Source organism: Cibotium barometz, chromosome 15 (genome assembly GCF_041138505.1).
Source record: "Cibotium barometz isolate CiBa-2024 chromosome 15, ASM4113850v1, whole genome shotgun sequence".
In the NCBI taxonomy this organism is placed as follows: Eukaryota; Viridiplantae; Streptophyta; class Polypodiopsida; order Cyatheales; family Cibotiaceae; genus Cibotium; species Cibotium barometz.
Window position 1 is genome coordinate 31096028 of NC_141060.1, and position 144179 is coordinate 31240206.

Genomic DNA, 144179 nt, shown 5'->3' on the forward strand with positions numbered 1-144179 from the left:
AAGATGTGAATGAAGAGATGAAAATGAGATATGAGGATATGTGAAAGGATGTGATGTAATGTGAATGGATGTGGATGTGGATGTGGATGTGAATGAAGAGATGAGAATGAGATGTGAGGATATGTGAAAGGATGTGATGTGATGGAAATGAATGTGGATGTGGATGTGGATGTGATAAGATGTGATGTGATATAAATGGGTGTGGATGTGGATGTGATAGGATGTGATGTGCTGTAAATGAATGTGGATATGAATGTGATAAGATGTGGTGTGATGCAAATGAATGTGGATGTGGATGTGGATGAGATGAGATGTGATGTGAGATGTGGATGTGGATGAGATGAGATGTGATGTGATGCAAATGAATGTGGATGTGGATGTGGATGTGGATGTGGATGTGGATGTGGATGTGGATGAGATGTGATGTGATGTAAAGGGATGTGGATGTGAATGTGATGAGATGTGGATGAAATGTGATGTGATGTGAATATATGGGGATGTGAATGTAAATGTATGGATGGATGTGGATAGACGTTCATGTGAATGACTGGATGGATGTGGATGAATGAGATGGAATGTGTATGGATGTGATGAGATATAGATGGATGTGGATGTGATGTAATGTGGATGGAATGAATGAGATATGATGTGGATAGAAGTGGATGTGATGTAAATAGATGTGAATGGATGAGATGTGATGTGAATAGATGTGATGTGATGTGATGTGAATAGATGTGATGTGAGATGGATGTGATGTGGTGTGATGTGAATCGAGATAGATGTGAATGAATATGATGTGATGTGAATCGGGATAGATATGAATGGATGAGATGTGATGATGTGCATGGATGTGATCTGATGTGATGTGGATCGAGGTAGTTGTGAATGGATGAGATGTAATGTGATGTGGATATGGGTAGATGAGAATGGATGAGATGTGATGAGGATAGATGTGGATAAATGTGATGGGATGTAATATAATGTGATTGGATGAGAATGGATGAAGGATGATGGGAATACATATGATTGAATGTGGATTAAGGGAGGTGAGGACTTCTCCCAAGGAAATCACTTCAAGACCAAAAAGCTCTATTGTAAAAGTTATATTCCATAAGGGAAACTACTCTTCATAGACCCAAAGCCAAAGTCATGCTTCCCTCCACACTAAACCCCATAAGGGAGGAACATGTAGCTTCCATGGGCATGAAAACCATTAGGTGAGAAGCTACACATTTGGAAAGAACCAGATTTTGGAATTTTTTGCTTGGAAAATTTGGCTCGGGGTTCGGGAATCCTCCATTCTAACTACCATCGGAACAACATCTATAGTTCTTCTCATTTCATGGGCTATTTAGCTTGGGCCCTTATTTCAACTAGTTCTAGTATTGGCTTAGGAGCCATTGCAGCCATGTGCCTTGGTTTGACTTTGGGAGGGACCTGAGTATGGGATGGTCTTGGATAACCATAGACTTGTGCCCCAAAAGATGCTTCTCTTAGGACATATGAAGCCACAATGTGACATTGGGTATCCATATACTCCATGAGTTACACTTGAGGTTCTATATTCATGGCTCTCTCAACTCTTGCAACTCCCCGTCGTCCTAAATGGATTGGTATCGATTGAATGTGAATTAATGTAGAAGAATATGGAATAACGAGAATGATGTGGAACAATGTGGAAAGATGAAAGTTCATTAGAAACTGTATTTATAAATGACTGTTTTATGTCAAGAATGTTGGGAAGCATTTTGACCATCTTGTGAATGAGGCCGTGGAGACTAAAAGATAAAGTTGCAACAGCTGACGGAGAGTCAACGGAGGATGTCTCACATATAGCAAGGTCGGTCGAGGTCTTGACCAGCCTCGATTTGATTTAAATGGTGAGCTTTCGGTACGGTGGATGAGGGACCAAGGAAGCGGCCGATGAGGGACCAAGGAAGCGGCCTATGAGTGAAGCGCTAGGTGACCTGTGAAGGATCCTAGAGGGTGCTGACCATACGGTGCTCGGGCTCTGGGGTCGCCAAAGATACCCACGCGTGCGTCAAGAAAGAAAATGGAACAAGGTGTTTGAGTTGTTTTCTAAACTCGAGCATGGATCTGGTTGATTGACCTTACTGGTCCCCTCAACTGATGAGTCCATGGCTCTTTTATATGGATCTATTGGTTGATCTTGCTGATCTTGAACGGAGAGTCAACGATCTGGATTTTTATAAGTGAATATATTTCCAGGTACTATGAGCTAGGAACTATTAAAAAGGCCCCTGAGAGTGGATAGGTGGTGAGCATTTTGGTTGCCAATGATGCCAAAGGTACACCGATGAAAGAATGATTGGAAATTAAAATTCAACTAGATATTTTGGAGGATTATAATCAGTGATACTATGGTTTCATTAAAAGATCGTTTTGAAGATAGCTGAATCTGTGAAACAGGCAATTTCATATTGGGTGTGTAAGTGGTGTGACTATCTTGAAGTTTGCATGAAGCACCGGGGCTAGAGGGCTTGGGAACTCTTTTCCCTGGTACCCGGGACAAAACATAACCAAATTCCTAAATGGATCCTATCACTATAGTGGTTGGGCAATTGGCTAACCCATGGGATTGGATGGGGTTTGGACTAGATTGATGGATCCCTAAAATGAGACTCAATTATGTTATGGTACGATAGATCAAGTAAATCCAAGATAGTCCTGGTCTATGGAAAAAAATCAATGGCTGTGCCTCTCTCGATGAGGAAAAAAGCATTGGTCACTATGATCCAAGTAACTATGTTAGAATATAAATATCTTGGAGGAATCACTATGCTTTCTGGGTGAGGGAAGTTTTTTCGGGTCAGTAAACCGAGGGATTAGTCTCTCGTCCGGATATCCATGGGCGAGGCCCCAAGTGAGAGGCTCTGCCCTATGCAAGAAGTGCTACTTCCGCTGCTAGCACCCCCTAATTCATTGCACAGAGGAGGCATGGATCTTTCAGCTGGTATCAGAGCGAATTGGCTAAAGTGGATCAACCGAGAAGCAACAAGAAATGTTAGAAATTTATGAAGTACCAGCAGTAAAAGATTGTAATTGTGTGATGAAATTCATACGAATTGATGTTCAGAATGAAGATTCATAAATTGGAAATTGGGTCTTCAGATGGAAGTACCGCAATCGTATGGAATCCCTAACTTGCTTGAGGCCTAGATATGATGGTATTTACCTTATAACTCCAAGACCATGACTACCCGTATATACCATAGGTATAACTGCAGCTCTTTACTGACAATATATACGAGTAAATCTAAGACCTTGAAATTATAAGCAAAAATGCTATCCTCCAGATGATGAATTCGAATGGTGGTTGATATGATTTTAGAATTCTGGTTGAGAGTTGATGAGTTGATTTGGATTCTAATTGAAAGATAATGATTCCCAAATTCTAGTTGAAAGAAGATAAGTTTAACAAAGCCACAATGAGGATGAATGGGACGAATCCCAGTGATGATGTTAGTAACTGGAATGATGATCGTGACTTCAGCAAATCACTATAAGATTAGTGGATTGTGCTGATAGATTGCTACTGTTGACCTTGAGGGATGACAAATTAAGAACCTATATAACTGAAATTCCCGTGGAGGAATGTTCAAATGGAATTTTCAGTTGGATGGACCATTACTGTGTTAAGAATATGAATGAATTATTCTCTGGTAATGAGTTTTGTATGTTCTTTTGTTAGAAGGGATCTTTATCCCATGATTCTGTGGGGGGCTGACCAATCTAAAGAACCCCAGAATCAGTTGGATCTAAAAGCTAGATTTGAATTACAAATAAAGGGACTTAACAAGAATTTTTGTATTAATAGGATCATGGATTAAGGTCGTCGTGGTAGGAATGATAACCGCCAACTTGATGAGGAAGAGCTCAACTTGGATGTTCGTAAAACTCTTCATAGATCGCAACCTCAACCTTTCAAGGGTGAAGGGAAAAACTTGGGCAAGGCTGTGGAGAAATGGATTGAAGCAATGGAAGAATACTTTGATGTCACTGGGTACAAGGAGAAAAGTAAAATGTCTCTTGCAAGGCTGAAGATAGTAGAAACAGCTAGAGTTGCATGGAGAAACCACTGCGAGACAAACCATCTAAATCGGAACACCCAGAATTGGAATGATCTCAAAATTTACCTAAGGAAGAGATTCTGTCCTCCTGACTTTCTGGAAACCAAGATGAACGAATTCTTAGAGTTAACCCAGTGGAGCAGAACTATTGAAGGGGCTAGGTTCATTCGGGGACTCAACGTACCTTTGAATATCCTAGTGAAGAATGCCAAGCCAATTTCCATGGACAAAGTAGTACGGATGGAAAAGGATTTCGCCAGGGCCTTTGATGTCAAGGTCCCGCCAAAGCACCATCATCTTTCAAAAGATTTCTAGATCCAGAAGGTGATTCCAACCTTCCACCGCCTAAGAGATAAAAAAGTCAAGCTCAGGAGATGGAAAGTTCTAGAATGGAAGAAAGGTCCTTTTCCCGGAACTCAATTCCTTCGAATTCAACTTCAAAAGTTCCACCCTTGAACAAGGAAGTGAAATGCTATAACTATCAAAGATTTGGACATCGCAATATGGATTACTCAACTCCTTTTGGATCAAGGTTTTTGGGGCGGGGAAATCAGGGACCAAGATTCCAGACTCCAGCTCCTTCCTTCCAGAGTAATCAGGTTCCTTTCCATCAAAATCAGGGAAATCCCAGAGGTAGACCCTCTAACCAACCCTCAGTTTCAATCCAAAGTAATGCAATACCTTCGCCTCAGAATAGGGGAAATCAAACAAAGATGTTCCCGAATCGGCCATCCACATCCAAGGCAGTAACGCTGAAGTGATTGAAGAAGAAGAAGATGAAAGAGATTATACTCCACCTGTTTGCGAGATGAGGACATCTCATGTTTTTTAAGTGAGGTAGGATGTAAGATTCCTCCCTCCAGCTTTTGAGGTGTGAAGGTGTAAGAACCTCCCCTTCTGTTCTTGTAATTATTCCCCTCTCTGAAACAAAAGAAAGATCTTGTTTTACCCTGTTTTTGGCCTAGAGAGGTAATCCAAAAATGAGATATCTTTGGATATAAAAATCCTCCTAGTGTCTGAAATGGTTTCCCCTGAAATAGAAGTTCAAAAAAAATTCTCCAAAGTGCATTAGGAATCAATTAAAAATGATTTAAAGACCTTAGTCGAAGGGTCAAGATTTTTTAAACATTTTAGATTATGGTCCAATTAAGGTTCCTATGGACCAATAAGATTAATCCAAGTGTTTGGATGAGATCAATCCAAAGAAAAAAAGAAAATACCCAAAAATGAGTAAATGCTCACATAAGATGAATAGTCAAGTGAGTACAAGGTTTATTAGTTAAAAAGTATGAGATATTACTAAAAAATGAGATATTTTGGAATAATGACACATTTTTGACACCTTGGTAAGGAGGGGGAAAACTTTAAGGTAGGCACCTATTTCACACATGTGAATGAGTTTTTAAATAATTAAAAAATGTGATATTTTTATCTCTCCTCTCTCCTGGATCAAACTGGATCAAAATGGGAGCTAAATTCCCATGATAATGGAGATCCATGTAATTAAATGGAAAAGGAGAAAATTTGATATATTAAAATAATAAATATTTTAAGAAGAATTTTAGATAAATTTATTTTATGCATGAGAAAATTTAAATGATAAAAGAGGAATTCCCATGACATTTGGAATTCAATCATTTAAATAGTAAAAGTGGAATTCTTGGCATATTTAAATTAATGGATATTTTTATTTAAATTTGAAGAAGAATTTTAGATAAATTTAATTTATGCATGAGAAAAATTTAAATAATAAAAAAGGAATTCCCATGACATTTGAAATTCCCATGACATTTGAAATTCAATCATTTAAATGGTAAGAGTGGAATTCTTGGTAAAATTGTAAGAATGGATATTTTATTAAAGAAAAGATAAATTTATTTTATGATAAAAGAGGAATTCCCATGATAATTGAGATCCAAGAAATTAAATGGGAAAAAGAGAAATTTTTAGCATAATTCAAATTATGAGTAGTTATCAAAAGTGGAATTTTGAGCATTATTGAAAAATATGGGTAGAATTGATTTTTGTAAATCCCACGAATCTTTTACTCAAAAGAAGAATATTGAATATATTTCACTTGAGAAATTTGAGAAAGAATATGAAAATATCCGTCGAGAAAAAGTACCTTTAACTAGGCCAAGCAATTGGTAGAAATTTAGAAAAGTCCCATCGGTATCAAAAATAGAAAATGTTACTAATTGTGAATAGATGTGAATAAGATGTGAATGAAGAGATGAGAATGAGATGTGAGGATATGTGAAAGGATTTGATGTAATGTAAATGGATGTGGATGTGGATGTGGATGTGAATGAAGAGATGAGAATGAGATGTGAGGATATGTGAAAGGATGTGATGTGATGGAAATGAATGTGGATGTGGATGTGATAAGATGTGATGTGATATAAATGGGTGTGGATGTGGATGTGATAGGATGTGATGTGATGTAAATGAATGTGGATCTGGATGTGATGTGGATGTGATAGGATGTGATGTGATGTAAATGAATGTGGATATGGATGTGGATATGGATGTGATGTAAATAGATGTGAATGGATGAGATGTGATGTGAATGGATGTGAGATGGATGTGATGTGAATCGAGATAGATGTGAATGAATGTGATGTGATGTGAATCGGGATAGATGTGAATGGATGAGATGTGATGTGAATCGAGATAGATATGAATGAATGTGATGTGATGTGAATCGGGATAGATGTGAATGGATGAGATGTGATGTGAATGGATGTGATCTGATGTGATGTGGATCAGGGTAGTTGTGAATGGATGAGATGTAATGTGATGTGGATATCGGTAGATGAGCATGGATGAGATGTGATGAGGATAGATGTGGATAGATGTGATGAGGATAGATGTGGATAGATGTGATGGGATGTAATATAATGTGATTGGATGAGAATGGATGAAGGACGATGGGAATACATATGATTGAATGTGGATTAAGCAATGTGAATTGATGTAGAAGAATATGGAATAATGAGAAATGATGTGGAACAATGTGGAAAGATGAGAGTTCATTAGAAACTGTATTTATAACCTGTTTTTAAATGACTATTTTATGTCAAGAATGTTGGGGAAGCATTTTGACCATCTTGTGAATGAGGTCATGGAGACCAAAGAGTTAAAGTTGCAACAGTTGACGGAGAGTCAACGGAGGACGTCTCGCACAGCAAGGTCGGCCGAGGTCTTGTGACCAACCTCGGTTCGATTTAAATGGTGAGCTTCCCGAAAGGTGGATGAGGGACCAAGGAAGCGGCCTATGAGTGAAGCGCTAGGTGACCTGTGTGAAGGTGGATGAGGGACCAAGGAAGCGGCCTATGATGAGTGAAGCGCTAGGTGACCTGTGTGAAGGATCCTAAAGGGTGTTGACCATACGATGCTCAGGCTCTTGGGTCGTCAAAGATACCCACGCGTGCATCAAGGAAGAAAATGGAACAAGGTGTTTGAGTTGTTTTCTAAACTTGGGCATGGATCTGGTTGATTGACCTTGCTGGTACGGATGAGTCCATGGCTCTTTTATATGGATCTGTTGGTTGATCTTGCTGATCTTCAACGGAGAGTCGATCTGGATTTTTATAAGTGAATATATTTCTAGGTACTATGAGCTAGGAACTATTGAAAAGGCCCCTGAGTGGACATGTAGTGAGCATTCTGGTTGCCAATGATGCCATAGGTACACCGATGAAAGAATGATTGGAAATTAAAATTCAACCAGATATTTTGGAGGATTATGATCAGTGATACTATGGTTTCATTAAAAGATTGTTTTAAAGACAGCTGAATCTGTGAAACAGGCAATTTCATATTGGGTGTGTAAGTGGTGTGACTATCTTGAAGTTTGCATGAAGCGCCGGCTAGGGGGCTGGGAACTCTTTTCCCTGGTACCCAGGACAAAACATAACCAAATTCCTAAATGGATCCTATCACTATAGTGGTTGGGCGGTTGGCTAACCCATGGGGCTGGATGGGGTTAGGGCTGGTGGATTGATGGATCCCTAAAATGAGACTCAATTATGTTATGGTACAATAGATCAAGTAAATCCCGGATAGTCTTGTTTTATGGGAAAAAACAACGGCTGTGCCTCTCGACGATGAGGAAAAAAGCGTTGGTCTCTATGATCCAAGTGCAAGTCTCTTCCATGATCCGACCATGTGACTTACTGGCTCGGTCAGATCAATTTGGTTGGTAAAGGCTCTTGACTACGTTAGAATATAAATATCCTGGAGGAATCGCCTGCGCTTTTTGGGCGAGGGAAGTTTTTTCAGGTCGGTTTTGGAATAAATCGAGAGATTAGTCTCTTGTTCAGATATCCATGGACGAGGCCCCGAGTGAGAGGCTTTGCCCTACGCAAGAAGTGCTACTTTCGCTGCTAGCACCCCTGCGCGGAGGGGGCAGGGATCTTTCAGCTGGTATCAGAGCGAATTGGCTAAAGTGGATCCACCGAGAAGCAAGAAATGTTAGAAATTTATGAAGTACCAGTAAAAGATTGTAATTGTGTGATGAATTTCATACAAATTGATATTCAGAAGGAAGATTCATAAATTGGAAATTGGGTCTTTAGATGGAAGTATCGCAATTGTATGGAATCCCTGACTTGCTTGAGGCCTAGATATGATGATATTTACCTTATAACTCCAAGGACCATGACTACCCATATATATCGTGGGTATAACTGCAGGTCTTTACTGACAATATATACGAGTAAATCTAAGACCTTGAAATTATAAGCAAAAATGCTATCGAGATGATGAATTCGAATGCTGGTTGATATGATTTTAGAATTCTAGTTGAGAATTGATGAGTTGATTTGGATTGTGATTAAAAGATAATGATTCTTGAATTCTAGTTGAAAGAAGATAAGTTTAACAAAGCCACAATGAGGATGAATGGGACGAATCCCAGTGATAATGATAGTAACTCGAATGATGATTGTGACTTCAGCAAATCACTATAAGATTCGTGGATTGTGCTGACAGATTGCTACTGTTGACCTTGACCCAATGACTCTTAGTTAAGAGTTACATAAATTTCCATTTACGTTTAATTCAAATGGTTTTTATGTAATTTCTCTCTCTCACTCAAGAAATGGTCATACTCATGACCCATTCGCAATCCAAATGATGCTTTTCATAAAGTTTTTTCTTAATCCAAGATTAATCTATACTAGAGGTCAAATTAATGGCTTTTTTCTATGCTTTTAGTTTATGTATTTCATCAATATTGATGATTCAATCCATTACGGATTAATGATCCAATTAGGTATCATTCTAATTATTTCCTTAATGATAAGCTTTAACCCTTAGAAAAATTGAGATTTATCAGTCATAGAGCAGCGGAGCTATGGCAAAATTTTTATAAAAATTACACATAAAATAATTTCATTCAAAGCATGAAAAGAGGACTTCCTACCATATTCTAGGAATTATCATCCTAGATTAATTGAAAGATATTCATTGTAAGCCTAGAGAAATTGATTTTTATATTATGCATAATTGATTTTCATGCATAGAGGTATGCATCAAAGATTATTATTTTAACATAAAAGTGTTACTTTTATCATAATTAGATTTCATGCATAGAGGTATGCATAAAAGATGATTATTTTAATATAAAAGTGTTACTTTTATCATATTTGAATTTCATGCATAGCGGTATGCATAAAAGATGATTATTTTATTATAAAAGTGTTACTTTTATCATATTTGAATTTCATGCATAGAGGTATGCATAAAAGATGATTATTTTATTATAAAAGTGTTACTTTTATCATATTTGAATTTCATGCATAGAGGTATGCATAAAAGATGATTATTTTATTATAAAAGTGTGACTTTTATCATAATTGAATTTCATGCATAGAGGTATGCATAAGAGATGAATATTTTATTATAAAAGAGTTACTTTTAGCATAATTGAATTTCATGCATAGAGGTATGCATAAGAGATGAATATTTTATTATAAAAGAGTTTTTTTAGCATAATTGAATTTCATGCATAGAGGTATGCATAAAAGATGAATATTTTATTATAAAAGAGTTACTTTTAGCATAATTGAATTTCATGAATAGAGGTATGCATAAGAGATGAATATTTTATTATAAAAGAGTTACTTTTAGCATATTTGAATTTCATGCATAGAGGTATGCGCATAAGAGATGAATATTTTATTATAAAAGAGTTACTTTTAGCATAATTAAATTTCATGCATAGAGGTATGCATAAGAGATGAATATTTTATTATAAAAGAGTTACTTTTAGCATATTTGAATTTCATGCATAGAGGTATGCATAAGAGATGAATATTTTATTATAAAAGTGTTACTTTTAGCATAATTGAATTTCATGCATAGAGGTATGCAGAAAAGATATGGGAAGTGATAAGATGTGATAAGATGCATATGAGACGAGTTAGGATGTGATAAGATGAGTTAAGAAGTGATAGAATGTGTATGGGATGGGGTAAGAAATGTATGTGATAGGATAAGATGTATATGGGTTGTGATAGGGTGAGATTATGGATGTGAATGTGGAGGTGGATGTATGCATGTAGATGTGAATGTGAATGTGGATGTATGCATGTAGATGTAGATGTATGAATGTGGATGTGGATGTATGCATGTAGATGTGAAAGTAGGCATATAGATGTGGGTGTATAGATGTGAATGTGCAAGTAGATGTGGATGTGAAAATAGATGCATGGATGTAGATGTGGATGTATGGATGTGAATGTGGATGTGGATGTGGATGTGGATATATGTATGGGGATGTGAATATATGATATGTGATGTGAAGGAATCTGAAGTGATGAGATGGAAAATGATGTGATGGGATGAGTACACATATAAATGGAATGTGGAATAAGTAATGTGGATTGATGAGAGATAATGTGGAAAAATGAGAGTTTATGAAACTATATTTGTAAACTGTTTGTAAATACTGTTTGTAAATGGCTGTTTTATGTCAAGAATGCTGGGGAAGCATTTTGATCGTCTTGTGATTAAGGTCGTGGAGACCTAACTGTCGCGTAGCAAAGACGGCCGAGGTCTTGACCAGCCTTGGTTCGATTAAAATGGTGAGCTTCTGGTACGGTGGATGAGGGACCAAGGAAGCGGCCTATGAGTGAAGCGTTAGGTCACTTGCAAAGGATCCTAGAGGGTGCTGACCATACGGTGCTCGGGCTAGGATACCCACGCGTGCGTCGAGGAAGATATTGGAACAAGGAGTAAGAGTTGTTTTGTGAACCGGGCATGGATCTGGTTGATTGACCTTGCTGGTCTTCAATGGATGATTCCATGGCTCTTTATATGGATCTGTTGGTTGATCTTGCTGATCTTCAACGAGAGTCCATCTGGATTTTTATAAGTGATTATATTGCCGAGTATTATGGGCTAGGAACTATTGAAAAGGCCCCTGAGTGGACAGGTGGTGAGCGTTCTAGTCGCCAATGATGCCATAGATACTCTGATGAAAGAATGATGGGAAATTAAGAATCAACCGGATAATTGGAAGATTGTGATTAGTGATACTATGGTTTCATTAAAGGATTGTTTTAAAACTGATTGAATCTGTGAAAAAGGCAATTTCATATTGGGTGTGTAAGTGGTGTGACTAGTTTTATTTTTGCATGAATATCCGGCTAGGGGGCCTGGGAACTCTTTTCCTTGGTACCCGGGACAAAACCTAACCAAATTCCTAATTGGATCGCATCACTACAGTGGTTGGGCGGTTGGCTAACCCATGGGGCTGGATGGGGTTAGGCTGGACTGATGGATCCGTAAATCGAGACCCAAATTCTGCTACTACGATAGATAAAGTAAATCCCGGATAGTAATTGTTCTATGGATAGGAAGCTGTGCCTCTTAATGGGAAAAAAAGCGTTGATCCCAATGATCCAAGTGCAAGTTTCTTCCTTGATCTGACCAAGTATCTTTATAGATGCAGTCGGATCAGCTTGATCAGAAATGGTTTGACTACGTTAGAGTAAAAATTATCAGGGTGGAATTGCCCGTGCTTTCCAGATAAGGGAAGTTTTTTTCGAGTTTGATTTTGGATAAATCGACGAATTAGTCTCTTGTCTGGATATCCGTGGTGGACGAGGCCCTAAATGTGGGACCCCTGTCCCACGTGAGAAGTGCTACTTCCACTGCTAGTACCCGAATCTGTTGCTCGGTGGGAACGGGGATCTCACAGTTGGTATCAGAGCAATTAAAGATCATCTGAGAAGACAAATATGTTAAAAATTTTTCAAGAAACACAAAAAGGTTGTAATTGTGTGATATAATTCATACAATTTGATATTCAAACTGAAATTTATAAAATTTTGGTAATTGGGTCTTTAGATGGAAGTACTGCAATTATATAGAATCCCTGACTTGCTTGAGGCCTAGACATGATGGTATTTACCTTATAATTCTAAGGACCGTGACTACCCGTATATACCGAGGGTATAACTACAGCTCTTTACTGACAGTATATACGAGTAAATCTAAGACTTGAAATTATAAGTGTTAATGCTATCCAGATGATGATTTTGAATGTGGTTGATATGATTTTTAATTCTGTTTGAGAATTGATGAATTGATTTGGATTCTGATTGAAAAATGATGATTTCTGAAATTTAGTTGAAATATAATAACCTGAGCGAAACCACAATGAGGATGAATGGGACGAATCCCTATGATGATATTCATAACTAGAATGATGATAATGATTTCAGCAAATCACTATGAGATTAGTGGATTGTGCTGTCAAATTGTTACTGTTAACACTTGACCGGTAGATCAAGTTAAGGGATGACAAATTGAGAACTTGCTTGACTGAAATTGCCGTGGAGGAATGTTCAGAAGGAAATTTTTCGATCTAATGGACCATTATCATGTTAAAGATATGAAGGATATGATCTGAATGAATTGCTATTTAATGATGAGTTCTATATAAGGGATATTTATCCCAGTATTCTGTTGGGTTGACCAAAATATAAGGAACCCCATAATAAAATTGGATCTTAAGAAAAAGAATTGTCCTCTACCTTGCGAGATGAGGACATCTCGCACTTTTTTAAGTGGGGTAGAATGTAAGATTCCTCCCCAGCCTTCGAGGTATACAGGAGTAAGAATCTCCCTTTCTGATCTTATAATTATTCCCTCTCTAAATAAAAGAAAGATTCTGTTTAAAAAAAGGAAGACCCTTTCCCCAGAAATACTTCTCAAAAGTCCCACCTATTTTAAGGATTATGAACGATGAGTTTAGAAGTGAGAACCGGTGTTTTGGATGCCAAGGTTTTGGTAATCAATTAAAAGATTGCCCAGGATGGACAGAAGCAGTATGCAGATAAAAAAAGAGCAGTCAAAGAATTCAAAGAAGCAAATATGGTCTTCATTCGAGTACGGCCCAAAAGAAGTTCTTTATCTCTTAGGAAGTATAAAAAGTTATTCCCCAAATATTGTGGGCCATATCGGATTTCAATGAAAGTAGGTGACTTAGCCTACGAGCTTTTTCTACCTCATCATCTCAAAGTTCATAATGTATTTCATGTGAACCTTCTATAGAAATTGTGCCAAACCCAAATCATGGAAAGACGGTAAAACTTCAGTGGCAAGATACCGTTGGCTTCTAGGTTACGCTAGCTCCTTCCTTTATATAAGTCGTAACTTTTACTTATCACTCACAGTAATCTTACTTCCATCGTTCTCCTTTCTTTCTTAATCTCCTTCATGGCTTGGCAACAGGAATTAGTTTTATCCATGATGATTTCTCACCTTCAAGACGCAAGCGAGTCCGTGAAGAAGGATTTTATAGAACAGTATGAGCGCTCACTTTTCCCTCACTTGGAAACTTCTGTAGCGCAGACCAAATGGCGGACCTATCAAGACATAACTAGGGTAGCACCCTGGGGTCAGCAGCACTTTCGTAACAATGTTCGCTTGGCCATGGTTATTGAAGCTTTGGGTTTGGGTCCCCGATACTACTGCGTCATGAGATCAAGGCATCTTGGTTTTTTTGAGCGGGTCTTCTTACTAGCGTGTTTTCTTCCTCATCAGAAGATATGCCTTTACCCCGTTTTTGGCTTGCCTCTCAGAGGTCCTTTTGTTAGATCACCTCATACCACTGAGATAGGTGCGGCAATAACCAACAGAATTATTCCCATAGATGAGTTACCTTATACGTGCACAGCTTGTGAGTGCTGCTTTTGTGATCATATGATGGACGGGCTTATGGAAGTGTAAAGAGTTCTTCTATCTTTACTGTATATGTTTTAAGAATGAATAAAGTTTAAATCTTGTTCTTGTCTTGGATCTTACTCTCTTTAAGATTTTTTTTTGTGGTTAATCTTAATTAATTTTTCTCTAAGTCTCATATTCGTGCATCTTGCGAAATTATCCCAAGTTTGCGAGATGAGGACATCTCGCGTTTTTCAAGTGGGAGTGAATGTAAGATTCCTCCCCAGCCTCTCAAAATGTACAGCATATGTCCCTGTAATCAATCCCCTTTTCTGAAATATAAGAGATCTTGTCTCTACCTGTTTTGGCATAGAGAGAGAAAATATTCTAGAGAGAGAATATTCAGATTTTGAATATTTTTGGATAGAAAAATATCTCATATAATTAAGATGAATTCCCCTGAAACAAAAATTCAAAAAGAATTTTTCAATGTACAATTGAAATTAATTGGAAATGGGTATAAAGGACAGCCTAAGGGTCTAGATTTTCAGAAATTTTTGGATTGTGGTCCAATTAAGGTTCCTATGGGCCAATAGCATCAATCCATGTGTAAGGAGGAGAAAAATCCAATTTGTAAAAGAAGATACCCAAAAATGAGTAAATGCTCCCATAAGATGAAGAGTTGACTATGTACAAGGTTTATTAGTAAGAAACTATGAGTAATATCAAAAATATGAGATATTTTGGGCATCCAAAAATGAGTAAATGCTCACATAAGATGAAGAGTTAAAAATGTACAAGGTTTATTAGTAAAAAACTATGAGCAATATTAAAAATATGAGATATTTTGGGTATCCAAAAATGAGTAAATGCTCACATAAGATGAAGAGTTGAAAATGTACAAGGTTTATTAGTAAAATCCTATGAGCAATATTAAAAATATGAGATATTTTGGGTATAATGATTCCATTTTGACACATATGTAAGGAAGGGGAGTCCATTAAAGGAGGTGCATATTTCACATGCTTGAATGAGTTTTAAACTCATAAAAATTGTGATATTTTTATCTCTCCTCTCTCTTGAATCAAACCAAATCAAAATGGAACCAAACCGAATAAAAAAGGAACCAAACTAGATCTAAATCTAGTCCAAATTCAACCAAATTGAATTTGGAAAATTCTAGAATTCAGTTAGCTTTGCTTAGAGCTTCCCTCTCCTATAAATAGAACATGAGTCCTTTGAAAAAAATAGAAGAATTTTACTATACTAGAGTTATGTTGAAATAATGCTAGTTTCTACTATTCTCTAAAATTCTCTCCAAATTGAAGAAATTGGAGCTTCCCTCTTTCTTCAATCCCCATTGGTGGCTCCATCAACATACTTAACCAATTGATTGGTTGGGGACCTCTACCGTGAACAAAGAATCAGTAATTTGTAAGGTAAATGGTGAATTTTGATCTTTTCTATAATTTCTCAAGGTTTCTCTCTTCTCAACCCCTCTCAAGCTTGAGAAGCTTAATTAGAATGGTTTTTGAATGCTATTGAAGTTAATTGATGAATGGTAGTGAAGAGTTACATAATTTGATGAATGCTATTAATGATAGTTAAGAGTTACATAAATTTTCATTTATGTTTAATTCAAATGGTTTTTATGTAATTTCTCTCTCTCACTCAAGAAATGGTCATACTCATGACCCATTCTCAATCCAAATGAAGCTTTTCATAAAGTTTTTTCTTAATCCAAGATTAATCTATACTAGAGGTCAAATTAATGACTTTTTTCTATGCTTTTAGTTTATGTATTTCATGAATATTGATAATTCAATCCATTATGGATTAATGATCCACTTAGGGATCATTCTAATTATTTCCTTAATGATAAACTTTATCCCTTAGCAAATTTGAGATTTATCAGTCATAGCAGCGGAGCTATGGCAAAATTTTTAGAAAAATTATGCATAAAATAATTTCATTCAAAGCATGAAAAGAGGACTTCCTACCATATTCTAGGAATTATCATCCTAGATTAATTGAAAGATATTCATTGTAAGCCTAGAGAAATTGATTATTATATTATGCATAATTGATTTTCATGCATAGAGGTATGCATAAAAGATTATTATTTTAACATAAAAGTGTTACTTTTATCATAATTAGATTTCATGCATAGAGGTATGCATAAAAGATTATTACTTTAATATAAAAGTGTTACTTTTATCATATTTGAATTTCATGCATAGCAGTATGCATAAAAGATATTTATTTTATTATAAAAGTGTTACTTTTATCATATTTGAATTTCATGCATGGAGGTATGCATAAAAGATGATTATTTTATTATAAAAGTGTTACTTTTATCATATTTGAATTTCATGCATAGAGGTATGCATAAAAGATGATTATTTTATTATAAAAGTGTGACTTTTATCATAATTCAATTTCATGCATAGAGGTATGCATAAGAGATGAATATTTTATTATAAAACAGTTACTTTTAGCATAATTGAATTTCATGCATAGAGGTATGCATAAGAGATGAATATTTTATTATAAAAGAGTTACTTTTAGCATAATTGAATTTCGTGCATATAGGTATGCATAAAAGTTACTTTTAGCATATTTGAATTTCATGCATAGAGGTATGCATAAGAGATGAATATTTTATTATAAAAGAGTTACTTTTAGCATAATTGAATTTCATGCTTAGAGGTATGCATAAAAGATGAATAATTTATTATAAAAGAGTTACTTTTAGCATATTTGAATTTCATGCATAGAGGTATGCATAAGAGATGAATATTTTATTATAAAAGTGTTACTTTTAGCATAATTGAATTTCATGCATAGAGGTATGCATAAAAGATATGGGAAGTGATAAGATGTGATAAGATGTATATAAGACGAGTTAGGATGTAATAAGATGAGTTAAGAAGTGATAGGATGTGTATGGGATGAGGTAAGAAATGTATGTGATGGGATAAGATGTATATGGGTTGTGATAGGGTGAGATTATGGATGTGAATGTGGAGGTGGATGTATGCATGTAGATGTGAATGTGAATGTGGATGTATGCATGTAGATGTAGATGTATGAATGTGGATGTGGATGTATGCATGTAGATGTGAAAGTAGGCATATAGATGTGGGTGTATAGATGTGAATGTGCAAGTAGATGTGGATGTGAAAATAGATGCATGGATGTAGATGTGGATGCATGGATGTGAATGTGGATGTGGATGTGGATATATGTATGGATGTGAATATATGATATGTGATGTGAAGGAATCTGAAGTGATGAGATGGAAAATGATGTGATGGGATGAGTACACATATAAATGGAATGTGGAATAAGTAATGTGGATTGATGAGAGATAATGTGGAAAAATGAGAGTTTATATAGAAACTGTATTTGTAAACTGTTTGTAAATGGCTGTTTTATGTCAAGAATGTTGGGGAAGCATTTTGATCGTCTTGTGATTAAGGTCTTGGAGACCTAACTGATAAAGTTGCAACTGCTGACGAAGAGTCAATGGAGGACGTCTCACATAGCAAAGTCGGCCGAGGTCTTGACCAGCCTCGGTTCGATTAAAATGGTGAGCTTCTCGTAGGGTGGATGAGGGACCAAGGAAGCGGCCTATGAGTGAAGCGCTAGGTCACCTGCGAAGGATCCTAGAGGGTGCTGACCATACGGTGCTCGGGCTAGGATACCCACACGTGCGTCGAGGAAGATATTGGAACAAGGAGTAAGAGTTGTTTTGTGAAACCGGGCATGGATCTGGTTGATTGACCTTGCTGGTCTTCAATGGATGATTCCATGGCTCTTTATATGGATCTGTTGGTTGATCTTGCTGATCTTCAACGAGAGTCCATCTGGATTTTTTTAAGTGATTATATTGCCGAGTATTATGGGCTAGGAACTATTGAAAAGGCCCCTGAGTGGACAGGTGGTGAGCGTTCTAGTTGCCAATGATGCCATAGATACTCTGATGAAAGAATGATGGGAAATTAAGAATCAACCGGATAATTGGAAGATTGTGATCAGTGATACTATGGTTTCATTAAAGGATTGTTTTAAAACTGATTGAATCTGTGAAAAAGGCAATTTCATATTGGGTGTGTAAGTGGTGTGACTAGTTTTATTTTTGCATGAATATCCGGCTAGGGGGCCTGGGAACTCTTTTCCTTGGTACCCGGGATAAAACCTAACCAAATTCCTAATTAGATCCCATCACTACAGTTGTTGGGTGGTTGGCTAACCCATGGGATTGGATGGGGTTAGGCTAGACTGATGGATCCGTAAATCGAGACTCAAATTCTGTTACTACAATAGATAAAGTAAATCCCGGATAGTAATTATTCTATGGATAGGAATCAACGGCTGTGCCTCTTGATGGGGAACAAAGCGTTGATCCCAATGATCCAAGTGCAAGTTTCTTCCTTGATCTGACCAAGTATCTTTATAGATGTAGTCGGATCAGCTTGATCAGAAATGGTTTGACTACGTTAGAGTAAAAATTATCAGGGTGGAATTGCCCGTGCTTTCCAGATAAGGGAATTTTTTTCGGGTTCAGTTTTGGATAAATCGACGGATTAGTCTCTTGTCCGGATATCTGTGGACGAGGCCCCGAATGTGGGACCCCTGTCCCGCGCGAGAAGTGCTACTTCCGCTGCTAGTACCCGAATTTGTTGCTCGGTGGGAACGGGAATCTCACATGATTAAAGAAGAAGAAGATGAAAGAGATTATACTCCACCTGCGAGATGAGGACATCTCACGTTTTTTATGTGGGGTAGGATGTAAGATTCCTCCCTCCAGCTTTTGAGGTGTAAAGGTGTAAGAACTTTGGATATAAAAATCCTCCTAGTGTCTGAAATGGTTTCCCCTGAAACAGAAGTTCAAAATAAACTCTTCAAATGGCATTAGGAATCAATTAAAAATGATTTAAAAGACCTTAGTCTAAGGGTCAAGATTTTTTAAAAATTTTAGAATATGGTCCAATTAAGGTTCCTATGGACCAATAAGATTAATCCAAGTGTTTGGATGAGATCAATCCAAAAAATAAAAGAAAATTTCCAAAAATGAGTAAATGCTCACATAAGATGAAGAGTTGACTGAGTACAAGGTTTATTAGATATTACTAAAAAAATGAGATATTTTAGAATAATGATACATTTTTGACACCTTGGTAAGGAGGGGGAAGACTTTAAGGTAGGCGCCTATTTCACACATGTGGATGAGTTTTTAAATTAAAAAAAATTGTGATATTTTTATCTCTCCTCTCCTAGATCAAACTGGATCAAAATGGGAGCTAAACTGGTCCATATCTTGTCCAAATTCAACCACAAACTGAAGCTGAAAATTTCTAGAACTTAGTTGGACTCAGTTAGTGGTCTCCCTCACTTATAAATAGACCCTCATTCTTTTATATTCTCATCTGTGAACTATACCATGCCAATATTACATCAAAATAAGCATATTTTCTATTATCCCTTAAAAATCCTCTACTTTTGGAGAGATTGGAGCTTCTCTCTCTCTTCAACTATCCTTGGAGCTTTCCTCTCAACACACTAACCAATTGATTGGTTGGGGGCTTCCTTCTCATTACCGCTAAAACCATTGGTACCTCCAAAGGAGTGCGACAATAAGGCGGCAAGGGCTACCTTGAAAAGTCAAGGGCTACCTTGAGAAGTCACACGCCCACCAAGATAATAACTCCTTATCCCACTTATCATGAATCATCAAAGAGGTCCAAAATTGGGTTAAGCATGAGGACCTATTGCTAAATGAGACATTCACATGTAAAGAGAGTGTTTGAATAAGGGTTTAAAGATAAGAGAATGGCAACGCCACAAAATTCTCAATTGAGGAGGCTTCATTCATTGATTTGAAAGGAAGAGGAGATCTCCTTTTATAGGTGGAGAATAACCCTCTCTTCCATTGTTACAAATTATAACATACAAATCTTCAACCCTTCAGTGACATAAGGGTAGATGTCACCATCAATTGTCGTCTTAGGCTAAGTCTTGTATTGATTATTAAATTGAAGACTTTTTGACTTTGAAAGTGTAATGAGATAATAGCCAAGTCTAAGTGGCATGTAGGTGGAGATCCCACTTACACATGGCAGAATTCTCCTCTTCCATGTAGGCATTCTAAAAGAATCTTTCCCAATTATGCACCTACACACACTCCTCCACATGCCTTCCACACTCCCCAACTTGTAGCCTTATGGTGAATACGATATTAATAATACAATAAAAATCCATGTGAGCATGAAGGCCCACTTTTATTTTCCACATCACTAGCCTATCTACCATACCAAAGTATTTATCAAGCATACTTGTGGCATTTACAATGTGTGTACCCTAAATCAAGTAAAACCATTATATTTGAAGATAGAATGCTGTTATCAGGGTAGCCGCCAAGCCCCCCTATCACCACGTCGTTATTCCATTATGGGCGCCACAGTCTTCTTAGACAAGCTTCCACCTTATTACCATTGAGAAACCATCAAAATATGTACAAAATTGAAAATGAAAGATATCAATTTTTCATGTCACCTCTTTCCCCCCCCAGCAGATCCTCCTGCTTGTCTTGGGGGTCTGCTGGCCATGGTGCTCAAGGGTAAAATATCTTTAGCCGGTACTCATTGGCACATCCGAGAACCTCCTGGCCACTTGAATCCTCTAGAAGATAGGTGTTATTTTTGAACTTTTGCTTTATCCTGAAGGGGTCTTCCCAGCATCGAAGAAGCTTCTTATCTAGCCGTTTCTCCACACAGCCATCATACCTCATGACTAAGCTTCCTTGCTTGAGTTCTGGCTTTGTGAGAGTGTCATGACTCGCCTTGCACCATTGTTTTGCAGCCTACAAATTTTGAAGTGCCTGAAGTCACCTCTCATCCAAGGTCTCCAGTTGTACTAGGCGCTGGGCATGTGTTTCTTGTTCATTATTCAAGCGTGCAAAAGATGTGTGAAGGCTTGTGATTTCCAATTCTATTGGAAATGGCAAAATAGTCTCCATTCTATAAACTAACTGAAAAGGTATGAAACCAAGAGAGAGTTTGTGAGTTGTCCTATAGAGGCCCATAGGACCTCTGGCAAATGCACATCCCACTTTCTCTTCATAGTATCCACTAGCTTAGACAAATATCCACAAAGCAGTCCATTAGTTTTTTCTACTAAACCATTACATTGGGGATAATAGGGAGTTGACATAGCATGCTTTATTTTTAATTTCTGCACCAAAGCTTCAATCAAGTCGTTCCTGAAAGACCTCCCCCCATTCGTAAGGATTTCTAATGGACACCCAAATCGGGCACATATGTATTCCCTGAGAAAGGATGCCATAGCCACTGCTTTATTATTGACCATGGCCTTTGCTTCTGCCCACCTTGTTGCATAATCTGTGGCCACCAATATGTAATACTTCCCATGTGAGGAACGAGGAAGTGGGCCTACAAAATCTAATCCTCACCTTTCAAATGGACCATATGATGGGATAGGGTTTAAGGGTCCGGGAACCAATTGCTTATGTCCATATGCCTGGCATACTTCATAGCTTCTGCACCACTCATAGTAGACATCTTTGCTGAGTCGAGGCCAATAATAACATGTGTTAAGGATCCTCCAAGTTGTGCTGGCTGAGACAAAGTGACCTGATCATTCATGACATAATTCCATAATCCTTTTAGATTCTTCCAGGCTCACTACCCTCCTAAGAATCTTATCCTTGCCTTGCTTGTAAATAACACCCCCTATAATTGTGTAAGGATGAGCTTTCCTTGTAAGCCTTTGCTTCTGTTGAGGATTCAATCCAGGAGGGAAGTATCCTGTATCTAAATAGTGTTGAACATGGAGCTCAGGCCAACCTATATCCATTAATGCAAGAATAGCTACTTTGAAAGAAGCCAAAGTTTTAGTAGCCAATTTATCAGCATTTTGATTATCCTTCGTGTTAACATGCATGAATTTACAAAACTCAAAAGCTTTTTTTAACTCCATTGCCCTTTTATACAATTCTTGGAGATTAGGACTCCTTGCCTTATATTCTCCTTTCATTTGTTAGATGACCAATTGCGAATCATCCCCTTTAACCTCTACCTCTTTAATTCCATCTTTTATGCAATCTTCTAATCCCCAAATTAATGCATTGTACTCAGCCACATTATTTGATATTGCCTTTGGAAATTCCCTACCCTTGGCCCATACCTCTTTTCCTTTTGGATCAAATAAAACTATCCCCCCAGCCCCACATTGCCTAGAAGGGCTAAAGGCTCCATCAAAATGCATAGTGAAAGCAGTTGTTGGTGGTGTCTCCAAATCTTCATATACTTCTTCCTTTGTTCCTATTCCTTCTTCCTCTTCCTTCCTTGTAAGCAAATCTGCAAGAGAGGCCCTAGTGGTGTTTTCTGTAATAAAAGTGAAAGAGAACTCTTGAAGCTCACAAATCCACTTAGCAAGCTTCCCTCCTGTAGAGCAGGATTGGGTTTGCGGACCAAGAATTGTAAAGAAGGTTGAGATGTGAGGAAGAAAAAAGGGCGAGGTAACAAGTATGACCTGAACTTCTTTACTGCAAAACAAGAGACAAACCACCTTTCTCCATTTCACCATACCTCTCCTCGGCATCAGGTGAGTTGTCGGCTTGCATAATACACTGGTTGCATACGCCCTTGCTCTCCCTTTTGCAAGAGTATAGCACCCACTAAATGTGATGAGACACTTGGGTTCACATAAAAGTCCTCCCCCCACCTAGGAGGCTACACAATTGGACTTTAACTCATGCATTCCTTGAGCAAACAAAAAGATTGAATTTGATCGGGCCTCCATTGGAAAGAAACATTCTTCTTTGTCAACAACAGATTTATAGGCTACATCTTCTCAGAGAACATGTCAACAAAGTGTTGGTAATACTTTGTTTTACCCAAAATCCTCCTTACCTTCCTTTACATTGGTAGGTGGTGGGAGGGCCACAATTGCCTGCACCTTCTTAGGATCCATCTCTATGCCTTATTTTGAGATAACATGTTCCAAGAGAACCACCTTCCTTCATGCCAGCAGTATTTTCCAGGATTAAGACACCCTCTTTTGCATCATCAATACTTTGCAAGGCCAACCTCAACTTTTCCAAGTGATCCATGTGGCTTGAATAAATGCAAAAATCATCCAAAAAGACCCTTATAAACTTTTCCAAGTAAGGTGCAAATACCTGACTCATGAAGCGTTGAAAAGTTGCTGGTGCATTGGTCAAGCCAAATGGCATCACCCTATAGGCATACACTCCCCAAGGGGTGATAAATGAGTTTTTCCTTTGATCTTCTTCACAAATCCGGATTTGAAAGTATCCAGAGTATCCATCACACACTGAATATAACTCATGACCTACAACTTGATCCAAAATCTCATCCTAAAAGGGTAGAGGATAATAATCCCTCTTTGTGCATGCATTCAGAGGGTGAAAGTCCACACACACACACACATGCCATTTTCTACCCTTTTTGGGAGTGACTACAATTGGGGAAATCCACTCTCAATTCTCTACTGGAAAAATAAATCTAGCTTCAAGCAAATTAGTTACCTCATTCTTAAGCACCTCTGCTTGCACTAATCCAAAATGCCTTAGCCGTTGTACCACTGGCTTACTTTGGGGCTTGAGATCAATCTTGTGCTCTACTAGGGTAACTTGGCGTACTTGGAGTAGCTGTTTGCAAAAAAGGTTAGGAAATCTATCCAACATTTTTAAGTAATTCTCCCTTTCAGTACCTGCTTCTATGGACTCATCTCAAGAAGAATTTCATTCTGTTGGGGTGAAGACTAGTGAGGTCCACATCTCCTTTCTTGAACATGGTTGAAGAAGCTTCCCCTTCCAAGGCTTCATTGTCTTCAGCATCCCCTCGATCCCTTCCCAGTGTGAGAGACCAAATGCAACTCCCTCCACCTCCCCTTCTGAGATGGAATCCTCAAAGCTACCACTTGTCTCCTCTTTATCGTATGACTCTGACTCTGAACTTTCGAAAGTTGAAGGTTCACCTCTTACCACTTTCTTGCGGATGACTCTTGATGTTGTAGTGGACCTTCTTATTCTCACCTTGTAGAATAAGATCACCTATCTCCCACTTTTGAATTGCCTTCACTTAGCGAAGCCATGGCCTACTCAATATCAATGGGTAAGCCCTAGCATCAGGCTTTGTAGGAATGACCTGGAAAGTTGTAGGCACAGAAACACCACATACATCCACTCCCAAATTCCTGACAATTCCTAAGGTTTTCACCCTAGTATTATCAGCAAGTTTGATGGGATAGGGAGAGTTAGTAGAAGACAACTTTAAATCGGCATCTTTCATTGTTTTTTCACTCATGACATTGATTGATGCACCTCCATCAATGTATGCATTAGAAATTGTTTGCCCCTCAATGATGACATCAGTCACAAGCACATCATCTCCTACATCAATATCCACCTTTTGAGCCATAGGAGTCCCATTATCCCTCTTCTTCTTTTTCTTAGAATCCCTTGTGCTAGCCAGCTTACCCCATTCCTTTCTTAACTTTAGAGAGAGTGCCAAAAGCTGCCCAAATGTGATTTGTGCTATTTTCTCCCTAATATCTAAGGTCATAACTAAGAGATCCTTGTCCAAGAGGAAAGTCAGATTGTCCAATTTTTCTCCTAGATGACTTGTTCTTCTTCTTATTTTTCTCCTCTTCTTCACATTTATCTTCTTGTTCTTCTTCTTCTTGGCTCCTAGTTTTACGACCTCCTTTTTGCCATTAATGGCGAAAATGTTTTCTCTTCTTCTTCTGATTTATCTTCTTGTTCTTCTTCTTCTTGGCTCCTAGTTTTACGACCCCCTTTTTGCCATTAATGGTATCAATGTTTTCTCTTCTTCTTCTGATCATGTTTCCTCTAAAAGTGCTAAACTTTTATCCTCTCTTTTCCTCAATTTTGGACACTAAGTACGATAGTGCCCCTACTCTTGACATTCATAGCATGTGACACTACTTCTATCCCTAGGTTTATCCTCAACTCGTGGAACCCTAGGTGGCCTTGCATCGACTAAGTGTAACTTCAAATCAGCAAATTCTGCCATAAGTTGTGCAATGTTATGATCCAAGGATGTAGCTTGTACCTGAGATGTTGAGGCTATCTTTACTCGTGGTGGGGTTGGCACACTGGGAGAAGATTGGAATATGGACTCAATATGAAGAGTGGCCTCCTTAAAATTAGTGGGATCTTTGCTAAAAGAACTTTTCCATGCAAGCGGAGATCCAAAGCCATGATAAACTTGCTCATCTTAAGGTGCTTCATTGTTGCTAAAGAACTCTTTGAATCTCCCATAGAAGGTGAAAAAGAAGAAGCAACAACATGTAAACTGACTCTCCTTCCTTTTGGAAAATCTGATCCAATTGCAATAGTAAAGCATTTGGTGAATCCACTTTCCCAAATCTCTTTTTCATTGCTTTGGTCAACCTTTCCCAATCATTCTTGGACTCCTCTGGGCAAAGCCTCATATGCCAAGTTAAGGCCACACCCTCCAAGAAATCTGGAAGTATTTCTGCCCTCTCCTTTTCATACCTCTCCTTTTCATAGACCAACCCATCAAGTAGCATGCTCGGTTAAACTCTCGGCGATAACTCCTTGTGTCTTCTCTTTCCGATCCTTGGAACACCGGAATGTTGAACATCTTGCACCAAAAGATGAGTAGCAACAAGAGAAATTTACTTATTTCAAAATAACTTTTCTTTAATCATGCAAGACCTTGAGGTTAAAATAGAATAATTCTAAGTAAAACCTGCCCGTGAACTCCACCCAAAAGATGTGACACAAAGTTGGGGTTTGACTTCAGTCACTTCTTAGAATCAAAACACACTTGTATGAAACCTCAGAGCCTCCTAACCTCCCTTTCTCTCCCTAGGTTAAGATAAAGATAGACACATCAAAGGTGAGATCATATTTCATGGAAGGAAATATGAAAGGCTCAGGAGAAGCAAGAATTTCTACCAGTCTTGCAGCTCCAAAAAAGAGGGCAATTCTTTGTTGGAAGAAAATCTTCCGACTAAAGATTATGTGAACGGAAACATACAGGGAATGTTGGTAAGGTTCATTCATTCAAATTAGGTGATTTGGACGGAACATCTTAAAGTAAAAGAATATAGCAATCACTTACAAGAGGATAAGATACATGGGATTTGCTTTTTGATAAGAAATTAAGAGGAATTAATCCTTATTAAGAAGAAATAATGGTCAAAAGTCTATAAAAATAGAGATACACAGAGAAATGCAGTTTTAAATCCATATAGACTATACAAAAGAGGATTACATAGGTACGTAGAGCTTGAAGAAAGCTTCGTGCCTATATATAAACCTTTGAAAACGGGCAATTGAGCGAAAAGTTATGAGCATTTTACTACAAGACTATAAAACTGCCAAAATTCGCCTAAAAGTTAGCAACTTTGGGAGAAATTCTGATCATCAATGAAGTAAAGAATTAAGAAATTAGTTACATGAGTGGAAAGAACATATAAAGAGCTTCCTAGCCATATAATCAATTTTAGAAACCAATACCCGAGTGATGAGTAATTACGGGTTGAAATTTGGATATTAGACCACAAAAACTGCACTTCCCTCTCTTTGCATGAAACCTCAATTTTCACATAGCCTCTTGCCTTTCATCTCCTTCATGATTCAAGCTAGAGGGTAAGGGTTAACATTGCTCAGTGGATAATTGTAAAGATTAACCTATAGTCCCCAAAGTCTTTCCACATGGTCATTACTACTAAAACCATTGGTACCTCCAAAGGAGGGCGGCAATAAGGCAAGGGCTACCTTGAGAAGGCACAAGCCCACCAAGATAATAACTCCTTATCCCACTTATCATGAATCATCGAAGAGGTCCAAAATTGGGTTAAGCATGATGAGGAGCTAATGCTGAATGAGACATTCACACGTAAAGAGAGTGTTTGAATAAATAAGGGTTTGAAGATAAGAGAATGGTATTGACACAAAATGCTCAATTGAGGAGGCTTCATTCATTGATTTGAAAGGGAGAGGAGGGCTCCTTTTATAGGTGGAGAATCACCCCCTCTTTCATTGTTACAAATTACAACATAAAAATCTTCAACCCTTTAGTGGCATAAGGGTAGATGTCACCATCAATTGTCCTCTTAGGTTGTCTTCTATTAATTATTAAATTGAAGACTTTTTGACTTTGAAAGTGTGATGAGATGATAGCCAAGTATAAGTGGCCATGTAGGTGGAGATCCCACTTACACATGGCGGAATTCTCCTCTTCCATATGTAGAAATTCTAGAAGAATCTTTCCCAATTATGCACCTACACACACTCCTCCACATGCCTTCCACACTCCCCAACTTGTAGCCTTATGGTGGTGAATACTATATTAATAATACAATTAAAATCCATGTGAGCATGAAGGCCCACTTTTATTTTCCACACTAGCCTATCTACCATACCAAAGTATTTATCAAGCATACTTGTGGCATTTACAATGTGTGCACCCTAAATCAAGTAAAACCATTATATTTGAAGATAGAATGCTATTCTCAAGGTAGCCGCCAAGTCACCGCATCACCACGCCGTTATTCCATTGGAGGCCCCACAATCTTCTTAGACAAGCTTCCACCTTATTACCATTGAGAAACCATCAAAATATGTACAAAATTGAAAATGAAAGATATCAATTTTTCATGTCATAGTAGGTCAAGTCAATGTCGCTTTGGGAAGACTCTCTCCCTGATGAAGTGGTAATGTACCTCAATGTGTTTCGTTTGCACATGAAAAATTGGGTTCCTGGCCAACTATATACTACTAAAGTCGTCACAATATATGCCAACCTTTTTCTCCACATGCAACCCCAAATCAGCAAAGTGGCTTGTGTAACCAAGCTACCTCACACACTGCCACCGCAGCTCCTCTGTAATGTGCCTCTGTACTTGACAAGGCAACTGTGGAGATCTTCTTGCTGCTCCATGTCATACCAGCACTCCCCACAATGAAAACATAAACCCACTGGTAGATCTCCTGTCTGAGATGCTACCTGCCTAATCTACATCTGTGTGTACACCCATATAGCTCAAATGGTACACCTGCTGCATAAAACAATGCATAATCAATAGTGGCCCTCAAATACCAAAGTGTGCGTCGCACACTATCAAGATATGCTTTACATGCAACTTGCATAAACTAGCTCTCTAAGCCAATAGTGTAGCTTAAATCTGGCTTGCTAATCATGACATCTAATCAAACTCCCCACAATCTTCCTGTCCATAGTGGGATCCTCCAACACATAAACTGCATCCACACTAAGCTTGCCATTTTGATCTAATGGCACCAAGATTGACTTACAATCAGCCATCCCATACTTAAACAAAATGTCCAATACATATTGTCTCTGTGGGCAGCCAAATACCATCAGGTGTGCAAATGACCTCAATTCCCAAAAAGTAGCGTAGATCTCCCAAATCCTTCATCTCTCAAACTTCCTTTTAAGAGTACTTTTCACATGCTCAATCTCATCCAAGTTGTCACACCCAACAATAAGATCATCTACATAGATGGTGATGATCACAATACCCTTATCACTCTTGCGCACAATTAAAGAGTGATCTGCATTTGCCATATGAAAACCAATAGTGACAAGATACTCAGCAATCTTGTCATGCCATGCTCATGGAGCTTGTTTTAGCCCATAAAAAGCCTTACAAAGCTTACATACATACTCTAGGTGACATGTATCCTCAAAAACTAGGTGGCTCATCCACATACACTTCTTCTTGCTAGTCACCATGCAAGAATGCCTTTTTTACATTCATCTGATAACACCATATTCGTGAGTTTGGGAATCTCCCAAGTCCCATTTTTGTAATACTAAAAAGGTGGGACCCGATTAACATGTCTATAAGTTTCTCAAAACCCTATCATTGGAAAGCGCTTGAAAAGAGGGATCTATTAAGCTTTAAAGCGCACAATTTGGAGTAATGGTGTTCAAGTTATGGCAAATCCAAAGTTTTGACCACGTGTCCCGAACTTATGGGAAATTCCCATATTCCCCAATATGGTGTTTGATGTAAAAACTAGCCTTTAGCTGTGCCACCACAATCACAACTCTCACACTTGCCATCTTTGCAACCGGAAAAAATGTCTTCTCATAATCAATCTCATGTGTCTATGCATATCCTTTGGCTACCAATCTAGACTTGTACCTTCTTATGCTACCATCACTATTATGTTTCACCTTATACACCCACTTACAACTAGTAGCTTTCTTGCCTTCAGGCAATGGCACCAAATCCCAAGTCTCGTTTCCATACAATGCATCCTTCTCCTCATCCATAGCTTTCTCCCAACACACATTTCCAATAGCCTCATCAAAACATGTGGGTTCTATAACCTACACAACTTTTGCCATATAAGCATAGTGTTAGATGTTGAAATAACTAGTATACATACAAAACATACTTCATACCTACGTCAACACCTCTGTTGAGACTCGTGGGGGGTGATATAACCAGGCCACTGTGTACCTCTCCTTTGTGTGAAAAATTGACCAAATATAAGTAGTATACCAATTTTTTTAAAAATGATAGCTCAAAAGAGACAAATTATAGAAATTATACATACTCATCTAGCTGTGTGGTGCCACATCATGCTCCTGATCCTGATCCTTTGGTACCACGTCCAACTCTTAATCCTAATCCTCCAAGGCCAACTCTAGCTCCTAACCCTGGCGCTCCTCCTCCTGACCCTCCTCTTGAACCTCGATGTGAATAGAAGTGTTGAGAATATGAGATATATAGATGTGATGAGATAAGATGTCAATCAGATAGATGATATATGGAAAGACTTTGGGGACCATAGGTAAATCTTTATGATTGTCCACTGAGCAATGTTAACCCTTACCCTCTAGCTTGAATCATGAAGGAGATGAAAGGCAAGAGGCTATGTGAAAATTGATGTTTCATGCAAAGAGAGGGAAGACTTAGTACAATTTTTGTGGTCTAATACCCAAATTTCAACTGGTAATTACTCATCACTTGAGTATTGGTTTCTAAAATTGATTATATGGCTAGGAATCTCTTTATATGCTCTTTCCACTCATGTAACTAATTTCTTAATCCTTTACTTCATTGATGATCAGAATTTTGGCAGTTTTATAGTCTTGTAGTAAAATGCTCATAACTTTTCACTCAATTGCCCATTTTCAAAAGTTTTTATATAGACGCAAAGCTCTCTTCAAGCTCTATGTACTTATGTAATCCTATTTTGTACAATCTATATGGATTTAAAACTACAATTCTCTATGTATCTCTGTTTTTATAGACTTTTGGCCATTATTTCTTCTTAATAATGATTAATTCCTCTTAATCTCTTATCAAAAAGCAAATCCCATGTATCTTATCCTCTTGTAAGTGATTGCTATATTCTTTTACTTTAAGATGTTCCGTCCTAATCGCCCAATTCAAAACAGATGAACCTTACCAACATTCCCCGTATGTTTCCGTTCACATAATCCTGAGTCGGAAGATTTTCTTCCAACAAAGAATTGCCCTCTTGTTTGGAGCTGCAAGACTGGCAAAAATTCTTGCTTCTCCTGAGCCTTTCATCTTTCCTTCCCATGAATTATGATCTCACCTTTGATGTGTTTTTAACCTAGGGAGAGAAAGGGAGGTGAGGAGGTTGTGAGGTTTCATACAAGTGTGTTTTGATTCTAAGAAGTGATCGAAGTCAAAACCCCAACTTTGTGTCACACTACATCAACACACGCGATCAGGTTGCTGAAAGGCCTTGGGAGTTGAGAAGCTCTGCAAATTTTGAGATATGCTTGGAGTTCATGAGATGGAGTTGAGCTTGAGGTGGAGTGTTAAGATGTCAAGCTCAACATGAGGTGACACTCACGAGGGGCCTGCATGACCGTTTGACATTTACATCACTGGCGGGTTTGGTAGCTGGCATCTACATATCTTCATCAGAGATTCTACAACTGGACTACACCGACTAGTTCACAGTTACCCACTCCTCTTAGCGTGTTCACATTATGGATCACTTGTATATACTCTGTTATGTGTGTTAGTTACTTTATCTTCTTTGTAGATCTCTTAGCGTGTTCACATTATGGATCACTTGTATATACTCTGTTATGTGTGTTAGTTACTTTATCTTCTTTGTAGATCTCTTTTGTTGTGTGAAGAAGAATTTTTAGCCTCTCACCTTGTGTGTTCTCTTCTAGGTTTTGTGTGAGTGTGTGTGCTTGCAAGAGCTCAAGCTCTCTTCTCCCCTACATCTTTTCAATGCTTATAATGAAAGGTTTTCTCATTTTCCTTTACCAAGCTTTAAATGAAGGGTATATGCATGAATAGGTGGTACACTCCAGATTTTAGGGTTGGGAGCTGGGAGGTAGCTCAATTGGTAGCCATAGGAATGTTGGGAATTTTAAAAGACTTCAATAAGTTTTTTAATTTATTCAATTCAGGGTGCAAAGGAGTGGGGGCACTACCTTTGCATGTCTCGCAACCATCATGAGGAGTGCCCGTAGAGCAGCAGGGGCCCTCGTCTGGGGGGAAGCTTGCCAGTATGGAAATTTGAGGAGTGCCCGTCGGTTGCAGCAGTAGGGGCCCTCGTCTGGGGGGGAAGCTTGCCAGCGTGGAAATGCTAGAAGTTTGAGAGCAACAAGAAAGCAGCTCGAGAGGGAGGTCAGACACCAGGACACACAAGGGAAATGCTGCAGGCAGAACTTCCTCTCCCACTTCTTCTCCTGCTCCCTTAGGCTTTGAATCTTCTCGAGAGCCATCCCCGGCTAGGAAATCTCGCAGGGTGCTAGCTTCCTCCTCTCCTTCCTCAGCTGCAGCAAAGGCCAAAGGAGCTATAAGAAAGGGGAATTATCCTCTTTCACCCAAATCACCTACTACACCAAGCAAGAAGTTCAACATGCAGCTGGGCGGCTCAGATGCCACTCCAAGCACAGAGGTGAGCATTTTTACACATGTTGTTGTTCAGGTGCCTGGCTTGTGTGAATTTTTCTAGAGGTGTGTTGCACATGCATGCTAGGGTATTACCATGCTGTTCCAAGGCGTAATGGAGTGAGTGTGCTCACAATGGCATCCATGAAACAATGTCCCTATTGAATACCTTACAAAACAAATTTTTTGCTTCAATGATGACTCCTCACACTTGTCGTGTATTGTAATAAGTGTGTTACATACCAAAACATCCCTAGAAAAATTCAAGTTGTGGGCAATAGTGCTTTATTGAGTTTTAGTGACACTACATTGCATATTGCATGTGCTGACAACACACTGGAGAACACATTTTCTACACCTTTGATACTCCCACACTTTCTATACATGCGCACAAGCATTGTTAACATAAGCATACTTGCAGCCTCATGCATATATATGGAAGGTGCATGTCCAAAGCAAGCAGATCATACATGAAAATATGTTAGTATAAATGTGTTAGACTGATTCTAGTTGTGCTATGGAATGTTGTAGGGCAAATCATGATGGTACCCTCCATATGTCCAGTTTGAAAGAAAGTTAGTTTTCTGTATGACCAAAGCCCAAGCACATGAAGTCTACGGTCTTTCAAATTCTGGAGTGGATGCGCGAACATTGGGTGAGGCTAATTTTACAGATGCAAATTGGCTATCATGTTTTGATGAGGTGCCAAGAAGGGGCAGTAAAGTAAAATGCAAGACTTTGAAGCTAGAGTTGTGGCCCAGGTTCTACACCCTTTTTACTTCGGTATATTAGGAACCTCCCGGCAACTATGGGATGGAGGTGACCAAGGCATTTGCAAGAGGTTTTCTGCATGAGTGTACAAAAGGGCCAATCGATTGGGCTTTATTTTCTGAGAGCATGATAGCGGCTATGGATGCAAAGAAGCTACAAGCAAAGAAGCACCGATATGGTCTATTTTCCATGCTTCCTCTTGCACCGTATACCTCCAGGTTTGTGTGTGTGCTGTGCATTTTTCTCCAACACCACAAATGTTACATTGACATATACACTCTTTTCCATGCACACCTGGACTAGCTTGGCGTAAATGGTTGATAGCATCTCGTAAGAATGACATCTGGACATGTGTGATGCAACAACAAGTGTACCAATCTCGAAGCTTGTGTACAAAATAAGGCTTCAGCTTTTCAAATGCTCTTTGGTGAATCTGTACCTCTGGATGACTCTGTTTGAAAGCAAGAAAGAATTCTACTTGCAATAAATCAGCTTCTTATGAACAACATATATAGCTTATAGAAGTCAAAGAATTAGAACTAACTTGGTAATTTAGAAATTTTTCATGCTAGAAATAAACAATAGCTTTTAGGTTAAAGGTTTGGAACAATAGTTGCCGTGTTAAGAGTGGTAGCTATTTGGTTAGAGTGGTAGCTATTTGGTTAGAGTGGACGCCACCAGGTAGATAAGGTAGCAACCATGTTAAGAGTGGAAGCTACTAGGTGAACAATGGTGGCTTTTAGGGATAGAAAGGTAACTACCAACTTTGGAATAGTAGCTGCCATGTTAATAGTGGTAGCTACCTATTAAGAGTGAAAGCCACCAGGTAGGTGGTAGCAATCATGTTAAGAGTGGAAGCTACCAAGTTGACAATAGTGGCTTTTAAAGACAGAAAGGTAACTACCAGGCTTGGAATAGTAGCTGCCATGTTAACAATGGTAGCTACCTGTATAGAGTGAGAGCCACCAGCTAGGTAAGGTAGCAACCATGTTAAGAGTGGAAGCTACCAGGTTGACAATGGTGGCTTTTAAAGGCAGAAAGGTAACTACTAGGTTTGGAACAGTAGCTGCCATGTTAACAATGGTAGCTACCTGTATAGAGTGAAATCCAGTAGGTAGGTAAGATAGCAACCATCTTAAGAGTGGAAGCTACCAGGTTAACAATGGTGGCTTTTAGGGATAGAAAGGTAACTACCAACTTTGGAACAGTAGCTACAATGTTAACAGTGGTGGCTACCACCACTCTTAGCATAGTACCTATCATCAAGATACCACCTGAATCACTCCCGGCCTCATTCCTATGAGCTCCAAGCTTGGTAACTGAGCTCCAAGCCTGGGAGCCACCACTCTTAGCATAGTACCTACCATGAAGATACCACTCTTATCAGCTCCCAGGCTTGGAGCTCATTGGTATGACAGAAATCCTAACCTGATGCTTCTAGCTGCTAGCCTAATAACATATCAGCTTGAGCAAAACCTTTGCTACCAATCTGTGAGCCTACCACCACCTTGGTGGCCTCCTTTGCTAGCCACCTTTACGAGGATGAAACCGTAATTGAAAGTGGTAGCTATTTATCTACAAGGGTTACCATGGTAGACTAGTATTACACACTATGAAGCTGGTGCCTCTAACTTCAGCCCTGCACTACCGACCAATGTACAACCAAGAGGTAATTAGGGACATTTAAAAAGTATGGCATAACAAGGAAGACAAACCTGAGGTTGTTCAAGCAGATGCACCGGATGCTTCTCATACAGCTTTCATCCACACGCTTTCGACATACATCCTTTTTGTTTGACAACACACGTGTATTGTTTGTCCAATATGCAATGACTAAATCTTTCACTTCCTCTGTGATTATACTTCTATGTTGTCATTGTCGCTCACACAAATGCAATGGCAGTTGTGAGTCATGTTGCTTCATTTGAGATCTAGCTGCATAAAAATTCCTTCAATGAACTCCAAGTAGCCTTGATGCAGCTACTATATTTGGTTTTCTACTTGTGGAATTCATGACCATCATGATACTTGCCCGTTTAACAAACAATTCCCTAGAGCTTTTTGGTCTTTTGATAGCCTTGAGGGTATTGTGTAATCCATGGAGCAAGAACTTATGATCCTGTGTGGATTTCTCAGCTTTGTGAGAATTAAGAGATGCACAATTAAATTGTACATCTCTTAAAGCTCGATGGTTGAGTATACTTGTGCGAGGATCTCACCCTTTGCTTTATTGTCAAGACCCTGTGTGTATTTCATGAAACACTTAATCACTTTTGAAGTAATCATCTTCTGTTTTGTGATGCTGAGCCTGACTTGTTTCACTGGTGACTTTAACTTCTCACGATAAGCACGCTTCCGGCCTGTTTCGTACTCCCTCATTAATTTTGATTTGCATGGTGCACACTTGAAGGAGCCAGCACATGTACATAAGCTGCTTTGAACATCTTCTGCTTGTGCAATTGAAACTACTTCCATGTTGAAAAAACTCCTTTTGATCAGTTCAACAAGTCGAATGTGCTCACTTTGTGGATAGCATGAGGCTCTTAAGAGAGTCAGATAGACCCACACCTGTCCATCAAAACTTCAAAGACACTGTAAGATGAGATGAAGGTAGCTATCCACAAGCCTCGTACACAGCTACTGCAATTCTTCTAATTTCTGAGAAGGGCTACTTGTAACATTATCTATTTTTTCGATCTGGCAGGCTGCGGGACGATGACTGGTAGCTTGGGCTGCCCTGGCTTGGCTGGTGCCTTGGCCGAGCCTTGGCTTGTTGGGCCCTCAGATGCTAATATAATGTTAAGAAATCCAGGAAACCTGCAATGCAAAAACACACACAGACGTGAAGTCACCATGGAGGCTTGTTCAAAGCAAAGAGAGAGAGAGAGAGAGAGAGAGAGAGAGAGATTCCTCTATAGAGGGGAAGGCTTACCACCAGCAATCACAAGACACACACGCACACACACACACATATGAAGTCGCCATCGAAGGTTGTTCACAGCAAAGAGAGAGAAAGAGAGAGAGAGAGAGAGAGAGAGAGAGAGAGAGAGAGAGAGAGAGAGAGAGAGAGAGAGAGATTGAGCTATAGAGGGTACCTGCCTGAGCCTTCCCCCTTGCCGGGGTTTCATGGTAGATCTCAGGTGCCTTCGGTCGTTTTTCCTGGGCTATGAAGACCGATGATTCTTAAGTGTTTTGCTTGGAAAAGGCACAGAGAATCGATATTTGGGAGCTTTCTTTTCCAACTCAAGAAGCAGCTTGAGGCATCTTTACGTCTCGCCACATCATCTTTTCTGTGTTTTCGAAATCTCTGATAGTGGCCTTACCATCAATCACAAGACACACACATAGACATGAAGTCGCCATGGAAGCTTGTTCACAACAGAGAGAGAGAGAGAGAAAGAGAGAGAGAGAGAGAGAGAGAGAGAGAGAGAGAGAGAGAGAGAGAGAGAGAGAGGATGTGGGGAGTGTTACTATCAGTGTACTAGCTATGTCTCAGACATAGGTATTAAGTACACCTATTTATGCATACACCCTGAAGGCTTTTGATTATTTTTTTCTTATCATGCATTTTTCTTTGTAGTGATCACTAGAGTCTTATTTGGATTAACCTTCTTGGAAGACAAGCCATATTTATGAATTCTCTAAGGGGAAGTCATGGGCAAAGAAAACTATGAGTCATATTATTAATTTTGCCATTGCTTTATTGAAAATTTTTCATGCATTAGGAAAATTTTGGACTCAAATTGGGTCCTTTACACATTCTCTCTCTACAAAAATGGTCTCATGGTTATTTTTTTCACAAATCAATTTAGAAGTGAGCGGACTTTGGACATTTGGAATCTACTCTTCAAGAACTTTCCAATGATATATAGCATGATGGGAAATTTTGCATATTGAAGAAGTCCCCAAATTTGGTTACGTACCACATCATTACCAAATTTGGGGACTTCTTCAATATGCAAAATTTTCCATCATGCTATATATAATTGGAAAGGTCTCGAAGAGTAAATTCCAAACGTCCAAACTCAGCTCACTTCTCATTTGATTTGCGAAAAAGTCATGAGCCCATTTTTTGTAGAGAGAGAATGTGTACAAATCCTTAAAGGGCCCAATTTGATTGCAGATTTTTCCTAATTTCTTGTCAAATAATGTCTTTTCTTACAAATTTCAGCTTATGCAAAGTTATCATTGCATATTTGGAAAAGAAATATGAAGATCTCCAAATTATTTAAGTTAGGAGGTGAGATTATTTCCAAGTATTCTCCTTTCCTTTGTTTCATTACAATTCTGTTATTTAAGAAATGTTTTTTTGATATTTATCTATTTAGCTAGACTTCACATCTTGTGGATGGAGAGCTATTGCCAATACCTAGAGATTTATTGAAATGAAATACAGAATGCTTTAATTTCTATTTCTAATTTAAATTTTTTGCACTTTCTAGATGCATGACTATCCTAAGTCATGGGGGTTTGGTGGGTCAGGGAGAAATGTATTTCTTGCATTCTTCAGAAAGAGATTACCCCCTATGACCCAGATTCCCCACTTCCAAAACAAAAGGAGAAGACCCATAAAGCAAAGAAGCTAAAGAAGAAAGGTAGCAACAAGGGGATGCCCATGTATTCTCCCCTAAAGCATGGTCATTCCCATATCCATAAATTACCCAAGAAGCCCTCCTCCAAGCACACTCCAAAGGACAAAGGTGTACCTCTAAAATTCCCTGCTTCAAAAAAGACTTTCTCTAGAGCAGAAAGAAGAATATATCAGAGGGGCTAAGTATGCACGTGAATTTTGGAGCCACTGAAGATGATGGACAGATGGAGGGGTTGATCAAACATCCAAAGTTGTAGATACATAGGTTGAAGAGCCTACAAATGTTCCAATTGTAGAGCCTTCATTTGAAGTAGCCCAAAATTCCATAGCTACATCCCAACAAACTAAGGAGGCCCAATGATTTTTGTCTATTTTTGAAGAGCCCATTACACATGCTCCCTATGGAGCCTTTTTGAGTTTATCCCAAAGTAAAATATTTCCAATTTATGGAGCTTATTTGAATTTATTCCAATGTAACATCTTGTTATGAGAATAGAAAACAAATTTTTGTAAATGAAAAACAGATTTTTGTGATGTTTCCTTGTCACTCTACTATTTTCTATCAGATAACATAGTTAAGATACCACTTGAATTTTAAGACACACAAATACATGTTTAAAGTTGAGAAAAAAACCTGTCTATATTCATCAATTCTCTTCATTTCTGATAATGGCTCAAAGGCTACAATATTTGGGGGCATACATTTGATACAAGAGGTTGATTTTTCAACCCTCTTTCCAATGGCATCATCATTGATTTTGAACCTACATCCAGAGTTTGTACGATGACTCTCTAATATCTTTTAAGGTCTAGCTAACATTAACAACAAGATGTAAAGATGCTGAACTTTTGTAAACCATCCCTATTTTTTCACCTTGAATGTAGTGATGCGGCCTTTCCAATGGTTTCTAATGTCCTCTCATTCAGTTCTCTTCACTTTGGGAGAGCGCTTACAAAATGGAGACATTGTAATCCAATCATTGACATTCAAAGTCAATGGCTTCCAAACCCCATCTTCTTTTATGTTATGCAATATACAAGAAGTAATAGTGTGAGTAGGGCATTGAGAAGAAGCCATTAAATATTGAAGAGCAGAAGAAAAATAGCATAAATAGTGTTTGAGAGAAATGGTAGGTATTGTAATGTGAGGAATTCAAATTGCCAAAAAGGAATAGTTAATACACCTTGCTTTTTTGGACCTCCCAACAAAAGGAGATTTATTCCACCCTTGAAACTTACTACTTCACCTCATTTTCAGATTATTTTGACTAAATTAGAAATTCTTCTACCATCCAAACAGGGGGAGCCTCCTCATCAACAAGCTATAAGTACTCAAAGACTCTAGTACATGCACTCATGATGTAACCATCCCTCTACCATAGATCCTTCGGGGCTTGCCCTCTGATGCACAAAACCCTTCAAGACTCCCATGAAACTTTCAACCCAAAACATCCATCATGTGGTTACAAATCTAGCACGATCCACCTCCTCAAAGATGTGGATAAGCACATTCACTTGGATGTCAAAAAAGGCTTGAGTTGCAAAGAAGAGTCCTAGACACATTTTTGAAGGAGGAGTACCTTGCCAGCGACCCTTAACGATATATGATATCTCGAATTCCCCTGGTTAAGCATCCATCAATTATAAGTGGCAAGATATGTTGCAAATAGTCCACCTTTGATGTTAGTATCCATACAAATTAACAAATGTCAAGAATAAGATAGAGCCATGGCCTGCCTCTAGGAAGTTATGCCAGTCATGTGTTTTTAATCCAGAAAGACTATTATTGTCCATAGTAAACATATTTTGTAATGATACACCATGGCTTATAGGTGTACGTATCGATCTCATCCTATCATTGATCGTGCTCATCTCGTCCTTTGTCAATACCCATAGTGTGTGAAGATAAGTCATCTTTTCTATTTTAGGACTTACTATATGCCATAAAGATGGTTTATAGTTTTGTTCCTTCTTTAAATCCTCCTTGTAGCCTCTGAATCTTTAATATCCACAAGATGTTTCCAAAGCAAGTGTCCAACATTTTTGAAAATATGCATGGGGTCAAGAATATGTGTGATTTTAAATTCTTTCCAATATTCCAAACTATACCATATTGAAATCTCAGGTGTCATCTATGTTTTCTCTCTATCTTTATAACAATGCCCATCTTCCTTGTCACTTGTGAGCTCTGCATTTGGATCTATAATAGGCCCAATTGTCCATTTTTTATACCAGTCCATAGGAGTCATTTGTATAGGGCACACTCCACTCTCAATCCTTCTATTGAAATGTATTGCTTGTTCTTTCGATTGTAATATTCGACAAAAATCTTCTATGTCGGAGATATATATTCTTGTTGAGATTCTTGCTATATTTTTATCTTAGCCAATCTTTGCATGGTAGACATGACTTGTAACCCTTTGTTGATAGACCTATGAGCAATCGAAATCTTAGTGCAACTATTATTTCACGTCACTTCAAATCCAAACAAAGTAACTCTAATCATGTACCTGAAGAATAATCGTAGGCAGGATAGTCATGAGAATAGTCCATGTTAGAATGCCACGAACCTTAAAGCCTCATTATCTTGTAGTATTGGACATGTTAAGAACTTTTATCCCTTTCCATAGTAATTGTAGATCTTCGTTGGAAAGGTCCTAGGTACACACTTATTTCTTTGACTTGTCGTTTTCCTACATATTGAAGTGTTGTATTGAGTCAAAGTTTTCAAGAAGTATAAACATATCGGGTGGATACAAATTTAGATTATGTTGCTTGTACATGTACCAAGAATTAGTAAACACAATATTAGATGCTCCTTATTTATGGACATGAATGGTGGTAGGTTATAATAGCACCACTGGCCAAGTTGACCACTTGCTTGATCTATGCAAAAATGGAGTGATTCCATCAACAACAACACTAAGTTTTAAGTGACAGGGTTCTTGACTAAATTATGACCATGTTCTATCAATGTGCTTGGAAGCTTCATAGTTAGATGGAATGTGTAGGATGTCTGTGCTCACATTTTTTTCCAGCCAATCCATAAGATTTGATAACTCCAAGCTCCAAAATAGGTACTCTATTCATGGGGATAATGGAAAATGTCTTAGTCTAACCTTATGAAAGAATAAGTGTTGCTCCCTCCTTAAAATGTAAAGCACTGTATTTGGGATAGAGAACTGATTTTTGATGCTCTCCTTTGATACAAAATACAATCAGTGAGATGCGTGCATGGATTGCTTTGTAGTCAAGTCCAATGATGAGTTGGGTGCTGGCTTAGTGAATTAAGCTCTAAACATAAAGCTTATGCATGCTTAAATATTATGCATAAAGCCTGAATTATAGATCTTATGCACTCTTTAATCTTATGCATAAAGCTTATGCATATAGACTTATGCGTATAGCTCTATACATGCATTAAGCTCTATGCATAAGCTTTATGTATGGAGCTTAATGCTTGCATTAAGCTTAATGCATGCATTAAGCTCTATGCATAGAGCTATATGCATAAGACTATATGTATAAGCTATAAGCTCTATGCATAGAGCTATATGCATAAGACTATATGTATAAGCTATAAGCTCTATGCATAAGACATAAGGTCTATCCGTAACGTAACACATTTATAGAGCTTAATGCAAGCATTAAGCTCAATGCATAAGCTTTATGCATAGAGCTCTATGTATGCATTCAGCTAGATATAAATGTGTTACATTATGCATAGAGCTTATAGCTTATGGCTTATGCATAGAGCTCATAACTTATACATATAGTCTTATGCATATAGTTCTATGCATAAGCATTATGCATAGAGCTTAATGCATGATTCTTGCATTAAGCTTTAAGCATTTACTATTTTTTTCTTATAAATGTGTTACTAATAACTTTTTTTATGTTATGTTTTGTAAGTCTTGCATTTTTGTCCCCTCCTTTGGCTTGACATTATTAAGGTAAGCTCTCTTATTCGTGTAATCATTAATGCAAGCTCATGTTTATTGCACCCTTGGTGGGTGCCAGGTTTAGGATTATCATAGTGCATAAGGCTTATAGCTTATGCATAAGCCTTATGCATAGATCTTATGCAAGCTTTATGTGTAAGACTTATGCATAGAGTTTATTGAGGGTCCCAAATTCTAGCCTGCGTATGCGTTCGTCCCATCCGGTCTATCTAGATAAGATAGTCAATCTTGATAGCAATTTTTAAGGCAAATCCTAACAACTGATCTCTTTCGGAGAGTAATATCTTTCAATCTATTTAGAATTAGAGAAAAGTCAAAACTACAAAGTTTTAAGACATCTAATGCTCTATAGAACATATCTTAGTGATAGTTCTCTAAAAATGAGTTCTAAGGTCTTTTTGAGAGCATTCAAAATGGCCAAAGTTGTGTTTTCAGCATAAAACTTTAAAAAATAGCCAAGTGCCCCACTTTGCACTCGAATAAATAAAAAACAAAAGGGATTTGGCTTTCTGGAGTCTCATACACTCTTGTAGAGTTTCTTGTCTTCTAAAACTTTCATGTTTACCTCAACATCTAATTCTAAATACACGGAAAGATAAACTCTTCGCAAAATAGCCCCTAATGAAGGTTATACCTAGAATCTAGTCATAAACTAGTCAAATATTCTATCTTCTAATTCTTTATTTCCAAAGGTGTTTTTTCTATAAGTCGTATAGACCAAGTCAATCATGTGTAGGTAAGAAAGTTAAGAATTACTTATCATTAAGCATGCCCTATATTGACTCAGATTCTCTTATGTACACAATTAGCGATTTATTTATTTAATATCAAAATAATTCAAAGAAAAATAATAAAAAGAGAGTTTGTGTACTTCCTCGATATATTTGAAGATGTCTTTATTGATTGGGGAATCCATGTCTACTATCCATAAGTTGTGGAATAGTTGTTTATAGATTTGGCAAGCCTCTTAGATCTACTGTCAAGGTCGCAACCTACAACAGGTATAACTTCACACAGAGTTATGAGAAACTAGTCATGTGGGTACTTTAAAATACCGAAACGTGTGCAGTCTATAACCCCTCGCTGTGGCGAAATCATCAAAATTAGCTGTATCTGAAAGTAGACTCCAAAAATAGGTCATGTTCTTAAATGCTTCCTTTGATCATACTAACTAATTGAAAACTTCATCTTTAATTTTTACTTAATTTAAACACTTACAATTTTTGCTTGCTCTGAAAAACTACTATAAACCTGTTGGAATTCATTATTGAAATCTGTAACATCCAAAACTTAGTATTATCTTTAATCATAACTTGGTTAATCTTGGAGGTATGTTACATTCTCTCCTTGTTAAGAAATCGTCGTCCTCGATGATAAAAATATCTTATCCTTAATCATTAGACCTTGAGAAATAGTTTTTCTTGCTAAACTATTATACTTAATATAGTACTTGAGAAGTCGTATGCTTTTGACTTTCAAGAAAATTATAAATATCCATATGTCTTCATCTTGAGATTTCTTCAAATAGCCTTCGAAAGAACAACTTGACGACTTTCTTGTTTAAGATCTTAACTTGATATAATAAGCTCTTAACTCGATTCTTCTTTTCTTACCTATATCTTGGATAAAATCAACATACTCGGTAATCACTGCATCTATTAGACTCTCAATCCTATAGCATTCTTTTCTCTCAGTATTGTGCTCTCTTTTTTTTTATATCTCCGATAGAGCTTATCTTAGATAAACTATTATATATGTTAATCTAGTCATGTTTAAGCTAGAGTTTAGGAGGTCTCCTAAACTCATCTTAATTCCATAAAATTTAACTTCAAGTAAAAAACTAGATAGATCTTGAGGCATTACACAAAGCAACATGATCTTGTAAATCCGTCACACTATCCATGTCATAAATAAGCCTTCTTGGAATCACCACTTAATAAACAATAATAAATCTCATGAAAAATATTATCATCACGTTGTATTAAACTTCAAGGTAATCAAACAATTTGCAAACTCTTATTTTCACTTAGCTTGCAGCTTTAAACTTTATTCTTTCTTCAATGAAGGAGCTTACAAAGTGAAACACTTTTAAACTTTATAAACAAATGTGGTTACATAATCTTTCTATTGATGGACTTGTAACCTCCACAATAGATATTGATTTTCCAACCTACACTTATTAACTTCACAATGATAACTTACTATTTAATAAGGAAATAGTATACTACATGAAATCCTTTTCTTGCTCTGCTGCAAAGTAGACATCATTCTAAATTCTACATCACATCTTTGACATTGTAATAAATAATCTTTACCATCATCTCCAATCATGCAAATGACATCATCTGCAAAGTAGACATCATTCTAAATTCTACATCACATCTTTGACATTGTAATAAATAATCTTTACCATCATCTCCAATCATGCAAATGACACATTATCTTGGCCTTTCTAGACACTAACCAATCTATCCCTAATATGGCATCATACCTTTCCAAAGGCTGTACATGGAAATCCACTTTGACTTGAGGTCATCTATATGAAAGATATATTCTTGACATACTCTTAGATGTCTGTTGCTTTCCCGAAGCAAGCTCAACCATAAGCTTCTTTTGATAAAATTCAATTATACCTATGTGTTTTACCACATGGGGTGATTGAAAACTATGCATGCTTTTTGAGGTAATCAACACTTAAAACACATCATTCACAATCTTGATAGAAATATTAATAATTGAATCTTGGTTTTCAACCTTACCTGTATAAACAACAGCATTGATATGTGCATATTCTTCAATCTCCTTAGCCACAGTTGCAGCAACTTTTCCTCTTGCTCCACGAGTGTTGTCATTACTTGAAAATCTATGTACATTCTCTTGCACATTTTGCCTTGCTTTATGATCTCTTGTAGTTAAAGGCTCGTGCACCTCTCGTGATGCTGGTTTGTTTTTGCACTCATTAGTTCTATGACCCTTTTGTAAACAATGAAAACATAGGTCTTCACGCCGTGCCTTTTTTACCATCTTTGGAGACAAATATGTGAAAAACTAGTCTTACCCATCTGCAATCTTATATTCTACATAAAATTTTCCATTCACGTTGACCCTTTCTATCATCAAAATTTAGACGATCTTGCATCTCTTTATCTTCTCAACTAGCCTCTTCTTCTTCATTCAAATCCATGGAAGTTCGACCGTGCATGGCTCTCATTCTTTCCTCCAATTCTTGATTCTTGTCAACAAGTCTTGTAACTTCTTTTCAAGCCACACCCACACACAATAATCCTTGTAAAAGCTCATATTCTTGCCTGGAGTTGACTATTAAAGTTTTTTTATGTGCAGCCATCTTCTAACTGTACAACTAAATTGTAAAATATTTTACAAAGACAAGAAAGTCCTCGTTGTATCACAAAAATAAAAAATAATATGAGTCACCCAAGACTTACATTATCTGCCAATTGAGTGTGGAATGTCCAACCTATGCTTTGATACCAACTGTGACGCTCCCAAATTCTAGCCATATCTTAATTGTACAACTTAATCTAAGAAAACATTAAAACCCACTTAATCATGCTATTTCTACATAGTAATAGGCCAGTAGAATTCTCTCTTTTCTCTCCAAGTTCCCAACCTCTTATATTCACCCCGTTCTCTCTCTATCCTCTTAAAACTCTAGTGCTCCTATGGCGCCGAAATGAAGAACCACGCGCTGCCCAAGGAGGGAATGAAGCGAATTGCATCCCTGCAACAATCGACTTCGCCCCTCTTGAAGCGAATAGGCACGAAAACGATAACCAGGTTGGTCATTTAACAAGTTTAAGTAAAATTCTCTCTTATGAAGCTTAATGCAAAGATTCGAAATAATAAGAAAGGAACCAAGGTTAAACCCCTAGTATAGATGGCCTAAAGTACCTTATGGTTACTCTTAAGTGAAGTTATAAGAAAATAATCTTGCTTTTGAATCATTGTCTTTCCGAAACGATGGTTTTTGTTAATGTGTGAGTTCATTGAATAAAGACTATGTCTTTTTTTTATTGGATATACTACTGGTTTATTTCTAACATGCAGGTGCAGCTTCTCCCCCCCTTAGCTAACTCCGTGCTTGCCTGTGTAGCCGGGCGGAGGAGATAGCGAGGCCGGGAGTCGGCCCAGGGCAATCCCCTCCTATGCCACTGCTGGGAATCGGATTTCACCACCAGGGTGATGTATATATGCTGCCTAGTTCTGTGGGTCCACGCCAGTGCGGTGACTTAACCCCCACCTCATGAGGAGACGTCCCCTCCGAAGGGCGAGAGGGTTTGGTACAAGCGGCAGTACCTGAGGGGGTGACAGGACGGCTTGGCCCTCATCGGCTGGCTGACGATGAGGGGAGACGGTCCGTGAGGTTTACCCAGCTGGTTGAGGATGGAAGATCGAACTCTAGATCATCGGTGTGGTTGTGGTTGTGGTTGTGGTTGTGGTTGTGGTTGTGGTTGTGATTGGATTGTGGTTATGGTTATGGTTATGGTTTGGACATGGAAATTTGGATTGGAATATCGATTTAAGGAATCAAGTGTAATTAATTAACAAAGAAATTTGTTTTTAAGTGTTTCACAGTGTGGTAAGACTTAATTAGAAAACAATTGAACGGGTGAGTGTGTGGAAAGTGGGAGAATGGATGCCCTGACGGTACCATTCTAAGGATGGGTGGACCCGATTAGTGTGGTAGCTTTCTACTAGTCGTAACTTACGATACTTAGGGAATAATAGAGTCCCGAACAAGACTTGTTTTAGGGGACCGAGCCAGCGGTCGTGCCTCATGAAATACCGAGAGAAAAAGGCGTTGGCTTCCTTGAACCAAGTGTGGGTCGTGTTCCATCTCCACGCACATTTTGTGCTGGGGATTAGAATTTCCTTTAGGATGACTACGCTTCCCTTGCGAGATAGAGTTAGGTCCCTCCGTTTGCTCGTAACCTCGTATTTCTAGTGGAATCGAGGTGTCGTCAATCGAAAAATAACACGAGGCTTAACCGCCTATCAAAAGGATTCCCCCGCCCTACGGGTAGGGGTCCTTACACGTGGTATCAGAGCAGGTTTAGACTTGGGAGATTTCATATTGTATTCTCTTGTTGCTCTAGGAATTCTTGTTAAACTAATCTAGTTACGACTGGATGCAGGAGGACGAGATGGATCCCTATTCTCGCTTCCTGGTATTCCAATGCATGTTCATGACTACTTGTCGCTCTTCCGAATTTGAGTTCTGTGACACTATGATGCACATTGTAGACAAGCTAACCCTTCCTCATTACACTCGCATCGAAAGGGGATGGAACAGAGCTGAGCATTGGCATCGTCGATCTACCTATTTCATCATTCGAGCTGAGCACGTCGGCAATCTCACCAACGACTTGAGGCGGATCCGATATGCCGAGATGTTGCGGATGGTTCGCCTGTTCTGGTTTATTGGCACTCCTCGTAACACCTATGTCACTATCGATGGGAATCGCATGTTGCAGAATTGATGGGTTTATGATAGTGTGACTCAAGTTGTATCCCCTGATAGAGTAGCCGTTACCCGTCTTTCTAGACGTGGTTTACCTCCCCTACCAGAGACTTATCGAGTTCTTGAAACCATGGGAGAACCCCCTACTTTTTCAATGCTACCACCGCAGATCTTTATTAGGTTCCCTAGAGGACTACCATGTAAATAAATAAGATTGGATTTAGTCCAATCCTTGTAAATGTCTTGGTTCACTTGTAAATATTAAAGCTTGGAATAAAAGGTTTTGATTTTCACACTCATTGTCTTATGTGTGTTAAACCGCCTAAGTGACATGATTCTAAATTTAGCTTCTTATTGATAACCAGGATCGTCAACTTCTTCCTCCCAATGCATTATATACAGATACACAGGAGAAGAAGCTTCTCCTCAAACAAATGCAACCTCCCTCATTTAATGGGGCAGGTTCAAAGATTGAAAGGGATGCAGAAGTTTGGATAGAAGCCATGGACGATTACTTTCCGGCTGCTGGTACAGGAGTTAGGAATCAATCCATGCTTGCCAGATTCCGTCTTATCGGGGACGCCAAACTTTGGTGGAAGCAATGGTGCCGAGATAAGGACGTCACTGAAGATACCCAAACCTGGAGTGACATTAAGCAAGCTATGAAGGACCGTTATCTTCCCCCATTCCATGAATCTATTAAGATAAATGAGTTCTTGAGCCTCAAGCAGCTTAGCTTAACCTTGGAGGAATACTACTCAAAATTTGTCACACTTGGCAAATATGCTCCACCTATGTCCACCTATGTCGATCACTCAACAAGTGGCCTGATTTTGCCAAGGGCTGAATGAACCTTTGGATTCTCACCTTGAAGCAATGAGACTAACTACCTTGCAAGATGCTCTTAACCGAGCCAAACCTCTGGCTAAAGAAGTAAAGAGTGGTCAAGCAAAGAGGAGAGTCTATACCTTGAAGCAATGAGGCTAACTACCTTGCAAGATGCTCTTAACCGAGCCAAACCTCTGGCTAAAGAAGTAAAGAGGAGAGTCTGTCCTGAGTCTAACCCAAGGGGGCACCTTCAGAGGAATTACCAAATGCCACAACACTATTGGTCAGTACCCCAATAATTTTATCCCCCACAGTTATGCTAATTCCACTTCAGAATCCTATGGGGACCAAAGGTGCTTTTATTGCAATGAAGTTGGCCACTTCCGGAATGAATGCCCCAAACTTGCAAGACCCTCTCTTAATCCTAGTGTCATTGCTGCTCCACAAGGCGGCCGGGTAGTTCAAGGTCGTGGGATTCCTACCGCCAGGCTGGACGAGGTAGTGGTTGACGTGGTAGAGGTCGTGGAGTGACTGCCCGTGTCTGCTCTATGATTGGTGAACCGACTTTAGAGATGGAAGAAGAAGAGCAAGCCACCATTCATGCAGCTGTAGAACATCAAGGACCTAATCAGTAGTTTTCTGTTATCCAAGCTCCGGCTACTTATCAAGGTAGATCTTTCCAGCTCTTGATTGATTGTGGTAGTACGCATTCATTTCTTTCTCCAAAATGCTTGCGTAAGTTACAGTTAGATCAAAAACCAGCCCAAGCAATGATTGTTGAGTTAGCTAGTGGAAAAGAAGAAGTATCCCGACATTGTGTGGGAGATCTTGAATTTGAATTGGGTGGTGAATCAACCCATGGGTATTTCAGAAGCTTACCATTAGGGATTTATGTTGGAATCCTTGGTATGGATTGGTTAATTGCAAACAATGCTGACATTCACTGTGCTGAAGGAAGCATCACCTTTAAGAATAGTCAAGGACAGGTAGTATCAGCCCAGGGAAAAACAGGTAAACCCAAATTTCATTTGGTCAAAGCTAATCGCCTTCTTAAGGGAGTGCGCAAGGGCCAACAGATCTTCCTTGTCAAACTCAACAAGGTAGAAGAAAGCAACCCAGATTTAGAACCCTCTTGGCTCCAGGAGTTTTCAGATATCTTTCCAGAGGAACTTACAAAACTACCCCCATCTCGAGAAGTAGATCATGGGATTGAGTTAATCCCTGGGGCTGAATCAATTTCAAGGAGACCTTACAAAATGTCTCTTCCTGAAGCCATAGAGCTCAAGGAAAAACTTAGGCAGCTCATTGAGCAAGGATTCATTCGCCCTAGTAATTCCCCATGGGGAGTGCCTGTTCTTTTCCAGAGAAAGAAGGATGGCACGCTTCGTCTTTGTATTGACTACTGAGGCCTAAACAAGGTCACTGTCAAAAACAAATACCCCATTCCTCGCATCGATGAACTTCTTGACAGACTTTATGGATCCAAAGTTTTCTCCAAGATGGATTTAAGGTCTATCAAATTAGGATCAAGGAATCAGATATCTCCAAAACCGCTTTCAATACCCGCTATGGCCACTATGAATTTACAGTCATGCCATTCGGATTAACCAATTCTCCCACCACCTTCAACCGCCTGATGCAGGATATCTTCCGACCCTACTTGGATGAATTTGTCCTTGTCTTCTTTGATGACATCTTGGTCTATTCTCAGTCAAAAGAGGAACATGAGGAGCATGTACACAAAGTATTGCAAATACTGCGCGAACATAAGCTCTATGCCAAGAAAAGCAAATGTACCTTCTTCACTTCCCAAATTGAATATCTAGGGTTCATTGTCTCCTCAGAGGGCATCTCAGTAGACCCTGCCAAAGTCAAGGATATATTGGAATGGCCACCCCCTAGGACAGTCAAAGAAATCCGTGGGTTTCTAGGCATCACAGGATGGTATAGGATCTTCATCAAGGATTATGCCAAGATAGCCGCACCCTTAACTGATCTCCTCAAGAAGGAATGTAAGATAGTATGGTTACCAATCCACTAAATCAGTTTTAGCCAACTTAAGACTATCCTCACCTCAACACCAGTTCTGAAGCTCCCTGACTTCACCAAAGAGTTTGAGGTTGTCAGTGATGCTAGTGGCCTTGCACTTGGTGGTGTCTTAATTCAAGAATGAAGGCCTGTGGCTTACACTTCTCGTAAGCTTAAACCCTATGAAGTCAATTATGCCACCCATGATTTAGAACTCCTTGCAGTTGTTCATTGTTTCAAGTTATGGAGACACTATCTCCTAGGCTGTAAGTTTTTGCTTGTAACTGACCACCAGAGTTTAAAGTGGATCTTCACCCAGCCCAATCAACATGAGGCAAAGGAGGTGGATTGAGATTCTGCAAGAGTTTGATTTTGATATCAAATTTTGTCTTGGAAAGGATAATGTTGTAGCAGATGCCCTCAGTCGCAAATCCTTCCTAAGTGCAATCTCTATGCGAAATAACCCCATCCTAGAGAAGGTAAAGCAGGTTTCACCTCATGACCCTGATTACCAAAAGCTAGTAAGCCTAGTTCACAAGGAGGCACCCACAAAAAAGAAAAATGTATTGATCAAGGGATACACCCTCGATGATGAATGCCTCTACTTCATGCATAGGTTATGTATTCCCAAAGATCTTGCACTGAAGAAGATGATCTTGTATGAAGCTCATGATAGCCCCATAGAGCAGGACACCCAGGTTATGCAAAAACCTTGAATGCCTTAAGGAGAAGCTACTTTTAGCCTGGAATGAAGAGAGATATCCTTCAATACATCAGACAATGCCTTTCATGTCAAAGGATTAAAGCTGAAAGAATCAAAATGCCCGGGAAACTCCAACCTCTGGGATGAAGTGGGAATGTATCAGTATGGATTTTGTCACAAGTCTTCCCACAACACAGGGAGGATATGATTCTATTTTAGTAGTTGTGGATATGCTTACCAAAGTGACCCATATTATCCCAGTAAAGAACACATTTAAATCTTTTGATATTTCCCGCCTTTTCATCAAGGAAATCTTTAGGCTTCATGGATTGCCAAAAAGAATAGTCAGTGAGACCGGGACTCTGACTTCACTTCAAAGTTCTGGACATCATTATTCTAGGCTATTGGAACACAACTTTGTTTCAGTACAGCTTACCACCCAGAAACAAATGGTCAAACTGAGAGAGTTAATCAGGTTATAGAAGACATCCTGAGAGCCTATTGTGGGCGTGAACCAAAGAAGTGGATTCAGTATCTCCCTCTAGTGGAATTCTCTTACAATACATCCTATCACCAAAGCATAGGGATGTCACCATTCAAAGCTCTTTATGGTCACGAATGTTTGTCTCCCTTAAATTTCTCTGACCCCACACTAAAGATTGAAGCCTCTAGGATGATGCTTGAAGAAATGGAAGAACAAACCAAAGCTATTCGTAAGATATTAAAGCCGCCCAGGATCGACAGAAGCATTATGCTGATACCAAAAGATCTGAAAGAATTTTCCAGCAAGGAGACAAAGTTTTTCTTCGAGTGCGACCAAAGAGAAGCTCTTTATCTCTTGGAAAATTTAGGAAGCTGAGTCCAAGGTATTGTGGGCCTTATGAAGTCATCAAATGTTTGGGAAAACATGCCTACAAACTTCGCCTCCCGACCCACCTCAAAATTGTAAGATTCCTCCCCAGCCTTCGAGGCATACAGGAGTAAGAATCTCCCTTTTTGATCTTAAAATATTTCCCTCTCAAAAATAAAAGAAAGATTCTGTTTAAAAAAAGGAAGACCCTTTCCCTAGAATACTTCTCAGGAGTCACGCTGTTTTAAGGATTCAGAACAATGAGTTCAGAAGTGAAAATCGGTGTTTTGGATACCAAGGTTTTGGTCTTCATTCGAGTACGGCACAAAAGAAGTTCTTTATCTATTGGGGAGTTTAAGAAGTTATCCCCCAGATATTGTGAGCCTTAATTGACTTCAAAGAAAGTAAGTGACTTAGCTTACGAGCTTCTTTTATCTCCTCATCTCAAAGTTCTTAATGCCTTCTATAGAAAATTGTGCCAAACCCAAATCATGGAAAGACGGTAAAACTTCAGTGGCAAGCTACCGTTGGCTTCTAAGTTACGCTAGCTCCTTCCTTTATATAAGTCGTAACTTTTACTTGTCGCTCACAGTAATCTTACTCCCATCGATCTCCTTTCTTCCTAATCTCCTTCATGGCTTGGCAACAAGAATTAGTTTTATCCATAATGATTCCTCACCTTCAAGACGCAAGTGAGTCTGTGAAGAAGGATTTTATAGAACAGTATGAACGCTCACTTTTCCCTCACTTGGGAACTTCTGTAGCGCAGACCAAATGGCGGACCTATCAAGACATAACTAGGGTAACACCCTGGGGTCAGCAGCACTTTCGTAACAATGTCCGCTTGGCCATGGTTATTGAAGCTTTGGGTTTGGGTCCCCGATACTACTGCGTCATGAGATCAAGACATCCTGGGTTTTCTGAGCGGATCTTCTTACTGGCGTGTTTTCTTCCTCATGAGAAGATATGCCTTTACCCCATTTTTGGCTTGCCTCTCAGAGGTCCTTTTGTTAGAACACCTCATACCACTGAGATAGGCGCAGCAATAACCCACAGAATCATTCCCATAGATGAGTTACCTTATACTTGTGCAGCTTGTGAGGACTGCTTTTGTGACCATATGATGGACGGGCTTATGGAAGTGTAAAGAGTTCCTCTATCTTTACTGTATAAGTTCCGAGAATGAATAAAGTTTAAATCTTGTTCGTATTTTGAATCTTGCTCTCTTTAAGACTTATCTTGGTGGTTAATCTTGATTAAAATTTTTCTCTAAGTCTCATATTCGTGAATCTTGCGAAATTATCACAAGTTGCGAGATGAGGACATCTCGCGTTTTTTAAGTGGGGTAGAATGTAAGATTCCTCCCCCAAACCCCTTTTTGATGTCTAGTATCTTCTTCTATAATCAATCCCTCTTCAGAAATATAAAAGACTTGTTTCGAACTGTTTTAACCTAGAGAGAGAAAATATTCTAGAGAGAGAATATTCAGATTTTTAATATTTTTGGATAGAAAATTATCTCATCTTATTAAAATAAGTTTCCCTGAAACAGAAATTCAAAAAGAACTTTCCAATGTGCAATTGGAATTAATTGGAAATGTGTATAAAGGACCTTAGTCTAAGGGTCTAGATTTTCAGAAATTTTTGGATTATGGTCCAATTAAGGTTCCTATGGACCAATAGCATCAATCCATGTGTAGGGAGGAGATAAATCCAATTTGAAAAAGAAGATACCCAAAAATGAGTAAATACTCACATAAGATGAAGAGTTGAAAATGTACAAGGTTTATTAGTAAAAAATTATGAGCAATATTAAAAGTATGACATATGTAAGGAAGAGGAGTTCTTTAAAGGAGGTGCATATTTCACATAAGATGAAGAGTTGAAAATGTACAAGGTTTATTAGTAAAAAATTATGAGCAATATTAAAAGTATGACATATGTAAGGAAGGGGAGTTCTTTAAAGGAGGTGCATATTTCACATAAGATGAAGAGTTGAAAATGTACAAGGTTTATTAGTAAAAAACTATGAGCAATATTAAAAATATGACATATGTAAGGAAGGGGAGTTCTTTAAAGGAGGTGCATATTTCACATGCTTGAATGAGTTTTAAACTCATAAAAATTGAGATATTTCATCTCTCCTCTCTCCTCATTCAAGTCTAGTTCCAAAAAGTTAGCTTAACTGACCTAAAAATGGTCAAATATTGACCAAACTGATTTAGAAAATTCTAAAATCAGTTTGTTTGGTTAGGAGCTCAATTTTTCCTATAAATAGAAGCCTCACCCTTGTTGAAAAATATATAGTGTTTATGCATCGTTACTCTACTCCACCTAAGCCAAGAACTGTGAATTCATTTAATAATTCACTAGTTTTTGGAGCTTCCCTCTTTCTTCAATCCCCATTAGTGGCTCCATCAACATACTTAACCAATTGATTGGTTGGGGGCCTCTACCGTGAACAAAGAATCAAGCAAGTTGTAAGGTAATTAGTGAATATTCATCTTTCTATAATTTCTCAATGTTTCTCTCTTCTCAACCCCTCTCAAGCTTGAGAAGTTTAATTGGTATGGTTTTTTTTTAATGCTATTGAAGTTTGAATAGTAGTGAAGAGTTACATAATTTAATAAATGCTATTGAAGTTAATTTTTATTTATGTTTAAATTCTAATGATTCTTATGTAAATTCTCTCTCTCACTCAAGAAATGGTCATACTCATGACCCATTCTCAATCCAAATCAAGCTTTTCATAAAGCTTTTCCTTAACCCAAGATTAAGCTATGCTTGAGGCCAAATTAATGGCTTTTTCTTATGCTTTTAGTTTATGTATATTGATGATTCAATCCATTATGGATTAAGGATCCAATTAGAGAATCATTTTAATTATTTCCTTAATGATAAGCTTTATCCCTTAGAAAAATTGAGATTTATCAGTCATAGCAGCGGAGCTATGGCAAAATTTTTATAAAAATTATGCATAAAAAATTTTCATTCAAAGCATAAAAAGAGGACTTCCTACCATATTCTAGGAATCATCATCCTAGATTAATTGAAAGAATTTCATTATAATCATGGAGAAATTGAATTTTAATATTATGCATAAAGGATAAATTTTTATATCAAAAGTGTTATTTTTACCATTTTTATTTTCATGCATAGAAGTATGCATAATGGATAAATTTTTATATCAAAAGTGTTACTTTTATCATTTTTACTTTCATGCATAGAAGTATGCATAAAGGATAAATTTTTATATCAAAAGTGTTATTTTTACCATTTTTATTTTCATGCATAGAAGTATGCATAAAGGATAAATTTTTATATCAAAAGTGTTATTTTTACCATTTTTATTTTCATGCATAGAAGTATGCATAATGGATAAATTTTTATATCAAAAGTGTTACTTTTATCATTTTTACTTTCATGCATAGAAGTATGCATAAAGGATAAATTTTTATATCAAAAGTGTTATTTTTACCATTTTTATTTTCATGCATAGAAGTATGCATAAAGGATAAATTTTTATATCAAAAGTGTTATTTTTACCATTTTTATTTTCATGCATAGAAGTATGCATAATGGATAAATTTTTATATCAAAAGTGTTACTTTTATCATTTTTATTTCATACATAAAAGTATGCATAAAAGAAAATTTTTATATCAAAAGTGTTACTTTTATCATTTTTAATTTTCATGCATAGAAGTATGCATAAAGGAAAATTTTTATATCAAAAGTGTTACTTTTATCATTTTTAATTTTCATGCATAGAAGTATGCATAAAGGAAAAATTTTTATATCAAAAGTGTTACTTTTATCATATTGGATTTCATGCATATAGGTATGCATAAAAGATATTCTTTTTATACTAAAAGTATGATTTTCCTCATAAATGGATTTTATGCTTAACTTAGATGCATAAGAGAAATTCTTTTATTCTAAAAGTATAATTCCCTAACAAATTGAAATCATGCATAAGAAGATGCATAAAAGATTGATTTTAATTTCGAAAGTGTTAGTCTCCTTAAATGGAATTTATGTATAAATAAATGTGTAGAGAAATCTTATATCAAATAAAAGAATTCTCTTTTTTTAAAAAAAAGATATGAAATGTGATAAGATGTGATAAGAGGTGTATGAGATATGATAAGAATTGATAAGATGCGTATGGAAAGTGATAGGATGTGATAAGAGGTGTGATAAGAGGTGATAAGATGCTTATGAAATAAGTTAGGATGTGATAAGATGAATTAAGATGTGTATGGGGGGATGAGGTAAGAAGTGTATGTGATAGGATAAGATGTATATGGGTTGTGATAGGGTGAGAATGGATGTGATGTAAAAGATTAGATGTGAAGGTATATGGGGTTATATAAATGGGAATGTGAAAATGGATGTATGTATGTGGATGTGTGGATATGGAGATAGGAGTGTGGATGTATGAACATGAAAATGGATATATGCATGAAGATGTATATGCATAGATGTAAATGTGGATGTAGATGTGGATGTATAGATGTGAATGGATGTGGATGTATAGATGTGAATGGAAATGTGGATGTGGATGTATGTGAATGTGGATGTAGATGTGGATGTATAGATGTGAATGTGGAATGTGGATGTGGATGTATGTATGTATGTGGATGTAGATGTGGATGTATAGATGTGGATGGGAATGGGGATGTGGATGTATGTGAATGTGAATGTAGATGTGGATGTATGTGAATGTGAATGTAGATGTGAATGTGGAATGTGGATGTATAGATGTGGATGTATGGGAATGTGGATGTGGATGTATGTGAATGTGAATGTAGATGTGGATGTATAGATGTGAATGTGAAATGTGGATGTGGATGTATGTATGTATGTGGATGTAGATGTGGATGTATGGATGTGTATGTATGAATGTGGATATGGAATGTGGATGTATAAATGAGGATGTGAAAATGGAGGTAAGCATGTAGATGTGGATGCATGGATGTGAATGTGGATGTGGATGTGGATGTGGATGTGGATATGGATGTGTATGTATGAATGTGGATATGGGATGTGGATGTATAAATGAGGATGTGAAAATGGAGATAAGCATGTAGATGTGGATGTATGGATGTGAATGTGGATGTGGATGTGGATGTATGGATGTGGATATGGATGTGAATATATGATATGTGATGTGAAGGAATCTGAAGTGAAGAGATGGAAAAGGAGGTGATTGGATGAGTACACATATACATGGAATGTGGAATAAGTAATGTGGATTAATGAGGGATAATGTGGAAAAATGAGAGTTAATATAGAAACTGTATTTGTAAACTGTTTGTAAATGCTGTTTGTAAATGGCTGTTTTATGTCAAGAATGCTGGGGAAGCATTTTGACCGTCTTGTGATTAAGGTCGTGGAGACCTAACTGATAAAGTTGCAACTGCTGACGGAGAGTCAATGGAGGACGTCTCGCGTAGCAAGGTCGACCGAGGTCTTGACCAGCCTCGGTTCGATTAAAATGGTGAGCTTCCGGTACGGTGGATGAGGGACCAAGGAAGCGGCCTATGAGTGAAGCGCTAGGTCACCTGCGAAGGATCCTAGAGGGTGCTGACCATACGGTGCTCGGGCTCTGGGTCGCCTAGGATACCCACGCGTGCGTCGAGGAAGATATTGGAACAAGGAGTAAGAGTTGTTTTGTGAAACCGGGCATGGATCTGGTTGACTGACCTTGCTGGTCCTCAACGGATGAGTCCATGGCTCTTTTATATGGATCTGTTGGTTGATCTTGCTGATCTTCAACGAGAGTCCATCTTGATAAGTGATTATATTGCCGAGTATTATGGGCTAGGAACTATGGAAACGGCCTCTGTGTGGACAGGTGGTGAGCGTTCTAGTTGCCAATGATGCCATAGATACTCTGATGAAGGAATGATGGAAAATTATGAATCAACTGGATAAATTGGGAGATTGTGATCAGTGGTACTATGGTTTCATTAAAGGATTGTTTTAAAGTTAGCTGATGCTAAGAAAAAGGCAATTTTCATATTGGGTGTGTAAGTGGTGTGGCTAGTTTTATGTTTGCATGAAATTCCAGCTAGGGGGCCTTGGAACTCTTTTCCTTGGTACCCGGGACAAAACCTAACCAAATTCCAAATTGGATCCCATCACTACAGTGGTTGGGCGGTTGGCTAACCCATGGGATCGGATGGGGTTAGGCTGGACTGATGGATCCGTAAACCGAGACTCAATTTCTGTTATTACGATAGATGAAGTAAGTCCCGGATAGTAATTGTTCTATGGATAGGAATCAACGGCTGTGCCTCTTGATGGGGAAAAAAGCGTTGATCCCAATGATCCAAGTGCAAGTTTTTTCCTTGATCCGACCGAGTATCTTTATAGGTGCAGTTGGATCAGCGTGATCAGTAATGATCTTGACTACGTTAGAGTAAAAAAATTATCCTGGTGGAATCGCCCGTGCTTTCCGGGTAAGGGAAGTTTTTTCCGGGTTCAGTTTTGGAAAAACCGACGGATTAGTCTCTTGTCCGGATATCCGTGGACGAGGCCCCGAATGTGGGACCCCTGTCCCGTGCGAGAAGTGCTACTTCCGCTGCTAGTACCCGAATCCGTTGCTCGGTGGGAACAGGGGGATCTCACAGTTGGTATCAGAGCATTTGGTTAATAAAGATCAATTGAGAAGACAAATAGGTCAGAAATTTATCAAGAAACACAAAAAGGTTGTAATTGTGTGATATAATTCATACAATTTGATATTCAAATTGAAATTCGTAATTTGGTAATTGGGTCTTCAGATGGAAGTACCGCAATTATATAAAATCCTTGGCTTGCTTGAGGCCTAGACATGATGGTATTTACCTTATAATTCCAAGGGCCGTGACTATCCGTATATACCGAGAGTATAACTGCAGCTCTTTACTGACAGTATATGCGAGTAAATCTAAGATTTAGGGACCCAAATCTGGTCATTTCCCTCGTAGTACCCTTGGGCTACTAATAATTTTTTAGGGATCCATCGCGATGTTACATTGCCCTTTCTCGGGTGGTCAAAGATGGTTTTGGTACTGGACTTGGTGATTTTTCGTTATCCATCATTTTGTTTAGAGTCGATCGCTTAGGAGCGAGATTTTGAGCGGTCAGACCTAGTGTTGGTTCTTGCGTCGTGACTCGTCTAGTTGCCCAATCGATATTGCATTTGGTGGCCATCATCCATTTGCGCCCTAAGTTTACAGTCCCTTCCATGGTACCAGCAGGCATAACCAAAAAGCTTTGAATTATGGTTCCCTTGTCATAAGCAACCGGAGTGTGTAGAGTTCCTGAGTGTAAGATCCCTGTTCCCACCGAGCAACAGATTCAGGGTACTGGCAGCGGAAGTAGCGCTTCTCGCGCGGGACAGGGGTCCCACACTCGGGGCCTCGCCCACGGATATCCGGATAAGAGACTAATCCGTCGGTTGTTCCAAAACCGAACCCGGAAAAACTTCCTCTACCGGAAAGCACGGGCGATTCCACCAGGATAACTTTTTACTCTAACGTAGTCAAGATCATTTCTGATCGAGATGATCCGATTACATCTATAAGATACTTAGTCAGTTCAAGGAAGAAACTTGCACTTGGATCATTAGGATCAACGCTTTTTTCCCCATTCAAGAGGCACAGCCGTTGATTCCTATCCATAGAACAGATTCTGTCCGGGATTTATTTTTTTTTTTATCGTAAAAACAAAAGTTTGAGTCTCGATTTACGGATCCATCAGTCCAGCCTAACCCCATCCAATCCCATGGGTTAGCCAACCGCCCAACCACTGTAGTGATGGGATCCAATTAAAAATTTGGTTAGGTTTTGTCCCGGGTACCAAGGAAAAGAGTTCCGAGGCCCCCTAGCCGGATGTTCATGCAAAATAAAACTAGTCACACCACTCACACACCCAATATGAAATTGCCTTTTTCAACCAGATTCAACCAGTTTAAAACAATCCTTTAATAAAACCATAGTATCATTGATCACCATCTTCCAATTTATCCAATTGATTCTTAATTTCCCATCATTCCTTCATCAGAGTATCTATGGCATCATTGGCAACTAGAACGCTCAGGAGCCGTTTCGATAGTTCCTAGCCCATAATACTTGGCAATATAATCACTTAACATGATGGACTCTCGTTGAAGATCAGCAAGATCAACCAACAGATCCATATAAGGAGCCATGGACTCATCCATTGAAGACCAGCAAGGTCAATCAACCAGATCCATGCTCGATTTCAGAAAACAACTCCAACTCTGTTCCAATATCTTCCTCGACGCACGCGTGGGTATCCTAGGCAACCCAGAGCCCGAGCACCGTATGGTCAGCACCCTCTAGGATCCTTCGCAGGTAACCTAGCGCTTCACGCATAGGCCGCTTCCTTGGCCCCTCATCCACCGTACCGGAAGCTCACCATTTTAATCGCACCGAGGCTGGTCAAGACCTCGGCCGACCTTGCTACGCGAGACGTCCTTCATTGACTCCCCGTCAGCAGTTGCAACTTTACCATCACGACTTTAATCACAAGACGGTCAAAATGCTCCCCCCAGCATTCTTGACATAAAACAATCATTTACAAACAGCATTTACAAACAGTATTTACAAACAGTTTACAACACAATTTCTATTTTAACTTTCATTTTTCCACATTATCCTTCATCAATCTACATTACTTATTCCATATTCCATTTATATGTATACTCATCCCATCACATCATTTCTATCTCATCACTTCAGGTTCCCTCACATCGCATATCGTATATTCACATCCATACATCCACATCTATATGCGTACATTCACATCTACATGCATACATCTACATCTCTATGCATACATCCACATCCACATTCACATTCACCTCCATACATCTACATCTACATGCATACATCCACATCTCCATTCACATCTACATCTATACATCTACATCTACATGCATCCATCCACCTCCACATCCACATCTACATCTATACATCTACATCTACATGCATACATCCATATCTCCATTCCCATCTACATCTATACATCTACATCTACATGCATCCATCTACCTCCACATCCACATCTACATCTATACATCTACATCTACATGTATACATCCACATCCACATCCACATCCGTATCTATACATCTACATCTACATGTATACATCCACATCCACATCTATACATCTACATCTACATGCATACATCCACATCTCCATTCACATCTACATCTATACATCTACATCTACATGCATCCATCCACCTCCACATCCACATCTACATCTATACATCTACATCTACATGCAAACATCCACATCTCCATGCATAATAAAATTCTTTTAATTAATCTAGGATGATAGTTCCTAGAATATGGTAGGAAGTCCTCTTTTTATGCTTTGAATGAATTTATTTTATGCGTAATTTCTATAAAAATTTTGCCATAGCTCCGCTACTATGACTGATAAATCTCAATTTTTTTTCTAAGGGATAAAGCTCATTATTAAAGAATTAATTAGAATGGTCTCTAATTGGATCATCAATCCATAATGGTCTCTAATTGGATCATTAAGAAAACAATTAGAATGGTCTCTAATTGGATCATCAATCCATAATGGTCTCTAATTGGATCATTAAGAAAACAATTAGAATGGTCTCTAATTGGATCATCAATCCATAATGGTCTCTAATTGGATCATTAAGAAAACAATTAGAATGGTCTCTAATTGGGTCATCAATCCATAATGGTCTCTAATTGGATCATTAAGAAAACAATTAGAATGGTTTCTAATTGGGTCATCAATCCATAATGGATTGAATCATCAATGTGCGTAAACTAAAAGCATAGCAAAAAGCCATTAATTTGGCCTCAAGTATAGCTTAATCTTGGATTAAGAAAAAGCTTTATGAAAAGCTTCATTTGGATTGAGAATGGGTCATGAGTATGACCCTTTCTTGAGTGAGAGAGAGAAATTATAAAAACCATTAGAATTTAAATATAAGTGGAAATTAACTTCTATAGCATTTATTAAATTATGTAACTCTTCACTACTATTCACCAATTAACTTCAATAGCATTTAAAAAAAACCATACCAATTAAACTTCTCAAGCTTGAGAGGGGTTGAGAAGAGAGAATCATTGAGAAATCATAGAAAAGATCAAAATTCAATATACTTACCTTATGATTTGCTTGATTCTTTATTCACGGTAGAGGCCCCCAACCAATCAATTGGTTTAGTATGTTGATGGAGCCACCAATGGGGATTGAAGAAAGAAAGAAGTGTCAAAAACTAGTGAATTATTAAAGAATTCACAGTTCTTGGCTTTGGTGGAGTAACATAGCATAAGACACTATATATTTTGGCTTAAATGGAGTAGAGTAACAAAGCATAAGACACTATCTAATTTGGCTTAGGTGGAGTAGAGTAACAAAGCATAAGACACTATCTAATTTGGCTTAGGTGGAGTAGAGTGACAAGGCATAAGACACTATATTTTTTTTCAACAAGGGGAGGCTTCTATTTATAGGAAAATTTGAGCTCCTAACCAAACAAACTGATTCTAGAATTTTCCAAGTCAGTTTGGTTGAATTTGGACTAGATTTGGACCTAGTTTGGTTACTTTTTGATTCGGTTTGGTTCCATTTTGATTTGGTTTGGTTCAAGAGAGATGAGAGATAAAAATATCACATTATTTTTGAGTTTAAAACTCATTCAAGCATGTGAAATATGCACCTCCTTTAAAGAATTTCCCTACCTTACATATGTGTCAAAATTTTATTGCTCATAGTTTTTTACTAATAAACCTTGTACATTTTCAACTCTTCATCTTATGTGAAATATGCACCTCCTTTAAAGAACTCCTCTTCCTTACATATGTGTCATAGTTTTTTTACTAATAAGCCTTGTACATTTTCAACTCTTCATCTTATGTGAAATATGCACCTCCTTTAAAGAACTCCCCTTCCTTACATATGTGTTTATTTACTAATAAACCTTGTACATTTTCAACTCTTCATCTTATGTGAAATATGCACCTCCTTTAAAGAACTCCCCTTCCTTACATATGTGTTTATTTACTAATAAACCTTGTACATTTTCAACTCTTCATCTTATGTGAGCATTTACTCATTTTTGGGTATCTTCTTTTACAAATTGGATTTATCTCCTCCCTACACATGGATTGATGCTATTGGCCCATAGGAACCTTAATTGGACCATAATCTAAAAATTTCTGAAAATCTAGACCCTTAGACTAAGGTTCTTTATACTTATTTCCATTTAATTCCAATTGCACATTGGAAAATTCTTTTTGAATTTCTATTTCAGGGAAACTTATTTTAATAAGATGAGTTAATTTTCTATCCAAAAATATTCATAATCTGAATATTCTCTCTCTAGCATATTTTCTCTCTCTAGGTTAAAACAGCCACAAACAAGATCTCTTATATTTCAGAAAAGGAATTGATTACAGGGGAATATACTAGACATCAAAAAGGGGTTGGGGGAGGAATCTTACATTCTACCCCACTTAAAAAACGCGAGATGTCCTCATCTCGCAACTTGGGATAATTTCGCAAGGTGAACGAATATGAGACTTAGAGGAAAATTTTAATCAAGATTAACCACCAAGAAAAGTCTTAAAGAGAGCAAGATTCAAAATAAGAACAAGATTTAAACTTTATTCATTCTCGGAACTTATACAGTAAGATAGAAGAACTCTTTACACTTCCATAAGCCCGTCCATCATATGGTCACAAAAGCAGTCCTCACAAGCTGCACAAGTATAGGGTAACTCATCTATGGGAATGATTCTGCTGGTTATTGCCGCACCTATCTCAGTGGTATGAGGTGATCTAACAAAAGGACCTCTGAGAGGCAAGCCAAAAACGGGATAAAGGCATATCTTCTCATGAGGAAGAAAACACGCCAATAAGAAGACCCGCTCAGAAAACCCAAGATGCCTTGATCTCATGACGCAGTAGTATCGGGGACCCAAACCCAAAGCTTCAATAACCATGGCCAAGCGGACATTGTTACGAAAGTGCTGCTGACCCCAGGGTGTTACCCTAGTTATGTTTTGATAGGTCCGCCATTTGGTCTGCGCTACAGAAGTTCCTAGGTGAGGAAAAAGTGAGTGTTCATACTGTTCTATAAAGTCTTTCTTCACAGACTCTCTTGCGTCTTAAAGGTGAGAAATCATCAGGGATAAAACTAATTCCTGTTTCCAAGCCATGAAGGAGATTAAGAAAGAAAGAAGATTGATGGGAGTAAGATTACTGTGAGCGGCAAGTAAAAATTACGACTTATATAAAGGAAGGAGCTAGCGTAACCTAGAAGCCAACGGTAACTTGCCACTGAAGTTTTACCGTCTTTCCATGATTTGAGTTTGACACATTTTTCTATAGAAGGCATTAAGAATTTTGAGATGAGGGAATAAAAGAAACTTGTAGGCTAAGTCACCTACTTTCATTGAATTCAGATATAAGGGTCACAATATCTGGGGGATAACTTCTTATACTCCCCAAGAGATAAAGAACTTCTTTTGGGCCGTACTCGAATGAAAACCAAAACCTTGGTATCTAAAACACCGATTCTCACTTCTGGACTCATTGTTTTAAAGCCTTAAAACAGGTGGGACTCCTGAGAAGTATTCTAGGGAAAGGGTCTTCCTTTTTTAAATAGAAACTTTCTTTTATTTTAGAGAGGGAATAATTATAAGATCAGAAAGGAAGATTCTTACCCCTGTATGCTTCGAATGTTGGGGAGGAATCTTACATTCTACCCCACTTAAAAAGTGCGAGATGTCCTCATCTCGCAAGGTAGAGGATAACTCTTTTTCTTAAGATCCAATTTTATTCTGGGGTTCCTTATATTCTGGTCAACCCAACAGAATACTGGGATAAATATCCCTTATATAAAACTCATAATTAAATAACAATTCATTCAGATCTTATCATTCATATCTTTAACATGATAATGGTCCATTAGATCGAGAAATTTCCTTCTGAACATTCCTTCACGAGAATTTCAGTTAAGCTAGTCCTCAATTTGACATCCCTTAACTTGATCTACCGGTCAAGTATTAACAGTAGCAATCTAACAGCACAACCCACTAACCTCATAGTGATTGGCTGGATTCATTATCATCATTCTAATTATGAATATCATCACAGGGACTCGTCCCATTCCCCCTCATTGTGGTTTCATTATATTTCAACTAATTTTTAAAAATCAACATTTTTCAATCAGCATTTTCAATCAGAATCCAAATCAATTCATCAATTCTCAAACAGAATTAAAAATCATATCAATCACATTCGAAATCATCATCTAGATAGCATTAACGCTTATAATTTCAAGTCTTAGATTTACTCGTATATACTGTCAGTAAAGAGCTGCAGTATACTCTCGGTATATACGGGTAGTCATGGCCCTTGGAATTATAAGGTAAATACTATCATGTCTAGGCCTCAAGCAAGTCAGGGATTCTATATAATTGCGGTACTTCCATCTGAAGACCCAATTACCAAATTACGAGTTTCAGTTTGAATATCAAATTGTATGAATTATATCACACAATTATAACCTTTTTGTCTTTCTAGATAAATTTTTGACATATTTGTCTTCTCAGTTGATCTTTATTAACCAAATGCTCTGATACCAACTGTAAGATCCCTGTTCCCACCGAGCAACAGATTCAGGGTACTGGCAGCGGAAGTAGCGCTTCTCGCGCGGGACAGGGGTCCCACACTCGGGGCCTCGCCCACGGATATCCGGATAAGAGACTAATCCGTCGGTTGTTCCAAAACCGAACCCGGAAAAACTTCCTCTACCGGAAAGCACGGGCGATTCCACCAGGATAACTTTTTACTCTAACGTAGTCAAGATCATTTCTGATCGAGATGATCCGATTACATCTATAAGATACTTAGTCAGTTCAAGGAAGAAACTTGCACTTGGATCATTAGGATCAACGCTTTTTTCCCCATTCAAGAGGCACAGCCGTTGATTCCTATCCATAGAACAGATTCTGTCCGGGATTTATTTTTTTTTTTATCGTAAAAACAAAAGTTTGAGTCTCGATTTACGGATCCATCAGTCCAGCCTAACCCCATCCAATCCCATGGGTTAGCCAACCGCCCAACCACTGTAGTGATGGGATCCAATTAAAAATTTGGTTAGGTTTTGTCCCGGGTACCAAGGAAAAGAGTTCCGAGGCCCCCTAGCCGGATGTTCATGCAAAATAAAACTAGTCACACCACTCACACACCCAATATGAAATTGCCTTTTTCAACCAGATTCAACCAGTTTAAAACAATCCTTTAATAAAACCATAGTATCATTGATCACCATCTTCCAATTTATCCAATTGATTCTTAATTTCCCATCATTCCTTCATCAGAGTATCTATGGCATCATTGGCAACTAGAACGCTCAGGAGCCGTTTCGATAGTTCCTAGCCCATAATACTTGGCAATATAATCACTTAACATGATGGACTCTCGTTGAAGATCAGCAAGATCAACCAACAGATCCATATAAGGAGCCATGGACTCATCCATTGAAGACCAGCAAGGTCAATCAACCAGATCCATGCTCGATTTCAGAAAACAACTCCAACTCTGTTCCAATATCTTCCTCGACGCACGCGTGGGTATCCTAGGCAACCCAGAGCCCGAGCACCGTATGGTCAGCACCCTCTAGGATCCTTCGCAGGTAACCTAGCGCTTCACGCATAGGCCGCTTCCTTGGCCCCTCATCCACCGTACCGGAAGCTCACCATTTTAATCGCACCGAGGCTGGTCAAGACCTCGGCCGACCTTGCTACGCGAGACGTCCTTCATTGACTCCCCGTCAGCAGTTGCAACTTTACCATCACGACTTTAATCACAAGACGGTCAAAATGCTCCCCCCAGCATTCTTGACATAAAACAATCATTTACAAACAGCATTTACAAACAGTATTTACAAACAGTTTACAACACAATTTCTATTTTAACTTTCATTTTTCCACATTATCCTTCATCAATCTACATTACTTATTCCATATTCCATTTATATGTATACTCATCCCATCACATCATTTCTATCTCATCACTTCAGGTTCCCTCACATCGCATATCGTATATTCACATCCATACATCCACATCTATATGCGTACATTCACATCTACATGCATACATCTACATCTCTATGCATACATCCACATCCACATTCACATTCACCTCCATACATCTACATCTACATGCATACATCCACATCTCCATTCACATCTACATCTATACATCTACATCTACATGCATCCATCCACCTCCACATCCACATCTACATCTATACATCTACATCTACATGCATACATCCATATCTCCATTCCCATCTACATCTATACATCTACATCTACATGCATCCATCTACCTCCACATCCACATCTACATCTATACATCTACATCTACATGTATACATCCACATCCACATCCACATCCGTATCTATACATCTACATCTACATGTATACATCCACATCCACATCTATACATCTACATCTACATGCATACATCCACATCTCCATTCACATCTACATCTATACATCTACATCTACATGCATCCATCCACCTCCACATCCACATCTACATCTACATGCAAACATCCACATCTCCATGCATAATAAAATTCTTTTAATTAATCTAGGATGATAGTTCCTAGAATATGGTAGGAAGTCCTCTTTTTATGCTTTGAATGAATTTATTTTATGCGTAATTTCTATAAAAATTTTGCCATAGCTCCGCTACTATGACTGATAAATCTCAATTTTTTTTCTAAGGGATAAAGCTCATTATTAAAGAATTAATTAGAATGGTCTCTAATTGGATCATCAATCCATAATGGTCTCTAATTGGATCATTAAGAAAACAATTAGAATGGTCTCTAATTGGATCATCAATCCATAATGGTCTCTAATTGGATCATTAAGAAAACAATTAGAATGGTCTCTAATTGGATCATCAATCCATAATGGTCTCTAATTGGATCATTAAGAAAACAATTAGAATGGTCTCTAATTGGGTCATCAATCCATAATGGTCTCTAATTGGATCATTAAGAAAACAATTAGAATGGTTTCTAATTGGGTCATCAATCCATAATGGATTGAATCATCAATGTGCGTAAACTAAAAGCATAGCAAAAAGCCATTAATTTGGCCTCAAGTATAGCTTAATCTTGGATTAAGAAAAAGCTTTATGAAAAGCTTCATTTGGATTGAGAATGGGTCATGAGTATGACCCTTTCTTGAGTGAGAGAGAGAAATTATAAAAACCATTAGAATTTAAATATAAGTGGAAATTAACTTCTATAGCATTTATTAAATTATGTAACTCTTCACTACTATTCACCAATTAACTTCAATAGCATTTAAAAAAAACCATACCAATTAAACTTCTCAAGCTTGAGAGGGGTTGAGAAGAGAGAATCATTGAGAAATCATAGAAAAGATCAAAATTCAATATACTTACCTTATGATTTGCTTGATTCTTTATTCACGGTAGAGGCCCCCAACCAATCAATTGGTTTAGTATGTTGATGGAGCCACCAATGGGGATTGAAGAAAGAAAGAAGTGTCAAAAACTAGTGAATTATTAAAGAATTCACAGTTCTTGGCTTTGGTGGAGTAACATAGCATAAGACACTATATATTTTGGCTTAAATGGAGTAGAGTAACAAAGCATAAGACACTATCTAATTTGGCTTAGGTGGAGTAGAGTAACAAAGCATAAGACACTATCTAATTTGGCTTAGGTGGAGTAGAGTGACAAGGCATAAGACACTATATTTTTTTTCAACAAGGGGAGGCTTCTATTTATAGGAAAATTTGAGCTCCTAACCAAACAAACTGATTCTAGAATTTTCCAAGTCAGTTTGGTTGAATTTGGACTAGATTTGGACCTAGTTTGGTTACTTTTTGATTCGGTTTGGTTCCATTTTGATTTGGTTTGGTTCAAGAGAGATGAGAGATAAAAATATCACATTATTTTTGAGTTTAAAACTCATTCAAGCATGTGAAATATGCACCTCCTTTAAAGAATTTCCCTACCTTACATATGTGTCAAAATTTTATTGCTCATAGTTTTTTACTAATAAACCTTGTACATTTTCAACTCTTCATCTTATGTGAAATATGCACCTCCTTTAAAGAACTCCTCTTCCTTACATATGTGTCATAGTTTTTTTACTAATAAGCCTTGTACATTTTCAACTCTTCATCTTATGTGAAATATGCACCTCCTTTAAAGAACTCCCCTTCCTTACATATGTGTTTATTTACTAATAAACCTTGTACATTTTCAACTCTTCATCTTATGTGAAATATGCACCTCCTTTAAAGAACTCCCCTTCCTTACATATGTGTTTATTTACTAATAAACCTTGTACATTTTCAACTCTTCATCTTATGTGAGCATTTACTCATTTTTGGGTATCTTCTTTTACAAATTGGATTTATCTCCTCCCTACACATGGATTGATGCTATTGGCCCATAGGAACCTTAATTGGACCATAATCTAAAAATTTCTGAAAATCTAGACCCTTAGACTAAGGTTCTTTATACTTATTTCCATTTAATTCCAATTGCACATTGGAAAATTCTTTTTGAATTTCTATTTCAGGGAAACTTATTTTAATAAGATGAGTTAATTTTCTATCCAAAAATATTCATAATCTGAATATTCTCTCTCTAGCATATTTTCTCTCTCTAGGTTAAAACAGCCACAAACAAGATCTCTTATATTTCAGAAAAGGAATTGATTACAGGGGAATATACTAGACATCAAAAAGGGGTTGGGGGAGGAATCTTACACTGAGACAGGGGTTTTCTTCTTGTTGATTCCTTGAACTTGGATAGAGCTCTTGGATAAAGGTGGTTTTCCCAGTTGACACCACACGCCATATGATAGCAAATTGTGTTGAGCTCCTGTATCCAATAATGCATTATACAGCACCTCCCCGTAAGGACTCTGTAACTCAATTGGGTATCTTAGAGGTGGGTCAGATTCCAGTGCATCCTCCTCTGCTTCCTCGAAAAATACTTGCGTAATTCCCAAGTTGGCTTCTCGTTGTCTCCTAGCACGCTGTTGACGTTCTTTGGCTTCGACTCTGTAAATCAATTGGGTATCTTAGAGGTGGGTCAGATTCCAGTGCATCCTCCTCTGCTTCCTCGAAAAATACTTGCGTAATTCCCAAGTTGGCTTCTCGTTGTCTCCTAGCACGCTGTTGACGTTCTTTGGCTTCATCGCGACCCTTCACAAAGAGTGATGCATCTTGGAACATAGTGGGCCACCAATACCCTGATTGTAAGATCTTTCACGCAGTTAAGTCTCCTGAGAAGTGACCACCGGCTACGCCCATATGTGCCTCTTGCAAAATGTATAGATACTCATCCTCTCGGGCACAACGCCTAAGAACGTCATCCTTTCCTCTTTTATAAAGAGTCCCAGCTATCAGGCAATAGGGTTTGCATTCTTTGATTAGCTTTCGAGCTAGATCTTTACGAATCTCCTTGGGTGGAAAGCCATTAACCAAAAAGTTAATAATCTTCTCACTCCATTCAGGCATTGTCTCCACCATGAACAGGGAAGTGTCCGGTAAGTCATCATCAACCCCCGTAGGAGCCTCACCATTAGGTATGCAAGACAAATGATCAGCCATAACATGTTTTTTGCCAGGTCTCACAACAACAGTGAAATCAAACTCAAGAAGAATCAATAGCCATCGTGTGATTCTTTCTGTGGAGCATGGTTTGTTTACCAGATACAACAATGCTTGATGATCCACATAGAAAACAAACTTGGTGGCAAGGAGGTAATAACGAAATTTCCTTACTGCATATATCATTGCCAACCCTTCTCGCTCCGTAGTGGTGTAGTTCATCTCAGCATCATTCAACTGGCGACTGGCAAAGCTAATGGGGTAGTCTAGTTTGTGTTCTCCAGGTTGAGTTAACACACACCCAATAGCAAAGTTTGATGCATCAATATGCACATGGAAGAGTAAATCCCAGTTAGGCATTCTCAAGATTGGAGCACTCGCCAAGGCCTTCTTTAATAGCTCATAGGCACGATCACATTCTTCGGTCCAAATAAACTCGATGAGAAGCTTATACAATGGTCGAGCTATCTCGGTGAAGAATAGAATAAATCTTCGATAATAACCAACGTGGCCCATAAAGCGTTGGACTCCCTTGTAGTTGGTGGGTGGGGGCAATTCCAGAATGACCTTGATTTTACTCTCGTCAGTGGAAATCCCATTTTTGGACACTATATGCCCTAAGATAACTCCGTGTTTAACCCAAAATTGGCATTTAAAAGGATTCAATGAGATGCGATATAATCTACACCTTTCAAATATTTTTCGTAAACACATCAAGTGCTCATCCCAAGAGGAATGAACACAAAGATCATCTAAGAAAGCTTCACAAAAGTCCCTTAGATATTCCTTAAAGGCCGTGTTTATCAATCGTTGGAATGTTGCAGGTGCATTGGTCAAGCCAAAGGCCATGACGCGAAAGGCAAACACTCCAAACTCCATGATAAATGCTGTTTTAGCTTGGTCCTCGACTGCAATTGTGATCTGATTGTAACCCGAGTACCCATCTAAAAAGCTATATGCCTCCTTGCCTGCCACTCTTTCAAGCACATGTTCAGAATATGGCAAGGGGTAGTGATCCCTTCTGGTGGTTGCATTAACCTTTTTGAGATCAACGCACACTCTGAGTTTCCCATTCTTCTTTGGTACGATGACTATCAGAGAAACCCATTCTGAGTGCTCAATAGGGTATATGAATCCACATTTTACGAGCTTTTCAATTTCCTCTTGTACAATCTTTGCGTACTTAGGATTCATTGGGCAGGGACGTTGCTGGACTGGTTTAGCAGTGCTAATCATTGGAATCGTGTGTTGCACCACCGAGGGTGGAACACCCTTCATATCATGATATATCCAAGCAAATATGTCCTTGAATTCTTTAAGAAGCTTCGTAAGTGCAGCTTCTTCCGCCTTGGTGAGGTCTTGAGCAATAAAAACTGGTTTAGACTCCTCACCCGGATCTGCTAAGTCTATCTCCTTAACTACGGCAGGGCCATCGTAGACACCGCTACTCCCATTGGTGGGCGTTCGTTGGGCTTTTGTGTAGACTACTTTACGTTCCCCTGTGGTGAATGATTTGAAATGCTCGGGTGCGGGGTGTAAGTCTACTGGTTCGTGTTGTGCCAGGATTTTTTCTTTCAATTCCGCTTCCTTTTGCTGCTGAGCCAACTCTTGGTTTTGCCGCCTTCTTGCAGTACGACTTAGTTTTGGCTTCTCATCAATTTCTAATTGGGCGACGTCATGAGGTTGCGGAATACACCACATGACACTTTGGAGGTATTGTCCATCAATGGCTCCTACATAACTAAGCCATTCTGCAGTGGATCTTTCCTTGTTTATTGCAGTGCGTACATTAGCTCGATAGCATTGGCGCTTATGTCTCGTTTTCTTCTTACCAAGTTTTTGATTTTTGTTTTTATCAGATTCGGACTCACTTGGTCGATCTTCACTTTCGGATGAACTGCAGGAGGCCACTGTCCTAGGCCTTGAGCACCTTGCTTCCACATTTGGGTGAATATTTGATTTATCCCCCCCATCAGGCTCAGAGTTGCATTGGTCTGAGTCTTCACTACTGTCAGTGTCAGTTTCTTCTTGAGATTCATACTCAGAGTTGCATTGGTCTGAGTCTTCACTACTGTCAGTGTCAGTGGAGTTCGCTACTTTCTTGCCATCAGGAGTCAAGTGCATAACACCTATCATGTTTATTGGCACTAATGGTGGCATATCTTGCCCCTCAGGTGTTACCCAACTTGTGCCTCTATTTCCCCATGTGTCTATGGTTGCCGCTAGGTGTACCCAATCCACGTTATCCGACTCAGTCATACCCGGTAGGACATCCATGTAAGGAGAATCCTTCCCATCATCAGTCTCTTTTTTGCATGTATAGCAATACCTTAATGGGGCGGAGTAAATAGTGGTATCCGATCGATTATCAATGATAACCTTGCTTCCTAAAGGATGTGCACGACCATTCTCAAGATCAACTCGAATGACAGAGTCCTGGAATTGTAGATAGACATGGTTTTTCGACCAGTCATGCACCATTTGTGCTTCCCTCATGAAAGGACGTCCTAAGATCATTTGATATGACATAGGATGCTTGGAGAAATCCATTACAATGAAGGTATGTTTTACCTTGTATCCCAGGACCTTGATCTTAAGGTCCCTTAACATTCCAATAGGTTTAGCAATAGTTCCGTTTGCCATCTTAACCACTATGTTTGTGACTTCGAGGTGAGGCCTTCCCATAGATTCCCAACAGTTTTTAGTCACAATGCTCACTCCAGCACCACCATCAAGGATTCCCTTTAGAGTTAATCCCTTGGTAGTAATGGGGAGGGTGGCATTAGATTCGTCACCTTCAAAGTATTGTCCCAACTTGTTCACAGGTATTTCCACGACCGAATCTTCATCAAAGTTGGGTTGTAGATCCCAATGCTCCCCTTCATCTTGAAGCGTGTCGGGTCTATCCATATTTGCAAATTGTGGTAACCCCGCCTTTAGTTCTCCATTGAGAAATGCCCGAAGAGCTAAGAATAGCTCAGGATCTCCGTATAATTTGGATATGATCGTGGTTCTGATCTCGGAGGACATGAAATCCATTAGCTTGGACACATTCAACGGTACTTTTCGAGACATCGCCCCTTGACTAGGGACTGGTGAAGATGGAATCACTTCCTCTTCGATGGGGTCAGGCATTCCCTCACTAAACATTCTTTCCAGCAAGAAGGGTGTTTGCCCACTTTCGGATGTCCTATCCTCACTTTCTTCCCGAATGATACTAGGTATAGCTAACGGTTTATGGTTCCGGTGAGGCTGAACTTGCGTAGGAAACACTGTGTCAGGAATTTTGATTTTTCTCGGGTTTGGCTCCAGTTCTCTTTGTGTTTCTTCCACCAAACCCCTTAAGTGTTGCACTTGTTCAATCTCCTCAACTGGGTTTGGGTAAGTTCCAATCTTTTTCTTGAGGGTTTTTGGCCCACGTGGCTTGTCTTGGGGAGTCTCAGTCAGTTTGGGTGGTCGAGAGGGAATTAACTGACTTGGTTGTGGGACCGAGGAAGTTTCCTTCTGTTTTTCCTTATTTATGTACTCGCTTGATTCTCCTTCATTGAGCTCCCGAGTGGGTTCCTCCTTTAAGGTAGTGGCTTTGGTCCCCATGGTTTCTATTGAATCAGAATCATCTTCAGGATCATTCATATACACGGGGTCGTCTCCTGTCCCTATGTTAGTCTTTGAACTGGGCTTGGAGCTCGTGGCATTAAGCGATCTCTTTCGTCGTGTTTTCTTTTTCTTTGCCTGAGCGATTGATGCAGTATCCCTCTCTTCAAGAATGTAGTTTTGATTTTGAAGCATTGACCGTGTATAACTACATTCGCGGGTACAACGGGTGTGGTTCTTCGTGCTTGGTTGGTGACCTCAACCAAATTCAATGGCGTAATCTTGGGTGCATTAGGATTATGTGGACATTGAGCGATCAAATGATCTATGCCACAACGATTACATGTAAGTACCGGCATTCCCGATGTGCTCCCTTGATTTGGTTGCATCTGAGTAGCGATCTTTTGTAACCTATTAGGGCACTCCACTACACGATGCGGTCCACCACACTCGTAACATTGAAGAGGTGGTCTCCTCGCCATGGTATTAAGGTTTTGCCCTCTTGTGGCAAGAGCAGCCGCTTGATATACAGGCTTGACTTGCCCGAAATGATCCTCCATGTAGTGCTGGGGAATCATTTCAAACGTATCAATCCCGTATGGAGCAGTAGGGTCTATCTCCTCTTCATAATCCCCACATGCACTATGTGACTCACAACCCATCTGGTTTATTGGGGTTATCCTTGGTGGATGTGAAGGTTGTGGTCCTAGCACTGGCGGTGGTAACGGCACAGACTGGACTACATTCGGATTCCTTGGAACTATGTGTTGTGACGGTTGCTCGACAGGTTGTGCAGGCATTAGCGCGGGTACTTGAGGTGTGTTTGACCAGGCTAGTGGTGCGTGATTTGCCAACATTCGCTTAAGTACTAGGCAATCTTTAGATTGATGACCATACTTACCACATGCATTGCAATTCCCATTGAATTTGACTCTGAATGTGGGACATTCACTCGTGCTATGTGGTCCTAAGCGAACACCATTGTTGCTCTCTCCTTGGGTACATATGGCTATTCTGAGGAGCTCGATTACCCCTAAAGTATTCTTGGAGAGCCTTAGTAAGGTCGGTCACAGACATTTCAGATATCTTGGGCTCCTTGGCAATTGGTTTTACCGTCATTGGCTCGTGCCCAGATACTTGCAAACTAACGGATTTTGTTTCTGAAGACACCTTTTTACATGCAATCATCAAGTTGTCTTCTAACTGGATTGCATTGGCAGTGACTGCTTCCCACGTTGTAAGACCTCTAATGACTAGGCCATTGTAAATGTCCTCGTGGCGCAATCCTCGCGGATGAATCTATCGAGGAGTTGGTTGTTATTGAAGCGTTCATCGAGAGTGCAGCGAGAATTTAGATGCTTCAATCGACTTATAAAGTCTCTCACTGACTCCCCTTCCTCACGTTTAGCTTTTTGGACTTGAGATGCTACTCCCCAAAGCACACCCTCACGTATGTATTCTTTCAAGAACAATCTCTTGAGAGTGGGGTAGTGAGTGCGCTCTTCAACCCTTAAGGTTTGATACCAATCTCCGGCCTTCCCACTCAAGGTTAAGCCTAAGGCTTTACACTTATGCAGCTCATTGTGCTCTTCCAAGGAATCACACACGTGTTCAAAGACTTCAATGTGCTTCCTAACATCCTCGTTACCACTGAAGTTTTGAGTGAGCTTAGCCACTTGTACTGCCTTGCTTCTAGGTTCTCTCTCAGGCATACCTCGCATGTTTTCCGCAATAGATCGTCCAATCGTCTGAGCAAACGCTGCGAGATCACCTAGGTGAGCAGGCATAGCTAGTGGAGGCACTTCCGGGATAGCCTGGCTGATAGGAGTTGGCGTTGGTCTGAGTAGGTTGGCAAATGACGTAGGATATGATATGTGGCTAGGCCTAGCTCCTCTTGGATAAGGGTGGTGATAAGGCGGTTGTGGAGTATACGCCATTGGCATACTAAGAGGCGTAGGAGCTACCTGAGCATGAGTAGCGATAGATACATAGGGTCGATAGGCACTGGCACGCACTGTTGTAGGTACTGTTCCACTTGGTAGCGGTGTCGTACTAACTACAGCGGTAACAGGTGCACTTTCAGCTATGCTCATCATTGGGGTAGGCATTGCGGATTCCCTAATGGAAAGTTGAGCCAAGGTTGGAAAGCTAAAGTTACTACTCGTGGGCTCAACCTGCATTGAGACTCCAGGCGAAACAACATATGAAGGGTCTATGGGACTCACCGAGGGAGTCTCCAATTGTGATAGGGTTGGTTGTTTGGCCTTGCCCGTATCCAAAAACCTCATAGGGCCAGTGGAAACTAGGTCCACTCCCCTATTTTGCCTCTCAATTTGGATAATTCTATGAATAACATCACATATCATTTGCTGTTGCTCTTCTAGATTAGTGGCGCTAGATGTAGATCGTAGGACTTCTAACCAACCTTCATGGTATGTGTAACCCGTGTATAGGTCCGTTAGAGTCTCTGTGTATAGATCATATTCCCAATTTTCATTGAGAAATATCCCATCTAGACTTGGTGTGCCAAACGGTTCTCTTGAAGTGGACGCAATGTCACTTCTTATGGATTGGCTTCTAGGGACCTCTACTTTAGGAAGAGTATCGGAAGGTGGTAGCTCAGTAGGGCCCTCATTAAACGAAGTGGGTAGAATATCCACATGGACACTCTTTGGGAGGGTAGGGTCTACATAAGATGTGAATGGCAAATCAACTACCCCTCCTTCTTCATTTACTTCGCTTGTCGCATGTTCAGAGCGTGTAGCTCTACTAAAAGTCTCTATTAGACGACTAAACATGGTAGATCCAGGTTGTGGGGCCCACACTGGCATGTTTTGGCTTGTCTCCTCAGGGTTCTTGGTAGGGTGTCCTTCCATGGCTTCTGAGTCAAAAGATGAGTCACTATCCACTATTCGTGGATCTTGGGTTGCACTCCCTTGGGTTCCAGCCGAAGGCCAAGAGGCTAACATGGAGGGATGGTGTGAGCCTGCGTAGACTGAAACGCTTTCTAGTTCCACCTGAAACCAAGGTGCCAGCTATCACAAATTTCTCTCACTAGCCTCTGAAAAGGTGCCTTGGGGATTGTAAAAATTTTGCCATAGCTCCGCTACTATGACTGATAAATCTTAATTTTTTCTAAGGGATAAAGCTTATCATTGAGAAAATAATTAGAATGGTCTCTAATTGAATCATCAATCCATAATGGATTGAATCATCAATATACATAAACTAAAAGCATAGAAAAAAAGCCATTAATTTGACCTCAAGCATAGTTTAATCTTGGATTAAGGAAAAGCTTTATGAAAAGCTTCATTTGGTTTGAGAATGGGTCATGAGTATGACCATTTCTTGAGTGAGAGAGAGAAATTACATAAAAACCATTAGAATTAAGCATAAAGAAAAATTTATGTAATTCTTAACTATTATTAATCAATTAATCTTCAATAGCATTCATCAAATTATATAACTCTTCACTAACATTCATCAATTAACTTCAATAGCATTCAAAAACCATTCCAATTAAGCTTCTCAAGCTTGAGAGAGGTTGAGAAGAGAGAAACATTGAGGAATTATAGAAAAGATCAAAATTCACCATTTACCTTACAAATTGCTTGGTTCTTTGTTCACGGTAGAGGCCCCCAACCAATCAATTGGTTAAGTATGTTGATGGAGCCACTAATGGGGATTGAAGAAAGAGGGAAGCTCCAAAAACTAGTGAATTATTAATGAATTCACAGTTCTTGGCTTAAGTGGAGTAGAGTAACGATGCATATACACTATATATTTTTCAACAAGGGGGAGGCTTCTATCTATAGGAAAAATTGAGCTCCTAACCAAACAAACTGATTCTAGAATTTTCTAAATCAGTTTGGTCAATATTTGACCATTTTTAGGTCAGTTAAGCTAACTTTTTGGAACTAGACTTGAATGAGGAGAGAGGAGAGATGAAATATCTCAATTTTTATGAGTTTAAAACTCATTCAAGCATGTGAAATATGCACCTCCTTTAAAAAACTCCCCTTCCTTACATATGTGTCAAAATGAAATCATTATACCCAAAATATCTCATATTTTTAATATTGCTCATAGTTTTTTACTAATAAACCTTGTACATTTTCAACTCTTCATCTTATGTGAGCATTTACTCATTTTTGGATACCCAAAATATCTCATATTTTTAATATTGCTCATAGTTTTTTACTAATAAACCTTGTACATTTTCAACTCTTCATCTTATGTGAGCATTTACTCATTTTTGGGTATCTTCTTTTACAAATTGGATTTATCTCCTCCCTACACATGGATTGATGCTATTGACCCATAGGAACCTTAATTGGACCATAATCGAAAAATTTCTAAAAATCTAGACCCTTAGGCTAAGGTCCTTTATACCCATTTCCAATTAATTCCAATTGCACATTGGAAAGTTCTTTTTGAATTTCTGTTTCAGGGAAACTTATTTTAATAAGATGAGATAATTTTCTATCCAAAAATATTAACAATCTAAATATTCTCTCTCTAGAATATTTTCTCTCTCTAGGTTAAAACAGTTAGAAACAAGTCTTTTATATTTCTGAAGAGGGATTGATTACAGGGGAAGATGTTGGACATTTTGAGAGGCTGGGGAGGAATCTTACACCATCAGAGTCCTCGGGCTGCATAACATTAATTTCCTCAATCTTAACACTGGACTTTGCAGGTACAATACTGCGATCAGAGGACTTCTCTTGCACTTTCTCTTTCCCCTTTCATTGCGCAGTTCATGACATTGTGGCCTAATGTGGCCCTTTTTCCCACAATGATGTCATGTAACATTTGCATTCTTGCCACGGGATTTGCTGCGTGACGACTTGGAGCGGGATCTCTGAGAATCCCGTCCACGGCCACTGCCATTCTTTCCATTTCCATCATTCTCGCCTCTAACTGTCAATGCATGAGAGACACGTGAGGCATCCAAATTCTTTCTGTTTATCTCTTCTTGAAGAAGAGCACTCTCAACATCAGATAGCTTAAGTGTAGTAGCAACAAAGGCACACAAAGCAGTACGAAAGATATCCCAAGAGTCATTAAGAGTGCCAAGCAAGAACAAGGGATCACATCCTCCTTAAAATCAATGCCCTGCAAAACCAAATGCTTTAAGATAGCATGAAACTGACTCAAGTGAGCAGACATAGTCACATTCTCCTTCATACGAAGATCCATAAACTGTTTCAACCAATACATCTGACTAGCAAGACTTTTCTTATCATACAAGTTCTTGATCTTCTCCCAAAGATCCCATGCACTCTGTGATTCCTCAACTACATTGTAGTGTACCTATTCTATGAGAGACAGTATGATAGTGGACTTGCACAATTCATCAAGCTCAAGCCATTGATCATTAGGCATCATGGGGCGAGCTGGTGTCCACTCAATCTCAATGGTTTAACCTGCGATTTCTGCACCAACACTTGCCAAATTTGGCTTTTCCAATAGCCATAGTTCATACCATCCAGCTTAGTGATGTTGAATATAGCATTATCAGTGGAAGAACTAGCCATAATGCAATCTGGAAACACTGCAGACTGTCAAAACTGCTTGCTGTATACTGTTGTAAACAGCCCAAAATGCCACCAAATCAAGACAAACGAGCAAGGTACAAGTGGTCAATGCTACTGTCCAAACCAAGTACTAGTGACATCAATGAAAGTGATTCAGCATGATAAATGCATGTCAGTCCAAAGCAATCAGCTTGCTGTAATAACCTACAACAGTAGGTAAAAGAGAGCTAACAGTGAGCAAATGAAGATCCAAAGTCAATCAATGACTGCCAAATCCAAAACCGGCATCAAGCGGGCATAGCATAGGCATATGATAGCATAGGCAGATGATAGCCAAAATACATGAACCAACACCCAAGTATGTCAAAGAAGTCGGTGTCTGCTCAATGAAGATGGATCCAAATCAGTTCATAAGCATCCAAGTAGCATCAACCAAGCATCATACACAGTGAGATCCAAGTCTCAAATCTTAAGTAGCTCAAGTATATGACCCGCAAGCTCTAGGTATGGCCAATGACAATAGGCATAACCTCTCCCACTGGTACAAAAGTCGGTAGGCAATCAAGCATCAATGCTCACAGAAGGCATGTAACTGCACCAGTGATCAAGTATCCAAGACCGTACATCAACCGAGCATGAAGAGCATGTAAACGGTCAAGCATCTCTGATAGCATCCAAGTACATCATGTACGAGCCCAAGTCAATCTCTGACAAGCCAATAATCATCCAAAAGAGGCTCCAAAGTATCCAAGTACAAGCCCAACTGAAGCTCCAAGTGGCAAAGAAACTCAAACAATGTATGTAGCATGCATCTCTGACATATGCTCCAAAGCATGTACCAAACGGGTCAAGCATATGCTCCAAAGCATGTACCAAACGGGTCAAGCATAGACCATAGGTATAACCAATGTCACAAAAGCATACCACAATAGACCAAAGTCGATCAAAGGCCACTCGATACGGAGCTCAATCAAAGCTCAAATAGGCATTCCGGAACCATCCAAGACATTTTCCAATCTCCATTTGCATCCAAATAGTCATAGGCATCACCCGGGAGGCACCCAAGACCAATAGGCAATATATAAAGTGAGTTAAATAGCTTCAGCCCTGGTGTATTACAGCAGTAAAATCACTGCTAAACTCAGCATAAACAGGGCCAAAATCAACACCAAATCAATGGCATATCATAGCTTCCCATAACATCCGGGCATCATTCGGGTAGGTATGAGCATCCAATGTCAGTGCCAACCAAGCATTAGCATCAAATGTCATGTAGCACTGTGCCTGTAAATGACTGTGGACTGTTATGTCAGTCTTGGACTGAAGTCCAAACCATTCAATGTCAATGCCCAAGCTCAAGGAGCAATGTCAGGCCTCAAAGGAGTGTTGCCAATGAGGATGAAGATGCCAAGCATGAAGAGGAGCTGGAGTTGAATGCCAATGCTGAAACAGGCCTATGGACGGATCATGTGACTATGCCTGATTGTCTGGGAGTGCTGGGGGGCTGCTCCAGGGCTACATGAAGGTGGGGAGGGTAGTCAAGTACCCGCACAAGCTCTCTCTTGAAGACCAAAGTCCATGGAAGAGTGTATGCTTCAATGGAAGTAAAGAGCAATGGACTGCCCTGCTTCAAAACCCTGTGGACTGAAGTAAAAGAGTGGAATGAGAGCTCCAATACCTGTAGATGAATACCCTGAGGTTTCCCAAGAAGGCCCAATGCGTGCCCGAGAAGGATGAGACCGACCGGAAGCTCGAAGGTGTGGCTATGGCTGCCAAGAGTGAAGACAAGAGTGTAGGTATTCGAATGAATGCTGAAGGAGTGCCCAACCACGTTCAAGAGCTCAAAGAGCTAAGCTTTGATACCAGTTGAAAGGTGAGAAGGATCGAACAAGAGAGCACGGAGGTAACCTAAATGGGAGTTAAATTGTGTTTTTTTTGGGCTTTCTCGAATTTTTTAAAATACAAAAATAACACAAAGACGAACTGACTACCAACCCTCAACTCTTGTGCAAACTACTAATGAATAATTGAACAAACGAAATGAATAAGAAAAACACCATAGTATATCTCTCCCCTAGGTGCATAATAATACCTTGAATGTCTACCATGACCACGATGTTTCTCCTCCATGTTATTCCCATCCAAAACTAGTGTGCTCGTATTCAACCAAGTAAAATCCATCTAAAAGTTAATAGCATTAGTTAAGCCGCCAAATAATCACATCAAATTTACCAATGGCTATTCCAATGTATTTTAGTAAGGAGTACATTTTCTCCCAAATTGCAACAGTAATAATTGAAATGACATGGAAAAATATGGGGAGTGCCTTTGTTTTGTAGCATGGGGACTACCTTGAGTGACAACATATGTTCATCTCTACACTCATAGATTCCCCAAGTGGTATGTCTTTGATTCTAGTCGGACATTACCCAGTTTGTAGTGTATTTTATTCTATAAAATTTTAAATACTTGATTGAAATTTGGCAATGGAATTACTATTTTGAAAGGATAAAATTTACATATTTTAGTCATAATCTCAAAAAAAAATTTGGGACCAATATATATATATGTGTATTAATCAAAAAGCATTACATCTTATCAAGCTTACAACAGCTAATTTATCCTTCTTGCTCTATTAAGCAAGTTATAAATCAGATCCCACCTATCATCCTCAAATACAAAGCAAGATTTCTCCCAAGATATCTAATATCCAAAAAGAATGCATGCTTCAACCATTGCTTCAGTGGTGCATTCTCTAGGTGCCTGTTTTTCCAACACATCCCCTTTCTTGGACCAAATTTTTACTGTGGGTCTCGTGCTAGCTAGATTCTCAATAAAGGCAACAAAAGTGTAGTTTATCTGCTTCACCTTCATGTACCATCTCTTAGTCTTTGGTCCATACTTGATTGGTTTAGACTCCAACTTTAGCTTTGAGAGACCCTGAAAGCAAATACACCAACCAATTAGGCAAAGCCCAGTATGAATGAAGGTCTCTCCCAGAGGAAAAGGTCAAGTGATGGCTATTTGCAGGACCTAAATCATCTGAGCCAGCTCCACCCCATTCATATTTTTAACCAAACATATGGACTAGCATATACATATACACTTATGCATCAACCCAGTCTTATTAATTCCTATGTCACAAGCCTTTTGAAATACAATACAATTCGTGGAGTTCTAGATCTTCCACAAGCAACAAAACCTGATTATGCTAAAAATCAAATTAACATGTCCAACACTAGTTGTCCATCTCCCTAATAGGCCAGTCCCCCCCATTGTCATTGTATTGCTAAGTTACTATGAACCCATTTTCCAATCTTGGTCCAAGTACTCCTAATGGTAGGACAATCCCAAAATGCATGCTTTCCATCTTCCAAGGTAGTTTTGCATCTAGGACAGCATCCACTGGTAAAATTCCTCCATATCAACCCTCAAAAAGAGTAAGGAGTCATCTACAAAGCATTGAATAACTAGTTGTTCCCCATTACTCAACTTTAGCCCAATCACCCTCCCTTTAGCAGAGGCATGTTCTAAAACCACAATCAAAGGATGAGAAGCAATAGCAAATAATAGAGGAGCAAGGGGACAACCCTGTCTAACTGACGTGTTCACTTCAAATCCCCCTACCACCCTCCCATTCAACATCAACTTGGAATTTCCTCCCAAGGTAAGGGTGTATATACAAGAGGCCATTCTAAATCCAAACCCTATTTTTTCCATTACTCTAGCCACAAATGACAAGTCTACCCTGTCATAAGCCTTCTCCAAATCAAGTTGTAGAAGGATGCATTTCTGCTTAGTTCTCATAGCCAAATGTCTCCCCAACATACAAACATAGATATTTTCATATATAGACCTTCCTTTGATAAAGCCATGTTGTTTCTTAGAAATGATCTCTTGAAGAGCAAGAGTGATCCTGATGGCAATGATTTTGGCCAAAATTTTGTATATAATAGTCAATAATGTAATAGGCCTCCAATGGTTAAATGTAATAGGCCTCCAATGGTTAAATCTATCACAAGCATTTTGTTTAGGAATGAGTTTCACCAACCCTTCCTTCAAGTCTTTATCCAAATTGCATGTCATGAATGTTTCTTTGTACATTCTCCATACAAATTCCTCTCATGATGGCAATGAAAAACTCAACAAATAGTCCATCCCACCCATGTTATTTCTCTCTTCCCAGCTTTAGAAGGGCATCTCAGCATTTATCTTTCACAATATTCTCTCCAACCATTTATCCCTATTAGTATCTAATATATAATTGCTAATTTGTTCTTTGGCCTCATCTTTAAATTTTCTAGCTAAATAATCCTCTTTGAGACTGAGACTTGAACCCATAAACTCTACCCCATTTTTGGCTATTAACTTAATCCCCTCTATCTCATGGCCATTTTCATCCAGAACCCTACCCATAACCTCCTTACCCATTTTCCCCCCTCAGTCGGCTTAAATAGATACCCATCTGGCTCCCTTTTGTTATTAAAAGTTTTCCATTTATATCTAATTTCCTCCCTCCTGGTGCATTTCTCATCTTCACTCCTCAACCGAGCTTGACACCTGAAAAGTACCAAGTAGTCTCCTTAGCGAAAAACTTCCAAACCTACCTCTTTTTTTGCAAAGTTTATAGGAGATCACTCCATCTCTTTCTTTCCTGCCTTTTTTCCTCATCTCTCAATTTACCAACCCCTCTGATTATACCCCTCTGATTATACCCTGCATTTCATTGGCAAAAATCCTCCAAGATCCTTGTATATTACCTCTCTCCTTGCCTCTTCAGTATATCTAATAAATAGCTCATCCTTAAGTAGCAAATTGTTTACCCTTAGTTTCCTAGGAGGAAACTTGTTTAACTCAGCTTCTTCCCAACCCATTATATGCCATCCCCATTTGAGAGGCATATGGTCAAACAGGGCAGTACTAGAATCCATAGTCAGTATATCTAATAAACAGCTCATCCTTAAGTAGCAAATTGTTTACCCTTAGTTTCCTAGGAGGAAACTTGTTTAACTCAGCTTCTTCCCAACCCATTATATGCCATCCCCATTTGAGAGGCATATGGTCAGACAGGGAAGTACTAGAATCCATAGTCATTTTGAGAGTGTGAGGAACCCACATAGCTTGTTGACTAACGAAGACCCTATCTAATCTGGAGGATGACCCAAAATACTACAGACTAAAATAAGTATGCCTAGGATCTGAGCCCCTCTCTCAGGGGGTGCACTACTAATAAACCCTATCACGTGCATTCGAGAAGTATAAAAAAAACCCTTACCTGTGAATTTTTAATAAATAAAATGACCCCTTTCTCTTTATGGACTTACGGGTTTTTTTTCTAAATTTGATTTAAAAAACCCCTACTGTAAATATATTTTTATAAATTTATTTTAAAATTTTGAATTTAAAAACCCCTTCATTTGAACTCACATGGTATACTTACATATTTTAGGTGACCCTCCCCCCCGAAGCCCCAATCTCCGATCTCCCACCCATCCCTTAAGCCTAATCTCCCTCTCAGTCCTTCTCACTTCAACTTCTCTTGTTGCATCAAAACAGTGCTCCCCTCACACCTATCCCTCTATTTCTCAACCATGTTAAAGTCCTCCATAAAGATGCAATGGCCCTAAATATTCAATTTAACTACTATACATTCCCACTTCTCACTTTATGATTATAAGTCCCATAAGCATTTATTACCCAAATCCTTTCCCCTTCTAGTACTATTTCCACAACCAAAATTATGCCATTGGGATGATTAGATATGCTGCTAGGTGTTAAACAACTTTTAACAATAATCATAACTCCACTATACCCTCCATTCACACCCCCATAGATCACTACCAAATCCTTAAATCTATCTTTCCTCAAAATTTTAGGCCCGCATAAATTATGCTCTTAAATAGCCAAAATGGACAGACCCCACTCCTTGACTAAGCCCCAAAAAGTAGTGTTCTTCTTTTTACTTTGATTCCCTTGACATTCTACTTGTACCCATTAATTTTTAATGCCACACTCATGTTAAAGAAATTTCATGCACCATTTCTATCTCCTCCCTATGACCCCCCTCCTTCTATATTTCTTTCCAAGCTTCATCCACTTGCTAGTTAAATTTTTGAACCGAAGAGGTCCCACTGTCCTCCTCTCCTAATGGGTTAAAAGGGTTCGAATACACTAGGGGACTTAGGCTATCATATGATTACTTCCTTGTTTAGCCCTAGCCCCACCTTTGTTAACAGTCTTTCTAGCCTCCTCCTTGTCTTATCTTAAGATCGTTTCCCTTTTACCTTTCTCCACCCTCCATCTCTTAAAGAATCCCCCTCGTTAACCAAAATCCCTTTTTCTTTATCTTCTTCCACGCTATTTCTACATGGCTCCTTTCATTAGTTATGTTATCTATCCCAGTCTCTTCCTTATCCTTGGTTTCACCCTCTGGTTTAGCGTGCCCCCCCATACACAATTCCTTGCTATATGCCCAAACCCACCACATCTAAAACATGCCCCAAGAAAACGCCCAAATTTCAAATTCAGTTCCAATTTGCCTAGCTCACCTAAGTCCACCTCAATAGTTTTAGAAGTCTCTACTCTGCGATGTTCCATGAAATAAACACATTATTATCCTGGCAGTTTCCCGCATCCTCTTTTGGCAAATACAAAACAAAACCAATAGCCCTAGCTATTTTGCTCAACATTGGTCAGAGCCAGGGAGGTAACCCTACCACTGTTGAGATATGTGGTGCCAGGGATCACAAGGAAGAGGTAGGGAGAGTGAGTCACATGAACAAGAGAAGAAGCATGCACATTAGAAAAAGGAATAGACTAAGGGTCTAATATCAAAGGTTGATTTGTATGGTCACTTGAAAAGGTGAAGTCAATGGTCAAAAGGTGACACATGGAACGCACAAGGTTGCACATGTAGTTGAGCATTAATCAACACATGGTTGGCACTAGAGTGCATAAAAAGCATGGATTAGAGTTCTTCCCCCAAGACTATAAATATGGGTGTATGGAACTTGATTATTGTAATGAGATTATGTGATTTTGAGTACTTGTCCCTTGATTAGCATCCTTATTAGTATTTACTCCTTGTTAATTATCTAATCATGGATATGCTTAATTTTGATCCTCCATAGCCTTAGCCTAGATCCACATTTTTAGCATGGTATCTTAGCCATGGATGGCTTAGTTATGGTAGGATTAGTTTTTCCTTAAATCTCTATTTATGTGCCTCATTAGTATGAAATTAGGGTTTCTTTAAACCTAGAGGAACACTTCCATCTTAATTCTCTCTCTAGTGATAGCCACCATAGTCATCTACCTACAAGGAAGAAATTGCAACCACGTAGGGGAGTGAGAAGCCACTCAAGCTGCTAGTGAAGGTGCTGAGTAAGAAACAAGTAGAGAGCCTTACGCACACTACACAGGCTCCAGCAAGATCAGCAAAACCACTCGCTGATATAGAGGCTAAAATTGCATTCAAGGGAGAGCTTCTCCAAAATCCAGGGCAGCCAAGCTAAGCACACAAATTGTCATGTAGGCTATAATGCATGTGATCGACGGCAGACCGGATGGCCAGACGGAGCTTTAGTGTCAACGCCTGAGCCAGAGCGCCGAGGAAGTGGCCATCCGAGGTTCAATGGGAGAGGACACCCATGCGGAGTCATGGGCGGCCAGGCTAGTGTGGACGGTAGGCCACACACTATATAGCCTGGGGGATGAGGGGCAATCCTCATTCTTCCTCTGTGGCTAGGTGGTGAGCCAGAGGCCGTCCCCTCCTGTGGTAGCGCCCGTAGTGGTGTTACGATGATCTAACATACTATGGAAGGGCACGCAACATGACGTATAGCTCATTTTTGTCATGCAACAAAGCAGAATCAAAGAAGAGAGACAACTCAGTCACGCACATAAGCAAGGCAATGTAGAGCATAGCAAAGTAGGTAGAGAGCAACACAGGCTTGAAGTAAGTCGACTTGTTGAGCACGAGGTGAAGGAGGTGAAAGCAGTCGACATCGCACCAGCCAACTCGTTGAGGAAAAATTGCAATAGGAGTGTGAGCCGGAAGAACTGCAACAACAGTGTCGCCACCACAAAATACAGAGGGAGCAATAGTAGACAATTGTGGGCAGCACCGGCTCTAGCGAAGCAAAGCCACAAAGACCATAGAAGATAAGGTTTTTTCAAATAAAAAAAGGTTTAAGGACCCTAAGGTTGAAAACCATCTTCACACCTAGTCCCTCACAAGGGAGCATTCACATGCTCTACATGACATTTAGCTCTAGGGAAGAAAAGAGAATGATGTGTGCATTAGAGATGCATACAATCGTGATTGTGAAGGCTAAAAGCCCATATAGCATTCCTGCATCATCAAAAAGAGCTTTAATTAAAAATTTGCCATGATCAAGAAAAATCCTTTTTGTAGAAGAAGTGAAAGACCATGTTGCCATATATATATAGGCAATGATGTGTGTGAACACACTTAGGACCGCTGGGGCACTTTTTCCCTCTTTAGGAGGTTTTTTCCCCCGGCTTGTATATACGCCCATCCTTCTAGGGCTAACTAATCTTTTGTACATTGACACAATTTAATACTTTGTGTTGTGTGCATTCTTGCTTCTTCTTCTCCAAGCTTTGTGTGCTTTCCTGCAACCCTAATTCCAACAATTGGTATCAGAGCAGGCATACCCTCCCAGGGCTACGCCGCCAGCACCCTCCGACTCACGTTCTCCGATTGAGGTGAGTTTTCACGAGCGCTTGCAGGTCCCTATACTCTGCAAATAAACTCGTAGGGCTTTGCGTTCTCAGAATTTGCATCTGAGGTCGTTTCAGGCTCCGTTTTTGCATTTCAAGTTCTGTACAGGTGTTTTCGTCATTTTCTGTAGAAATTTCGACAGTGCAGTTTTCTGCAAAACAGGCATACGTGTTCTATTGTGGACCGTGCTACATAGCACAAGTTGTCTTCTGTAGCTTTTGCATCAGTTTCAGTCAGTGGCCACCATGGCTGATAACAGCAATGATGTATTTTGCATGTTGTCTGCTGAAGACAAACTGGATGGAGACAACAACTACCCACTTTGGGCAAGGATTGTGAAACATTGTGCAGGGTATGGATGTACGTCCAAGTTCTGTGGATGTAGGATCTGTTGAGGATGTTGCAGGATCTAGCAACCCACTTCGCTGAACAAGCTCGTTGGGATGGTAAAGATGCGCAGGCTCATGCCTTGATTGCACTTTCTGTCAAACATAACATCACCCCACATATTCGTTTAGCTAAAACAGCAAAACAAGCTTGGGATATTCTAGCTGGTTTGTATGCAGGTCGTAAATGAGGCAAAAATCTCTTACCTGCGTAAAGAATTGCTGCCCAGTAGTAGAGAAGAAGTAGTAAGGCAGCCCCTCCCACTGTTTCTTCTCCTATTAGTAGGTCTGCAACTTCTTCTCCTTCCACAGGTAACAACAATAAGTCTGAGAAGGCTCTTGATAAAGGTAAGAAAAAGACCAGGTGCAACTATTGTAAGGCAAATGATCATGTCATTAAGAATTGCCCTAAGCTAAAGGCTAAAGAGGCAAAGAAGAAAGAGTCAAATGCAGCCACAATAGCGGATGCTTCTACAAATGCAGATTCCTCAAATGTTGTGTAGGATACAGAATGGGCGTTTAGCATGTATTTCCAGTATGACCCATCTGTACATGATGCATGTTTGGCAGTTTCTGTTGACTCTCATGTTTGGTATTTTGACAGTGGTGCTACAAAGTACATTACCTCACATCGTGATATGTTCACTTGTCTTGAGGCTGTCTCTAATGGGAATACTGTCACATGTGCCAATAATGCTTCTTACCCAGTGAAGGGCATTGGTAAAATTATGCTTATTGCTGTAAATGGAAATGCTTTCACACTTTGAGATGCTTTGTATGTGCCAGGGATAAAGAAGAATCTATTGTCTGTCTCTACGCTTGCTAGACTTGGATTTGTAGTCAAATTTGTGGATGACAGATATATTGTTCATGATTTGACTTTTGGTGATACGATTATTGCATCTGGCACCTTGTTTTGTGGGCTGTATAGGCTCAATTCTTATGACAAGTGTGTGGAAGATTCAGCAAATGCAGTTTCTGATAAAAAGGTAGTTTCAGATGCAAAACTATGGCATGCTCGTCTTGGTCATCTGAACTTTGCTAGTTTGCTACGTTTGCAGAAATTTGATATGGTTGCTTCACTACCCCCTCTTGAGGCACCATTGAAACATGTTTGTGAAGGATGTATTTTGGTCAAAATGCAGCGTTCTGCGTTTCCAAAGGATGGTTCTGTGCGGGCCACTCGCAAATTGCAACTTGTACATAGTGATGTATGTGGGCCTATGCAAACTCCGTCATTTGATAAACACTTGTACTTCGTGACTTTCATTGATGATTACTCAAGGCATGCATGGGTATATCCACTGAAGGCAAAGTTCGAAGTGTTTTTGTGCTTCAAACAGTTTTTTCTTATGGTTGAAAATGTATCCAATTGTACTGTGGGCACCCTCCGTTCTGATCGAGGGGGGGAGTACATGTCTAAAGAGTTTGATGCATTTCTGGCTAGTCGTGGGATAAAACACCAATGTACAGTGCCGTATACCCCTCAGCAAAATGGTGTTGCTGAGAGAAAAAACAGGTCACTTATGGAGATGGCACGATGTATGGTCAAGAGCCAAGCTTTGCCACATGCATTTTGGCTTGAGGCTGTCATGTGTGCTGCATATGTACTCAACAGGTGTCCCACTAAGGCCTTGCAGTCTATTACTCCATACGAAGCTTGGCATGGCAGGAAGCCTTCTATTGGTCACTTGCGTGTCTTTGGTTGCTTGGCCTATGCTTTAGTGCCTGTGCAACAACGCAAAAAATTGGATGATAAGGCTGTCAAATGCATTTTTGTTGGTTACAGTGCTAAGAGCAAGGGTTACAAATTGTATCATCCACAGTCAAAGCATATCTTGATTAGTCGAGATGTTGTTTTTGTGGAAGATGCTGTGCAACCTTTGTTATCATGTACCAAAGAGACAGGTGTGAGCTCACGGGATGTATTTGATACGTTGTTGCCTCTCTTTACAGGTGGGAATTCAAATGTAAGTCCTAATGAGGTAAATATTCAGCCTATGCAAATTTCAAACGACATCATAGATCAGCCTATTTCTGATGCAGATTTACAGGATGTAATTCATGAGGATAGGGCTGAAAATGAGCAGGCTAGAGGTATGCCAAAATGGCTGGTGCAAACCTTGCGTGATAGTAAGATTGATGCACCTATGACTAGTCGTACTCGTTCAGGTTTTCAGCATGCCTCTTATACATCAGATTGTTATGCTTTGGCTGTGTCTAGTATGTGTAAAGAGGAAGAACCTCTTTCATTTGATGAGGCACAAAATTCAGAAAATTGGTTGGCTGCAATGCAAAGTGAGTATGATGCTATAATGAAGAATGGTACATGGTCTTTGTGTGATTTGCCTATTGGTAAAAAGTCCATTGGATGTAAGTGGGTTTTTAAGTTGAAACGAAAGCCAGATGGCAATGTTGATCGCTATAAGGCTAGACTTGTTGCAAAGGGTTATGCTCAAGAAAAGGGCATTGATTTTGATGAGACCTTTGCTCCCACTTGTCGTATGACTACCATTCGTAGCATTTGTGCATTGGCAGCTCATAATGGTTGGAATGTACATCAGTTGGACATAAAGACTGCATTCTTGAATGGAGATTTACATGAGGAGGTGTATGTATCGTAGCCTCGTGGTTTTGTTCAAAGAGGGCAGGAAAAAAAATTGTGCAGGTTGAAAAAGGCTTTATATGGTTTAAAGCAAGCTCCATGAGCTTGGTATGAAAAGATACATGCATATTTGACTGCACATGGTTTTCAGAATAGTCCAACAGAAAGCACTCTGTATGTTAAATGTGTGGATGATGTACATCTAATCATTGCTCTCTATGTTGATGACATGCTGCTCACAGGACCAAATGAGAGTCATATTGCTGATTTTAAGGCTGACTTGAATGCCTCTTTTGAGATGTCAGATTTGGGGCATTTGCATCATTATTTGGGGATACAATTTAAGTAGTGTGATGGAGGTATTGCTTTGTGTCAGACAAAGTATATTGAGACATTGTTGCGGAGATTTGGCCTTGAAGACTGCAAGCCTATTGCTACTCCAATGGAGACACGTTTGAAGTTGAGTCTTCATGATGCTGGAGATCACTTTGATGTCACACTCTATCAGACAGCTGTTGGTTGCCTCATTTATGTATGCATTACGAGGCCGGACATTCAGTTTGCAGTCTCACAGGTGAGCAGGTTTATGCATAGCATAGGGTTTCAGCATTGGAAGACAGTTAAACGCATCTTTCACTACTTGAGTGGTACCATACATCTTGGGTTGTTTTATCCGAAGGGGGGATCATTGCCGCCAGATTTACATGCTTTTTCAGACTCAGACTGGGCTGGTTGCTATGACACAAGAGTGTCCACAAGTGGTTTTTGTTTCATGCTCGGTAGCTCACACATATCTTGGTTGAGCAAGAAGCAACCTACTGTGGCCACTTCTAGTTGTGAAGCTGAGTACAGGGCAGCTTTCACAGCTACGGTTGAGTGTGTGTGGCTCAGATGGCTTATGGCTGACTTGGGTGTTGGACAGGAGTCTGCCACCTCTATCTTCATTGACACTCAGAGTGCATTGGCAGTTGCGAGAAACCCAATTTTTCATGCTCGCACAAAGCACATTGAGGTGCATTATCACTGTAGATTTGCGGAGATGCTTGAAATTAAATTAGAAAGAGCATTGGCTAATGAAGGAGATGGGCGGTGCAACAATCTAGAAGGAATTAAGGCAGCGAGACGGGGATCAACAAGGATAATTGAGTTTATTTTTGGGAGATTCTCCAAGTTGAATGTGAGACTTGAAGTGAAGGTGTGGCAAGAGATCCTGCCTAGGAGTGGTGAGTGAAGCCTACAGTGGAGAATGTCTCCTCCAAGTCAACTTTGGTGTGAAGATGCAAGCTAGAGTTGCTATATATTTTAAAAGACTACATAGAAGAGGCCAATGTAATGTGAGTGAAGTTGATTGGTTCAGAGTAGAGGAAGTGCAAAAGTCTGGAGAATTGGCTAGGTGGTGCGTCGTCCCTTGGGTTCTCAGAGAAGCATCTCTATTAGATACTTAATCTAGCTCTATTTCTTTTCGATTGTAGTTGTTGAAGGTGAATCTTTGGAGAGATGTCGTGGAGGTCTACTTGAGTCACCCATGATTTTTGTGTGTTTCCTTATGTTTATGCCTAGGTATCAAGGCTATTTAGACATTGTTATGTTTTGGCTTATTTGAAGCAGACAGAGGGTTTGGGTATTATCTTTGGTCTTGATGATTTTTTTGTGATGTGTATGTGGTTTTGATTGAGATTATGGAAATGAACCTTCTGTTGGTGTGAGTCTGATGGCTATTGAAGTGTTTCTAAGTCATAGCTGATTAAGTCAACATCTATTAGAAGATACAGAGTCTATTTTGTGTCATCTCGACATCAATATAGTCAGCTAATGGTGTAGGGATCTTGCTTTAGTTTGAATGAGTTGAAGGGAAGTATTCCTGAGTCACAACTAGCAGAGTTTTGTCTATCAGCAGAGTCAAAAGGCTTAGTGGTTTGATGGGGTTTCTGTGGGCAGCTCTACAGGTAGGTTAAAGTCAGCTAAATGTCCATAGGGTAGGATTCTTGTTTGGTTTGAATGATTTGATGGTCTAAAAGTGCTAGCTTATGTAGAGGGGAGAGATCCTGAATCAGCTGAGTCAGTTAAGCAAGTCTTGAGAAGACCGTTAATTCGGAGGCAATTGTGGATCAGTTATAGTTACCAGAGGGCTTGTAGTGTGATGTCCTTGCAAGTTTAAAGGTGCCGGAGGGCCTGCGGATCTCAGAGGATACTTGAGAAAGGTTTTAGTTTTAGTAGAAGCTTCTAAGTCAGCCAATTCTGTGTCAGATTAAATCTATTTTAATCCGAGGAGGGTTAGAAGAGGGTTGGCAGCATGTTGAGGGTGGCTTTGGGGATGTGGATATGAAGTTAGCCTGCTGATGCTGGAGGACAATTTGGGATCCTGGAGGATAGGTTTCTGACTGGGGACTAGTGGAGGATTTGGGAGGCAAAATCAAACAGTTCTATATCCGCTAAGAGTGATTTTGGTCAGCTAAATGTCAGTTGTGGTCAGGAGAGGCTTATATGTGGATGGCCAAAGGTGCTGGAGGTTTGTGCTGATCTAAGAGGATAGTTGAAGCGGTCTCATTTGGATTAGATAGGGAGGTTGGGAGGGTGTTGAGGTGTCTTGTTGAATCAGCTCTGAGGATCAGGGGTGGTCAGATGGGTGTATTGGTGCCTTGATTTGGTGTTTTTTGCTGGGTTGTGGTGTTGGTAGTAGTTTCCTTCTCATGGTGGTGTGCTTGGGATGGGGCTATAGAGGCAAGTTCTCCTAGACACATTAGCGTGAGCCATCAAGAGAGTGTGTCATTCATCTTCTCTTCTTTCATGTTTATAAGTTTATTTCTCAATAAGCTATGGTGTTTTGAGAGAGGTAGAGTGAGCTTTGTCCGTTATTTTGTTGAATTTGTGCATGAGTACCACAACCCTCTTGCAACAATGGTACCAGAACCAGGCCCACATCTAGAAGTGCTGCAACAGCTAGTTGTTGGTAATCATGTCACCCACTGGGGTAAACATGTTGCACGATGGGAGCCAGCTTAGCTTGCAAAACCGGGTACACTCAATGGTAGCTAGGTACATCCTAACAAAGGTCCACAATGGGCCCAAGTCCCAAGGCCCTATAGAGGATTAAGGTCATTAGTAGGACCAAGGCCATGTAGTAGAGGATCAAGGTCATTATAGTAGGAGCAAGTGAGTAAAGCCCACAAGCTCTCTCCCTTCTATTTCACCTCTTGGATACATGCAAATATAACCAACACACTATCTATACCCCTCTTCCCACTCCCCATGTTTTAGCTTATGGGATTTGTCATTTTCCTTATTCCCTCTCCTCATTCACCCTTCCACTTTTTCATAAACCCACCTACCTCCAAAATTTCTCCCCAAATTATACTATTTTACTTCTAAAATCCACATCACACCTCTAAATTCACCTCTGTAAATTTCCCCCTCTCACCTCATTGACCCCATCGTTTGGAGCTACTACACCCCTATTTTATTTTAAATAACAATTAAAAAATCATTGTTAATTTGTGGAAAGTGATTTGCAAGATTCATCAGCAATGTCCTTATGAATGTTGGCCCATTAACGATTTCCCTCTCAAATCAACACTGTTGCTTCAGCAGCAACGCCTTTAAATCTTTATTTTATAATGTAAAAGCAACAAATTGAAGCATATTGGTCATGGAATTATTACCTCTTGTCCTTGATCTATTCAAAGCAAGGTGATCCTCTTCCCACATTCAACATTCGGCATCTCTTTTCTCAACCTGGTCGTGATTTTGCACTATGGAAACGAGTTAACTAATATTCCAAAATCAAAATGAATTCTTCTTCAAGTGATGATTTTAATATGGAAAATGATCATGGCTTCACCAATTCTCCATGTCCTGAGCCCACACTCAATCAAAGACTTTCTTTCATCCAAGATCAACTCCAAGAAGAGTAATAATGCCACATGCAAACGAAATCCTTATTGGTGCATGAGAAGTGTGCATGGGCCAATAATTATCTAGAAGATGATCACCTCACCAAGATTCTCAAAGCAATTTTTGAAGACCAAAGCACATGGGAGGAATCAAAGATAAGTTTTTGCTCTTTTACTTTACAAAATTTGATGGTAGAAAGAATGGCCGCATTATTCTTTCATGGGGTTAAGTCAATTTTATGGTTACTTTGTTCATGAAAGCTTATTCAAAAGAGATAAAATTAAATGTGCCACTAATCACATGGTTGATAAAGAATCTCTATGGTGGAATATACTCTGCAATACTACTATGACAAGCCAACCTCTTGGCTTGTCTTGGAACTAAAGCCAACCACTTGGCTTTAGTTCCAAGACAAAGTCAAAGAGTTCCACCTCAGTTTCATTTGCAGGCATGTTGTGCATGGAGAAAATTATCTTGGAATGATCGTGACAATGTGTCACAATACGCAGAGCATTTTTGGCAAACATTATTACATCTTCGCATGCTAGAAGATGTGCATGATGACACTTTGCAACAAAAGTATGAGGATGATCTTGAAGAAGCCTTGCAAGCAGAGGTGAATATGTTAAAACCTTCTTCTCTATATGAGTCTATTTCTCTTGCTCATGATGTAGAGAATAAGCTTCGCTCCATCGGGAAAGTTTGTTAAGCCTATGCAAGGGCCTATTCCAACAAATTGGCAATCATCTTTTGTGGGTAATAATCATATATTTAGATGATTTGCTCAACATTAGGACCTCAATGGAAGGCTTCTTGGGCCCTTTTATTTGGCAGTTTAAGGAGTCAAACCTTTTCTCTTAAGAAGAAACGTTTTCTAATTAGAAGCTTCAAAACGGCTACTTTATTCGAATTTGAATTTTGGGAGGAAAATGGAATTGAAAATCTAGCGGACAAAACCATATCATGTAACATATCTATGGAAAGCTCTTGATGTGTAGATCATGGATCTATAATCTCCGCTCAAATCGGAGCTTGTATATAGAAGTTATGGAGGTCCGAAAATTGTAAAATTGCCTCCCCCCCTTTTTGGGGGGAAAAGTGCACCCTTTGACCACTCTTACACCTCTCTTACAAACCCAACATTTCAGTCCACATGGCAACCCCCCATTTGGCTATTCCTTAATCACCTTGATTAGGCTTGGGCAAATTAAAGGGCCCAAGAAGACCCCATTCACTTCCTAATGCCTTTGATTGCATTGTTTGTCAATGTGTCAAGCATCATCATGGAACACCATATGGACTATTAATGCCTTTGCCAAGTCTAAATGGTCCATTTGAGAAGAAATTTCAATGGATTTCATTATGGAATTACCTACTACTTCCTTGCATAATGACATGATTTGGACCATGGTAGATGGGTATAGGAAACAAGCATACTTTGTGGCATGGAAGAAGATATTGATTGCTCCACTTATGCAGAGATATTTATTAAAACTGTTTTCACTCATCATGGTTTTCCTAGACTAATTGTTTTTAATGGAGACTCTTGCTTTTATAATCATTTTTGGATAGCTTTGTGTTTAAATTAAGGCTCTAAGATGGAATTTAGTTTTGCTTTCCACCCAAAAAGAAGCAATAGCTAGACCAAAGCTACCATTGTGACAAACGTTCTAATTGGGATAAGAAATTGCTTATTTTGCAATATGCTTATAACAATACCACCCACTCTACCCATAGGAAAGGCACCCTTCGAAGTTGTCTATGGTAAAAAGTTACCTACTCTGACTTCTAGAACACAAGTTCCAATCGTAGACCATGTTGCCTAAAGCTTATCGGTCACATGACTCATATGCATGTATTTGGGTTGGATTATATGTATAGGAAATGTCGATCGACCCATCCCAAGACCCAGATGTCACAAATCTACTATCTATCATCAATTAAAGATATGGGCAGCATGCTTGGTCACAGTGACTTATATGCATGTATTTGGGTTGGATTGTATGTATAGGAAATGTCGATCGACCCATCCCAAGACCCAAATGTCACAAATCTACTATCTATCATCAATTAAAGATATGGGCAGCATGCTTGGTCACACTTTACTCACACAGGTATGGTTTAACAAAACCTTTTCACATACACAAAGTTAACCCTTTATGCATTCTATAAGTCTTATCCTTTAATCTTATATGCAGGCGGGCTTACCCTCAGGCCAGTCCATGCCATGGGGGCAATCTAGGCGTGCGCAGATCCGAGTGGCATGGGTACGAGTGGTACAGGCCCATCATGGTATGGCTGTGATGAGCCGACACTGCCTACCTCGACTAGACCCACCCCCGCTCCCTCATGTCCATCTTCACTTGTAAGGTCCCTCCCAAGCCATGTATGTATGTGTCTCTTTTAATATAGATTTTAATAAGGAAAGAGAGTGTACTTAGAGAAGAGTGAGACAATAAGGCTAAAAACATTAGAAAAGTGTTAGAATAAAAATATTAGCTCCAAAAATCCTAAAAGAAATAAGAAGACAAGAATAGTTCTATTAAGAGATAAGTATCTCCAAAAATAGAAATTTGAATTTAGGTGATAAGAGATCATATTTAGAGTACTTTTACATATTTAGAGTCCATGAATACTAAAAATGTGGAAAAACAACGCGTTTCTAAAGATGGCACATTTGTGGCTATATATAGACATTCTTGCCTATTCTACCCACGATGGCGTGTAGACTAGATGCCTTCCCGTTCTTTTGACTAGTTATATGACCATATTCTGAGTTTTTATCAGAGAGTTATGGCCGAAAAAATTTGCTGATTCTGTCAGGGTCTCTATACAAGGAAAACTGTAAGAAGGTAGCAAGTAGCCTCAAGGTAATCCTAGAGCTTGAGATGTATATATCCCTTCATTCTTATCTAATATCTTAGAAAAGAAGCTTAGATTGCTATGGTCTTTCGAAGGAAGAGACCAAAACTCCATAGCTTTTCTTTTAGAGAAAGAATAGTATGCCGTAGCCCTCTAAGAGAAGGCTATTTTGCCATAGACCTTAGAAAGAGAGAAGAGTCATAGTACGAGTAAGAGGAGATAAAGCTTGGAGATGATTGGATGATTTCAATCGTAAGACAAGGTATTAGAAAACTCTATTCTCATATGTCAAGTTCTAAAGCTCTTGGTAACGAGCAAAGACAACGATAAACGACAAATTTCTATAAGGTATATATATATTTTATTTTTTAATTATATATCATTCTTAGGGGTTGAGGTATGGTCTCGGCTTCTCTATTAATTGTTAATAGTGATCTATTTGATTGATTTACTATTTAAAGTTTGTATTCTTTTAAACAACAGTATATGCCTTAATAAAGAATGTCTTATCGCAATCTCAAGTTGAAATGCTAAAATCTTTGTGAAAAGGATTGTTTTCTTAAGAAGGTAACATGGATTCTAGTCCTATGGTTTAGTTGAGTAAATGGATTGTTATCTTGGTTAAATTAAGGTACAGGTACAACTTCTCCTTGCCTTGACGTTGCCCCGTTCTTGTGCTTGTATAGCCGCATGGCGGAGACGTTAGTAAGGCCTGGAGTTGGACCATGGTATCCCTCATACCATTGGGAGAATGAGGTTTGCCGATTGAGGCGAGTGATTGTGATGCTGCCTAGTTCTGAGGGCCCAGGCTGGTGCGGTGAATTAGCCCACCCTAGTGCGCAGACATCCCTCTAAGGGGCGGGAGGATCGAGCGATGGAGCGTGAGAGGGCGATAGGACGGCTTGAGTCCTCGATGAGGTGTATGGTCCCATAGGGTTTTGCCCAGCATGTAGAGACTGGAAGGCCGAATTCTAGATCATCGGCGGTATAAAGGAAAAGAATAAGAGAGCCGGTTTGGCTTGTATGAAATTGATTCATGTATAAACTTTTTTTTTCTAAATCTTGTCTTGGCATTATTGTATTGTGTAAAAAGACTGTTTTAACAAACCTTGTGAAAAGGGCCTTAATTAAGGAACATGTTTATTTATGTCAAACAGTGTGGTAGGATTAATTAGAAAACACATTGACGTGTGAATAGGGTGGAAAGTGGGAGGATGGAATGCCCCGACGGCACCAAGAGACAGGAGGATTTACTTAGATACTACCCCAGCTCGCGAGATGAGGTCATCTCGAATCTTTTAAGTGGGGGAGATTGTAAGGTCCCTCCCCAGCCATGTATGTATGTGTCTCTTTTAATATAGATTTCAATAAGGAAAGAGAGTGTACTTAGAGAAGAGTGAGACAATAAGGCTAGAAACATTAGGAAAGTGTTAGAATAAAAATATTAGCTCCAACCAAAAATCCTAAAAGAAATAAGAAGACAAGAATAGTTCTATTAAGAGATAAGTATCTCCAAAAATAGAAATTCTAATTTAGGTAATAAGAGGTCATATTTAGAGTACTTTTACATATTTAGATTCCATGCATACTAAAAATGTGAAAAAACAACGCGTTTCTAAAGATGGCGCGTTTGTGACTATATACAGACGTTCTTGCCTATTCTACTTACGTAGGCGTGTAGACTAGATGCCTTCCCGTTCTTTTGACTGGTTATATGACCATATTCTGAGTTTTTATCAGAGAGGTATGGCCGAAAAAATTTATTGATTCTGTCAGGGTCTCTATACTATAGGAAAACTGTAAGAAGGTAGCAAGTAGCCTCAAGGTAATCCTAGAGCTTGAGATGTATATATCCCTTCATTCTTATCTAATATCTTAGAAAAGAAGCTTAGATTGCTATGGTCTTTCGGAGGAAGAGACCAAAACTCCATAGCTTTTCTTTTAGAGAAAGAATAGTATGCCGCCGTAGCCCTGTAAGAGAAGGCTATTTTGCCATAGACCTTAGAAAGAGAGAAGAGTCACAGTATGAGTAAGAGGAGATAAAGCTTGACTGGATGATTTCAATCATAAGACAAGGTATTAGAAAACTCTATTCTCATATGTCAAGTTCTAAAGCTCTTGTTAACGAGCAAAGACAACGATAAACGGCAAATTTCTATAAGGTATATACATATTTTATTTTTCAATTATATATCATTCTTAAGGGTTGGGTATGGCCCCGGTTTCTCTATTAATTGTTAATAGTGATCTATTTGATTGATTTACTATTTAAAGTTTGTATTCTTTTAAACAACATATGCCTTATTAATAAAGAATGTCTTATTGCAATCTCAAGTTGAAATGCTAAAATCTTTGTGAAAAGGATTGTTTTCTTAAGAAGGTAACATGGATTCTAGTCCTATGGTTTAGTTGAGTAAATGGAATGTTATCTTGGTTAAATTAAGGTACAGGTACAACTTCTCCCTGCCTTGACGTTGCCCCGTTCTTGTGCTTGTATAGCCAGACGGCGGAGACATTAGTAAGGCCCGAAGTTGGCCCATGGTATCCCTCATACCATTGGGAGAATGAGGTTCGCCGATTGAGGCAAGTGATTGTGATACTGCCTAGTTCTAAGGGCCCAGGCTAGTGCGATGAATTAGCCCACCCTAGTGCGCAGACATCCCTCTGAGGGGCGGGAGGATCGAGCGATTGAGCCTGAGAGGGCGACAGGTCGGCTTGAGTCCTCGCCAGTGGTGGCCGACGATGACGAGGTGTATGGTCCCGTAGGGTTTTGCCCAGCATGTAGAGGCTGGAAGGCCGAATTCCAGATCATAGGCGGTATAAAGGAAAAGAATAAGAGAGCCGGTTTGGCTTGTATGAAATTGATTCATGTATAAACTTTTTTTTCTAAATCTTATCTTGGCATTATTGTATTGTGTAAAAAGGTTGTGAAAAGGGCCTTAATTAAGGAACATGTTTATTTATGTCAAACAGTGTGGTAGGATTAATTAGAAAACAAATTGACGTGTGAGTAGGGTGGAAAGTGGGAGGATGGAATGCCCCGACGGCACCATCCTACAGACGGGTGGACCCGATTAGTCGGGTAGCTTTCCAACATATTAAGTGAAAGCCCTATGTTAGATAAATAGATTCTTGGACAATTCTATTCTAGAAGACTAGGCCAGCGGCTGTGCCTTGCATGGATGAGGAAAGTGTTGTCTCTAGGAATGAAGACTAGTAGTTGCCCAAATTATGATAAATTACCCTATGGGTGATTTGATTTTTTTAGAAGACCACGCTCTCCTGTGGGATAGAACTAGGTCTTACCTATGAATCGTATCCTTGAATCTCTGCATGGTCAAGGTGTCGATGAGTAGGAAATTTTCTCCAAGATAAGACTTAGTGGACTATCTTAAGTGTTTCCCCTATTTTGGAAGGAGGGAACCTTACATCACTCCCACGATGACAACGTAGGTAGTAGGGAGTCTGGGGGGCTAGTAGACATGCTAGCGCAGGGGAGCGAGCTACTTTTTCTTTGGAAAAAGTAGCACTAGGTCTCTTGATGCGTCTCCCTACAAGGGGGGATCTTCATCTACTCATTATGAGCTAGCCCCCAGGAGACCGATTCCACCATTTGATCCACACACCCTACCATACAACGTGGATGTTAATGGTGCACTTGTGATGGATGCACGAGGGAAGTATGTCATGAATTGCATGCAAGCACTTGCTAACCTAGAGTTCATAAACTCCTTCAAAAAGTGGAAAGCACAAGACGAGCTTTCAAATCAATATGTCATTGATGTGCTAGAGTCGGAGTTCCCTGTTCCACGTGTGGGCCTTTACTTCTCGAAGGAGTGGATTGCTAACCTGGAGTTCATAAACTCCTTCAAAAAGTGGAAAGCACAAGACGAGCTTTCAAATCAATATGTCATTGATGTGCTACAGTCGGAGTTCCCTGTTCCACATGTGGGCCTTTACTTCTCGAAGGAGTGGATGAAGAGAAGAATAAAGCTTTTGCTCTCTAATAGGAGAGCGAACATCAAGAGAGAAGAAAAGAATAATTTGGAAAAGCCCAACATTTGCACATAGGAGGAGTAGAGGCACGCACATAGATTCATGAGAAAGCACCCACATGCTTTTCAACAACAAGCGGTGGCGAGTTATTGAAGCGAGGGGCTTCACACTTCGTCTTGGGAGGAAATTTCTCCTTCATTGCTTGTTTTGTAAGTACGTATTTTACTAATCATTTTCTTCTCCTCTTTTATTTTGTTTTCTATTATTTTATTTTATTTAACTAATTGTATATTTTCTTAAATTTATTTTGTAGAGGGAGGTTGTTGGGCGTCACCAACGAAGAAAAAGTATGAGTTTGGCTACAGAGCTCCCCATCCGTGCAATTGTGGGCATAGATACGTATGCGACTCATGAAGATGAGGTAAGTAGTGAAACAACCCTTTTCTTATATATATCTAGTTGTCTTTTATTGTATTACACTTACCTTGTGCTTGATGGCGTGTATGTAGGATGAAGGGGAAGAGGAAGAGGAAGATCCACATTACGAGCATGAAGCGGTAGAAGGAAGTGAAGAGGAGGATGAAGACAATGATGAGCACTTGGAATTTGCGACAATTCGCGAAGGCTCGACAATTCGCAAAGTATAATAAATTTTGGGCTCACTTGCATTCTTCTCAATCTATGTATTTTTCATGTTTATTTTTGTATCACAAAATTATGACTCTTTTTTTTAAATAAAAGAGTTGGGGCAAAATGGGGAGTCATGTGTAGACTCCCTAGTCCGCCCCATCGTTTTTTAATTACATATTACTTTCGCTGTCGAGCATAAAAAATACTAGTGAAATATGGCTAGCTCAACAACAATTTTTTACTGCTTGGCAATGATATTTCACTGCTATTTTCCCTGCTCGGTAGCGAATTTGTTGCAGCAAAAATAGTAACTTTTTTAGAAAAATGAGCCCAACATCTCCCTACCCTTCTAGTTATAAAAGCACTACTATTTTTGCTGTTACACCCTCATTGTGTTGTAGTGTAGGGTTTTGTGAAGAATCTGATTGTGTGACTAGTTTGTGCATAACTATTCAAGATTTTCTACAATTTTGCGTATACAAGCCATGTGCATTTGAAACTAGTCTAGGAAATCATAAAAAAGGGCGGTTGGATCAAGTCAAGATGTGCTAGCTGTGAACGATCATTAAGGCTAATGGAAGAATGGGTGGCAAGGCTAGATTCCTCATGAAAATCTAGACATTTTACCTTCTTGAATCATTGCAATCCACAGTTTGACGAGATCGCCTTATCACTATGATCTTCCCTCTCCCTTCCTCTAGGTCACTTAGGGATTCTTTCCATCCTTGCCCAATGTTGAGATATCGAGCTCTAGTGAGGCGGTGGACACTGATGACCCGCCTGGGGGATAGGCCCCGCACTTACACCACTGGCATGGTTGGTGAGATCTTGGGTGATATGCGGCCAGTGGGATGACAGGCTGTGTGACAGCCACTCTAGAGACTGGCATAGTTATAGCGCCAGCTCATTTAGTCGGGTTCACACTATAGAGAACCCGTGTATGTATTTGGTTGAGTACCTTTCATATTAGTGTGTACTCTTATCTTGTATATGGTGTGTTGAGTGTTGAGTAGAGAAGAAGAAGATTTTCAGCCTCTCACCTTGTGTGTTCTCTATTAGGGTTTTGTGAGTGTGTGTGTGTGCTTGCAAGAGCTCAAGCTCTCTTCCCCCCTGCATCTTTTCATGGTATCAGAGCCTGGTTCATGCTAAGGGCTGAGCTGCAAGCAAGAGAACCACAGGAAGCGGTACGAGGGTAAGAGCTTCAACTACTCTTCCCTATTGTGTTGGTGACTACACCCTTGTTGGGAGCTCTACGGGAGGCACCGGCAAACGATCTCCGATTGAGGAGCTTTCTTCGCGGGAGTGAAGCTATAGGGCAACTATATAGTCCTACAGACTGCAATTTTTGGGGCGAAAACGCGTTTCGGGCGCGTCTGGACCTCCGTTTTTCAAAAAGCAGGCGATTTCGAGCACTGCGGGTAAGTCATCGATTCTCTGCAGAACTCTATTTTAAGAACTGCAGGAAGACAGATTGACTGTGCAGACACTGTGGGTGCTGCAAAGAGGTCTACAGTTGCCATTGGGTGTATATATGTGCATTGAAGTCACTGGTTGTGACATTTGAGAGTACTGCAGTACCGCTGTGCAGAAAATACAGCATTTGTGCAGAAAAAACCAGAGTGCAGTTTCTGGTAAAATTGTGTGTTTGGCAAGATGTCTAATGATGGCATAACAGAGATTGTGGCTGAGAAGCTGGATAAGAATAACTTCCATGCTTGGATGTTCAGGTCGACGAATTTCCTGATGGGAAAAGGCTATTGGGACTACATAGAAGGTGAGCATGAAGAGGCACCCGAGATACCGGATATAAATCCGGCGACTGCTGCAGATGTGAAAGAGTTTAAAGACTGGAACCAAGGAGCCAGGAAGGTTATGTATTGGCTATCCATTAGTATACAGGACACCATGATTGGGCACATTCAGGATGCCAAGTCCCCCAAGGAGGCGTGGGACACCTTGGTAAAGCTTTATGAAACAAATACCAAGGCACGCAAGATACAGTTGAAGAATGAACTTCATACTGTGGAGAAAAAGAGCATGTCTGTGAATGACTATGCGCTGAAGATAAAGGGTATTGTGGAATCCCTTGCATCTATTGGTGTGTTAGTAGATGATGATGATAAGGTGGAGGTCTGTCTACGTGGTCTCGGGCCACAATACAAGGCGTTTAAGACGTCTATTCAGACTCGGGAAAACATTCCCAACTTTACAGATTTGGTGTCTATGCTGATTATCGAAGAGAAGAACTTGGGTGAAGACCAACAGTCTTCACAAAGCAAAAACAGTTCAGAGCAACAGGCCTTCTACACGAGTTCAGGAAGAGGACGAGGTAGAGGAGGCCGTGGACGCGGTCAAGGAGGTGGCCGAACAGGTAATCAGAATTATGGCCAGCAGCAGCAACAACAACAACAGTCCCAGAATCAACAACAACAACAACACGCAGGTGGAAGAGGCAAATTCAGAGGCAGGGGGAGTCAAAGAGGCCGTGGAAATTGGCAAAGGCAGTACAATGATGCACGTGAATGCTATTATTGTGGTAAGCCTGGACATGTGCAGGCAGAATGTTATAAAAAGCAGGCTGACATGCAAAATGGGAAAGTGCAGCAAAACAACTATGCATCCTCAAGCAGAAATAATGAGGATAATGAGAGGTTGTTTGTTATGCAGCATGTCGTGAATGCCATGTCTGAAAATGTTGATGCAGCACAAAAAGATAATGTATGGTATGTGGATTCAGGCGCTTCGAACCACATGACGAGTCATGGGGAGTGGTTCAAGGAGATGAAAAACCCGGAAAGACCAGGTTTTGTGGAAACAGGGGATGACACTGCTCATCCAATTGCCCACGTTGGAGATGTGCCATTGTCTATGCAGGATGGCAAAGTGAAGTACCTTGCAGATGTACTTCATGTACCGAACATAACAAAGAATCTGGTTTCAGTTGGCCAGATGATTGAGCAGGGTTTGCAGGTTCGGTTTAACCCTGATGGATGTTATGTTGAAGATTTTAAAGACAAGTGCAGGTTGGTTGCAAAAGGCAACAGAGTGGGCAGAATGTTTACGTTGGATGTAGACATGCCTGAAATGAGTGCTGTGATGTTTGCAAATGGTTCAGGAGTTGTTGCAGACACAGACATATGGCATAAAAGAATTGGACATGTAAATGTGCAGAGATTGAAGTCTATGCAGACGAAAGGAATTGTGACAGGGCTGCCAAAATTTAAAGTGGAAGGTATGCAGAAAATATGTGAAGCATGCCAATTTGGGAAGCAAACAAAGCATGTGTTTCCACGTAACAGATATGTGAGCAGAAATGCACTAGATATTGTGCATTCAGATGTATGGGGTCCTACGAAGACCGTGTCTATGGGAGGCTGCAGGTACTATGTCACTTTCATTGATGACCACACAAGAAAAGTGTGGGTATATTTCATGAAGGAGAAGAGTGAGGTGTTCACTCACTTTCAGAATTTCAGAGTTTTGGTTGAAAAGCAAACAGGGAAATATGTAAAGTGCCTAAGGTCAGATGGAGGGGGAGAGTACTTCTCCAATGAGTTCTCTGAATTCTTGAAGAAGAATGGTATTCGGAGACAGTTCACATGCAGATATACTCCGCAGCAAAATGGAGTTGCTGAGTGGAAAAACAGGCACATTGCTGAGGTTGCGCGAGCATTGATGGAAGAGAAGAGTATGCCGCATTGCTATTGGGCTGAGGCTGTTTCTACAGCAGTATACATCATGAACAGGACTCCAACTGCAGCCATACATGATGTAACTCCAGAGGAGAGGTTTACTGGCAGAAAACCAGATTTGTCTCATCTGAAAGTCTTTGGATGCATTGCATATGTGCATGTGCCAGATGAGCTGAGAACTAAGCTGGATCCGAAAGCTGAAAAATGTGTGTTTATTGGATATTCCCTTGAGCAAAAGGGATACAGGTGTTATAACCCTGCTACACGTGAGTTGAGGGCAAGCAGGGATGTTGTATTTGATGAGATGAGCAGCTGGTATGCTGCTGAAAAAGAAGCTGTTGGGGCTGATTTGAGTGGAAGTGTGGTTGCACAGAATGCAGGTCAGCAATCACAGTCTTTGAGTGGACCAGGAGAGTCCTCATCTAGTGGGTCCGTTGATAGACCATGGAGTGGCAGGCTGCGTCATAATACCAGTCCTACAAATGTGATTACTACATCACGTAAAGGAAAAGAGAAAGTGGTTGAGCCCCTTAGTATGCCTGACATTTCTGCAGGGCATTCTCATGTTGATGGAGAGTCTAGTGGCTCAGATATGAGCCTTGATGAGGAGCTTGGGATCCCAGCTATGAGAACACCTGGTGTAAAGAAGGCTATGGAAGCCATGAATGAAAAGCTGCGAAGATCTGGGAGAGTGAGAAATCCTGTGCAGAGATTTACCTATGATGGTTATGTGGCACATCACTATGCATATATGGCAAAGGTTGTGCAGGTTGTTGAGCCCACATGCATTGATGAGGCTGTTGGAAATGTGTGTTGAGAGAAAGCTATGGATGAGGAGATGGATGCACTATATGGAAATGAGACTTGGGATTTAGTGCAATTGCCTGAAGGCAAGAAAGCCATTGGATGCAAGTGGGTGTACAAAGTTAAACATAATAGTGATGGAAGCATAAATAGGTACAAGGCTAGATTGGTAGCCAAAGGATATGCGCAGACATATGGGATTGATTATGAGGAAACTTTCAGCCCAGTTGCCAAGATGGCAACGGTGAGAGTTGTGATAGCAGTGGCTGCGTCAAAGCAATGGTCTTTACATCAGATGGATGTAAAGAATGCATTCTTGCATGGGGATTTGCAAGAAGAGGTGTATATGTTGCAGCCACCTGGTTATGAGGATGTGGGTCACCCCGAGCATGTTTGCAGGTTGAAGAAAGCCTTGTATGGCTTAAAGCAAGCACCAAGAGCATGGTCTGACAAGATTTCTGAATATCTTGTCACTATTGGCTTTCATGTAGCCAATGCAGATTTCTCATTGTATGTGAGACATGGTGATAGAGGGGTTGTGCTTGTTGTCATCTATGTAGATGACTTGATCATTACGGGGGACCATGATGCAGAGATCTTTGATGTAAAGATCTTGCTTAGACAGAAGTTCGAGATGAAGGATCTGGGGGAGCTCAGATATTTCTTGGGCATTGAGGTGATTAGGTCACCACATGGTATTGGATTACTGCAGAGACAGTATGGCTTAGACATGTTGTCCAAGTATGGTATGACAGGCTGTAAGCCTATTTCTGTGCCATTGGATCAGAATGGCAAGTTGAGTGCAGATTCAGGAGAGATCTTGGAGGATCCTACTATGTACAGGAGCATAGTAGGAAGTTTGATCTACATGACGATCACCAGACCAGATTTGAGCTATGCTGTTGGGTTGGTGAGTCAGTTTATGCAGGTTCCACGGAAACCGCATTTGAATGCAGTGAGACGTATACTGAGGTATGTGAGATCTACTTTGCATTGTGGACTATTCTATGAGACTGGGACAGAGATATGTGTACATGGGTACACAGATGCTGATTGGGCTGGTAGTATCTCAGACAGAAGATCTACCAGTGGATTCATGTTTTCTTTGGGGAGTGCTGCTGTGACTTGGAGCAGCAAGAAGCAGCCTACGGTTGCTCTATCGAGTACGGAGGCCGAGTACAGAGGAGCTGCTATGGCAGCATGTGAGGTAGCTTGGTTGAGAAAGCTACTTGCAGATTTGGGTCTATCAGTGGATAGACAAGTTGTCATTTTCTGTGACAACATTAGCAGTATACAGTTGGCCAGGAACCCAGTCTTTCATGCTCGTACAAAGCACATAGAGGTCCACTACCATTTCGTCAGAGAGAAGGTCTTGGCAGGAGACCTTGACCTTGTCTATGTCAGCACAGAGGATCAGGTAGCTGACATCTTCACCAAAGCATTGGGTACAGAGAAGCTCCGCAGATTCAGGGCTTCGCTTGGTGTACATGAGATGGAGTTGAGCTCGAGGGGGAGTGTTGAGATATCGAGCTCTAGTGAGGCGGTGGACACTGATGACCTGCCTGGGGGATAGGCCCCGCACTACACCACTGGCATGGTTGGTGAGATCTTGGGTGATATGCGGCCAGTGGGATGACAGGCTGTGTGACAGCCACTCTAGAGACTGGCATAGTTATAGCGCCAGCTCATTTAGTCGGGTTCACACTATAGAGAACCCGTGTATGTATTTGGTTGAGTACCTTTCATATTAGTGTGTACTCTTATCTTGTATATGGTGTGTTGAGTGTTGAGTAGAGAAGAAGATTTTCAGCCTCTCACCTTGTGTGTTCTCTATTAGGGTTTTGTGAGTGTGTGTGTGTGCTTGCAAGAGCTCAAGCTCTCTTCCCCCCTGCATCTTTTCACCCAAATCTGTATTGAGACTTCAAATCGTGCAGGGAACAGGTGGTGGGCCCGACATCGTCTTGTGGCCGTGAGAGTACTTTTTGTCCTTTCCATCATGGCATGGCACAACTTTGATTAAACATGGCTGGTTTCTCACAACCCATAAGGAATCTTGAAAATCTGACTTTGTTGTTGATTTGGCTTGAATATTTGAAATGACTTTCATATATAGCACTTTGCCAAATTCCATCCTTAAGGCCTTCGTCTAGGTTTGAGAAAACACACAACCGTGACTGTCTCATAGCTCCTGGTTCATCTCTGTCTAGGGTTGAGAAAACTTACTGTGATTGTCTCACAGCTCTCGGACACATTGGCTGAGGGGGGCATTTTGCTGGAGGGGCGTGAGGAACACTACCAGTGGTGGGGAGACAGGGTGGGGAACAGGGCTTGGGAGGGGCATGGGGCACCATGAGTAGCGGGGAGATAGGGTAGGGAGCACAGCTCGAGGGTGGGAGGGGGATGGCACTGGCTCCCTTGGAGGGGGGTGTGGTCGACCAAGCTGGGGTGAGGCATGGGGGTTACCGCCAACACCATTCTATCATCTCATACCAGGTACATGTATGTTGAGTGTGATGTGCTCCCCATTGGGACCATGCCTCGTCGAGTCGACGAAGGTCTTGCCGGTTTTGGTCTAGGGACATCCAGTTCGAGACCACCTATATTTATACAAGACACACACTTGCTCACAAGATGGGCAATGTTGACACTATCCTTGATCACATCGTAGCCCGGATAGGACCTCACGGGCAATGGCTCAGTAGCCCGAGACATGACTCTCCATCTTTGCCTACCAGGTCTTATCAGCTAATCCCAGCATGCTAGCAAATGGGGCGCACAACTTGAGGGGGGAACAATGTTAAGACTTCAAATCGTGCGGTTTGCACCGGGCCCCAAGAGTACACCATTTTCATCCCCCCAGACTGTTGAGATTCAAGCTCGATGTCAGCGTGTTCCAGCTGTGCTATGTGCTGGCATGTTAGGTAGCAGCATGTGTGAGACATAAATGACCGCGTCCAGCTGGTCATAGTGTGTGGACATTAGCTAGGGTTAGTAGTGTGTGGACACAACACAGTGTGTGTCTTGTGTATTATGGATTATGGCTTTATGCAGTGTGTGAGAAGGGAGATGGCTTCCCTCTATGGTTAGGGTTTGCAATATACATTAGGGTTTTCTCCTGTGTGTGTGTGTCTCCTCTCCCTCTACCTGTTTTTTAAACATGGTATGAGAGCCTGGTGCTCTCTATTAGGGTTTATGAGTGAGTGAGAGAAGAGGGAGAAGAAGCTGTGAAGAAAAGTTGTGAAGCTTGCCATTGAAGCTATGAAGCTTGGAGCACACCGATTTCTATTAGATCTGAGAGCTTAGCCTACTGGGTAAGGTCTACTAAACACCCTTGAGTGGATTGCAGGTGATTCAAGCACAAACAAGACAAATTAGGGTTGCCCAAAGCAAAGGAAAATTTTGGTTTTTTTGCAAGCTTTCCATTGAAGCTTGGAAGCGGTGATGTATGGTGAAAATAGATGCAAATCTAGCAAAGAAACATGTATGTGACAAGGATGAATGTATTGGCAACTCATGTGCAAGCCCTACACTGAATTTGGAGCAAATATGATGCATTTAAGTGATTGAAAATCACTGGTTTTGAAGCTCTCACAAAACAGAGAAAAAGAATCACTTGGTGGATGAAATTAGAGTAAGTTTTTGGCAAAAATCAATCAATTAATGGGTCACACACATGCCTTGGAGTGTTAGGCAACATTATATGCTTTCAATTACCACACAAATCATTCCAAATCCCCTTTACAGCAGGCGGCGCAGCTCATACAGCGAAAACAGAGCAGTTTTTCAACTATTTTTGCTAAGTGGGAGACTCAAATCAACTGTTATGATTGATAACTTCCAAAATTAGCTTAGCAAATTTGTGATTCACACTAGTGAGAAGGAAGCTACATGATTGGTTGGAGCAATTATGATCTATGGAGCTGGAAATGAGCTGATTAAACAGGCTGTCTACTATCATTAGTGAAACAGAGTGTGATTAATCGACTAATTACCTTCTCATCTTAAACAATTGGTGTAATTCCTTTTACATGGAGTTAGTGTACATCATTGCTAAGCTAATGAATGCCTGGTCTCTCAATTTGGACAAGCATTGAAGAAATTAGAGCAATTCTACTACTGGTTTTATTGGTTTTTCTCGTTTTTCTCAAAACAGAGAAGGGGGTTTGACAAAATTGGTATGTACACACCTTCGATGGTGTTGATATGCAACATTGAGCTTGTTTAGGTTCAATTCAAGTTATCCACACTTGATTGAACCACTACATTGCAATTTGGAGCCTTGGAAAGCATGTCAAAACAGGGTATCTTGGACTGCATAAGCCAGTTCATTTTGGATGCATACAGTTTGATTTTCTACATCAAAAGTGAAGTTCATTGTGTACTTTGGAGTATCTGGAACACTTATAGTAGTGTGGTTGAGCTGAGGAAGGCTCGTTTACAGATTTGGAAGTGTGCGGAAGGTGCATTTACATCATTGAGCAAATATGTCAGACAATCCAGTACAAACTATGGGTGAAAAGCTGGATAGGAAGAACTTCCAGGCATGGAAGTACAGGATTAAAAGTTTTCTAAAGGGAAAAGGTTTTTGCAATCTTATTACAGGTGCTGAGCCAAAGCCAAAACTACCCCGACAACCTACATAGCAATAGGTTATAGCTCATAAAAGCAATGGTCAGAAAGAGCATACAAAGTTTTGCATTATCTGTCTATATGTATTTCGGATGCTATACTCATACATATACATGATGCTGAGAATCCCAAGGATGCATGGGATACATTGGTAAAGCTGTTTGATATAGACACTAGTGCTCGCAAGTCTCAGTTGCGCGACAACAGATTCATAATGTGAAACGGAATAGAAGGAGCATCCATGATTATGTACAAGAGATAAAGAAGTATGCAGATGCATTGGCAACAATCAATGCCCCCATGCCTGATGATGATTTGGTAGAAATTACCTTGTGTGGTCTTGGCAAGGAGTATAAGTCTTTTGATACATCCATCTCAGTTCAGAGTACAGGTTTACCAGACTTTGATGAGTTGGTTTCACTCTTGCTTGTTGAGGAAACCAAACTCAGTGACTCCTTTCATGATGCATCTACTAGCCATGATGATAATGGTAGAAATCAGGCTTTCTATTCACAAAGAGGATTTAGAGGCAGGGGGAGATTTACATCACGTGGCCGTGGTAATGGTCGTGGATGGCAGGACAGGTCACCACAACAGAATTTTCAACCTACATATGGTGCTAGAGGTGGTCGTGGATATACACCTCAGAGAGGTAGAGGTAATCCTCGTGGTAGAGGACGTTGGCAAGGCCAACAAACATCTATGCAAAATGTGGAATGCCATTACTGTGGGAAATTTGGTCATATGGCACGTGATTGTTTTCGCAAACAATCACGTGATTGTTTTTGAAAATTTGGTCATATGGCACGTGATTGTTTTTGCAAACAAAATGATTTGAGAGGGGATAGAGCACAACATGGTGGTGGACATTATGCACAACATGGTGGAAGTTATGTATCAAGAAGCAATGATGGCAGTGCAAATCATTTGTTTGCCATGAAACATGTTGTGGGATCTATGATGTCGAATGGTGAAAATGATGACACTTGGTATATGGACTCTGGAGCATCAAACCATATGACTTGTCACGGCGAATGGTTTGAGCATATGAAGCCTATGGATGTGAAAGGCTATGTGGAGACAGGAGATGATACTCAACATGCCATTACACATGTCGGAAGTGTACCATTGGTTATGCACAATGGTGAAACAAAGTCTATGGAAAATGTCTTGTATGTGCCTTCTATTACAAAAAGTTTGGCCTCAGTTGGTCAAATGGTGGAACAGGGTTTACAGGTTCGTTTCAATAAGCATGGTTGCTTAGTTGAGGATTTCAAAAATGGATGTAGAGTCATTGCCAAAGGCAAGAAAGAAGGCAGGTTATTTAAGCTAGATGCTGGGATTCCTGAGTTGAAATCAGCCATGTTCTCTAAAAGCCGGAATGTGGTACATGACATGAACATGTGGCATAAGAGGATTGGACATGTGAATATACAAAGGTTAAAGAACATGCAGGCAAGAGGCATTGTTAGTGGGCTACCTAGATTCAAGTATGATGGGAATATGCATGTTTGTGATGCCTGTCAGTTTGGAAAGCAGGCAAGGTTGCCATTTCCTAGAGAAGGCAACATGAGTAGCAGGCCACTTGAAATAGTTCATAGCGATGTATGGGGTCCTGCACAAAATCCATCCATTAAAGGCAGCTTATATTATGTGACATTCACTGATGATTTCAACAGAATGACTTGGATTTACTTTCTCAGAGAGAAAAGTGAAGTGTTGGGAAAGTTTATGGACTTCGAAGCTTTTGCAAAGAAGCAATATGGCTCTTGGATAAAATGTTTGAGGACAGATGGAGGTGGTGAATACACCTTACATGCTTTTAAGCATTTCTTGAGAAAGCATGGCATAAGAAGACAGTTAACTTGCAGGTATACACCTCAGCAAAATGGCGTTGCTGAGAGAAAGAATAGAGTCATTTGTGAAGTGGCCAGGGCGATGCTCAATGAAAAGAGCATGCAAGATTATTATTGGGCAGAAGCATGTGCCACCATAGTGTATATACTTAATAAGACACCCACAACAGCCATACATAGAAGTACGCCAGAGATGCGGCTTATAGGTTTTAGGTCAGACATTGGACACCTCAAAGTGTTTGGTTGCATAGCTTATGTACATGTGCCTCACAAGAGAAGGAGGAAGTTGGATCCTAAGGCAGAAAAGTGTGTGTTTGTTCGTTATGCACAAGATCGCAAGGCATATAGATGCTACAATCCACAAACTAGGCAAGTGGTTATCTTACGAGATGTGGTGTTTGATGAACTTGCTAGTTGGTACAAAGCAAAGGATGAGGGTGTCATTGATTCTCTTGATGCTGATGTGCATGTGAACTTGCCACAAGCAAGTTCTATTTCTATGTCTGGGAAAGCAGAGGCTAAGAGTAGCACTGTACATCCATGGTCAGGACGCTTGAGGCATGAGAGTGTGAGCACTGGTGGGAGTAGTGTTGTGGATAAAGGAAAGAAGAAGGTTGAAGGAATTGGCATTATAGGTTATGAGTCATCAAGTTCAGAGAGTTTGGATGAGGACTTGGCATACCAGTTTTACGCACACCTGGTGCAAGGCAGGATAGATATGTGCCTCCACATGCTAGAGTGACAGGTGTTCGGAGTGATCGGCATGCATTGCAGAGATCCTAAAGGGTCAGATATCCAGTTGACAGGTTGACATATCGTGATTTTGCTATGCATTACGCATATATGACCTCTTTGGTGAAGCATGTGGAACCTACATGCTATATAGAAGCTATTGGAAAGCATGTATGGGAGAAGGCAATGGATGTTGAGATGGACTCATTGGTTCATAAAATGAAACATGGGATTTGGTTGCATTACCACAAGACAAAAATGTCATTGGTTTGTAAATGGGTTTACAAAGTGAAATGCAAGTCAGATGGTTCCATTGAGCGACATAAAGCAAGATTGGTAGCTAAGGGTTATGCACAAATTCAAGGCTTGGACTACGATGAAACATTTAGTCCAGTTGCAAAGATGGGAACAGTGAGAGCAGTCATTGCTATGGCTGCAGCAAATGGTTGGGAAATGCATCAAATGGATGTGAAAAATGCATTTCTAAATGGTGATCTACAAGAAGAAGTGTATATGGCACAGCCAGAAGGATATGTACACCCAAGATATCCCACTCATGTATGCAAATTAAAAAAGGTATTATATGGTTTGAAGCAAGCACCTCGTGCTTGGAGTGATAAGATGAGCAGATATCTTATCTCCCTTGGATTTCAAGTTTCTATAGCAGATTCTTCACTCTATGTGAAGAACACAGATCATGGGATTGTCTTACTTCTAATCTATGTGGATGACTTGATTGTCACAGGAGATCATGCTACAGATGTTATGCATGTCAAGAAGGCATTGAGTGGGCAGTTTGACATGAAAGACTTCAAGGGTGAATTGAGATACTTTCTTGGGATTGAAGTGATCAAAGTCCATGCAGGTACATGGTTAGTGCAACGCCAATATGCATTGGATATATTGGCAAAATATGGCATGACAGGGTATAAGCCAATGAGTACACCTTTAGAGCAGAATGTGAAGTTGCGGGCTGATTTTGGTGAAGAGTTGGATGATCCATCTATGTATGGAAAGATGGTTGGAAGTCTCATTTATATGACTATCACACGCTCGGATCTCAGTTATGCTGTGGGGCTAGTAAGCTAATTTATGCAGAGCCCCAGAAAACCTCATTTGGATGCAGTGAGACGAATTATGCGATATGTAAAGACCACTGCACATTATGGTCTTCTTTATTATGAGCATGGTAAAGGCTTAAACATACATGGCTACACAGACGCAGATTGGCCCAGGTAGCTCGTATGACAGAAGGTTTACTAGTGGTTATGCCTTTACATTTGGAAGTGCAGTGGTGAGTTGGAGTAGCAAGAAGCAACCTACTATTGCTTTATCTAGTACTACAGAGGCTGAATACAGGGGTGTAGCCATTGCTACATGTGAAGGAATATGGTTAAAGAGTCTCTTGGCTGATTTGGGTGAGCCTATTGGCAAGGTTGTCATTCATTGTGACAACATGAGCAGCATACAGTTGGCCAAGAATCCAGATTTTCATGCGCGGACCAAACACATAGAGGTCCATTATCACTTTGTCAGAGAGAAAGTGCTGGATGGTATAGTGGATTTACAATATGTGAAGACTGAAGTGCAGGTGGCCAACATCTTTACAAAGCCACTTAGCAGGGAGAAGTTTGAGTACTTCTGTACTATGTGGGATGAGCTTGGGGGGAGTGTTGAGAGCTTTGATAGCCCAAGCTCATCTACATCTTCATCTATGGCAGTACATCATGAGCTTGAGAGGGGCTATTGAGATTCAAGCTCGATGTCAGCGTGTGCTAATTGTGCTATGTACTGGCATGTTAGGTAGCAGCATGTGTGAGACATAAATGACCGCGTCCAGCTGGTCATAGTGTGTGGACATTAGCTAGGGTTAGTAGTGTGTGGACACAACACATAATGTGTCTTGTGTATTATGGATTATGGCTTTATGCAGTGTGTGAGAAGGGAGATGGCTTCCCTCTATGGTTAGGGTTTGCAATATACATTAGGGTTTGCTCCTGTGTGTGTGCCTCCTCTCACTCTACCTGTTTTTCAACACAGACTTATGTCATAGTCAAGCTTAGGAATTTCCCCTGTAGTGGGTAGATGGCATCTAGGTCATGAGAATACACTACCTTTTTCACCTTCGATAGAGACCTTAACGGATATATCCGATGAAAAGTTATTATTTTTGTGACGAAACCAAATGGTATGGCTAGTTTATGCACAACCATTATAAATTTTATGCAGTTTTTGGGGGATGGCTATGGCTTATTACCAATGAGGTGTGATTTATATTTACTTATAATTAACAAGCTTGATATATGTGATTCTATCATTTTTTCTTAATGTTATTTCAAACACTCCTCTAGATAGGTGCAGACATGAGTATGGATGTCATGCTTACGCTAGTACCTACTATGTCCATAGGGCCACCACCCTCATCTACACATGTTGATAGTGCATTTAGGATATACACGGCTAACCACACACCTTCCTTGGGAGATATTGCATCTCCTCCTTCTATTGATGTAGAGTCCTCTAGGATACTTAGGGCCAACTGCTTCCCATTCCTACACCTTCATATAGCTATGCCCACCCGGGCTCTTTAGCTAGACATGATACTTCATCTAGGAGGCCTATAGATGATGCGGGTGAGATTATTGCCACTTAGTACATGGGTATCTCCATTTTGTGAATCGGGGAGAATATGTTTGATGATGCATGTAGAGATTTTCACAGTTCACCAGGATTTATCTTGAGGATGTGCATATTATTTGGAGGTAAGACACATTTAAAAAAACATTACAACTTTGTTTTAACATTAATTCAACTTACTCTTCATTGTTATCTAATGTTATTTGAATATAGAAACTTATCAGATGAGATAATGGTACTAAACCAATTGGAGGCAGAGTTCGGGGGTGGATGTAGTTTTGCCCTTGTTTTAAGAGATATGAGAGAGCTGATATACAACATAGATGTGGCAATGCCACATACGACATTTTGCTTGTATACCCACCTCAGCGCTTGCTTCTGAAGATTAATGCTCCTATCATGCCGCTCTGTAATTTTGACCCTTGATGGGGCTTTACATGCTTTTTGTGGTTTATGCATATGCTTTAACTATTTTAGGTCATATTCTTTAGAAGCTTTGTAGGTTTTAACTTTAAAAATTTATACATTTGTAAGCTTTATATGGATAAGCAACATAAATTTATTTTTCTTTTTTTATTTGTGGACAACGATTTCTTACAATGCACTATCATATAATATAAGTTAATATTGCATTCCTCACATTTGGCTAAGATGCCATGGACAAGGGGTTTCAGTCTATTGCGTCAAAGTCACGCAAGACTTGTAGTCGGCCTCACCCATGCTCCATATGAATTTAATTTAATACGAGGAATTTGGAGCACTCTTCCTCCATGCAAATAAAAATATACAATCAAAAAAACAAAGATAACCACTCTTGATAGTCTTTCTTGAGTGTATCAAGATCTTCATCCACCAAGAAGTCTTCATTCTCAACTAGTGAAGTTTCCAAATTATCAATGGGAATAAAAACATACAAGTGCATAATGTCATCTAGTGAAGTTTCCAAATCATCCATGGGAATAATAACATACAAGTGCTTAATGTCATCTTGATCCTTGTAGCTCCTCATCACTATCACCCTCCTCTTCATCCTCATTGCCTTTGGCAAGCCTATTGGATTCATTGGCATGTCCTCTTCATCCTCATTATCTTTGTCATGTCCTTAGATCTCGAAACCTACGTTGATTGGAATTAAGTGAAGAGAGCTTAGGTGATGACTCTCCAAGATAAGGTGTAGGAGACAATGGTGCTCTAGTAAAAGTAGGTAGAGGAAGCGTGTACACAAAGGAATTCCTATCATTATTCTATAATTTTTAAAGATTATATTAGTAAAAAATGGGACTTTGTATCTCTCTCTCTCTCTCTCTCTCTCTCTCTCTCTCTCTCTCTCTCTCTCTATAATATCTCTCTCTCTCTCTCTCTCTCTCTCTCTCTCTCTCTCTCTCTCACACACACACACACACACACACACACACACTATTTCTCATACATACATGCACACAAAAGGAGAGTTATTGATATATACATTCAACATATAACCGTTTCAAAATACAACAGGGCGTGAGGTGTAGTTTTGGTCCCTCCAAAAAAACACCTAAAATCACCTAAAAATGTGAAAAAAACTAATAATTTATGTGGAAAAAAATTAGTAACCTTATTTTAGACAGTTTTAGTGACATTTTTGTTTCAAATGGCTTAGACAATTTTTTAAGTTCCAAACTCCACTCAAAATTGGTCACTTTCATGACAAATATTAATTTTCATCTTAAAAAAGCTTACAAATTTGGTCTAAAACAATCATTTGTTATTACCAATCAATGGAGAGTTCAATTTAAATCAAAATTTTAGGAGTTAAAATGATTGTTATTTTTTAAAAATTAAAAAACAAAGATGTTCACATCTTTTTAAGATATAAATACTACAAAAACATTGTTATAACAAAAAAATATCTTTAGATAATGTGGGACAGGGGGTGAACGTCATCAATTATACTTTTCACCACGTGTTTTTTATTTATGACCGCTTTTGACAAGATCTATGATAAATTTATATTAGAGAAGAGATTTTCATCACAAAAACAATCGTGCTTTCCAAAAAGCAAAAAGTGCTTTTCAAAAAGCAAATGTGCTTTCTTTGCTTTTCTCTAAGAGGACGAGATCCTAATGAAGAATCTATTTTCAGATAAGAAGTTTGACTTTTTTAAGTGATTGCTTTCCACAATTAAAGATTTGGTTATTTTTTGGTTATTTATAGCATACCATGCCAAATTAAGCATGGTTGCTTTTCTGCATGCTAAAAATAACTAAAAAGCATGCAAATCACTAGCTATGGAAAGCAAGCACTGAACACAGTGAGATTTCTTATTTGATCTCATCCCCTTCGAGAAAATCATGAAAAGCACATTTACTTTTTGGAAAGATCAGTTGCTTTTGTGATGAATATATCTTTTGTAATACAAATTTATGAACTCATTAAAAATCAAAGTCTTGCTTGCTCCCCACCACACCAACCCCCCCCCTGTGCTCCCTCCGCCCACCCCACATCACCCCCACCGCCCTACCCCCTCCTCCCACAATCCACACTGCACCTCCTCTCCCCCTGCGCCCCCCCAATTGCTCCTTGTACCCCCCTCTGCCCCCGGCCTGCTCCCCTCTCACACGGCTCCCTCCCAGCACTACACTGCCTCCCCTCCCCTCCCCCCCCACAAACTCGGCACCCCCGCATTCCCACCCTGCCCCGCCCCGCCCCGACCCTTCGCCCCCCCACTTGTCCCACCCTCTCCATTCCCCACCCCTCCCCCCCAACTTAACCCACCTCCCTCCCTCCCCCCCCCAAAAAGCTATGCAACCCCACCGTGCCCTGCCATCCCCCCCCCAACTTGCTCCACCCCCTCCATTCCCCGCCCCTTCTGCCCACACCCCCACCCCTCCCATTTATGGCCTGTACCTCCATCCCCCTGCCCCCCCCAATAAAAAAAAGCATCCCCACACCTCCTCCCCCCTCCCCCTCCCCTTTTCCCTCTGAAATGTGCCATTAACCACCCATCTCCTCCCAAACGTGCCACCAACCACCCATCTCCTCCTTGCTCCTCCTCTAAATTTTAGGAGGTGCAGGGCAGAGTTGTATTCCAGAATACAGCCCTCCCCTAGAGCTCGAAAAAATGCAAGATTTGGAGTCACTATCTCATTTTGAGTTTCGGAAGCCGCCTCCTTCCTGTATTCTGAAATACGAGCTCTAGAGGGCTGTATTCTGAAATACGAGCTCTAGAGGGCTGTATTCTGGAATACAGGAAGGAGGCGGCTTCCGGAACTCAAAATGAGATAGTGACTCCAAATCTTGCATTTTTTCGAGCTCAAGGGGAGGGCTGTATTCTGGAATACAACTATGCCTTGCACCTCCTAAAATTTAGAGGAGGAGCAAGGAGGAGATGGGTGGTTGGTGGCACGTTTGGGAGGAGATGGGTGGTTGGTGGCACATTTGGGAGGAAATGGGTGGTTAATGGCACATTTTGGAGGGAAAAAGGGGGGATGCAAGGCCAGGGGTTGGGCGAGGGGGGAGGGGCTCTATTGTGGAATATAACTCTTCCCTAGACCTTCTCAATTTAGAGGAGGAGATGGGTGGTTGGTGACACATGTGGCACTTTTGGGAGGAAAGAGATGGTTAGTAACAAAATTGGAAGGGAAAAAAGGGGTGCACGGGGGGACTATGATCATTTAATGATTGCTTTTGATGAGACACGTGATGAACTTATATTATAAAAGACATCTTCATCACAAAAGGAATCGCGCTTTTCAAAAAGCAAATGTGTTTTTTGTGCTTTTCTCAAAGAGGATGAGATCATAAAAGAAATCTCACTGCTTAAGTGCTTGTTTTTCACAATTAAAGATTTGTATTTTTTTTTTGTTATTTAAAGCATGTAAGAAAGCAACCATGCTTAATTTGGTCAAATTAAGCATTGTTGCTTTCCTTCATTCTTTAACTAACCAAAAAGCATGCAAATCACCAAATTGTGAAAAGCAAGCACTTAACAAAGTCAAATTTCTTATTTGAAAAATAGAATTGTGATCAAGATCTTGTCCTCTTTGAGAAAATTACAAAAACCACATTTAGTTTTTGGAAAGCATGGTTATTTGTGTGATGGAAATGTCTTCATTACTATAAATTCATCATAAATCTCATCAAAAGCAATCAAGAATCATAAAAAGGACATGGTGAAAAGTATAATTAATGACATTTAGTCCCCCCGCATTATTTTAAGAGATTTTTTTGTTATAATATTTTTTTTAGTATTCAATTCAAATTTAGAGAAGTTATCTTAAGAATTTGATTTAAAGATGTGAAAAATCTTTGTTTTTAAAAAACAATCATTTTTATTTATGAAATTTTGATGTAAATTGAAGTCTCCATTGATTTGGAAGTAACAAATGATGGTTTTACAACAAATTTTTAAGATTTTTTAAGGTGAAATTTATTTTATGTCATGAAAGTGTAAAATTTTGAGTGGATTTTGGAACTTGAAAAATGTGTCAAAGCAATTTGAAATAAAAATATTAGCAGCATTTCTTTGGCATGTGCATCACTGAGGTATCGAAGAAAGAGAGAATAATCTCTAGAATTAATTGAAGAGCTAGAGAGACTTATGTATGGAGAGACTCAAGAAGCTTATATTGGTGTAAGAAAAACAACCAAATGACTCCAATAAGAGAACAAAATGTGGAAAGAAAATGTTAATCAGCTCACAATGGGGATTATAATTATTGTCTTAGCAGAAAATGATGAGAGTGGATATCCCTTTTGATTCACAAAGATCATCAAAATTAAAGAAGAGAATCAAAGGGTATAGTCAATTGATGTTCACTAGTTCAAAACAAGCGGAGATGATGCACTAACAAGAAAGTATACCTAGAGATAATTAAGGCAATCCCAAAGGGAAAGAAAATAGAGGACAATCACCATGACACATAATATCAATCAAGATGATGTGAAAATTCTTATTTATGGCTTCACTCGAAAGAAATCTAGTTACCTTCGACAACAAACCATACAAATTTTATGGGAGGAAGTGAAGGATCTTTTGAACAAGGAATGCTAGATCTTTAGATGTCACTTTTTGATAATGTATTTTATTTTCAATAAAAATTATGGTTTTATACGTCCAAATTTGCATGACTTTTTGAAGTTCAAAAAGTTAATTTTGAGTATTTAAGTATAAAATTTTAGTTTTTTTTGTATTTTTTAAGAGGTTCATTCTAAATTTACCTTTTTTGGGCAAAAAACTAGCATTTTTGGAGTTTTTTGGTAGAATAAAAAATGAGGTGTAGTTTTGGCGGTTTAGGTGTACTTTCAAATGACCGACTGTTATTCTTGGAAAGATTCTTAATGAACAAAGTTTTCACTTGGCATGAGTATCCTTACTTGATATGCATATGTGTTATGCATGTGTAGACATACCATGCATTCATATATAGTCAAGAGACAATGCCTTAGAGTGCATTTCTTAGATCCATGTACTAAAAATTGCCTGTTTGACACTTTAGTAAGACTAATAACCATGTATGGTGTAGTCTCTTTGAGGCCAAGAGAGGAACATAGAGAGGTTGTATACGATGATGTTCTTATGATTAGTAGTAAGCAAATGATCCTAGATGTTCAATGACTCTTTGTGTGTGTGTGTGTGTGTGTGTGTGTGTGTATGTATGTGTGTGTGAGTACATACATATTTAATGTCTATGTATGTATCCATGTGTACGTATATGTAAAACTTGAGGCTATGAGTGCATGTGGTGGAACTAAATATTTGGTTGTTATTGTTTTCCACCTTCTCTAATTATGTAATAGTATTGATGTGTAATTTCATAACATGCCCTTATCTTGTCCATTGGAAAAGAATGTATAGAAGCTCAAGAAAAACTACAAAATTGAAGAAGCCCTCTCGTGCACCAGCTTTAGCTAATGCCTTATGGGAGTATTTTAGAGATGAAGTAAGGTCACAAAAGAAATTTCCACATCAATAATATGCAACTAGTGAGAGGCTTAAGAGGGAAACAATTCATCATTTTGGCAAAGGAGGAATAAAATCATTCAAAGCTAGATTTGTAAAGTCAATAAAGCTTTTTTATATTTCTTAGTTAGCATTACTTTACGTGCACTGACTATTTCTATATTATGTGATCCAATTCAAGAATATTGTAAAATTGGTCATCATCCTATCGAGGAGATTAAAATGATGAAACATAATAGATATAAAGCATTAAATCAATAGTTAGTAAACGAAGGCATCTATCTACTCTCCCAGAGGTATTATATATTTAAAAAAATTAATATTTTGTGATATTTGTTATTTTTCTTATAAATATGTGATGCTAAAATCACATTGTGCCATTGTAGAAAATTTGGAGAGAAGAATCCTTGGGTGAGGATGCAATGAGCCATGGAAAGAGAGATCATGATGATCTTGAGGGTGATGATGTAGTGAAAATAGTAGGGAAATATTGATACTTAGCAGTGATATTTAACAACCATATTTCGCTGCTATTTTCGTGTTGAGCAATGATAGAATTGTGTGGAAAACAAAAGCTGGGGTAGGATGGGGAGTCTGTATAGGACTCCCCACTCTACCCCAACGATATTTCACTGCTATTTTCATGTTGAGCAATGATAGAACTGTGTGGAAAACAAAAGCTGGGGTAGACTGGGGAGTCTATATAGGACTCCCCACTCTACCCCAACTCTTTTTTTACTAAAACAGAGTCGCAATTTTTTGATACAAACATAAACTTGAAAAAGACATAAACTGAGAAGAATGCAAGTGAGACAAATATGTGTTATATTTCTTGAATTGTCAGGATTTTGGCCATATATACAAAAAACAAATTCAATAGCGGAGGATATTCATAATCCTCATCGGATTTCTCTGGCTCATCACCGTCTTTGTCCTCATCTTCACTTCCTTCTCCCAGTTCTTGCTCGTAGTCTAGATCTTCCTCTTCCTCTTCCCCTTTCTCCTACATACATGAAAATAAGAGTAAGGTAATTATAAAACAATAAAAGGCAATTAGATATAGATAAGAAAAGGGTTGTTTCACTACTTACCTCGTCTGCTTGAGTCCCCAAAATAGAATCTTTCAAGCATACTCCTTGCATATGCATCCACACCCATAATTATGAGAGAAGGACCCTCTATCCATAATTGTACTCCTCTTTTGTTGGGTCATGCCCAACAACCTCCCTCTACAAAAAATAATCAATAAAGTATACAATTAGTCAAAGGAAACAATAGAATACAAAACAAAATGAAAGAGGAGAAGGAAAGTAGTAAAAATAGATACTTAACAAGCGTGCAATGAAGGAGGACTTTCCTCGTGAGAGCCAAAGTGTGAAGCCCCTCTCTTCTTTAGTTAGGAAGCACTCACCACTGCTTGTTGTTGAAAAGAATGTGGGTGCTTTCTCAAAAAGCTTCGCATGTGCCTCCACTTCTCCTATGAGAAAATGTTTGGATTTTCCAAATTGATCTTTGCCGCTCTCTTGATGTTTGCTCTCCTATTAGAGAGAAAAAGATTTATCCTTCTGTTCATCCAATCCTATGAGAAGAAAAGGCCCGCTGTGGAACAGTGAACTCAATCTTTGAGCACATTAATGACATATTGCTTTGAGAGCTCATCTTGGGATTTCCACTTTTTAAAAAAGAACTTGTGAACTTTCTTCCCTTGTGCATCCATTATGAGGGCACCATCGACATCCACATTGTATGGTAGGGTGTGTGGATCAAATGATGGGATGGGTCTCCTTAGCAGTGGCTCAAAATGAGTGGATGACGAGCCCCCACGTCGGGGAGATGACTTGGGAGGCCTAGTGCTACTTTTGCCAAAGGAAAAGTAGTCTGCTCCCTCATCCTAGCACGTCTACTATCGCCCCCAAACTCCCTATTATGTCATATTATGTGGTGAAGATGGACGTAAGGGAGTGGGAGTGGGTGTAGTCAATGTTGGTAGTGTAGGGTGTAGGCTCATCACAGCCATAATGTGATGAGCTTGCACCACTCGAACCTGTGCCATTTGGACTTGCACATATCAAAGCGTGGAGTGTCCCCATGGAGACGACTGGCCATATGCCATAGATTTCCCATATAGAATCAACTCACCCAATGGTAAGTTAGCCTACATATAAGATTAAACGAATTGACTTACAAAATGCATAAATGGTAAACTTTGTGTATGTGAAAAGGTTTTGTTAAACCAAGAAAAACATTACCCACGGTTTTTCTCCTAGACACGTTTACATCAGGCAAAATGAAATTTTGCTGCGGAAGAGTAGCAACCTAGAAACTGAGACTTCTGCCTAAATTATCATCGATGCAATTGCTTTCTCTCTACCTACCTCTCTTTTGCACATGCTAGGACGACAGATGCAGTAGCACTTCCTCCCACCCAAGTCCTTCCACCTCTCCTTCCTTCAAAGCTGTCTCCCTCTCCAAGGTAAGTGCCTCTCTCCTTTCTTCTTTTCTCCAAAGCTTTCATGGAAACCTTCATTTCTTTCTTGTTTTCCAATATTTCATGGAAAGCTTCAACTATGCTCTCTATGTGAGCTTTTCTTTCCCTTCCCCTCTCTTTCCTTTCCATTTATCCCCTCTTTTTACCTTTCCCTAACCCTGGCTTGCACATAGAAGTGCTAACAGAGAGCTTTACTAGAGATCTCTCCATCAAAGCTCTCTATTATGCTTTCTATATAAAATCTAGGATTGCCAAGATCCTCAACTGACCCAGATGAAGGGAGAGGTAAGATCATACTTTTTGCACTCGTCCAATATATGCAACTATCTAAATGAGAGTATCCACCACCATTAGTGGCTCTGTCTTGATAGGATTATAGATGATCTAAAATTCTACTCTTGAATCACACAGATTGTAGATGATCTAAAAGTATACTCTTAATCAGATGGCTCTCCATTTAGAGAATTGTAACCTATTTTTACAACAAGCAAAAAAATGATATCCGTCTTGATAGGATTGTAGATGATCTAAAAGTCTTCTCTTGAATCAACGAGATTGAAGATGATCTAAAAGTATACTCTTGAACCAGACGGCTCTCCATTTAGTGAAGTGTAATATATTTTTACAACAAGCAAAAAAGTGATACATGCAACATTTTTCAGCACTGGGCTACCCAATCTTGTTGGACTAATCTTCTAATAAGTAACGGCGGCTGATGACCTTAACAATATCAGATTGCAATGATCCAAAAAAAAAGTAAAAAATGTCAAGTTTTTCATGAGGAATTGATATGTGACATGCATTCTCCCCGAAGCCTTAACAATTATCCGCAGTTGGGACATCTTTACTTGATCAAACTCACCTTTTTCAATGTTTTGTGGACTAATACCCAACAGACATGGCTGGCTGGTATAGCCAAAACTGCAGAAAAAACTATAATGGTTGTGCATAAACTAGCGCACAAAAAAACCAGAGAAACTTTCATATATTGCTTTCCTCCATTAAGGTCTTGGTAGTCCTGCGATCCGGTGCAACCCACACGATTTGAAGGCTTAATGTCCCATTCTCCCCACTGCTGGTGGTGTCCCACACACCCCTCCCAAGCACTGTTCCTCACACTCCTCCAACAAAATGGCTCCCCTCAGCTGGTGTCGTTCCCCCCTCTCGAAGGTGAAGGCCAGTGTATTCGAGAGATGTGACACAGTCACATTGAGATTCCTCAACCCTGGACGGAGGTGAGCATTAGTCTGCTCAGGAGCTATGAGACAGTCAGGAAGTGAGTTTTTTCAACCCTAGATGGAGGCCTTAACGATGGAATTTGGCAAAGTGCTATATATGAACGTCATTTCAAATATTTAAGCCAAATGCAACCACAAAGTCAGATTTTCAATATTCCTTATGGGTTGTGAGCAACCAGCCATGTTTAATCAAAGTTGTGCCATGCCATGATGAACATGACAAAAAGTACTCTCGTGCCACAAGATGATGTCGGGCCCACCATTGGTTCCCTGCAAGCACGATTCAGAGTCTCAATGCGGAGTCGGGCAAGGATGGAAAGAATCCCTAAGTGATCTAGAGGAAGGGAGAGGGAAGATCATACTTTTTTAGTGATACGCGATCTCATCAAACTGTGGATTGCAAGGATTCAAGAAGGTAAAATGTCCGATTTTTCATGAGGAATCTAGCCATGCCATCCATTCTTCCATTAGCCTTAATGATCATCCACAACCGGGACATCTTGACTTGATCAAACCCACCTTTTACAATTTCCTCGACTAATTCCAAATGGACATGGCTAGTACATCGAAAATTATAGAAAATCTTGAATAGCAATGGACAAACTTGCCACACGGTTGGATTCCTCACACAAAACCTTGCACTATAAAACAATGAGGGTGTTGCAACAAAAATAGCAGTGCTTTTATAACTAGAAGGGTAGGGAGATGATGGGCCCATTTCGGTGCTAAAAAAGCTCCTATTTTCACCGCAATGCGTTCGCTGCCAAGAAACCAAAATAGTAGCGAAATATCGTTGCCAAGTAGTGAAAATTTGATGTTCAACAGCAATATTTCACTCCTATTTTCACTTCTCTTCATGCAAAAGTACTGCATAATAAATAAACACTGGGGTAGACTAGGGATTCTGCACATGACTCCCCACTCTGCCCCAACTCTTTAAGAAAAAATAGAGTCATAGTTTTGTGATACAAACATAAATATGAAAAATACATAGATTCAGAAGAATGCAAGTGAGCCCAAAATTTATTATATTTTGCGAATTGTCGATCCTTTGGCCATATATACAAAAAATATATTAAACAAGAGGTGTCTAATCAGAATCCTCATCGAATTTCAAGTGCTCATCATCATCATCATCTTCATCCTTCTCTTCACTTCCTTCTACCACTTCATGCTCCTAATCTGGATCCTCCTCTTCCCCTTCATCCTACATACATGCCATCAAGTGCAAGGTAAGTGTAATACAATAAAATACAATTAGATATAGATAAGAGAAGGGTTGTTTCACTACTTACCTCATCTGCTTGTGTACGCCTTGCATACGCATCTACGCCCACAATTGCGCGGATAGGGGCTCTGTAGCCAAACACATACTCCTCCTTCGTTGGGTCACGCCCAACAACCTCCCTCTACAAAATAAATTTAAGAAAATATACAATTAATTAAAGAAAACAAAATGAAAGAGGAGAAGAAAATGAATAGTAAAATAGGAACTCAAAACGAGCAATGAAGGACAAATTTCATCCCGAGCCAAAGTGTGAAGCTCCTTGCTTCCGTAGTCGGGAATCACTCGCCACCTCTTATTGTTGAAAATCATGTGGGTGCTTTCTCACAAAGATGTGTGCGTGCCTCCACTCCTCTTGACAACACTGGGCTTTTCCAAATTATTGTTGCTTTCTTGATGTTTGGTCTCCTATTAGAGAGCAAAAGCTTTATTCTTCTCTTCATCCACTCCTGTGAGAAGAAAAGTCCCACATGTGGAACAGGGAAATCTGACTTAAGCACATCAATGAAAAATTGCTTTGAAATCTTGTCCTGTGCTTTCCACTTTTTGAAGGTGTTCATGAGCTCCAGGTTAGCAAGTACATACATGTGATTCATGACTTACTTCCCTCGTGTATCTATCACGAGGGCACCATCGACATCCATGTTGTATGGTAGGGTGCGTGGATCAAATGGTAGAATCAGTCTCCTGATGGCTGGCTCATAATGAGTAGATGAAGAGCCCCCCGTTGGGGAGAAGCATTGGGGGACCTAGTGCTACTTTTGCCAGGGTAAAAGCAGCTTGCTCCCCCTGCTAACATGTCTCCTAGCCCCCGAGACTCCCTACTACGTCGTCGTCATGGTGAAGATGGACGTGAGGGAGCGAGGGTGGGTCTAGTCGAGGTAGGTGGTGTAGGCTCATCAAAGCCGTACTGTGATAGGCCTACACCACTCATACCCATGCCACTTGGACCTGCACCTATCAAAGGCATGGTCTGTCCTGACTAGCCAAGTAGGGTAGATTGCCCCCATGGCGTTGACTAGCCCGATGGTAAGCCCACGCCCGCCTACATATAAGATTAAACAATAAGACTTATAGAATGCATAAAGGGTTAACTTTTTGTATGTGAAAAGGTTTTGTTAAACCATACCTGTGTCTAAGTAAACTGTGACTAAGCATGTTGTCCATATCTTTCGTTGATGATAGATAGTATATTTGTGACATCTGGGTCTTACGATGGGTCGATCGACATTGCCTATACATACAACCCAACCCAAATACATGCATAAGAGTCATGATTGATAAGCATAAAACATAAAGCCCTTATACATAAAGCCTTAAGCCTGGAGCCTTATGTATAAAGCTCTATGCATAGAGCGATGAGTCTTATGCTGCATAAGGCTCTATGCATAGGCTTTATGCATAAGGCTTTTAAGAGCCTTATGCATAAATCTCTATGCATATAGTCTTATGCATAAAGCCTATGCATAGAGCCTTATGCATAGAGCTTGCATAGAGCCTTATATGCATAAAGCTCTACGCATAGAGCCTTATGCAAAAAGCCTACGCATAGAGCCTTATGCATAGAGCTTGCATAAGCCTTATGCATAAAGCTCTAGGCATAGAACCTTATGCATAAAACCTATGCATAGAGCCTTATGCATAAATCTCTACGTATATATAGCCTTATGCATAAAGCCTACGCAAAGAGGCTTATGCATAAAGTTCTACGCATAGAGCCTTATGCATAGATACTACGTATAGAAGCTTTATGCGCATAGAGCTTGCAAGAACCTATTCATAGAGATAGACCTAAGCTAAACCTAAACCCAGTACCCAAGGGTGTGTGCGCTTTGCTGCACAGGTCGTAGCTGGGGACTTGCCGAACACCGTATGCGAGCCACGAATGGCTGCAAGCATACAACCAGGGAAGGAAGCTCTAACATAATGCAAAGGGTGTGTCACTCACCGCTCAACCGCCGCCTTGAAGAAGGAGTGAAGAAGGAGCCGCCGTCGCCGCTCTACCGCCTCTCCGTCGCCGTGCCGTTACACAGTGCTCGATCGCTCTCTCACTCACTCTCTCTCTCTCTCTCTCTCTCTCACACGCAGGAGAAGGAAACCAAGGAGATAAGGCAAGAGCACTCTTGTATTCACAACACATGAGAATGAGGATTTTAGGGTTACATTTGACTCTTATAGGTGACGGCCATTCACACTTGGGCGCCCATACATGGCCGGCCGATCCTAACCCTTATCCTACTGATATATTCAAGGTGCGCCTCTCATCGGCGATCACCCAATCCCTTCATCCTTAACATATGGTGCCGACAAGCCCGGCCCATGACTCAGAATATTTAAATTAATGACGTAAAACATAGTACGTCTCAATGTCCGTCATAGGTTAACATGCCCCCCTTCCTGATGTAGATTCTGTCCTCGGAAGCTATGGTATGGTAAGCTCGAGAGGGTTGTTGTGGTAGACCGTCTGCAAAACAGGAAAGTAGAGTGAAAGTATGCTGGAATTCAGAAGATATAAAGTGTATAAATTCAAGCATGTTAGACCACAATGGATGCTGCTATGAGAACTTAGTTTAAGGGTCACATGAATGAGCTAGTGTAGCAAATTAACAGGAGTTTAAAATTATTGAAAGTAAATCAAGAGGTAGCAAGGTGTCAAAGGTTAATCAAGGTTTATAACTGGCCTAAGTCAAGGAAAATAACCAAGCTTAATAAATAAACAGATGATCACACTGTGTCTACTCTAAGAACAAGTTAATACCACGAGCCTAGGGATACAAGAAACATCAGAGTTACAGGAGTCTTTTGCTTTTTTTTTTTAATGCACGTGACAATTTTTACACACAATGGCGACCTTCCTAAAGCAAAACTAACATCGATCCTGGTACCATGCTTAACACAAGGCATTATCCAGGAATCTATTAGCTCACTTTAGGCAAGGCTACCCCCTACCAACCAAGGCATCGGTCTGGAGTAGAATACTCCTCGCCTACCAAGTATCAATAAGGCTATAGGCCAACATTAAAGCACATCATAGACTTGTATTTCCATTTATTGTAGGCTTTTTTTTAAAATCTATTTCTTTTGATCTTCGCTCCTGAACTATAATTTGTCTTGCATCCTTTTGATAAAGGGGTAAAAGCTATGTCCTAGAGGTCAACACACACATGGCCAGGTGTCAAACATTAAGATGGTTTGACCCTAGACCTAAGACAATCGTATTCCAAGGTTAACTAAAGACGTCATGCATTCCAGGAATATATCCAATAAGGTTAAGCTTATTAATGATTTACACTAGCACGTCAAGCAACTTCAAAAACTAAGTAGTACATTGACAATTTCCATATGGTCATGCATTATAGTTCATGCAATTAATTGAACAAAAAAAACGAAAGAGAGTGGGTATGGAAGAATTACACCTATATTTTGGAGATCTCCTTGATTCGATGAGAGAAATGCCCTCAATTTGATGAGATATTTATGTATGAGCATTGCGGTTATCTCAGGACTTGAAAGCGAACCCACCTCAAACTTTTCAACCTGTACAATCAACTAACAAGCACTATACCTCGAGAGGCATATCAGTGGGAAAAATTAAAGACTCGTTTAAGGAATCCAAACTAGAAAAAACTTGAAAACACTAACCTACCTACCAGTCACCACACTACTACTGAGGATACGGTAAGAGGATGTTGTAGAGTCCTGGCTCTAGCCCTAAGACTAAGCCTCTATCCGCATCATCCAAATAAATAAAGTCAACCTCAGTAGTGCCATGAGTTTCATCCGTCCATTCATCATTGTCAGATATTTCCTTTTCATTTTCCCATCCACATAAACTCATCAAGAATGTAACCATGTGAGGATAGTCATCTTGTGGAAAAGGAAAGCATTGGGCTATCGGGGATATTTCCTCTACGGAGTAGGGGTCAGTAATGGTCAATAGGCGAATTAGCCATTCTAATTCCTCAACATTTTCCTCTTTGGCTAGTACATCTATATGATCCCATTCAGTTTCAATTATAGGATAGCATAGGTGAAATATCTGAGAGAGGTACAGATGATACCTCTCACCAAAGGTGGGAGTGGATGAAGTGTATGATGATCGTGCATCTGCCATATCTGCAAACACAGATATAGCATCAGTAGGTTTATGACAGGTCAATCTAGTTCTTGATTGGATATGGATATTTCTTCTCTTTTTGTGCTCTTGCTCTTTTTACTATTTTTTGTTTATTTTTTGTTTATTTTTTTTAAAAAAATGTATGAAGCTATATATATACATCCCCTTGAATTTGGCAATTACATGGTTAGGGGAGAAGGTTAAGGAGGAAGCATTAGAATGTACAGCGTGAGTACATGCTCCCCCTTTCCTTGGGTAGATCATATTATTTGCAATGATGTTGCAGCCTCTTGGAACTAATTTATCCAGCGGGTCATAGGTGGTGATGTGGGCAGATAGCTTTTTATGACCCTTGTGGCCACATCCAATTGTAGAGATGGTAGTGTACGCTCCCATTGACGAATGGAGGAAATGGTTTCCGACGATACTATTACAAGGGGAGACGTAGACTCATCGATTTTTTGTTGGGTGTTGACAAGAGTAGGTGTAGAGCATGTAGACACTTCTATATCAATGTGTGCCTAGCATGAGGAGCTAGAAGCTTCATGTGGCTCCCCCCTTCCTGAGCTAGGTGGTATTGATCGATATCGTTTGGGAATCCAAACTAACTCTGGAAGAAGTGGTGCGGAGCACTCTGTTACCTTTCCCTTACCACGGTCTTGAATTGTCATTGGGGTGGCAACAATTGGTTTGCAAGGTTTTACAGGTGATGTAGAGGGATTCACCTTATGTTTAGGGACCCAAATCTGGTTATTCCCCTCGTAGTACCCTTGGGCTACTAATAATTTTTTAGGGATCCATCGCGATGTTACATTGCCTTTTCTCGGGTGGGTAGCTGCTTTCCTTTTACGAGGCTTCTTGGTGGCTGAACGAGATTGAGCAGGGGAAGTAGCTGTTAACGAAGCTTTTAGGACCCATTTGTATGTATTTTTTGGCATAGTAAGCGGAGCTTTAGAGACCACCCTGCATGTTTCCACTCTTGGCGTTGAAGCCTTAGAGGGGTGGCAAACAATCAAAGATGGTTTTGCCACTGGACTTGGTGATTTTTCGTTATCCAGCATTTGAGTGGATGACTTAGGTGCGGGATTTTGAGCGGTCAGACCTAGTGTTGGTTCTTGCGTTGTGACTCATCTAGTTGCCCAATCGATATTGCACTTGGTGGCCATCATCCATTTGCACCCTAAGTTTACAGTGCCTTCCATAGTACCAGCAGGCGCATAACCAAAAAGCTTTGAATTACAGTCCCCTTATCATAGGCAACCGGAGTGTGCAGAATTCCTGAGACAGGGGTTTTCTTCTTGTTGATACCTTGAACTTGGATAGCACTCTTGGATAAAGGTGGTTTTCTTCTTGTTGATACCTTGAACTTGGATAGCACTCTTGGATAAAGGTGGTTTTCCAAGTTGACACCACACGCCATATGATAGCAAATTGTGTTGCGCTCCTGTATCCAATAATGCATTATACAGCACCTCTCCATAAGGACTTTGTAACTCAATTGGGTATCTTAGAGGTGGGTCGGATTCCAGTGCATCCTCCTCTGCTTCCTCAAAAAATACTTGCGTAATTCCCAAGTTGGCTTCTCGTTGTCGCCTAGCACGTTGTTGACGTTCTTTGGCTTCGACTCTTGCTTGTATCTTTTTAAGCTCAGCTTGTTCTTTAGCTGCCTTCTTTTGATGGATTGCATGTAACTCCTCTTGGCTCAGGGAGTCATAGTACCTTTTGAATTTACTCCCATTAAGGAATCCAATGGTTTCAACTCCGTCGAGAGTCTCCACTCGGATGGTGCCTTGCGGGGTAATTTCACATACTCTATACGGTCCCTTACCAGCATATTTGAGCTTCTTCTTTTCGTTACGTACTCCATACATCAGGACTTTATTCCCAACCTTGATGTCTTTGTCCTTTAGGTGGCGATCAAACCATTTTTTTCTTCTATCCTTCTCCACAACAAGGGCATTGTACATAGCCAATTGTCTTTCTTCGTTTAGCCGTTCAAGAATATACAGACGCTCTACTAAGGGATTACCATCCCAACCCTCTTGAGTAGCAACACGAAGACTAGGAATGACAAATTTCCACGGCATGACCGCTTCTTGGCCATATACCATTTTGAATGGTGTGCAATTAATAGCCACTTTGTACGCAGTACGATAGGCCCATAAAGCTGTCGTGAGCTTTAGATCCCAATCCGTGCGATGAGCTTCAACTGTCTTTGTCAAAACAGAGATTAAGGTCTTGTTGGTACTCTCAGCTTGGCCATTCTCTTGCGGATAGTAAGGAGTAGATTTATGATGGGAGATCATGAAATTTGTTGTGAGCTCCTTAATCACTTCATTTATAAAATGCGTACCATTGTCGCTCACGAGTTCAAAAGGACAACCGAATCGTGTGATTATATTTTCAAAGAGGAACTTGGCTGTTGTCCTTGCATCTACCTTACGTGTCGCTTTCGCTTCGGCCCATTTGGTCATATAGTCAGTGGCCACAATAATATAGCGAGATTGTGTGTTTCGGGCCGCTGGGCTAATTGGACCTACAAAGTCTAAACCCCACTTTTCAAATGGTTGGTTTACTTTGATTGGATGTAGGGGCATCTGATCTTTCCGTTGGGGTTTCTTGTATCGTTGGCATTCATCGCAACCCTTCACAAACAGTGATGCATCTTGGAACATAGAGGGCCACCAATACCCTGATTGTACGATCTTTCGCGCAGTTAAGTCTCCTGAGAAGTGACCACCGGCTACGCCCATATGTGCCTCTTGCAAAATGTATAGATACTCATCCTCTCGGGCACAACGCCTAAGAACGTCATCCTTTTCTCTTTTATAAAGAGTCCCGGCTATCAGGCAATAGGGTTCGCATTCTTTGATTAGCTTTCGAGCTAGATCTTTACAAAGCTCCTTGGGTGGAAAGCCATTAACCAAAAAGTTAACAATCTTCTCACTCCATTCAGGCATTGTCTCCACCATGAACAGGGAAGTGTCCGGTAAGTCATCATCAACCCCCGTAGGAGCCTCACCATTAGGTATGCGAGACAAATGATCAGCCATGACATGTTTTTTGCCAGGTCTCACAACAACAGTGAAATCAAACTCAAGAAGAATCAATAGCCATCGTGTGATTCTTCCTATGGAGCATGGTTTGTTTACCAGATACAACAATGCTTGATGATCCACATAGAAAACAAACTTGGTGGCAAGGAGGTAATAACAAAATTTCCTTACTGCATATATCATTGCCAACCCTTCTCACTCCGTAGTGGTGTAGTTCATCTCAGCATCGTTCAACTGGCGACTGGCAAAGCTAATGGGGTAGTCTAGCTTGTGTTCTCCAGGTTGAGTCAACACACACCCAATAGCAAAGTTTGATGCATCAATATGCACATGGAAGAGTAAATCCCAATTAGGCATTCTCAAGATTGGAGCACTCGCCAAGGCCTTCTTTAATAGCTCATAGGCACGATCACATTCTTCGGTCCAAATAAACTCGATGAGAAGCTTATACAATGGTCGAGCTATCTCGGCGAAGAAGAGAATAAACCTTCGATAATAACCAACGTGGCCCATAAAGCGTTGGACTCCCTTGTAGTAGTTGGTGGGTGGTGGCAGTTCTAGAATGACCTTTATTTTACTCTCGTCTGTGGAAATCCCATTTTTGGACACTATATGCCCTAAGATAACTCCGTGTTTAACCCAGAATTGGCATTTAAAAGGATTCAAGGAGATGCGATATAATCTACACCTTTCAAATATTTTTCACAAACACATCAAGTGCTCGTCCCAAGAGGAATGAACACAAAGATCATCTAAGAAAGCTTCACAGAAGTCCCTTAGATATTCCTTAAAGGCCGTGTTTATCAATCATTGGAATGTTGCAGGTGCATTGGTCAAGCCAAAAGCCATGACGCGAAAGGCAAACACTCCAAACTTCGTGATAAATGCTGTTTTAGCTTGGTCCTCGACTGCAATTGTGATCTGATTGTAACCCGAGTACCCATCTAAAAAGCTATATGCCTCCTTGCCTACCACTCTTTCAAGCACATGTTCAGAATATGGCAGGGGGTAATGATCCCTTCTGGTGGCTGCATTAACCTTTTTGAGATCAACGCACACTCTGAGTTTTCCATTCTTCTTTGGTACGATGACTATCGGAGAAACCCATTCTGAGTACTCAATAGGGTATATGAATCCACATTTTACAAGCTTTTCAATTTTCTCTTGTACAATCTTTGCGTACTTAGGATTCATTGGGTAGGGACGTTGCTGGACTGGTTTAGCAGTGCTAATCATTGGAATCGTGTGTTGCACCACCGAGGGTGGAACACCCTTCATATCATGATATGTCCAAGCAAATATGTCCTTGAATTCTTTAAGAAGCTTCGTAAGTGCACCTTCTTCCGCCTTGGTGAGGTCTTGAGCAATAAAAACTGGTTTAGACTCCTCACCCGGATCTGCTAAGTCTATCTCCTTAACTACCGCAGGGCCATCGTAGACACCGCTACTCCCATTGGTAGGCGTTCGTTGGGCTTTTGTGTAGACCACTTTACGTTCCCCTGTGGTGAATGATTAAAAATGCTCAGGTGTGCGGGGTGTAAGTCTACTGGTTCTTGTTGTGCCAGGCTTTTTTCTTTCAATTCAGCTTCCTTTTGCTGCTGAGCCAACTCTTGGTTTTGCCGCCTCCTTGCAGTACGACTTAGTTTTGGCTTCTCATCAATTTCTAATTGGGCGATGTCATGAGGTTGCGGAATACACCACGTGACACTTTGGAGGTATTGTCCCCAATTATCTGCTAACTTCCGATGAGCGTCAATAGCTCCTACATAACTAAACCATTCTGCGGTGGATCTCTCCTTGTTTATTGCAGTGTGTACATTAGCTCGATAGCATTGGCGCTTATGTCTCATTTTCTTCTTACCAAGTTTTTGATTTTTGTTTCTATCATATTCAAACTCATTTGGTCGATCTTCACTTGTGTCCCCCTCACTCTCGGATGAGCTGTAAAGAGGTCACTGTCCTAGGCCTTGAGCACATTGCTTCCACATTTGGGTGAATATTTGATTCATCCCCCCCATCAGAGTCAGTTTCTTCTTGAGATTCATACTCAGAGTTGCATTGGTCAGAGTCTTCGCTACTTTCAGTGCCAGTGGAGTTTGCCCCTTTCTCGCCCCATCAGGAGTCAAGTGCATAACACCTATCATGTTTATTGGCACTAACGGTGGCATATCTTGCCCCTCGGGGTGTTACCCAACTTGTGCCTCTATTTTCCCATGTGTCTATGGTTGCCGCTAGGTGTACCCAATCCACGTTATCCGACTCAGTCATACCCGGTAGGACATCCATATAAGGAGAATCTTTCCCATCATCAGTCTCTTTTTTGCATGTATAGCAATACCTTAATGGGGCGGAGTGAACAGTGGTATCCGATCGATTATCGATGATAACCTTGCTTCCTAAAGGATGCGCACGACCATTCTCAAGATCAACTCGAATGACAGAGTCCTGGAATTGTAGGTAGACATGGTTTTTCGACCAGTCATGCACCATTTGTGCTTCCCTCATGAAAGGACATCCTAAGATCATTTGATATGACATAGGATGCTTGGAGAAATCCATTACAATGAAGGTATGTCTTACCTTGTACCCCAGAACCTTGATCTTAAGGTCCTTTAACATTCCAATAGGTTTAGCAATAGTTCCGTTTGCCATCTTAACCACTATGTTTGTGACTTTGAGGTGAGGTCTCCCCATAGATTCCCAACAGTTTTTAGTCACAATGCTCACGCCAGCACCACCATCAAGGATTCCCTTTAGAGTTAATCCCTTGGTAGTAATGGGGAGGGTTGCATTAGATTCGTCACCTTCAAAGTACTGTCCCAACTTGTTAACAGGTATTTCAACGACCGAATCTTCATCTAAGTTGGATTGTAGATCCCAATGCTCCCCTTCATCTTGAAGCGTGTCGGGTCTATCCATATTTGCAAATTGTGGTAGCCCTGCCTTTATTTCTCCATTGAGAAATGCCCAAAGAGCTAAGAATAGCTCAGGATCTCCGTATAATTTGGATATGATCGTGGTTCTGATTTTAGAGGACATGAAATCCATTAGCTTGGACACATTCAATGGTACTTTTCGAGACATCGCCCCTTGACTAGGGACTGGTGAAGATGGAATCACTTCCTCTTCGATGGGGTCAGGCATTCCTTCACTAAACATTCTTTCCAGCAAAAAGGGTGTTTGCCCACTTCCTGATGTCCTATCCTCACTTTCTTCCCGAATGATACTAGGTATAGCTAACAGTTTATGGTTCTTGTGAGGCTGAACTTGCGTAGGAAACACTGTGTCTGGAATTTTGACTTTTCTCGGGTTTGGCTCCAGTTCTCTTTGTGTTTCTTCCACCAAACCCCTTAAGTGTTGCACTTGTTCAATCTCCTCAACTGGGTTTGGGTAAGTTCCAATCTTTTTCTTGAGGGTTTTTGGCCCATGTGGCTTGTCTTGGGGTCTCAGTCAGTTTGGGTGGTCGAGAGGGCATTAACTGACTTGGTTGTGGGGACGAGGAAGTTTCCTTCCGTTTCCCCTTATTTATGTACTCATCGCTTGATTCTCCTTCATTGAGCTCCCGAGTGGGTTCCTCCCTTAAGGTAGTGGCTTTGGTCCCCATGGTTTCTATTGAATCAGAATCATCTTCAGGATCATTCATATACACGGGGTCGTCTCCTGTCCCTATGTTAGTCTTTGAACTAGGCTTGGAGCTCATGGCATTAAGCGATCTCTTCCACCGTGTTTTCTTTTTCTTTGCCTGAGCGATTGATGCAGTATTCCTCTCTTCGAGAATGTAGTTTTGAATTTGAAGCATTGACCGTGTAACTACATTCGCAGGTACCACAGGTGTGGTCCCTCGTGCCTGGTTGGTGACCTCAACCAAATTCAATGGCGTAATCTTGGGTGCATTAGGATTATGTGAACATTGAGCAATCAAATGATCTATGCCACAACGATTACATGTAAGTACCGGCATTCCCAATGTGCTCCCTTGATTTGGTTGCATCTGAGTAGCGATCTTTTGTAGCCTATTAGGACACTCCGCCACACGATGCGGTCCGCCACACTCGTAGCATTGAAGAGGTGGTCTCCTTGCCATGGTATTAAGATTTTGCCCTCTTGTGGCGAGAGCAGCCGCTTGATATACAGGCTTGACTTGCCCGAAATGATCCTCCATGTAGTACTGGGGAATCATTTCAAACGTATCAATCCCATATGGAGCAGTGGGGTCTATCTCCTCTTCATAATCCCCACATGCACTATGTGACTCACAACCCATCTGGTTTATTGGGGTAATCCTTGGATGTGGAGGTTGTGGTCCTAGCACTGGCGGTGGTAATGGCACAGACTGGACTACATTCGGATTCCTTGGAACTATGTGCTGTGACGGTTGCTCGACAGGTTGTGCAGGCATTAGCACGGGTACTTGAGGTGTGTTTGACCAGGCTAGTGGTGCCTGATTTGCCAACATTCGCTTAAGTACTAGGCAATCCTTAGATTTATGGCCGTACTTACCACATGCATTGCAATTCCCATTGAATTTGACTCTGAATGTGGGACATTCACTCGTGCTATGTGGTCCTAAGCACACCGAACACCATTGTTGCTCTCTCCTTGGGTACATATGGCTATTCTGAGGAGCTCGATTACCCCTAAAGTATTCTTGGAGAGCCTTAGTAAGGTCGGTCATCACAGACATTTCAGATATCTTGGGCTCCTTGGTAATAGGTTTCACCGTCATTGGCTCGTGCCCAGATACTTGCGAACTAACGGATTTTGTTTCCGAAGACACCTTTTTACCTGCAATCATCAAGTTGTCTTCTAACTGGATTGCATTGGCAGTGACTGCTTCCCACGTTGTAAGGCCTCTAATGACTAGGCCATTGTATATGTCCTCGTGGCGCAATCCTCGGATGAATCTATCGAGCAGTTGGTTATTATTGAAGCGCTCATCGGGAGTGCAGCGAGAATTTAGATGCTTCAATCGACTTATAAAGTCTCTCACTGACTCCTCTTCCTCGCGTTCAGCTTTTTGGAGTTGAGATGCTACTCCCCAAAGCACACCCTCACGTATGTATTCTTTCAAGAACAATCTCTTGAGAGTGGGGTAGTGAGTGCGCTCTTCAACCCTTAAGGTTCGATACCAATCTCCGGCCTTCCCACTCAAGGTTAAGCCTAAGGGTTTACACTTATGCAGCTTATTGTACTCTTCCAAGGAATCACACACGTGTTCAAAGACTTCAATGTGCTTCCTAACATCCTCGTTACCACTGAAGTTTTGAGTGAGCTTAGCCACTTGTACTGCCTTGCTTCTAGGTTCTCTCTCAGGCATACCCCACATGTTTTCCGCAATAGATCGTCCGATCGTCTGAGCAAACGCTGCGAGATCACCTAGGTGAGCAGGCATAGCTGGTGGAGGCACGTCTGGGATAACCTTGCTGATAGGAGTTGGCGTTGGTCTGAGTATGTTGGCAAATGACGTAGGATATGATATGTGACTAGGCCTAGCTCCTCTTGGATAAGGGTTGTGATAAGGCGATCGTGGAGCATACGCCATTGGCATACTAAGAGGCATAGGAGCTACATGAGCATGAGTAACGATAGGTACATAGGGTCGATAGGCACTAGCACGCACTGTTATAGGTACGGTTCCACTAGGTAGCGGTGTCGTACTAACTACAGGTGCGCTTTCTGTCATGCTCATCATTGGGGTAGGCATTGTGGATTCCCTAATTGAAAGTTGAGCCAAGGTTGGAAAGCTAAAGTTACTGCTCGTGGGCTCAACCTGCATTGAGACTCCAGGCGAAACAACATACGAAGGGTCTATGAGACTCACCGAGGTGGTCTCCAATTGTGATAGGGTTGGTTGTTTGGCCTTGCCCGTATCCAAAAACCTCATAGGGCCAGTGGAAACTAGGTTCACTCCCCTATTTTGCCTCTCAATTTGGATAATCCTATGAATAACCTCACATATCATTTGCTGTTGCTCTTCTAGATTAGTGGCGCTAGATGTAGATCGTAGGACTTCTAACCAACCCACATGGTATGTGTAACCCGTGTATAGGTCCGTTAGAGTCTCTGTGTGTAGATCATATTCCCAATTTTCATTGAGAAATATCCCATCCAGACTTGGTGTGCCAAACGGTTCTCTTGAAGTGGACGCAATGTCACTTCTTATGGGTTGGCTTCTAGGGACCTCTACTTTAGGAAGAGCATCGGAATGTGGTAGCTCAGTAGGGCCCTCATTAAACGAAGTGGGTAGAATATCCACATGGACACTCTTTGGGAGGGTAGGGTCCACATGAGATGTGAATGGCGAATCCACTACCCCTCCTTCATTTACTTCACTTGTCGCATGCTCAGAGCATGTAGCCCTACTAAAGGTCTCTATTAGACGACTAAACATGCTAGATCCGGGTTGTGGGGCCCACACTGGCATGTTTTGGCTTGTCTCCTCAGGATTCTTGGTAGGGTGCCCTTCCATGGCTTCTGAGTCAGAGGATGAGTCACTATCCACTATTCGTGGATCTTGGGTTGCACTCCCTTGGGTTCCAGCCGAAGGCCAAGATGCTAACGTGGAGGGATGGTGTGAGCCTTGCGTAAACTGAAACGCTTTCTAGTGGTTCAAGCTCTAGCACCTGACCAGAACGTAGATGCATGTGACGTGGGTACCCTACGTGCGTTGGTAACTACCCTTGAAACTCACACAAGTGGTTTCTTAGGTGTTTCGCACCCCGTTTTTACTTGTTTTTAGATTGTTTTTAACTCGTTTTTGACCCCCTTACTTACGATCGAACTTGGACTAGGGCGTGTGATAGCTCGAAACGAGCGTATCGTTCAAAGGGTCCTAGCGTGCTTTACAGCACCATGTTCGCCTATCCAGAGCTTCTGTGGTCCTCAAAACAGTCTGTTTCCCTATGGGGGAAGGGGCAAAAGCCTATTTGCTTGTGGAGGAAAGGGTGAGGGCTTTATCCCACATGCTCACTTTACTCCTTGGGGAGTGGGCTACATATAGGGCACAACTTCCCATAAGCTCTCACTTGAAAGAAAGCTATGGAGGCTCACTCTCCTATATATATATATCAAAAGACCGAGGCCGGGGCCGTGGGTCATGGGTCAATTGGGGTTTTTTCTTTTCAAAATTTTTTTCTCCAAATAAAAAATCTTTCCTCTCCACACGTTTGGTTTTTTCTTTTCAAGATAAAATTTAATTTTTTAATTTTTAATTTTTTTAATTTTTTAGAATTATTATTTTTTATTTTTTTTATTTTTTGAGATAAGTTTTCTAGGGTTTCTTTCTAGGTTTCAGCGTTGACCGTGGCGCAGTTCGCACACAGCACAGATCTGGGGATTCAGAAATCTCCCCCACACGCAGAAAACCAGATAACAGAACGCACGTCCAGACGCGGAGCGGAAAAATAACAAAAGAAACAGAAATGCAGAAGACAAATTGTAGAAACAGATTGCAAAACACGAAAACACCTCAACAACAAACACACAGTCGCTTTCCTACAGTGTAAATTAAACTTCATGCAGCAGCCCGAGCTGCAAACTGGAGCTTGGTGCAGGGCAACTCCCCGACGGCGGCACCAAAAATGTGCTCTTTTGTCGCACAGGTCGTAGCTGGGGACTTGCCGAACACCGTATGCGAGCCACGAATGGCTACAACAGGGAAGGAAGCTCTAACAGAATGCAAAGGGTGTGTCACTCACTGCTCAACCGCCGCCTTGAAGGATTCCCGCGTCGCAGTGAAGAAGGAGCCGCCGTCGCCGCTCTACCGCCTCTCCGCCGCCGTGCCGCTACACAATGCTCGATCACTCTCTCATTCTCTCTCTCTCTCTCTCACACACACACACGCAGGAGAAGGAAACCAAGGAGATAAGGCAAGAGCACTCTTGTATTCACAACACATGAGAATGAGGATTTTAGGGTTACATTTGACTCTTATAGGTGACTTGGCCATTCACACTTGGGCGCCCATACATGGCCGACCGATCCTAACCCTTATCCTACTGATATATTCAAGGTGCGCCTCTCATCGGCGATCACCCAATCCCTTCATCCTTAACATATGGTGCCGACAAGCCTAGCCCATGACTCAGAATATTTAAATTAATGACATAAAACATAATACGTCTCAATGTTCGTCATAGGTTAACAGGGTGAAATAAAGGAAAAACATGATGTAAGAAATAAAAAGAAGAAGAGAGCTTACTGCTCTTATGTGAAGCCGAAAGAGAGGATTAGTGCAAGAGCTACAAAACAAAAGAGGCAACAACACAAGAATGCTCTAACAAAAGAATGCTTAAAGTTTAAACAAAAGAGGCAACATGTGATATTAGAACATTATTGAGATCTTCTACAATACTGCTTAACAAAAGAAAGCTTAAACAAAAGAGGCAACATGTGATATTAGAACATTGTTGAGACCTTCTACAATACTACTTAGACGAGTAGGGTGGACAGTGCCCCTTTTGGAGGATAGCTTCTGAGGACTTTACACACGCTCCCTACTATTAAAGCCAAAGGCAACTTCTCTTTTAGAAGAGAAGAATAGTAAAAAGATTGAGGGCTCCCCCTCCACTATAACCACCTACTTGCGGCTAACTTGCTAATAGAGGAGCTACAAAGTTTGTGTGGGAAGGAATTGATGTTCATGACATGTCAAATAGGTTTGGACAAAGGGAGTTCTCATTACGAGGAATACTAATGTGGACTATACATGATTGGCCAGGCTACAGAGGATGCAGTGGTAAGCTATTTTGTTATTATGTAATAGCTATTGAAATATATGTGGATGGTTGTGTAATATTATTTGTTTTAATACATGACTATCAATCTTTGGATATAATGCATGCCCTTTGTGTGGGCCTAGACTAGATTCTCGTCATTCAAGAGGCTTGAGAAAGATGGTGTATGAGGCTCACAAGAAGTATCTACTAGAGGACCATGAGCTACGTGAGGGCTATTTTGGTCAACCTCCTCCTACACTAAAGTCAAGAAATTCGAAGAGAGAATGGGAGGACAACAAAGGGTCTCCACCCTCTGGAATGAAGTGGCTGTTTGTATTCTACCGACTACCATATTGGAAAGGTCTTCTAATTAACCATTTGCTTAACCCTATGCATATTTTTAAAAATATAGCTGTAGTGATTTGGAAGACTATTAATGGGGTCACAGAGAGAAAGGGCCAAAGGGAGGATCTACAAATAAGTGATCGTTATATGTGACACTTATGGCCCCGAACCAGAAGTGATGGTAAGTTTCTATTACCTAAAGCTCCTTGGGTATTGACAAAAGAAGATAAAGCTCAAGT